Below are 121,896 nucleotides of genomic sequence, written 5' to 3' on the forward strand. Positions count from 1 at the left end.
GTATATTCCATTCAAAATTTGGGACCTGATATATACCAAAACATTATTTGATGTACAGCTGAAATTCCAATTTAACTGGGCATCTTGTATTTTATCTGGCAATCCTAATACATATAAACATACATACTACATGTACATAAATGGACACATACACATGCAGAGATATATATGCACATGTGTTTTGGAAATCATGAGTTCATACAGATACTTGACCCGAGCCTAAATGGAAAAAGAAAGAAGTTATTTGATGTACAGGGATGGGAAAGGGATTCTAGACAGGACAAATGGCATATTTGGGACTTAAGGGAAATTCAAGGAGATCAAACTTAACTGAGTGTGGTAGTAGCAAGACACCACATTTTTAAACAGGTCAGTGATATAGTCAGATCTTTTAGATAATCATTCTATTGGCACTAAAGAGGCCAGACTACAAGAGGCAAAGAGATGCATGAATCTGAGGGAGAGATGACATGTACCAGAAATAGGCAATGGAGGATGGAGAGAAATTCAGGGGCTACTGCAGAGTTAAAAATGGTAAGACTTGTATATGTATATGTATAAAGGATTAATGTATAAATACATTTATACAGGGTTGAGGGAGAGAAAGGAATGAAGGATAATGTCTATTTTTCTGGCTGGGGCAACTAAGTGGCCAGGGATGCCATTTATTGGGATAGGAAACACTGGAAGAGCAGATCTGGGACTACAAATGAGGGGTCCAGTTTGGGACATGCTGACTCTGAGGTGCTGTAGGACATCCAAACTGCGATGTCCACAAGGTAGCTGCCTCCATGGGTCTGGAGCTCAGGAGAAAGTTCAGGATGGAAAAATATGGACAAGGGAGTCATCTGTACTTTGATAAATGAAGTTATAGGAATAGACAAGATTGTCCAGGAAGAGGCAATAGAAAGAGAGAGAAGAGGAAAAGAGCATTAAGGATCAGCAACATTCATGGGGCAGGCAGGAGGCATATTCAGCAAAGCAGACTGTGGGGTGGTCAGAAAGACTGAATGAATGCCAGGAAAGTTGGGATCATGAAAGCCAAGGAAGTAGAGATTTAACAAGGAGGCAAGGGACAAAGGTCAACATAGTGAAAGCTATGGTTTTTCCAGTAGTCATGTATGGATGTGAGAGTTGGACCATAAAGAAGGCTGAGTGCCAAAGAATTGATGCTTTTGAATTGTGGTGCTGGAGAAGACTCTCGAAAGTCCCTTGGACTGCAAGGAGATCCAACCAGTCCATCCTAAAGGAAATCAACCCTGCATATTCATTGGAAGGACTAATGCTGAAGCTGAAGCTCCAATACTTTGGCCACCTGATGTGAAGGGCTGACTCACTGGAAAAGACTCTAATGCTGGGAAAGATTGAAGGCAGGAGGAGAAGGGGATGACAGAGGATGAGATGGTTAGACAGCATCACTGACTCAATGGACATGAGTGTGAGCACACTCCAGGAGATAATGAAGGATAGGGAAGCCTGGCATGCTGCAGTTCACAGGATCACAAAGAGCTGAGATGATTTAGCAACTGAATAACAAAAGGTCACATACTGAAGAGAGGTCAGGATGGATATTGAAAAGTGCTCCCTACATTTGTCAATAGGAGCTCATTAGTGACTTCAGGAGAGTAGATGGCCAAGGTAGAAGCCAACCAGGCAAGTGTCATGTGTAGAAGAGGCAATGCGGTAGAAAAAACACGGATCCAAGAGGCAGACAGACCAGGGTTTCAAGTCCCTGCTCCACACACAGTAGCATATTGTTCAATCACTGTACCTTTCTTCACTTGTAAGAAAGTTAAAGTTGAAAGTTAAGTCACTCAGTCGTGTCCGACTCTTTGCGACCCCATGGACTGTAGCCCACCAGGCTCCTCCATCCGTGGGATTCTCCAGGCAAGAATACTGGAGTGGGTTGCCATTTCCTTCTCCAGGGGATCTTCCTGACCCAGGGATCGAACCCAGGTCTCCCGCATTAGAGGCAGACACTTTAACCTCTGAGCCACCAGGGAAGCCCACTTGTAAGATGGGGATATTCATAGTGAATACCTAATGGGGTTGTTTGGAGGGTTACAGGAGTTTAACCATGTAAAACAGTGCTGAGCCTCGCACGCAGGAGGTACGGTGTTATAGCTATTGCTTCAGTGTAGGAAACATAAACCACTGAAGCGATCTCAAGCAGAAAAGTAGTATCAGGTGCCTACAAAATTGATGACTACAGAAGTGGAAGTCAGGGGGCTTTCATTAGCCTAATGGCTATCAAGGTCATAGCACAGTGGTCGTGATCCAAATCTAGCTTCAGGGGATACGGCTGCTGCTAGAGTCTGTCACCCACAAAGCTGTGAGTACAGAATGTAGTACAGAAGCCACAAACATCTCCTTGGATCTCCCTGCCAGCCACCAAGCCCCGGGGAAGAGAGCCTCTGCCTAACTGAAGCCTTTCAACCTTGTGCCAAGGCATCTCATTGGCAGAACTGAAAATGTATCAGAACCCATGTTGTATCCAGAATCCTAGCTGCAAGAGAGTCTGAGATATTTATTTTTTAGCCTTGGGGTAAGGTAGGGGGAGGACTGGATGCTGAGTAGTGTTCTTGCCTGGAGAATCCCAGGGACGGGGGAGCCTGGTGGGCTGCCGTCTATGGGGTTGCACAGAGTCAGACACGACTGAAGTGACTTAGCAGCAGCAGCAGCAACCAATAATACCCAGTGCAGCTCTCTTGTTTGGGAGTAAATATTTTCACCCTGACTGCTGAAACTGGCATTCCAACTGTGGTCAAAATGGAGCAAAATTGGCAAAATCCTGCTAAATATACAGAGAGATGGAAACAAGACTGAAGATCAAGGGATAAGTTTGAAGAGGAAAGTGAATATCTCTATCTCTAATATTGAAGAAAAACGGCAAGAAGAGGTACAGACAGTTTATAGTTTGGGGCCAGGAGGAGAGGGGTGGTGAAGTTAAGGGAGGTTCTCCCTCAAGAGACATATTATCTCTGTAAAGTGGGGAACAAATATCATCTGCCCTGAGTGAAAAAGATAGAAGCTAGTTCAGGGGCCTGATGAGCATGGATAACTGATGAGGGAAACAGGAAAGGAAGCTGACACAGCATGAGAATTCTTTCCACACACCAGCTAGCAAAAAAAAAAAAAAGAAAGAAAGAAAAGAAAAAGAAGAAGAAACACAGGACTTATTTTATAAAGCATTGTTATTCTTATTTATTGAAAATGTCCATTTTAAAAGTCTTCAAAATAAAAACAAGTTAGAAAATTTGAGCTTGTGTAAGAAGGGACACGACAGAAGAGGAACTAAAAGGCCTCGAAGGGTAGCCGTTTTAACTACAGGGTTACAGGGACCCATTTATAGAGTATTGTAAACAACACAACTATGGAGACACTGCTGTTAGGTTAACATGGCTTCATTTCCTGTATAGGATTGTTGAGTGTGAGTGTGGACACCACTCTGCAAAAACTACATTACCCAGAGTACCTAGGGCCTCTCATCAGAAGGGCCACACCCCCAAAACATGCATATGGACACGTCACTTTAAAATAAAGACCTGTCAATATTTTAAGCAATCCTATATACCTTATCAACTAAAGTATTTGTAATCACAAGAAATGTTTCCTACAGATATAGTTTGCATATTTATTGCAAGCCATTGACTAACCACAGACAGGGCATATGCTATGATCTGTGTTCTTGTTATTGTTGTTTTTCATCTGGAAGTGAAGGATGGCATCTCTAAATCATTGGGCTAAAAACAGAACACAGCCATTCCAAGAAGTCTTCTTCAGTCTTCAGCTTCCAAAGACGGCTGTGTGTGGTTGGCTGAGATTGGTCTGCAGGAAAAGTCCATTTCCTGTGGAGGATGTAATTTCTGCCATGTAGCAAGCAGTCAACAGCCCCTTAACAGGTAGCTATGGGAGTTGAGACCCCCTCTGCTGTACTAAAAAGGAAAATGGCTTAGCAAGCTCGGGAGTTCAAGTTTGGTTTCTAAACATTTGCAAAACCCACATTTATAGGTACCTACTGAATGTATCTGGGAGACAACTTTGATCTGTCCATTGGTCCTTGACCTCTCTTTCCAGCGATCTCCCCCATCTGGCCAAATTGCCTCTCTTTGGGAGAGACAGGGGCAGGTTGCAACTTTCAACTGTGCTGGATTTGGATGTGTGCTGCCCTGCCATGACCATCTTCTACACCTGGTTTATCACAGTTCTAATTTCTCAGATATTAGAAACCCTCAGCAAGGGTTTGATTCGATGGACAACTTGAGTAAACCAGTTCCAAATAATCAGCTTTGCTAGGAACCAGCACACAGCTACTAGAGGGGCCCTTTCCTTCCAGCTGTACAAACTGGCCCAACAGCACATATCTGCAAATCATGCTTAGAGTCCTACTCAAAGAGGCTGATGACTATTACAGCATCTCACAGCATATATGGGAGGACAATCAAGGGAATTAAAGCTGTCTGCCAGGGCGCCACATCACCTCAGTGTAGACTGAAGGATGAGAAGATGCAACTTGAATATGTGACGTAGATAAAAGGAACTGCTCACAGTATATATTTTTAAAAAGCAAAAGCACACACAAACCAATTTACACACTGATTGGGATGGTTGGCTTAAAGCACTGGGGAAATAGAAAACTTCTACACAAAGCAGAAGGCCAGGGACAAAACCTAGCATGCACTGGCAAGAGATGGGCAAGTCGGCTACTGAGGGGAAGATGCTCCAGTGCAGGTTGCTAATGGATTTGGTGTTGGCGTGGGTGACCAGAGCTTCTGCCCCACAGAATGGAAAAATAAACCAACACGAAAGGAGAAAGGGTGCTACAGTTTTCTTGGTCTTATAGACAAGACAGGGTAGTCATTTTAAAAAGCGGGTATTGAGGGTGGCACAAGCTGTGTCTGGGAAGGGCAGCTGGATCACTGGGCAAACATATTTGCCTTTCACCTTCCCCAGTCAGAGTTCCAGAAATGTTGCCTTCAGTAAATTAGGTACTGAGGGGCTGCCAGGTAGAGGAAAGCATTAGGGGGAAAGTCAAGTTCACATTTTAATAAGCCATGGCCAGCCACTTGGGGAGAGCAGCCAGCCCAACAAGAGTGACCCAAGGATAATGGCTGGTAAAGAGGCACTACGAGTTGAAGGCCATCTGAAGACCCTGTGAGTCATCTGCCTACAATAGCTTCCCTTTGCTTACTGATGGAAAAGACTCTGGGGAGACTTCTCCCACTCCCTCTTGCTTTTTTACTCCTGTCAAAAAAATCAACAACCAATCAATAACCAAACAATCACAAACACTCATCCAAACACACACACACATACACACACAGAGAGACTAAGATATGAAATAAAAACCAGAGAAGTGAGCAAACTGAGTCAGATCACTCAGCTGGACATTTCCCGACACCCTACAGGCACCCTCTGCCAGCCGCACAGTGATGGTTATGGGAGAACGGAGGTCTTGCTACTGGACTCGGCCCGAATACACTCATCAGTTTGCTTCAACAGCCTCCGGACCAGCTTCTCTAGGTCCCTTCTTGATTTCAACTCTTCCTCCAGGCATTGCTTCATTCTTTTATTCTCCTATGATGGGAAAAGGCTGATTGGTTACCAAACAAACAGTCCCTGCCACAGGGCTCCTCATGCTCAACCTCTTGGCAGCCTTCACCACTGAAGACACTCTCCCTCCTCAAACTCCTCTCCCTCAGCAGCTTCTGGATTATTCTACTTCTCGCTGACCAACCCCTGAAATATCAAGACAAGCATTCTCTAGGGCTCTGGCCTGGGCCCTCTTCTCACTCACTCTTTTCACTTACTGTTTTTTTTTCTTTCAACTCAAGTATCTGTGAAGAGGCCACCCCAATTCTCTCTGGCACTGACCTCGTCTCAGCTCAGGAGCACCAGGTCCATAGCCCCCAGGGCCAACTTGATATTTCCGCCTATACTTGTTATAAGGCCCTCAAGTTCATTATGTTCTAAAGTGAACCCAGTATCTCCCCCATCACCCAAACATCTCTTCCTTCTGTAGTTTCTGATTTTCATGAAGGGCACCACCATATCAAAGTACATACCCAGATGAAAAAGTTTCATCTTCCATCTCTGGCTCTTTTTCTTTTCTTTTCTTTTTAATAATTTTATTTATTAACTTTATTTTTGGCTGTGCTGAGTCTTCGTTGCTGCACGGCTTTACTCTAGTTTTGGAGAGCGGGGGCCACGCTCCAGTGGTGGTGCACAGGTTTCTCATTGCAGTGGCTTCTTTTGTTGCAGAGCATGGGTTCTAGGCATGTGGGCTTCAGTAGCTGCAGCACATGGGCTCTACAGCACCAGCTCAATAGCTGTGGTGCACAGGCCTCGCTATGCTGGGGCATGTGGGATCTTCCTGGGTCAGGGATCAAACCCGTGTCTCCTGCATTGGCAGGTGGACTCTTTACCACTAAGCCACCAGGGAAGCCCTCTGGGTCTTTCTCAATTCCCACATCATAGCACCATTTTCCACAGGCTCTAACTCAGTGATATACCTCCTTTACTTCCATGTCCCTCCTCTGCAGCCTCAGTGGCTCTCTCTCCTCAGCTCAGGACCTCATCATGTCTCACCCTGAGTTCTGTAATAGCCTCCTAAGTGATCTTCCAGCTTCTGGTCTCTCTCCCTACAATCCAGGCTTTACCCCATCACAAAGTACAGGCAGTCCTCAAACTCTAGGAAGAATGCCAGAGGAGCCCACAATTCATGACTTATGGTTCTATTTACATGAAGTCACTCAGTCATGCCTGACTCTTTGCGACCCCATGGACAGCAGTCTGCACCAAGCTCCTCCATCCATGGGATTTTCCAGGCAAGAGTACTGGAGTAGGTTGCCATTTCCTTCTCCAGGGAATCTTCCCTACCCAGGGATTGAACCCAGGTCTCTCACATTGTAGACAGATGTTTTACCATCTGAGCCACCAGCGAAGTCCCATGAATGACTTATCTTTTCTTAAATTCTGTTTGCAAATGTCAGGGAACATGAAAGTTGTAACTAAGTTTGGGACCCTATTTTAAATGCTAAACAGGTATATAATCAAGCCTCAGAAATTGAAATCCAAGGCCACATGGTAAAATCTACAAAACCCACCTGGATGACACACGGGAAATAAGAATGCCCACCTCACCACCTTGTTCCCGGCTTTCTCCTGAGGGTGTTTACCCATGTGTGGCAGGGAAGAAGGAGGCTGTTAGGATCTGAGAAATTTCATTACCTGTTTCAGCTCTTTGACCTCATCCTTCAAGGCATAAACAGTATCGACAAGGCTCCTAGAACAACACAAAGTTCAGAGATTAATAGTTGGCATCGAAGTATTAAGTGATACTTAAGAAGAAAAGCAGCTTTATAGAAATAGTTTCTGAAAACCAGTGACCTTTCTGGCGGATGGGGAGAGATACTGCTATGAATGGCCCTTGTGTCCCTCATTTTTATGGGCTAACAACCACCATCACACCAGCTCATTCCAATGCCGAGTCACCACGCTTTTCCTATTACTTCTCTCCTCCACTGCTCGCTTCCCGGCTCGGGTGAGTACGGAAAAAGCGACTAGTGTATTATACACCTGTAACTTATATATTATTGTATACCAACTCTACTTCAATTTTTAAAAAGAAAAATTCAGAAAAAGAGAGACTAGGGCTACTCATAAGGTTTTGATTTCTCTCCTGGGGGAAGCAGGGGGCATCACCTGACATACTGTAATGAGAGGTGGCACCAGGCCCTGCCTGCTTATAGTGTCTGCATGAGCACATTGCCCTTCTCACCAGCATACGTGACACAAAGTCAGGGCATTATTTCTGGAAGATTCCACGTATTCCAAAAGGGATAAAGCACCTTGGCTGAGTTGTAGAAGAGTCATTTCCTCTCTCACTCTCTCCCTGGACAAGGACTTTGGAGATCAGAGTTCCACTTACTGGACATCTTACCAGTCCTCTAACCTTGGGTAACCAGTTTTCTTCTCACCCTCTCTTGGTCTCATTTTCTTCACATACAAAATGGGGATAGTAACCCATTCCCCGAAAGCCTCATAAAGTCATTGGGAGGGTGAATGTAGCCATAATGATAGTAATTAAACTATTACTATTATTGAGTTAATAACTATTACTATTGAGTAAATAACTATTACTATATGATCATCACTTATTGAGTGATTATCATGTGCTGGCCTTTGTACTTCTTATTCCATTTAACCTCACAACAACCCTGAAAGTATCATTATCACATCCAGTTTATAGATGAGGAAACTGAGGCAGAGAGAAGGGAAAGAACTTGTCCCAGGTCACACAGCTAACAAGTACCAGAATCGGCTTGAACCAGGGCTGTTCTTCTCTTGAGCCCGAGTGCTTCATCATTTGGCCGTATCACTTCATGCACCAGATGGAAAAATATATTGACGGTGCCAAGCGCTATGAAACAAGCTGTCCTATGCAAATTTAGGCCTGACTTCAGAAATGACTCAAGTTTAAACAAGTATTTAACCTGATTTTCCCCTGGTAGGTCACCCTCATTACTGTGCAAAGGTAGGTCAAGGACATAACTTTCTTGAATCACAATTTCCTCATCTGTAATGGTGGTAAATCTCAATGGTGGTGTATCTCACTGGATTGCTGTGGGAGTTTAAATGAGGTCAAATATTGAAAGTCCAGTGCCTGAGTCCATAAATGTGAGGGGCATCACCATGGGCAGGGGAATTGGTGCTGTAGCCTTCCCAATGCCTCCCAAACCCATCTGGAGCAGTATTCGTTTGTACCCTGAAGTTCCTTCCTGTCCGGGGAGCTGGCTGCCCCCTCTGCCTTTCCTTTCTCCTTCCCTTTGTTGTGGGAGAAGCACCCCCTGTGCTCCCAACTGTACGATCAACCAAGAGGGCCCCATGCTCTGATGAGGAGGGTCTGCCCTTCAGTGCAGGCTTGGTCTGCTGGAACCTTCTTTCCAGCCCCTGGAAATATCAGAAAAGGTTTAGCCAGCTCTACTCACTTTTCTTCAATGATGGTCTGGCCATTGCTTCTGGTTTCTTCAACGATGAGTTTCTCCTCCTCGGGGAGTAAGACTTGGGGAACGGAATCTTTGCGAGCACCTACAGACAAGGGTAGCCAGAGGCAGAGGAGAGGGATTACTAGAGGAGATTATTTATTGGGGGTTTGTTCCTTTCTACGATTGTTTTTGAGGGGTCTTTGTTGATAGCATCTGGCTGACTGGCACCCCAAGAGCAGTCACATTTTCTGATGAAATCTTTCTGACATGAGAAATTCCAAATGGCCGAATACATTGTTTCAACCCTGGGGGCGGGGGCACATTTTGTATCCAGAAACAATGTGAAAAGGCTGCTGTGAGATTATCCTCAACCAAGGTCCCCTCCTTTCCTGTTCTGGCTCCTCCAAAGCAAAGAGCTGGCCAGCAACCATTCCTCCCTGCCCATCTCTGGGGAATGGCACACCACATTCTGTGTGTTTTGTATTTTAGTAAAAATCATGCAGAACATAGCACTACATGGGGATGCAACATGCTTAAAAAGTCTTCAGAAGCATCATTCACCCCCATTGGTTCTCCATCTTACAGGATGAGGCAGAGTCAGTGGAGACCATTTTGATCAAGGGTAGAGTGAGGGTGGGGAGATGATCACGACAGCTGCAAAGATGCAGGCGTCCTGACCACTGTCTGCTCACCATCTACCGGCTCTGGGATGGAGAAGGTGACAGAGCAGCCATGGGACCTGACCAGACAGCTCTCCTGCACCTCCAACCTCCGCCTCCCTTCTGGATCCTTCCTCTGAGAGCTAGATCCCTTAATCTCTGTCTCCTTGAGCCACTGGCTTCCTCTCTTCTAAGCCAATTCCCTTCAATTTCTGAACACTCACTGCCTTCACTCAATCTCCATGCTTTTCTCAAAGGGGATGTGTCTCTGTCTTCTGCAGGCCCCAGGACTTCGTAGATGCTTAATAAGTGGGTAGCAGGCTGGCTGACTGACCAACCAACTGGATGCAGCAAGAAACAGTAGGGATCAGTTTTAGGGGAGCAGGACTTTTGGCTGGAGAGGGATGTATAGTGTTGGTCGCCATGACACCATGATGCTAAATGGCTTACTGCGTGCGAAGCACTGTGCTAGATACTTTCCACACGTAAAAGGGAGGCCAGGGAGGAGGGGGGACAATATGACTCTTGAGAATGCCTGCCTGCACCTCTGAGCAAATTTCCTGTCTCTATCAGAGTGAAGACAGGAGGAGGCAGGAGGTGAGGTCAGATATCACAGGAGGGCTGCTGCTTCTAGTGTCTCCTTGTGTGCCTCTCTTTCCTGGTTTCTATGATAAAAACTGCTCTCACTTGCCTTTCCTGGCTCCTGGAATCTTGTTATTAGGGCTGCTGCTGCTGCTGCTGCTAAGTCGCTTCAGTCGTGTCCAACTCTGTGCGACCTCACAGATGGCAGCCCACCAGGCTCCCCTGTCCCTGGGATTCTCCAGGCAAGAATACTGGAGTGGGTTGCCATTTCCTTTTCCAATGTATGAAAGTGAAGAGTCAAAGTTAAGTCACTCTGTCGTGTCCGACTCTTAGTGACCTCATGGACTGCAGCCTACCAGGCTCCTCTGTCCATGGGATTTTCCAGGCAAGAGTACTGGCTAGGCGTGCCCAAAGCTGCAGCCAGGTTGGGTCTGAGAAGCACAAGGTGTGACAGTCTACCCTTCAAAGTCAAATGTATCAAAGTCCACATAGAATGCTTTTCCCATGATGCCTTTAGAGACATGTCACTTTGACAGCACCCCTCAGGGTGGTTCACCGAGGAAGCCCTGCCCACGCTCAAGCATGGGCTCAGTGGCTGTCCCAGTGGAGCCTTAGGGAGAGCTCATGTCTTCCGCAGAGGCAAGACCCTCACACCAGGTATCCTTAATGTCTCTAATAATGAAAGGCCAAGGACATAAGCCATGTGACATGTCTTTTATAAAAGCACAAGGAAGAATCAGAAAACATCATCTCACTTTCAGGCTGGGGGAAATACCCTCAGCTAATAGGTCCCTGATAAATTGTAGACACTCTCAACAGGCCCTGCTAAGCAGCTACATTTCCAGATTTTCAGAGCAACTCTGAAACTTGAGCTTGGTGAAGCTCTGTTTGCTTAAATATGCAGCTGATCAAAGATAATATTTTGACTTCCTTTCCAAATCTGCCTATAAGAAGAGATTAGCATCAGTTCACAGACACAGGAACCCTTTGGGCTCTTTAATTCCTAACTAGTGTTGGTGAAGGTATTTGTGTACTTCAAAGGAAATTGACTTTAAAAAAAATTTTTTTTTTCATTTCTATCACCTCCAACTTTTTTTTATTCTTGCATCTCTCTTTCTCTCTGGGTGAAAAGAAACAGTGGGTAAACAAACCACTTGGTAGCTAAAACCAGCTTATCTGAAAGATGCAGCCTTGTACCCACTCCTCTGCTGCAAGTCACCTGCTTTCCACACCCTGCAGCCCATCTGGGTTGCTTTGCTCTTTTTCCAAGAGGCAGTGAGCAGTAGCGAAGAAACATCACTCATTAGAGAAAGTGGCTGGGGGAACCTACTTGAGCCATGGCCTTGTGGAAAGCTTGCACTGGTACAGTAGGCTTCAATCACCTTCAGAATCTGAGCATCTTCTTCCAGAGCAGCCGTACCTGTCAAATGTAATGAATCGTGACTTTTCACAGAGATACACGCCTCTGGACCCTCGAAATGATGCACGCGGGTTCTGGGCACTGGCTTCTCTGACCAGTGGTGTTCATGCAAGGCAGGAGAGAAAAGCTGACCAGCTGTCATGGTGGAGCGAGAGAGACAGTAGCCCCGAGGAGCTCTGCGGTCAGCACCAGTGAGTTCAGCACCGAGAGTGGTCTGCTCTGGAAGCCACTCGAAACACTAAATTAGAGGGTCTCCCATGTGCCTCAGAGGCTTCAGGGCCAGCACTGGGCTTGGCGCTGGCCTCAGTTCTCAGCCAATACACCACACCCTTCCTCTCCATCAAATTTCAAGGCTCACCTTCTCTAAGGAAGCTTTCCACCACTAACATAACACATTTTTTTCCCAACCAGCCAGGCTAGTCATTGAGTCTCCCTCTCCTCCCCAAGCCCCTCCAACTCATCCTAGACGTGACTGTTAACACGCTCATGTGCAGACCTAGGAGTCGGGTGGGCAATGGGGGATACAGAAGCTAAAGTCTAGCAAAGGTTTATCCAGACTATTTCTGACTGATAGGCACAGCTCTGTCACCCATTTAGGAAGTGGCACTTACTCCTTCATGTGTGTCCCAGAGTGCCTTGTTCCCAGCCGCAGAGGCAAATGTGTATGTATCCACTGGCTGACCGACTTTGCAGTCTGTCTCTAAATCCAGCCCTGTTTCAGTATGTCAGCAGGCAGATTCCTTGACTAACTGAGAACATCACTGAACATTAAACTCCCTTCAGGTCTACTGAGTCAGTCTCAGTAAAGGCAAATATCTCAGGCATTCAGAAACTAAGAACGGAAAAATGTATCCATGGCAAATAGGTCCCTTTAGTATTTCTAAACCAGGTATGGTCAAATAGTCAACACAAAAATCATACAGGTGAAAAGCAGCAGGAGACAGCTTATTCCAAAGTCTGAGAGGAGGCTAAGCCTTTTTTTTTTTTTTTTAATGCATTTTTCCCTATGGGAAAGATGATGCTGAGAACATACTGCTCGAATTTTCTGCTTTCAAAAAATTCCTCATCTATAATCAACTTTCTAAAAATAAAAAACACATACATACTTTTCCGGATGACATATTCCTCCTCTGATGGTTTTCTTTCAGTCTTTCTTTTATGAAGAAACTTCTTCATCGTTTTGGGGCTTTTACTAGACTCCTATAAGGGTAGAGGTTTCTTCATGAATTAAGGTTCTCCCCACTCCCACCCCCCGCAAAAAAAAAAAAATTAAAAAGAGCAAATGAAATTAAGTAGAATGGCTCTCTGATTTTTACAGTTGCACTTAGGAGGGTATCAAAATTTAATACTATACACAATAAAAATGGCTCCAAGAATGGCATGGGCAAGCTGCAAATACAGGAGGCCAAGTGCCTTTAGGGTACCATCTGGAGAGATGGTAATGGGCGTCACTCCTAGAGAAATAACACTACTCCTAACTGGGTTTATCCTCCCCACTGATACAATTTTAAGGGAATGAAATAACAATTATAACTATTAGTGGGGTATAGACCACTTTTCAAAGAGCTTCAAAACTAAGAAATTCTCCTTAGCAACAGTCCCACAAAGAAGAATATCAAATTCCATTTGCCAGACAGGAAAATTAAGGCAGAGAGACTAAATACAGTCCCTGTATTCAGAGAGAATAGCCAAATGAAAGATTTCCTGATAAATAATTCGGGGTTACACGTAATGTACTTACAGCCAAGCAAGGCATATTTTTAATTAGCAGATTTATCTGCTAATTATATATAATCATATATATATAATTATATATGAATTGTTGGATTTGCCATATGAATAACCAGAGAGTCTAAAAAGTGCTCATTAAATATCCGAGTAAATAGCGATCATCTTATTCCAACCTCCCATGCAATATATATACAGGATGAATGGATAACAATTGCTACCTTACAAATAAATGTGACAAAGAATTTAATTTCTTCCTGTTAGCCTCAGTGATCTCCTTAGAAAGCAGACAGACATGAAAAACTCACATGTGACAAAAATAACAGGAAAAATAGAAATAGCAAAAAAAAAGCCCATGGAAAACAGACATTTTACATGCTATTTCTATTTTTCCTGTTATTTTTGTCACACGTGAGTTTTTCATTTTTGTACATATTTCCTAAGAGCCTGCTTTTTTGAAGAAAGTACTTACATGTCAGAAATGTATCTTCATATTTTAGCTACCAATTGTAAAAAGGGACAAAACAAGCATAAAGGAAAGCTTCATTCATCAAAGATTACAGCACAGCATTAAATGATGTCACTGTACACCAAAGATATTGTTCTACCCTTACCTTTAAGATATAAGACATCCTCTAAAGTGAATATGTAAAGAAAGAGAAGATGAGCGTGAGAGGTCGATGGTTATAGTGACCAAATCCATTTATCAATAATTCTAAAACAACATTTGAAATGTTAGTGTTATCATAAATTACACAGAGAGAATATCATCATGTTTCCCACATTAGTTTCAGATGCAATATCGTCATGCAAAAGCCCAAGGAATACAGTTCTGTGAAGAATTACAAATGCTGAAAATTACTGAAATACACACTATATAGTAAGAACATATTAATAACTCACTTCTCCCAGCAGAAACAAAGTGATCATGCCTTAGTTTTAATGGATTAGTTCTGTGAAGGATTAAGTCAACTTTACCCTTCAAAGCTCACCTTAATTTGAATTTAGTAACTGACAATTACAAAATATCCATCATTAAAAAGGGGACTTAGGTAACTATGAAGTGGCACTCCTGGTTAAGGTAATCAGAGGAGAAAATTGGATGATTGCAGGAATCACCGATCAATTTCCAAAGCCAATCTCTGGGGCTGTTTTCTGGCCAAATTCTGAATAGAGGTACATAATAAAGATTCAGCTCAAGGATTATTTTCCTGTCATGTCAGGTTGAAAAGATCAAAAAATCCTCTCGTATCCAAACATTGTTCTACTTTTACTGCACTAAGCATTGGAGGCAACAAGTGAAACAATGGCACGGTGTTTTAAATCAAAACAAACTCAAAACTGAGCTAAGTCTGCATCACGCATCAAAAACACACGTTTGGTACAAAAGTATATGCTGCCTTGGCACCGTAATTCTAAGACACATCTCATAACTGTCACAAACTTAAATCTTCATGCAGTAAGACCTATTTAAAGAACGGTTACTAATAAATGAGGATCTTTTCTGAAAGCTGAAATGATGAGAACCATGCTAGGGAAAAAAAAAAAAGTTTGGATGGAAAAGGTAACACTCCACACAGTTTCAGAAGACAGTGACTGGCATTTCCTGACTGCAACTTCGAGACAAGAAAAAAAAAAAACAAAAAAAACCTTGAAATCCCCATTCTACCCAAATATCAAATGTCCTCTAGGGTTGTTGCTTAGAAGCCTCTTTTTTCAAGACACTCCTTTCATTAAATTCTTTCTTTCCAACTGCAGCAAATAATTCAGGCTTTCATAGTTCAGACCCAGGGCTTGGTCCCATAAAACTTTTACTGATTTGGTTTCATAGATCAAAATGATTCAAAATGCAGAACTGGGTCTGCTTGGTTAGCAATTTCACGCTAATAAAGTGACTTTTGTCTGAGATGTGTGTACATCATGACCAATTTATAGAATTATCATATCATCACAAAGGCAAACCAGAGGCCCTTCAGGAGGAGACCGGAGAAACTCAGGCAGTGCACAGAAAGCCTGGGGGTATTTAAGACATATGTGTAGATGGACAATGGGGAAATGAAAAATTCAGAAATTAAAAAAAAAATCACTGAGTCTGGCAACTCAAGACTGACTGACTGTATCGCCTACCATCAATTCTAGCACATCCCCACAGAACTATCTCTAATAAGCTACAAAATCAGCTTGTCAGAAGCATTTTATACCATATGTAGCAAAATTACCTCTTTATAACCTAGTGCTGCTGATGGTCTAAGTGGAGGTGCAGGTCGTAGACAACTTAAGCTCCACGGTTTTATAATTTGAGGAGGCTCCAAGGGTCCTCGGGGCTGTCCAGTAGAGCTAAAAGACTGGGAAAATGTCTGATGAGATGGTAGCAATTGGCCATATGAACCCAACCCTGGGCCACACAGTGAGAGAACAACAATAGCTTGGTTGGATCTGAAAAGCCAGGCCCAGAAAGGAAAGGATGGGAAAACAAGTCTCCAGTTGGAAAACTGGCATTCTCCAGTCAAGACTTGGGGCCTCAAAAGAACAGCACAACACTGATTCCACATCCCATGAGCCTGCCCTCCCTCTGTCCTGCAATTTCATTCAAGTCAGATGTTTTTTTATCCCCTGAAAGGGAGGAAAGTGGAATAACAGCCAACATTTAATGAGTTCAGTCATGTGTTTGGCACTCAATTAGGTGCTTACATAGGTTATTTTCAGAAAAACTTAAGGCAAACTTTAGCAAAGCGAAGTAACCAGTCAGCAATCGGCAAAGTCAAGATTTGAACCCAGATCTGATGCCAAAAGCCCCTTTTCTTCTCACAACACACGATGCTCAAAACTGGAATTTGAGCATCACAGGTTTGAATGTTAACAGACAACACAACACATCTTCAGTCTCACTCAGCAAGTACAGTAAAATCTCATCAATTCAAATTCCGTGAACTCTGTGATACAGCAGAAGGAGGCAGCTCTCAAAGTTTACCCTTAAAGGTTAATGAAGAAATGTGATAGCATAAATGTGATTGCATGGAGACGTTTCAGTACTTAAGAAGGTAAACTATCCCTTTTGCCTTAGCACATTATTAATATGAGCACGCTGTTGTTGTTCAGTCGCTAAGTCGTGTCTGACTCTTTGCGACCCCATGGATTGAAGCACCCCAGGCTTCTCTGTCCTCCACTATCTCCCGGAATTTGTGCAGATTCATGTCCATTGAGTCAGTGATGTTATCTAACCATCTCATCTTCTGTCACCCCCTTCTCCCTTTGCCTTCAATCTTTCTCAGCATCAGGGTCTTTCCCAATGAGTCAGCTCGGCACATCAGGTGGCCAAAGGATTGGAGCCAAAGCGTTGATGAGCATAACGGTTGCTAAGTAAAATAAATCCTGTTTATCACTAAAACATCTTAGCAGGACTTCTGGTTAGAAAAACTTTGCTAGCTGTTCAGTTGGAGTACCTTAATAACTGTCAAACAAAGCTGCATATCTCAAACTCTGTGTTAATTGGGATGGGCCTCCCCCATAACAAGAAAGCAGAATTAATGAGGTTTGACTGTACTTCTAATCCTACAAATCCAAACTATCCAAAGGCTAAGGGCATGCTCACCACTCTTGTAAGTCCTCAGTAGGCAGGATTTGACAAGAGACTCAATAATCCCTGGACAGGACAGACACGCTACTTACGGAGTGAGCACTACAAGATGACGATGATGTTTTGGATAATGAACTGCAAGAGGCAGGTCCTCTGATCAGCCTGTACAGATGCTCCAGCCAATCCTGGAAGTCCTGGTTGTTGCCACAGTGGACCACAATTCTCTCTACTATGTTACCTGGATCACCCGATTAGGAGCATTTGGAAACAAAAGACAAGGAAGACCTTGAGCTTGCCTCATTCATAAACACACTGTGTGCAGCTAGGACTTGGGTGTCTATCTTGAGAAGTTTTCATAGCTATGAGTTAACCCTGTTGAAACTCTTCTATCAGGAACAGATAAGCCATGATAATAAAGATATAAATACTTGTATTTGATTTATAAAAACCATCCTTGATTTCTACTGCCTATAGAATCTTGGAAGTAATATAAAACTTCACTCTAAACAAGCTCACAGTTCCCAAATTTAAGCACAGGGCCCATCTAGTTCATAGTCTAAAAGGAGAATAGCATACTGCTTTACCCAATATCAAAGGTGAAGCCAGATCCAACTAAGACTGGTCTTTAGGCCAACACCAAATCTCGGACTCCCTATTGGGAAAGAAGGGGTTATGGTCTGGGGCCAGCATCCTAGTGTTAGCCATTGAGTTGTATCAGTGAAAAACGTGCAACCATTACATCAAACAGGTTTGGCAAAAGGGACAACAGGCCAGTTGGGGGGCATGACCAAGGTGTGGCAGATTGCTCAAACCGTGAGGAAAGTTTCATGGTTTTTCGGCACTTTTTAGAAACACAAATCTTGCTAATTCATAGGCTGATGATAAAATTGTTGATAAAAGTTCACATCTTTGGCTCCTCTGCCACCAGGGAATAGATGACAGAAGGGAGATAAAACTGTATTTACATCAGTCCATCTTGTTATTTCTTAGCTCTCATGCAAGAGAAGATTGAAACTAATGGCCAAGCTGAGGCTCATGAATGACCACAAGTCTTCCCTCCTCTTGCTGTAACCTAATTATCCAAGGAAATGGAATACACTTTACCATGTCCATGGAAAACTTGCTCATGGACTATATAACAGAAAATAATAGTGTTTATTTATTTAAACCCCACTTCATTTCGAAAAGGATTTGAAGAAGAGAAAATTACCTACCTGTGATTTCAAATGTGGAGTCATTCCCTTCAATTTCATCTAATCTAGTCACCACCATTCCTGCTACTGGTATTTTTCCCTACCAGAAAAAGAACATCCCCATTAATTCTGTGGTTATACATGTCTCTGTTTTTGTTAGATTTTCTGACCCTCTTAGGAACCACTGCTGAATTATGGTGAGACATATTTCTCCAGTCTGTCAATAGATAATGTGTTTCTCTGCTTTAAATTTTAATCAGACAAGAAAGCAACGGGAAAATGTGGGTTATGTTTTGCTAACACACCATAAATCATGAGGTCAGGATTAAATCATAGTTTACCCTTCTAACAGATTTTCAGGAGAGTCCGTCAACAAAGCAAAAACTCAAATTTCATGAAAATTAGTCATTGCTAGGCCAAGATAGGATAGGCAACAATAACTTATAACACTCAGTGTCTTGGGAGTCAACTGAAAGGAGTTGAATTTCCTAAGGAGTTGAATGACTTCCATCTCAGAAACTTGGGTCATATAATGTGACTGTAATAAGACAATCATAGAGGCAACTGTCAGCTTTATATCTTCTCAGCAATAATCATATGATCTAGGCCTGGAAAATGCTGCTGTTAATTTACTTAGTTGCAGACTTTGATTTCTGTTTACACATTCATGACCTATCTCATAACCAGAGCAGTGGAGGTTCAGGATAAACTCATTATGCTAACACAAAGGTCTATGTTCAAAGGAATATCTGCTCTCATAAATTGTTTAATTATAAAAAGGGTCAGAACATTCTGCCTTTTCTGGCTGGAGCTCTTAATACAGAGTGGAAACAGTGCATCTAGAGGAAAATTTATTTTCATTATCTGTCTTGTTGCTTTATATGAAATCTACTAACCTGATAGATAAAGCCACTCATCCGAGGACTTGCAGATAACATTATCAAAACACTTGAAAATAACATGAGGTACCGCTCCTCTTTTTCCTGAAGTGGAGGGAAAAAGACTACATGTAAACAGAAATTGCACGTTTTGTTTATTAAGAATTTCTGGAATTTTTGTAAGATAGATCTTATATAAGGCAATGAAACACAAATAGTGATTTTTTTTAAAAAAAGATACCCAACTTAAAAGTAGAAAACTCGTTTAATTGTACTTTGAAATGTATATAAATCCAGTTTATCTGTCTCTTTCCTATACACAACGTGTGTGCTCAGTCGCTCAGTTGTGTCCGACTCTTTGTGACCCTGTGGACTGTAGCCCACCAGGCTCTTCTGTCCATGGAATTTTCCAGACAAGAATACCAGAATGGGTTGCCATTTCCTTTTCCAGGGGACTTTTCTGACCCAGGGATTGAACCCCCATCTCCTGCACTGGCAGGTGGGTCCTTTACCACTAGCGCCACCTGGGAAGTCCTATACACAACAGTTAAGTACAAATGACCACGCTTGTTTCCCAAGCTGAAGCCTGAAAAGTCACACTGTTAATGCCTTCTTGCCCGTGATGCAACCACAGCACAATATAAGTCTTGAGGTTCTCAAAGTGAAAATGATTTTACTTTGAAAAGTGGCCAAATAAAGGGGTTCAAGTGATAAGAAATTTATTATGCTCTAACACAAGGGTCCCCAACCTCTGCAATCTAATGCCTGATGATCTGAGGTGGAGCTGATGTAATAATAATAAAGTACACGATACATGTAATGTGCTTGAATCATCCCCAGATCATCCTGCCACCCCTCTCCCATTCGTAGAAAAATTGTCATCCCCAAAACCCATGTCTGGTGCCTAAAAGGTTGGGGACCGCTGCTCTTAACCCATGTGTTAAACTCTTCCTAAAATTACTGTTAATCAGTAACTACACAGTAATTATCATACCCACATAAAACAAAGAAGGAAATAGTGGTCATGTATGGATGTGAGAGTTGGACTGCGAAGGAAGCTGAGCGCCGAAGAATTGATGCTTTTGAACTGTGGTGTTGGAGAAGACTCTTGAGAGTCCCTTGGACTTCAAGGAGATCCAATCAGTCCATTCTGAAGGAGATCAGCCCTGGGATTTCTTTGGAAGGAATGATGCTAAAGCTGAAACTCCAGTACTTTGGCCACCTCATGCGAAGAGTTGACTCACTGGAAAAGACTCTGATGGTGGGAGGGATTGGGGGCAGGAGGAGAAGGGGACGACAGAGGATGAGATGGCTGGATGGCATCACCAACTCGATGGACATGAGTTTGAGTGAACTCTGGGAGTTGGTGATGGACAGGGAGGCCTGGCGTGCTGCAATTCATGGGGTCGCAAAGAGTCAGACATGACTGAGCAACTGAACTGAACTGAACTGAAAGGAAATGTTGGACACAAATGCTTCTCTGAACTACTTGAGCAGATATGCAGTGAGTAAATGCCAAAGATGTCGCTGGGCTTGCACGTCCAGCCATTTTACCTACAATTATCCTCAAGCCCAGTTCCATCTCCTTCCTCCTGCTTGAGAAGAGCAACCTTTCAAGGCTGATTTTTCTAACAAGTGTTCTGCGTTCTCTCCCATCTTTCTCTTGGTTGGCTTCCTTCTACAGACATCTTATCTCCTGCTCCTGCTTCCAGCCACTTCTCCTGTCTAACTCGCTTTTTCTGCTGCCTTTAGCATAGGCACATCTCCTGTCCATTTCATAGGCTGTCATCTGCCCCTGTGGCTTTATTTCTTGACGTTTTATTGCCAAATTACTGGCTGCTTTCTTTTTCTCCCCATTGATCCCTCCATAACTGCACCCTTATCGCTCTCTCAAAGTCATCAATCACTGCCTTTTTGTGACATCCCATGGCTTCTCGGTCTCCATACTCTGAACCTTCTGCAGCCCTCAGCAGTCTGACCGCTTTCAAATGTTCTTTCTGGAATTTCCATGACAACACACTCCCCTAATTTCCCTCTATTTTCCACTTTCTTTTTCTGGCACTATTTCCTTCTTGCTTTACCCAAGAGGTTTATCCCAAAGGTATGAAAGACTGTTAGAGTCGCTACAGTAACTTTCCCAAGGGTATCTGCATTTTACCTGAGATTGCTTATTTTTCTTCTAGTGTTTTTTTATTGAAGCCTAGTTGAGTTACAATGTTTCAAGTGTATGGTAAAGTGATTCAGATATACATTTTTTCAGATTCTTTTCCATTATAAGTTACTACAAGATATTGAGTATAGTTTCCTGTGCTAGAAGGGAGAAGGCAATGGCACCCCACTCCAGTACTCTTGCCTGGAAAACCCCATGGATGGAGGAGCCTGGTAGGCTGCAGTCCATGGGGTCGCTAAGAGTTGGACACAAATGAGCGACTTCACTTTCACTTTTCACTTTCCAGCACTGGAGGAGGAAATGGCAACCCACTCCAGTGTTCTTGCCTGGAGAATCCCAGGGACGGCCGGGACTGGTGGGCTGCCATCTATGGGGTCGCACAGAGTCGGACACGACTGAAGCGACTTAGCAGCAGCAGCAGCATACAGTAGAATCTTGTTGTTTATCTGCTTTATGTATAGTAGTTGGTATGTGTTAATCCCAAACTCCTAATTTATTCCTCCCCACTTTCCTCTTTGGTAACCACATTAGCCCAAAGTAATGAATCTCTGACACAGACCTGTCAGGGAGTAGAAGAAGATATTTAAGGAAGGAGAAGATGATTGTAATACCCAATAAATCATGCCAGGTGATGTAATCAACCTTCTTCCCCTACCCTGCCCCCTTCCTAAAAGATATAATCCATCTTCAGGCCTTTGTGCTTCTTTCTGGACTTTTATTTCCCAAGAAAGCACATCTGTCAGCGACATGGAAGCCTCTGCCTCTAATTCTGACCTCCTACCCACATTTCTATACTTTTTCAACACCTGCCTACAAGTCACCTCCATCTGTATACCAACCATCACATTTCAGTCAGGTCTGAAATGACATCTGTCATCTCTTTTAGCCCATGGCCCACCACTTCCTATAGGCTTTCCCTTCCAAACAGGTCTCAGACTTGCCCCTTAAGTTTCATTCTCTCCACCATCACCTTCCTGGGAAGGGGAGGTACTTACTTACCACTTTCCAACCCAGCTGGCCTGTCTCCAGCCCCATCCCCTCCCATTTAGTGGACATGTACGGCTGCCAGATGGTGTCGTAAACAGCCCTTTCACTGTGTTTCTCTACCCTCAGGTCTGGCATGGTTCCATCTGAACTACCCTTGCCTGACATCCGACATTCTTCACAACCTGCCTCTCAATCAGCTCGCTCTTGCACTCTGCCTGGGAGGTTTCCTCTGCTCCCAATCAAGTGCCCTGAAGAACAAAGGCCGCCAAGTTCGTGCTCTCTCCTGAGACAATAAGGACCTCTCCCCTACGAAATTTTCCCCTCTTCTCTTCATGGCCCCCTCCTCGGGTCCTGTCTCCATAGAGTCTTTCCTTCCTCTCTCCCTTCTCTGAACTTCTATGGAATCTACTGCTGGGATGTCACAATCTGTCATGGACTATTTTGATTTGTTTTCCAGTTGCAGTTTGGGTTTTCATCTGTCTCTAATGAGTACTTTGAAGGCAGAGATCAAGATCATGGCTGTTCTTTCCTCCTAACTCCCTCCCACAGCACCAAGCAGAGGGCTGGGCAAAGAAGAGGTCCTCAGTTTCTGATGCGAAAGTTCGAGTGTTTGACCTTGATGGGAGAAGACATAAAGGAAGAAACATATGGAAGAAGAGATGAAAGAGGTGGTGTTGAGCTGTGAAACCTCTTACCTCACTTGTTCCACACTGCACCATGACTTGTGACATAAAGATCACATTCCCCAAGGTTTTAATATCCTCCCCTTCCCATGCCTGAATAGGTTCCGAAAGGATCTGCAGCTCCAGCTGTTTTCTCTTTCTGAGATCTTGGCACTGCCCCTACGGAACCAAAGCAGAACATAATGGAATAGGAATTCTTCCGAAACAGACCTAAAACAAGACGAAAATAAGATGTGGTTCTCGACTCTCAGATTTCCACTGAGTCCCTGTTCTTCATCGCAAATCCCATCACCAGCTCCATTCTGGACAGACAGAAAGATCTACTACTTTAAATTGCTGGCCTTGAGCCCCCAGACATTTTGTAAGGAAGAGCTACTTCTCATTTTGTCAAAACATCAAGATAAACTGGTAGAAGGGGATTGCTTCTCCCTCCCTGCAAGGAGTATGGGAAAATAAGCAGAATGACATCAAACGGGGACAGTACATTCAGATCTGCTGCTTGGCATCCCTGTTGGCTCCACCTCCCCTCCATCTTGTCTATCTTTGCATAAATAGAGCTTTGAGTTACAAAGCAATCTTATTTTTCTAACTCAGTTTCCAACCAAATAACATCTTAATTTATAAAATAACTCCAAGAGTTATTGAAAAAGAGAAAGTTAAACTCCTTATGCCACAGTGACTCAAACTGATCTTATAATGAAACATGTACACTGTGCTACACTTTGTTTTGGGACCAGTAGTAGGTTGCTATAAAAAGTACTAAGTTCATTTTTATCCTTAAAAGGATTCGAAAAAGAGATACAACTGAATTGCACAAATACAAATTGAAAATACAAGCCAAGAAACAATATGTAGGCTATAATTACTATATATATATATATATGATTGTTTCAGAAAATGCGGTTATCTTAAAATAATTTAACAGCATTCAATCCAAATTGAATATGAAAATAAGCATATGATTAGTTATATTCCTGTTTCCAAATGACTGTCATAGCATTTGGGGATGTGTTTTCTATAAAATCTCTGCTGTCCCTTTCAGGTAAATGAAAGCTTAAAGAAATAAACTGATACATTTTTGAAGCACCTGGAATGGGAATAATATGTATACTATAACCATCAAAGCAACTTGTACAACATGTAAAATGATTAGAACTAATTTGTTTTCAAAAGAGACATGTTATATTCAATCTTTTCAGGAAAAAAGAAAGGGGACACAAATAACAATAACAAATGCCACAGGTTTCAGTGGCCCTGCTCTATTAGGTTGAACCATGTCAAACTGCCAATAATTGACCATTTTTTGTCTCCCACAGCAAATTGAACCTGATACCTTACTCTCTGGTCTTCAACTTGCTGTTTAACTGCGGACACGTCAGGTACAGATCTTTTAACAGCAACCAAAATGAGGTGATGGTGAAAGGTGCATCATAATCTTACAGCAAGAATCAATAACTGAACCTCAATCCCCATCACTTGGAATACTACGGAAATGTCTAAAATGAAGCTCAACTTAATCAATCACCCCAAATAACATTTACTTTCCTCCTAAAATGCCACCAAGCGGTTTTACATTAGTGGTTTCAAGAGGACATTAAGCCATCATGCTCAAGATTTAAGATAAAGGTATCTTTGATAGCAATCTGTATACGGCAATTGCATTTTAGCTGTTTTTTTTTTTTTTCCTTTTAGATTTGATGAAGGATTTCTTTTTCCTAGGCAAAGAATAGACTCACACCTTTTGGCATAAGTAGATGAATCCAGTATTGATGCCAATCAGTGAAGGACGAGTTGCACAGACGTAAGGTGAGCAACACAGGGGTAAAGACAAAGAGACAAAAGAAACCCCCCACCCACACAGCCATGCTTAATGTGGCAGAGACTTCAAATGTGAGTACTTTACACCCTCAGCCTGGCAACCTTTCACAGGTGAGCATGATGTTTGGAAGACAACATTAAATGAAACAATCACTGCAATACGGTCACTAGAGCTTACTGTTTCCACTCCAAAGACCTTTGCAAAAGGAAAGAAACATTACACACAAGTCACTGTTTTAGAACAAAGACTACGAAATAGAGAATAATAATTTTAGAGCAGCACCTACCATGAGAGTTTTGAATGCTACGATTGCTTTCAGAATATCCTGGTGATCTGGATGCGTATCCTATCAAAGAAATACATTTTAAAACAGTATTAAAGGAGAACAGATCAGTGGTTGCCAGAGGGTGGGGTGGGAGGAAGGTGTGGCTGCAAAGAGATCAAAAGAGGACATTTTTGAGGGATGATGGAACTGTTGTGTATTGCATCAGTGATGGTGGTAACTCAAATCTGTACATGGGTTAAAAGTCATAGAACTGTACCTCAAAGGAAAAAAATCAGTTTTGCTATATGTTAACTTCAAGATTAAAAAATAAGACAGCACTTGAGCATTTGGAATCTCAGCACCTTTAATGATTAGGTGATGAAGAAATTAAGACAGTTCGGAAGACATTATATATTTGGTAACATATATTTGGTTATCGAGGCAAGGGTTTCCATTTCCCCTTTTGCTATTATACTGTGGATAATAAATAATAATTATTTGGGGTCATCATTAGGTCATGTTGTTAGTAAATGATAAGAAGTAAGGAAATGTAGAAACTGAGTGATACTCAGAAAAATCAATCCAATCTCACATGCTAAACCTCCTCCATTTTCTTTCAGCAGGCTAAACCTGGTGGACGGGAAAAAATTCCAAGTTTATACCATGTGCTCCTTCTTCAGCAAGCTTATTTGGTCTGCAATTTCATGGGACTTACAATCCCCAAAAGTGAACAGGTTCAAAAATGGTTCTGAGGGGCTTCCCTGGCGGTCCAGTGGTTAAGACTCTGCTTCCAAGGCAGGCAGCAACAGTTCAATCCCTGGTTGGGGAACTAAGATCCCACAAGCTGGGCAGTACAGTCAAAAAATGAATTAGCTTCAGAACGAATAAACAGCCATTTTTTAAAAAAATGGCTTTGAGGAGTCCACACCTGCATAACTCTTTATGAAAGGAAAGTGGAGCTCCTTGGGGAGAGATCCAGCTAAGCTTTGAATTTCAGCTGGAGTAATGGGAAGATATCTGCTGTGCAACCAGCCTCCAGTGATAAAATACAGAGCTGAGCAGACTAAGGGTCTAACCCAAGCCAAGAACAGCACTGCTTATGAAAAGAAAGGTTGTATTCCTTTATAAACTCATCCTTCCCCAAATCAGCTGACCCCTGCGAAGTTCAAATGTTACTCTATCATGAGCCCGCAGCCATGCTCAATGATCAGAAAGCTGGATAAAGTGTTTTATCAGATGGTGAATTCATACTTGGGGTATGTATAATCTCATAGTGGGAAATGAAAGGCAGCCAAAGGCAGGGGACCACCAGCACATGGAGAAGGAGTGGAAACAGGCTCCAGGACAGAGGATCCAGGCAGGAGGAGCACCTGGGATTTTATCTCCTCCAGTGAAGCGTGTATTAATATTTGCACTTCAGCACTGAGCAGTCACGGAACCTGAGGCCGCTCATTTCTGAATTTTTGTGAGAAACCAGGAGGGGCCAACCTCAAACGATTCAGCAAATTGGTTTAGCTTTTGGAAAGCCATCCAAGGGCTCAACACCTTGCCGGGCTCTAACTGAAATTTCATTCTGGCTGGCATTACTCACTGGCTCCCCACTGCCTGCAGATTTCTGGCAGGTCAAAGAACCTGAGAATGTGGTTTCGCTCAGAGTACACACTTTCAATCCTTACAAATGCTGACATGACCGGCAGTGTGCAACCTTTTTCTTTAAAGATATTCAAACCCTTTCAAACCTCAAAACCTTTCCCCAGACACAGGAAGAACAAGTAGGGTAAATGCAGCCTCCAGGCCCCCCTCACCCACCCACAACACCATCCCCCAGGCTCCAGCACACAAGAACCACTCAAGAAGCCACCCCTGCTGACTGGCTTTTAATAAGAGGATTTGGGCTCTTGAGACAAAAAATGCAAGGGGACTTTGATGGAGATGTCTGGATGCGTAAAGAAAGAAACTAAGAGTGGACCCATTTATTCTTCTTTCAAGAAATACCAGAATCTTCCACTGTAACCTAGCCTCAGAAAGCTGAATGACTGCAGTGACCTAGGGATAAATGCTTCTGTCTATAATAATAAAAAAAATTTTCTGCACATTTTCTGATGCTGTTTTGCTTTGTTTATCTCCCTCAAGAAAGTTGGTTCATATATCAGAGCAACAGAAGATTTCTTGGTGAAAGATCTCTCTGTAGAACCACCATCTGAATCAACCAATGAGCAAGACCGAGGCTGGGAGAAGGGAGGGGAGGGAGAATGACCATGAATATTTAATAATAAAGAAAGAGTATCTTTCAGTTATTAGATGAGTAAATCTGAGGGATCTAATGTACAGCATGGTGACTACAGTTAATAACACTGAATTGTATACTTGAAAGTTGCTAAAAAAAAAAAGACATTAAAAGTTCTCACACAAAAAAAGTGGTGGATGTGCTAATTAACTTGATTGTATGGTCATCATTTCACAAAGTACGTGTATAATGAATAATCACATTATACACCTTTTAAAACTCACGTTATACAATCTAAATGCATACAGTTTTTATTGGTCAGTCATACCTCAAAAATAAAGCTAGAAAAAATTAATAAAAATAAGTCCAAAAATTTAAAAATCTTCAGAGGAAAAAAACAGTCCCCTTCTTATCTTGCTGCATAAAGAGGAAAACTAAAAGCCCAGGAAGAGGGAAGACTGGATCAAGTAAATTTTGAAACCAAGATTTTTCCTGAACTCCTCACCAAGGCTAGTTTGGAGGCAGACCGGCTGCTGCCTCCATAGCAGAGGTCCATACTTTGTATGCGAGCTTAAAACAGTTCACCTTCCCTTACCTCCATATGCCGTTCCAACTCTTGCAAGAGTGTAACATACTTTTCCAGTCGCATGAAAGGTTTGCTGAGGCTTGTTGTTAAAATGAGGATACCTGGACTGGATGCACCTTGATTTTCCATAAATCGTTCCAGCTCATCACTGGCAAAAGGATGAATATAGTTTTGTTATTGCTTAATATTCCATATAAACAGCTATTGACTGAACATGATTTTCCTGTATTTCACAGCATATAAAACCAGATAAAATTTGTGTCACCAGCCCAAATGCTGTCCAACGCATTTCAACTCAATTCCATCAGCATGGCATGCAGCACTGGGTACAGTGGTGAGCCAGGCACTCGTAGCCCCTGGCTTCGTTTCCTCATCCAACACTTATTTATTGAGCATCTACTAAGTGACAGGCTCTGTTCTCTGTTGGGAATACAGCTGTGAAGAAAACAAAAATCTCTGCCCTTAAGGAAGCCTATACCCAGAGTCATGGGGTAAACAATCTATCAGATGATCTCAGTGTCAGGTTCGGAAAGTCTTTTCTGAGTCACTGCAAACATTTAGTTACTGGCTGGTGAGATGTCAAAGAGAATAACTCACCAAGTGCTTTCTATCACCAGAACATCACTTGCAATGTTCCAGAATCAAGTCCTAAATTCAGACAGCAGCATGTCTCCATGACTAATCACAAAGTCACTTAGCCTAGGATCTGAAAACATACAGCAGGTTACCCAAATAACTCGGCCAAAAATAACAAAAGGACTGTAGGGAATTCCCTGGCAGTCCAGTGGTTAAGACTCTGAGCTTCCCCAGCAGGGGGTATAGGTTCCATCCATGGTTGGGGAACTAAGATCCCACATGCCAAGTGGTGGAGCCAAAAAGAAAAACTTCTTAGGAACCATGTCCTGCCAACGTGTAACCTGGGGTTTTCCCTGCCCTTCAGCACATTCTGGATTTTCTCCTTTCCTCCATCACGATTCTGAGTCCTTGGGCTGCAAGATCATTATAGTTTACATTTCTGAAAAATATAAAGAAGGAAATCTGCTTTATCACTTGACCCCTCTCCTTCCTTGCTCGCCCATGCATATCCAATCCATCACAAGCCTTCTTGTATCTGTTCATTCCTTTCCATTCGCACTGCCACTGAGTTGGTTCAGGCCTTCATCTCATTCAGTCTAGTTCACTTCAATAGTTCAGTGGATCCCCTGGCTTCCAGGCTTTCTGGCTTCTGAAACCCCTTGCAAACCACCATTTTACCCCTGCTGCTTTCCTACTTAAAAACCTCCACTTACCTGTGAGATCAATTCTCCACTTTTTAGACTCCCACTGACCCCACCAATCTTCTCATCACTCTCCAACAGGAACCCTGTACTACCAAATGACCTATTTATTCTCCTAGAATACATCTTACGCAGCACTTTCTGACTATGGCATGTTGGAATACGTTGTATTGTGTTCAAAGAAACTCACTATCAGTGATAACATGCTAGGGGGTGGGGATGGGGTAGGTTGCCCGTTAACCCTACTATAAACACTCTCCCTATCTCTGGGCTTTTGTGAGCAGGAGAGAAAAGAATGGAGTTTCAGTTGTTAAACAGAAACTGTGAATCACACAGAATTAAAGGAATGTCAGAGGAAAAAGAACTGGGAATTGCCACCTTCACGGCAGCTAGAGCTCATCTGAGTGGTCACACCTAACCATCAGTGCTTCCTGTTTCATCAGTTTCTGCAGTTTTGGCCCAGAAGCAGCCAAGGGGATTGAAGTGCCCTGGACTTGAAATCATAAAACAAATTTGGTGACCCTGGATCAGTTACCAACCTCAGCTGACTCATCTGTAAAACAGAGATAAAAACTACTTCCTACTAAAATCGTGAAGCCTAAATATTGAGGTTTATAAGGCTACTGCTTCACGCTAAGTCTTTGCATGCATTTGTTCTTGTTTAATATTCACTACAACATTTTCACACGGGTGTTATCTTCATTTTACAGACGAGAAACATAAGACTCAGGAAGGATGAGTGAAAGCAAGTAAATAGCTAAGTTGGGGTTCATACGCAAGTCTGTTGGAAATCAGTACCACCTGATGCTTGATGTGGAACACAGACATGGCACGGGCCATCTCTGAGGTCTAAATCATGAATAAAAGGAGGGTGGGGGCTGAGTTGACTTGAATAACACAGGGAGAACTTCTATGAGAAATAGTCCTTTGGACCTAGAAATTCTAATACTAAGTGAAGTAAATCGGATAGAGAAAGACAAATACCATATGATATCATATATATGTGGAATCTAAAATATGATACAAATGACCTTGTTTACAAAACAGACTCACATAGAAAATAAATAAACTTATGGTTACTAAAGGGGTTACAGGATGGGGGAAGGATAAATGAGGAGTTTGGATTAGCAGATACAAACTACTATTATATAAAGCAGATGAACAGCAAGGTCCTACTATACGGCACTATATTCAATATCCTGTGATAAACCTCAGTGGGAAAGAATATGAAAAAGAATATGTGTCTATATGTATAACTGAATCACTTTGCTATACATTTGAAACTAACACAACATTGTAAATCAACTATATTTCAATAAAAATTTTTAAAAAATAGTGCTTAATGCAAGTCACTAGGGAAACACTTGGTTAGCCTGCCTCTGGGTCAGATTGGCTTAAACTTAGTAAAAAATCATCACATATAAAATATAATTAGGAAAATAACTTGAAGTGGGAGAGTGCATTTGAGTAGAAGTGTACTTTTGAGAAAATCGCGTTCCTAACTTCTTTTCAATTTGGTAAACAAGTCTTATTTTTCCTTTCCATGACTAAATAACTACCGCATCCTCAATGTTCTACTCAAATTGATACAAGGGTTACAACAATTAAAAGCAAATGTCAATGTGTATTTTACTACTTTCCATGCAACATTCTAACTTCTAGGCTTGTCAAATATTACAAAAGAATTTCTTTAATTTTTCCAATATAACATGAGATCGCTATCTCAGAATAAAACACTGGTTATTGGGGGAAAAAATAACATTTGACTATTGCAACAAAAGAACAAAATTATCTTAAAGCCACTGCCCAGTATGATAAATAGATCCTGAAAGACACATTTTACTTAGCCAAATAAATTTAATGCACAAATTAATATCATTATATACAAATATAATATGCAAATGTATATCACTATACCAAAACACAATCTGTCTTTCAAATACAGCTTTTAACTTTTATACAGCCTATTTGAAATGTCTTTTGAGTTTAACATGTTCTGTATGTGTGATGTGATACAACAGAAGCAGTTTTCAACGTGTGAATGTTGTCTGCAATTCAATATAACCTTATCTCACAGAATGCACATGGTGGATGGGGCTTTGGCACATTCTGGGTTGGGCTGGAAAACTCAAGAAAATTATTGTACATTATAATGACAGTACAGGGCTTAACTATCTCATCTAACAGTGTTTCTGTAGAATCTCTGCATAGATTTCTACTTCGAATGATGATAACTCCATCTAAAGCAGCTAGAAAAGGGTCAGACTTTTCCCCCCTTTGCCTCACTCTCTCGCACCAGCCTTTCTTGGGAATCGCTGTAGTCGGGAAAGTGATGATGAGACATGAGGAGCTGGGAGGCTGGGTCTGGCCAGTGGAAAGTCCCAGGGATGCCACTCCCACTGGGTTGGGTGGATCTCACTTAGCCCTTTTTTCTCTGATCCGGTCCCAGAACCTAGGCTGCCTGCTTCTTTTCTGTCCCCACCACTTTTTGTTTGTGATTAGTCTCACTTGCTCCCTTCCCTGGTTCCTCAAAGACAGAACAGAATCGAGTCTCAGAATTTTCCTTAGGTTTTACATAAGCAAGTACACAGCTCTGGGTTTTTCTCAAAGTCTTCACTGCTGACAACAATGGTAAACAAGAGAGTGAATAAAACTAACAAGAGGAAAAGGACATGTGGTGTTTGTGGTAGCTGCCACAGTAGAGCCGGAAGTGAGGTCCAGATCTGCCTCCATGCTCTCTCTTCCTCTCCCTACTCTGTCGTTTCACACCGGGTCGCTCTCCCTCGTGAAAAAGAATGGATGCCACAATGAAGCATGGGAAAGAAGCGGGTATTTTTGTAAGGGTGAAGTTACTCCCAGAAAGAAACAAAAGCTACAATAGGAAGCCAGAAGGGGAGAGAGAGGGGAAATCCCAAAAGACCTTACCCAGGGCAGAGCAAAAGACCGGGGCAGTCATTCAAAAATATGTAAATATGGGGAACATATCAAGGTTGGGGTCTGCTTTATATCTCGAAATCCAGAAAATGGCTTACTGTTCTTTTCACAAGGTTCCAACACACGATCATAGCATTTTAAAGCTGTGTGTGTGGTCTCGGTGCCAATCGTCATAAACATTTCTAGTATGCTACTGCCACCTGCCGGCGGAAAGAAAGATGTGCACCTGACTGGCTGGCTCTGACTCGGTGATTAGTGAGTGAAAGTGAAAGTCGTGTCCGACTCTTTGCGACCCAATGGACTACATAGTCCATGGAATTCTCCAGGCCAGAATACTGGAGTGGGTAGCCTTTTCCTTTTCCAGGGGATCTTCTCAACCCAGGGATGGAACTCAGGTCTCTTTACTAGCTAAGCCACAAGGGAAGCCCTTGTGATTATCCAGCTGCTAAATACCTACAGCTTTAGCAGAAATCCAACAATGTCCCTATTTCAGCTGAAACCTTCATGTAAAACAGGATTTTAATCTGAATTTTCATTCAACTATGCTTTGCCTCTAATATGTCAGCATAAATTACCACAGGATGCCTAAAAAATAGCTGAGATTATACTAGAAACACCATTGAGGATAACGCCAAATATTTTAATTTTCACTCCTTACATGTAAATAAGTTATTAAGATAAAAATTCAGTTCTATGGGACTCCAGTAAGTCTTCCATCAATTCAAGGGATATTATAAAATTCTCAAAAAAATCACTAACCATATGTAGAATAAACAAGAAGCTATGATATAGCACAGGGAACTATATTCAATATCTTGTAATAACCTATCATGAAAAAGAATTAAAAACTATATATATATAAAAGGCTTCCCAGGTGCCCCAAGTGGTAAAGAACCTGTTTCCCAATACAGGAGACATAAGAGACCGCGGGTTCCATCACTTGGTCAGGAAGATCCCCTGGAGGAGGGCATGGCAACCCACTTCAGTATTGTTGCGTGGAGTATCCCATGGACAGAAGAGCCTGGCAGGCTACAGTCCATAAGGTTGCACAGAGTTGGACACGACTAAGGCGACTTAGCACACACGCACACGCACGCACACACACACACACATACGCTGAATCACTTTGTTGTAAACATGGAACATTGTAAATAACTATACTTCAATGAAAAAAATCATTAACCAAAATCAAGCCAATAGGATACAGTAGTTTTCCCCCCAAAGTAGAGAATCTTTATATTAACTGTGGAACAAATTTTAAATCATAATGTTTGAAGGAATCTCTACTGTTATTTATATTTTAAACTCCTAACATGGATAAATACAGACTCAGAAGCATTTTAGCACACAGAATTACAACAGAAAATTCTTCAGTTGCGAACTTTCAAAGATGTGAACGTGGAGCTTACTAATGAAGACCTGTTGGAAATGGAGGCCCAGAGAAAGGATGGAGGGAGACAAGAGGAAGAAGAAGTAACTGCAGAACTGAATAATTTCACGACGCAGGAAAAGGCAAGGGGATTTTCTTTATTTGAGGAGGCTCTGTTAGTCACAGGACCCAAACGTAGAACAGTACACAAAGGTTGCAGCAGCCATTCAGACTGCAATCCGGTGCTACCATGGCATCTCTGACGAAAAGAAAAAAGAGCTGCTAGCCAGACATTACTGGATTGTTTTTTCAAGAGGGTGGATAGAACTGAATCCATCAAGGAACCAGAACCTGTGCCATCAACATCAGGCATGAGTGAAATTGCAGCTTGCCCTCCGTCTCCTGTTGCTCTACCATCTCCCACCTCCTCTTCGTCCTCCAGTCAGTAACTCATCTTGCCTGTTCACTCGATGCCAGCTCCTGTATGCCAGCTGTTGTACTGTGCTATTGTGCTTTTCAGGGTATTGTACTGTAAGATTGAAAATGTTTTAAAATATAAATTTATTAATTTTAATTGGAGGCTAATTACTTTACAATATTGTATTGGTTTTGCCATACATTGACATGAATCCGCCACAAGTGTAATTCAAAAAAAATAAAAAATAAATAAAATGTTTTTATTTTTTGCGTTTGTATTTTATGTATTATTTGTGTGAAATGTATTATAAACCTACTACAGTACAGTACTATATAGCTGATTGTGTTAGTTGGGTACCTAGGCTAACTTTGTTGGATTTATGAACAAATTGGACTTACAAATGTATTCTCAGAATGGAACTTGTTTGTATGTAGGGGACTTGCTGTTTCATATAATATTGCTTATATGTGGAATCTAGAAAAATGATACAGATGAACTTATTTGTAAAGCAGAAACAGAGACAGATAAAGAGAACAAACAATGGACACCAACACGGGAGGGATGGGTGGGATGAACTGGGAGGCTGGCATTGACATATACACACTTCTGATACTATGTATAAAATAGGTAACTAGTGAGAACCTACTGTATAGCACAGGGAACTCTATTCAGTACTCCGTAATGGCCTCTGTGGGAAGGGAATCCAAAAAATAGGGGATATATATTTACATGTACGTGATTCACTTTGCTGTACAGCAGAAACTAACACAACATTGTAAAGCAACTATACTCCAATAAAAACAATAATAAATAAAAATAAATAATTTTTTAAGACAGAAAATTCTCTAAACACTACAAAATCCGTCATCTGAGGTACACCATTTCTTTCTGGTATTTATTCAGAATTGCTATTCTTGGATCAGAAAAAAAAGAATATGTACTCATATAAATGGTAAGCTAACATGATGGTGATATCTTTTTATAGGCATTAAGAAATTTACCCTTATCCACACAGGATGTTTAAGTATCCATCACAGGAAAAAATGCCTCTGAACCATTTTGTCTTTACTGAAGATAAATAGTAAAGTATGAAAACATTCCTGGAAATAATAAAAACAAATTCAAGACTGGCGTTCCCTTGCGGGAGGGAGCAAAGGAGGAGCAGGAAATATTGGAAAGTGTGCACAGGGCTCCAGTTGCAGCTATAATTTGTTTCTTAAGCTGAATGGTGGGAATGTGGGTGTACTTTATTTTCTCTCTGCTCTTTGTGTGCTTGAAATGTTGCATGATTTTTTTCTAAAACACAACAAGTAGCTGGAAGATGAATAAAGTACAAATGAGGAGTGACAGCAACTACCTTGCCGGGTACTTTACGCACACTGTTGCATTGACTTCTCGCACCAACCTGGCAAGGTAGGTGGTTTAATTTTCACTTTACAAGTGAGAAAACTAAGGTTTAAAAGTGAAGTGAATCCTGTTTACAATAGCTAGAACATGGAAGCAACCTAGATGTCCATTGGCAGACAAATGGATAAGAAAGCTGTGGTACATATACACAATGGAGTATTACTCAGCCATTAAAAAGAATACATTTGAATCAGTTCTAATGAGGTGGATGAAACTGGAGCCTCTTATACAGAGTGAAGTAAGCCAGAAAGAAAAACACCAATAGAGTATACTAACGCATATATATGGAATTTAGAAAGATGATAACGACCCTATATGCGAGACAGCAAAAGAGACACAGATAAAAAGAACAGACTTTTCGACTCTGTGGGAAAAGGCAAGGGTGAGATGATTTGAGAGAATAGCATTGAAACTTGTATGTGAAACATATGTGAAATAATGAAGAGTCCAAGTTCGATGCATGAAACAGGGCACTCAAAGCCAGTGCGCTGGGACAACCCAGAGGGATGGGATGGGGAGGGAGGTGGGAGCGGGGGTTCAGGATGGGGGACACATGTACACCCATGGCTGATTCATGTCAATGTATGGCAAAAATCACAACAATACTGTAAAGCAATTAGCCTCCAATTAAAATTAATTTTTTAAAAAGTGAAGTGGATCACCCTGGTGATTACAGTTTACAGTTCTGCTTCTAAGTGGCAGAACTGTAAACTGAGACAATATAAAAGTGGTAAAAAGTTTAGGATCTAACAGCAAGGACCCAACAGAAGCAGAAGAGAATAAGAAGAGGTAGCAGGAATATACAGAAGAACTATACCACAAAGGTATTCACGACCCAGATAACCATGATGGTGTGGTCACTCACCTAGAGCCAGACATTCTGGAGTGTGGAGTCAAGTGGGCTTTAGGAAGCACCACTACGAACAAAGCTACTGGAGGTGATGGGATTCCAGTTGAGCCATTTAAAATCCTACAAGATGATGCTGTTAAAGTGCTGCACTCAATATGTCAGCAAATTTGGAAAACTCAGTGGTGGCTACAGGACTGGAAAAGGTCAGTTTTCATTCCAATGCCAAAGAAAGGCAATGCCAAAGAATGCTCAAACTACCATACAGTTGAGTTCATTTCACATGCTAGCAAGGTTATGCTCAAAATCCTTCAAGCTAGGCTTCAGGAGCATGTGAACCAAGAACTCCCAGAGGTACAAGCTGGGTTTTGAAGAGGCAGAGGAACCAGAGAGCAAATTGCCAACATTCGTTGGAACATGGAGAAAGCAAGGGAATTCCAGAAAAACGTCTACTTCTGCTTCACTGAGTATGCTAAAGCCTTTGACTCTGTGGATCACAACAAACTGTGCAAAATTCTTAAAGAGATGGGAGTACTAGACCACCTTACCTGTCTCCTCAGAAGCTTGTATGCAGTACGAGAAGCAACAGTTAGAAACGGACATGGAACAACTGACTGGTTCAAAACTGCAAAAGGAGTACAAGCCTGTATATTGTCATCCTGCTTATTTAACTTACATGCAGAATACATCATGTGAAATGTTAGGCTGAATGAATCAGAAGCTGGAATCAAGATTGCTGGGAGAAATATCAGCAACCTCAGATATGCAGATGATACCACTCTAATGGCAGAAAGTGAAGAAGAACTAAAGAACTTGATGACGGTGAAAGAAGAGAGTGAAAAAGTTGACTTGAAACTCAACATTAAAAAACTAAGATCATGGCATCCAGTCCCATAACCTCATGGCAAATAAATGGGGAAAAAATGTAAACTGGCAGATTTTATTTTCTTGGACTTCAAAATCACTGTGGACGGTAACTGCAGTCATGGAATTAAGACACTTGGTCCTTGGAAGAAAAGCTATGACAAACCTAAACAGTATATTAAAAAGCAGAGATATCACTTTGCCTACAAATATATATATATATAGTCAAAGCTATAGTTTTTCCAGCAGTCATGTATGGATGTGAGAGTTGGACCATAAAGAAAGCTGAGCGCTGAATAATTGATGCTTTTGAACTGTGGTGCTGGAGAAGACTTGAGAGTCCCTTGGACTGCAAGGAGATCCAACCAGTCCATTCTAAAGGAAATCAATTCTGAATATTCATTGGAAGGACTGATGCTGAAGCTGAAGCTCCAATACTTTGGCCACCTGATGAACTGACTCATTGGAAAAGACCTGGATGCTGGGAAAGATTGAAGGCAGGAGGAGAAGGGGGCGAGAGAGGATGAAGTGCTTAGGTAGCATCACCAACTCAATGGACATGAATTTGAGAAAACTCTGAGAGACAGTGGAGGACAAAGGAGCCTGGAGTGCTGCAGTCCATGGGGTTACAAAGAGTTGGACATGACTCAGTGAATGAACAATAACAACAAAAACTGAGAGGAGGCTGGTCCTCTGAATTAAGAGCAACAAGCTACACAAGAGGCCAGCTAGGTTGCTAGAGAGAACCAGGGAAAGAGACAACTAAGGAGGGCCAGAAGAAACTTCAAACACTGGTCTCAAAAAACTATCCCTAGAATGAGATCCCAGAAATAAACCCAGATACCTATGGTCAATTAATCTTCGACAAAGGAGGCAAGAGTATAAAATGGAGAAAAGTCAGTCTCTTCAGCAAATGGTATGGGAAAGCTGGATAGCCACAGGGAAATCAATGAAGTTAGAACACTCCCTTACACTATACACAAAGATAAGTCAATATGGCTTATAGACTTAAAAATAATACAGGACACCATAAAACTCCTAGAAGAGAACATAGGCAAAACATTCTCTGACATAAATTGTACCAATGTTTTCTTAGGTCAATCTCCCAAGGCAATAGAAATAAAAGCAAAAATAAACAAATGGGACCTAACCAAACTTTTAAGCTTTGAACAGCAGAGGAAACCATTAACAAACGAAAAGACAACCCACAGAATGGGAGAAAATGTTTGCAAACCATGTGACTGACAAGGGGTTAAATTCTAAAATATACAAACAGCTCACACAACTCTGTATCAAAAAATCTATCCAATCCAAAAACAGATTTGACATTTTTGTCAAATAAGTAGACATTTCTAAGTAGACGTTTCTCTGAAAAAGACATACAGATGGCCAATAAGCACATGAAAAGATGCTCAACATCACTAATTATTAGAGGGATTGCAAAACAGAACTGAAATGAGGTATCACCTCACACAAATGGAAAATAACAAATACTATACATATATCCTTACTCCTCTTTCTTCTCTTAGTTTAATTAATAGACAGAAAATTATTATACTACTAATAATTATGGGAATGTATTATTGGGTTTATAACATATAGACATGATATGTATAACAACAATAGCACAAAAAGGAAGTAGAGAAAAAGAAAAGGAAGTAGAAATAGAGCTATACTAGGAGCAACGTTTTTCTATCTCCCCAGAATTAAGTAACTGTTAATATGAAGCAGCTTCAGGCAAGATGTATATGCAAAGCCTCAAAGCAAACACCAAAAAAAATAATTTCTGGGGTAGGAGAAGAGATTGACTCAGGTGGGCATGAGGGATCTGCTGTGACAGAAATGATTTTGAATTGTGGTGATGTTTGTATAACTCTATACATTTACTAAATATAAGTTAAGCAAACTGGTTAAAAAACAAAATAATTCAAAAAATCATGAAAGGAAATTGGGTTTCAGCTCTGACATCCAAAGAGCTTAGAAGTTATCATTACCATTCTCACAACAAGAAAAACACTGAACAAACTGAAAATCAATTACTTTCTTTAGATCCACTGAGAATTGAGATCACAGGGAAAGCCACCAGCCCAAAATCTAGAAAGACAGTCAAACACAAAGAATTAAAACCAAGATCAATTTCCCTGAGGAGAAGCCACTGGTACTTTTGATACACTGCAAGAGTCTGAGCATGGACTAGCTTGACAATTAAAAATTCCCAAGGATCCAGTCAGGGAGCCCAAAACTTTGTGTGTTTTGTATCCATTAACCCAAGCAGGCTGTCATAGAGACAATCAGAGAAAAATCCCTTTGTGTTCAGAGAAGGGGAGAGAAAGTGACCATAGTGAAATGCTCCCAGAACATTCTCTGTAACAAAGGCTTGCTCTCCAAAGGAAACTATGTTGTCAGAGACTTATCTGACCCTCTCTCATCTTCTTCTCATAAAGTAAGAGGAGGAAAAAAGTCTAAGAAACTCTCTACAGATCAGAGGTCAGGGACACTGGTCCATTAAATAAGTAAAATTTATCCATAATATTATGAATGCATCCCTTCCATTACACCTTATACCAACCACATGAACATGGCTCCAATATAACAATGGTGGTTACAGCTGAGAGAGCTGCAGGATGTGGACTCTGTGAGGAAATTCTTAAGACACACAAAGATACAGAGAGGGAGGGGAAACAAACAAAGAAACTAGGAAAAACTAAAGCCACTAGTACTCACAGAAAGCACAAGCAAAAGAAGAAAAAATAAGTAAGTGGGACTATATCAAACTCCAAAACTTCTGCACAAGTAAAGGAAACTATCAATAAAAAGAAAGGCGACCTATGGAATAGGAGAAAATATTTGCAAGTCATAATCCTATAAGGGGCAATATTCATAATATATAAAGAACTAAACTCAATAGCCAAAAAAAAAAAAGAGCCAAACAATCTGATTTAAAAATGGGTTGAAGAACTGAAAAGACATTTTTCCAAAGAAACATACAATGACCAACAGGTACATAAAAAGGTGCTCAGTATCACAAATCATCAGAGAAATACAAATCAAAGCAATAATCAATCCTACTCATGCTGCTAGGATGGCTATTATCAAAAGACAAGAGATGCCAAGTGTTGGAAAGGATGTGGAAGAAGGGAACCCTTGTTCACTATTGCTGGGAATGTAATTGGTGCAGCTACTATGTAAAACAGTACAGGGGTTCCTCAAAAAATTAAAAATACATCTACCATATGACCCAGCAATTTCACTTCTGGGTATATATCCAAAAACAAAACAAAGCAAAAAAACCTCAATTTAGAAAAGATACATTCACCCCAGTATAGCAGCACTATTTACAATGGCCAAAATATGAAAACAACCTAAGTTTTCATGGGTAGATGAATGGATAAAGAAGCTGTTTTATATAAAACATTTCAGCCCATTTTTAAATCAGATTGTTTGGCTCTTTTTTTTACTATTGAGTTGTGTATACATATATACACACTAATCAGCCATGAGAAAAAGAAATCCTGCCATATCCAACAACATGGATGGACATTAAGGGCATAATGCTAAAGTGAAATAAACCAGACAGAGAAAAGTACTGTATGCTATCACTTACATGTGGAATCTAAGTAAAACGTCAAGCTCAAAAAGAGAGAGACAGAGAGAGAGAAACTTGTCATATATAATAGAATTCCCATAAGACTATTGGTGGTTCTCTCAGCAGAATCTTTGCAGGTCAGAAGGGAGAGGGATGATATATCGAAAGTTGTTTTTAATTTTTTTAATTGAAGGATAATTGCTTTACAGAATTTAGTCACTAAGTTATGTCTGACTCTTGTGACCTCATGGACTGCAGCTTGCCACGCTCCTCTGTCCATGAGATTTCCTAGGCAAGAATACTGGAGTGGGTTGCCATTTCCTTCTTCAGGGGAGCTTTCCAACCCAGGGACTGAACCTACATCTCCTGCGTTGCAGATCGATTTTTTACTGCTGAGCCACCAGTGAAGCCCTATATTGAAAGTACTGAAAGAAAAATACTGCCAACCAATAATATAATATCTGGCATTATTATCCTTTATAAACAAAGGAGAAATAAAGACTTTCCCACATAAACAAAAGCTGGAGACTGTATCACCATTAGATTTGCCTTTACAAGAAATTCTAAAGAGAGTCCTTTAAGTTGAAATTAAGACACTAAACAGCAACACAATAGCGTTTTTATTTTATAAAGTCACTGGTAAAGTTAAATATATAAACAAATACAGAATACTATAATACTGTTAGCTATAGTACATAACTTGCTTTAATTCTGGCATAGAAATTAAGAGATAAAAGTATAAAAATAACTATAAAAGATGCTAATGTATTGACTCATTGGAAAAGACTCTGATGCTGGGAGGATTGGGGGCAGGAGGAGAAGGGGACGACAGAGGATGAGATGGCTGGATGGCATCACTGACTTGATGGACATGAGTTTGAGTGAACTCCGGGAGTTGGTGATGGACAGGGAGGCCTGGCGTGCTGTGATTCATGGGGTCACAAAGAGTTGGACAGGACTGAGCGACTGAACTGAACTGAATGGATATACAATGTAAAAAGATGTATCTTGTGACATCAATAACATAAAGTGGAGGGGAAGTAAAGTGTAGAGTTGTGTGTGTAACTGAAGTCAAATTTTATCAACTTAAAGGAGATTGTTACGTTTTATGTAAGCCCTGTAGTGATCATAAAGAAAAATGCCTATAGATGATACACAAATGAAAATAAGAAAGGAATCAAAACATGTCACTACACAAAATCAATAAAACATGAAGGAAGACAGCAAGAGACAAAAAAAGGCTGCAAGATAAACAGAAAACAATGAACAAAATGGCAATGGTAAGTTCTTCCTTTTCAATAATTAAATTTAAATGGATTAAAGTCCTCAAAAGATATAAAATAGCTGAATGGATTTTTTTTTAAAGACCCAAATACATGCTGTCTAAAAAAACTCACTTTATTTTTAAAACAAACTCAGGCTGAAAGCGAAGAGATGGAAAAAGACATTTATGCAAATAGTAACCAAAAGAGCACAAGGGTGGCCACATTTATATCAGACAAAATAGACCTGATATCAAAAACTGTCAAAAGAGACAAAGAAGGACAAAAAAGTATCACAGTAAACGATTAACTAACCAAGAAGATATAACAATTAAAATATGTATATATGCAAACAACACCAGAGCACACAAAATATATAAAGCAAATATGAACAGACTAAAAGGAGATATAGATAGCAACACAATGATACCAGAGAAATTTAATATTGCGCTATCAATAATGGATATAACATCCAGATAAAAAATGACTTGAAAAATGCTTATAGATCATATAGACCTAGCAAACATACATATCAACCTGCCCAACAGAGCAGCATATGCATTCTTTTAGTGCACAGAGACCATTTTCCAGGTTAGGTTATGTGTTATGTTACAAAACAAAACTTAACTTTAAAAATACTGAAATCATACCAAGTATCCTTTCTGATTCCAACAGAATGAAACTAGAAATTAACAGAAAATTGGAAAATCCCCAAATATGTGGAAATTAAACAACACACTCTTGAACAACCAAGGGCCAAAGAAGAAATCAAAAGGGAAATTAGAAAATATCTTCAGACAAATTATAATGAAAAATACAACATATCAAAACTTACTGAATGCAACAAAACAATTCTAAAAAGGAAGTTTATAGTGATTAATGCCTATATTAAAAAGAAGAAAGAGCTCAAACAATCTGACTTACACCTTAAGGAACTAGAAAAAAGAACAACAAACTAGGTCCAAAGTTAGCAGAAGGAAAGAAATAAGAAAAATTAGAGCTGAAAAAATAAACAAAATTGACCTTTAGTAGACTAAGGAAAAAGACTCAAATAAATAAAGAAAATTAAATAAGAGACATTACAACTGATGCCATGAAAGTAAAAAGGATCATAAGCAACTACAGGCATACCTCTTTTTATTGCACTTCACTTTATTGTGCTTCACATATATCATATTTTTTACAAATTGAAAGTGTGTGGCAACCCTGCATCAAGCAAATCTATCAGCACCACTTTTCCAACAGCATCATTTTAAAATTACGATATGCACATTTTAAAAACATGTTAATGCATGCTTTAATAGCCTATAGTATAGTGTAAACATAACTTTATATGCGTTAGGAAACAAAAAATTTCAGGTGAGTTGCTTTATTGCAGTGGCCTGGACCAAACCTGCAATATCTCCAAGATATGTCTATTCTATGAACAATTATAAACTAACATACTGAATAACATAGAAGAAATAGACAAATTCCTGGAAACATACAGCCTACCAAGACTGAATCATGAAAAAAAGAAATTAACACACCACTAATGAGTAAGAAGACTGAATTTGTAATCAAAAGCCTCCCAACAAAGGAAAGCCCTGAACCCAATGGCTACACTGCTGAATTCTATCAAACATTTAAAACTGAATTAACACCAATCCTCCTCAAATTTTTTTCAAAAAATTAAAGAGAAAGGAACACTTTCAAACTCATTTTATGAGACCAGCATTACCTTGATACCGGAGCCAGAGAAAGATACCACAAGAAAAGAAAACTACAGACCATTATCCTGATGAATATAGATACAAAAATCCTCGACAAAATATGAGCAAACCAAATTTAATAGCACTTTTTAAAAGCATCATACATCATGAACAAGTGGGAAATATCCCTAGGACACAAAAATGATTTGACATAGAAAAATCAATCAGTGTGATACATCACACTCAAAGGACAAAAGATAAAAATCACATGATAATCTCAAGAGATGCAGAAAAAGCTTGACAAAAATCCAGCATCCTTTCATGATTAAAAAAAAAAATAAACCACTCGACTAATCACAAACAGAAGGAAATTGCCTCAACATAAGAAGGCAATAGATGAAAAGCACACAGCTAACATACTCAATGGTGAAAAACAGAGCTTTTTCTCTAAGATCAGGAACAAGATGCCTACTTTGGTTACTTCTATTCACATAGTACTGGCTGTCCTAGCCAGACGGGCAAGAAAGAATAACAGAAGGTATCCAAATGGGAAAGGAAGAAGTAAAATGATTTCTGTTCACAGATGACATGATTTTATACACAGAAAACCCTAAAGACGCCACCAAAAAAACTGGTAAAATTGATAAATGAATTCAGTAAAGTTGCAGTATTCAAAATTAACATACATGAATCAGTTGCATTTCTAAACATTAACAATGAATTATCCAAGAAAAAAAAGAAACAGAAGTAAAGAAAGAAGGAAGGAAAAAAGAAAGTAAATAAGTCTCATTCACAATAGCATCAAAAGAAATATAATACTTAGGACTAAACATAACCAAAGAGACCAAAGACTTGTACACTGAAAATTACAAAACATTGATGAAAAAATTAAAGAGGGAACAAACAAATGGTACAGACATCCCATGTTCACAAATCAGAAGAAATCATTTTGTTAAAATGTCTAGACATCTAAAAGTGATCTACTGATTCAAAGTTATCCCTATAAATTCTTAAGGACATTTTTTTTGAAGAAAAAGAAAAAATCTCCAAATTCATGTGGAACCAAAATGGACCCCAAATAACCCAAAAGAATCTTGAGAAAGAACAAAGCTGGGGGCTTCACACTTGGTTCCAAACATATTACAAATCTACAGTACTTAAAACAGTATGGTATTGGCACAAAAACAGACAATAGATCAATGGAACAAATAGGAAAGCCAGAAATAATCTACGTATATGTATTTGATTGATCTTTGTCCAGGATGCCAAGAATATATGAGAAAAAACTGTTTTAAAACAAATGTTACTAGAAAAAACTGAACATGCACATCAAAAAAGAAAGAAAGAAACTGGACCCATTACCTCACACCACACACAAAATCAACTCAAAGTGGATTCAAGACTTAAACCTAAAACCTGAAACCGTAAAATTCCTAGAAGAAACAGGAGAAATTCTTTACGGATAGTGGTCTTAGCAATGATCTCCAAGAGCACAGTTAACAAAAGGAAAAATAGGCAAGTGGAACTACATCAAACTAAAGCCTTCTTCACAGTAAAGGAACAATCAAGAAAATGAGAAGGCAATCCATAAAATAGGAAAAAAATATTTGTAATTCAATATTTGATAAAGGGCTAACCTCCAAAACAAATAAGGAACTCCTACAGATCAGATCAGATCAGATCAGTCGCTCAGTCATGTCTGACTCTTTGCGGACCCGCATGAATCGTAGCACGCCAGGCCTCCCTGTCCATCACCAACTCCCGGAGTTCACTGAGACTCACGTCCATCGAGTGACTATAGCCAAAGCCTTTGACTGTGTGGAACTCCTACAACTCAATAGTAAAAATACTAATAACCCAAATTTAAGAAGTGGGCAAAGGACTTGAATAGACATTTTCCTAAGAAGACATACCAAATGGTACATGAAAGATGTTCAATATCACTAATCCTTAGGGAAGTGCAATCAGACTATGATGATATTTTATAATAACTATAGATGGAGTATAACCTTTAAAAACTTTGAATCACTATATTGTACACCTGTAACTTATATTAACATTGTACAACTATGCTTTCAATTAAAAATTTACTTGAGTATTTGAGGAAAACAGATACATGACCCCTTACTACATAAGATTGTATACATTTAGGTAAAGAACTGGAGAAGGAAATGGCAACCCACTCCAGTACTCTTCCCTAGAGATCCTGTGGACAGAGGAGCCTGGTGGGCTGCTGTCTATGGGTCGCACAGAGTCAGACACGACTAAAGTGACTTAGCATGCATGCATGCATTGGAGGAGGAAATGGCAACCCACTCCAGTATTCTTGCCTGGAGAATCCCAGGGACAGAGGAGCCTGGTGGGCTGCTGTCTATGGGGTCGCACAGAGTCAGACAAGACTGAAGCGACTTAGCAGCAGCAGGCAGGTAAAGAACTGTAGAAACACACACAGAGTACACACACAAACAATGAGACATTCCTTCACATGCTGATTAGGATGGTTCATTACCAAAAAATAAAGGAAAGAGAACTCTGGTGGTGCAGTGGATAGAGTTCACCTGCCAGAGTGGGGGACACGGGTTTGATCCCTGGTCCAGGAGGATTCCACGTGCCACAAAGCAACTGGGCACCACAAGCACCACAACTACTGAGTCCACGCTCCAGAGCCTGTGCGCTGCAAACTACTGAAGGCCACGTGCCTAGACCTGTGCTCGCAACAAGAGAAGCCAGCCCTAGGAGAACCCCGTGCACCACAACTGGAGAGTGCCCCTGCTGCCGCAACTAGAGAAGGCCCCACGCAAAGCAATGAAGACCCAGTGCAGCAAAGACAAAGAAATAATTAAAAGTAAGAAAGAAAGACAAATGCTGGCAAAGATGTGAACACTGGAATCTTTGTGCACTGTTGGTAGGAAATCAAATTGGTGCACCACAGTGGAAACAGTATGGAAATTCCTCAAAACACTGAAATAGAACTACTATTTAATCAGCAATCCAACTTTTGGGTATTTATCCAAATACATGAAATGAGAATCTCAAAAGAGACATTTGCATTCCAGTTGCTGAGGCATTATTTACAATAGCCAAGTTGTGAAAACAATCTAAGTGTCCATGATGATGAATGGATAAAGAAATGTACTATGTACATGCCTATCTCTTTAAACAGAAGGAATACTGTCATATGTGAAAATATAAATGAACTTGAGGACATTATGCTAAGTGAAATGTCCGTCACAGAAACACATTACATGATTCCATTTATATAGGTATCTACGTTAGTCAAATTCATAAAAGCAGGAAGTAAAATGGTGATTTCCAGGAGCTGAGGTAAGGAAAATGGGAGTTACTCTTCATGGATATAGTTTCAGGTACAAAAGAATTTAAAGTTCTAGAGATCTGCTGTACAAATTGTGCTAATGATTAACAGTGCTGTTCTGTACACTTAAAATTTGTTAGGGGATAGATGTTCATGTTATACAGTTGTTTGTTGTTTGTTTTACACAATAAAATAGAAGGAAAAAAGTGGAAGCAAAATTAAACTTCCTCAGGCAAACCAAAACTGAGGGAAATTGTCACCAGTAGATTTTTCTATCAAATATTTGTAAGAGAAGTATTTCAGAGAGAGGAAACTTGGATCTACATAGAAAAGGAAGAGTGTCAGAGAATAAATGCAGGTAAATAGAATCTTTTTTTCATATTTTTAATAGAACTAGTCAAAGTAATAATAGCAACAATATATTGAGTGATTTTACATTATGAATAATGAAATGAATGAGGATAATAAGAGATGAGGGGGAAGAACTGATAATACTCCAAGTTCTGCTAAGTCAACTTCAGTAGTGTCTGACTCTGTGCGACCCACACGACAGCAGCCCACCAGGCTCCCCCGTCCCTGGGATTCTCCAGGCAAGATACTGGAATGGGTTGCCTATTCCTTCTCAATGCATGAAGCGAAAGTGAAGGGAAGTTGCTCAGTCGTGTCTGACTCCTAGCGACCCCATGGACTGCAGCCTACCAGGGCTCCTCCCATCCAGGGATTTCCAGGCAAGAGTACTGGAGTGGGGGTGCCATTGCCTTCTCTGAGTTACTACTTGTGAAATGGTAAGTGTTATGTGAGTAGTTGTTGTAAGTCTGTCAGAGTAGTTGTAAATGGATATTCAAGCTCTAGGGAATCACTAAAATTCTTCCTAAAAGAGAAGAAGAAATGAAATCATAGCAAAAATATTTAACTAAAACCAGAGAGGTAGTACAAGGGGGATAGCAAAGGAAGAACAAGTGCAATGAATACGAAACAGTACAACATTTTAAGATATTAACCCAACTATAATAATAATCATCACTTTAATATGAATGGTCTAAATATGCCATTTAAAAGATAGAGACTTTCAGGATGGATTAAAAAGCAGACTCCATTATATATTGTCACAAGACACAAGATTACAAAGCAAAGGAATGGAAAAGACATTAGAGTAATCAAAAGATAGCTGGACTAGCTATGTTTAATTCAGAAAAAGCTGATTATCAGAACATGGAAAATTATCAGGGATAAAGAGAGAGAATTACATGAAGATAAAAAGGCCATCTCTCCAACAAGATAAAGCAATCCTTAACACAAATGCCCCTAACAAAAGAACATCAAAACACTTGAGGGAAAAGAAAGTGATAGAACTGGAAGGAGAAATAGATGGCTCCACTATTATACTCCATCCCTGTATCAGTATCAGTAAATTCAGGTCAAAAATGGATAAGGATGTAATTGAAAAGAATAGTATCATTAATCTAGTTGATCTAATCAACATTTATTGAAAAATTGATTCAACAACAGGAAATACAAATTCTTAAGTTCACATGAACATTCACAAAGATAGATCCAATTCTGGGACATAAAATACAGTGCAACAGATTTATAAGAATAGAAATCAACAAATGGTGCTGGGACAATTGGATCAGTTCAGTTCAGTCGCTCAGTCATGTCTGACTCTTTGCAACCCCATGGACTGCAGCACACCAGGCTTCCCTGTCCAGCACCAACTCCCGGAGTTTACTCAAACTCATGTCCATTGAGTCGGTGATGCCATCCAACCATCTCATCCTCTGTTGTCACCTTTTCCTCCCACCTTCAATCTTTCCCAGCACTAGGATCTTTTCCAATGAGTCAGTTCTTTGCATCAGGTGGCCAAAGTATAGGAGTTTCAGCTTCAGCATCAGTCCTTCCAATGAATATTCAGGACTTATTTCCTTTAGGATGGACTGGTTGGATCTCCTTGCAGTCCAAGGGACTCTCAAGAGTCTTCTCCAACACCACAGTTCAAAAGCATCAATTCTTTACCACTTAGCTTTCTTTATAGTCCAACTCTCACATCCATACATGACTACTGGAAAAACCATAGCTCTGACTAGACGGACCTTTGTTGGCAAAGTAATGTCTCTGCTTTTTAATATGCTGTCTAGGCTGGTCATAATTTTTCTTCCAAGGAGCAAGTGTCTTTTAATTTCATGGCTGCAGTCACCATCTGCAGTGATTTTGGAGCCCCCAAAAAAGTCTGTCACTGTTTCCATCGTTTCCCCATCTATTTGCCATGAAATGATGGGACCGGATGCCATGATCTTAGTTTTCTGAATGTTGAGTTTTAAGCCACCTTTTTCACTTTCCTCTTTCACTTCATCAAGAGGCTCTTTAGCTCTTTGCTTTCTGCCATAAGGGTGGTATCATCTGCATATCTAAGGTTACTGATATTTCCTCTCAGCAATCTTCATTCCAACTGTGCTTCATCCGTCCAACATTTTCATGATGCACTATATAAGCGGGGTGACAATATACAGACTTGATGTACCTTTCCGATTTGGAACCAGGTCTGTTGTTCCATGTCCTAACAGGACAGTTCTAACTGTTGCTTCTTGATTTGCATACAGATTTCTTAGGAGCAGGTCAGTTGGTCTGGTCTTTCTGTCCTTTAAGAATTTTGCACAGTTTGTTGAGATCCACACAGTCAAAGGCTTTGCATAGACAATAAAGCAGAAGTAAGATGTTTTTCTGGAACTCTCTTGCTTTTTTGATGATCCAGCAGATGTTGGCAATTTGATCTCTGGTTCCTCTGCCTTTTCTAAATCCAGCTTGAACATCTGGAAGTTCACAGTTCACATACTGTTGAAGTCTGGCTTGGAGAATTTTGAGCATTACTTGCAGCATGTGAAGATGAATGCAATTGTGCAATAGTTTGAGCATTCTTTGGCACTGCCTTTATTTGGGATTGGAATGAAAACTGACCTTTTCCAGTCTGTGGCCACTGCTGAGTTTTCCAAATTTGCTGGCATATTGAGTGCAGCACTTTCACAGCATCATCTTTTAGGATTTGAAATAGCTCAACTGGAATTTGATCACTTCCACTAGCTTTTTTCATAGTGATGCTTCCTAGGCCCACTTGACTTTGCATTCCAGGATGTCTGCTCTAGTAGTGATGACACCATTGTGATTATCTGGGTCATGAAGATTTTTTGTATAGTTCTTCTGTGTTATTCTTGCCACCCTTCTTAATTATCTTCTGCTTCTGTTAGGTCCATACCCATTTCTGTCCTTTATTGTGCCTATCTTTGCATGAAAAGTTCCCTTGGGATCTCTAATTTTCTTTGAAAGAGATCTCTTAGTCTGTCCCATTTCTATTGTTTTTCCTCTATTTCTTTGCATTGATCGCTGAGGAAGGCTTTCTTATCTCTCCTTGCCTATTCTTTGGAACTCTGCATTCAGATGGGTATATCTTTCCTCTTCTCCTTTGCCTTTTGCTTCTCTTCTTTTCACAGCTATTTGTAAGGCCTCCTCAGACAAACATTTTGCCTTTTTGCATTTTCTTTTTCTTAAGGGATGGTCTTGATCACTGCCTCTGTACAATGAACGACCTCCATCCATAGTCTTCAGGCACTCTGTCTATCTAATTCTAATCTAAGATCTCATCCCTTGAATCTATTGTCACTTCCACTGTATAATCATAAGGGATTTGATTTAGGTCATACCTGAATGGTCTAGTGGTTTCTCTGCTTTCTTATCCACATACAAAAATGAAACTGGACTCCTACCTCACATCATATGTAAAATTAGCTCAAAAAGGATTAAAGAGCTAAATTAAAGAGCTGCTACTGCTGCTGCTAAGTTGCTTTAGTCGTGTCCGACTCTGTGCGACCCCATAGACGGCAGCCCACCAGGCCCCTCGTCCCTGGGATTCTTCCAAGCAAGAATACTGAGTAGGTTGCCATTTCCTTCTCCAATGCATGAAAGTGAAAAGTGAAAGTGATGTCGCTCAGTGTGTCTGACTCTTAGCGACCCCATGGACTGCAGCCTACCAGGCTCCTCCGTCCATGGGATTTTCCCAGGCAAGAGTACGGAGTGGGGAATTAAAGAGCTAATACTATAAAATTCTTAGAAAGGCATATCTTCATAGCCTAGGCAATATATTTAGGCAATAGATTATGATTAGGCCAATCTATTAGGCAATAGATTAGGCAACAGTTTTTTAGATATAACACCCAAAATATAAGCAAAGTAGATAAAATATGATATATCGGACATCATCAAAATTAAACAAATAAAGATTTTGTGCTTCAAAAGATAGCATCAAGTGAGTAAAAAGAAAACCCACAAAATGGGAGAATTTTTTTGCAAATCACACATTGGATAAGAGTATATAAAGAAGAATGTACAAAGAAATATTGCCACTCAAAAATGAAAAGATGAATTAACTCACATAAAAAATGGACAAATGATTTGAGTAGATGTATTTCCACAGAAGATATTAAAATAGCCAAGAAGCACAGGAAATATCATTAGCCCTTAGAGAAATGGAAGGTGACTGCTACTAGTAAGGGGTTTCTTTTGAGGGTGATGGAAATATTCTGGACCTAAACAGAGATGATGGTTGCACAACATTATATATACACAACCACTGAGTTATACATTTTTAAATGGTGAATTTATGGTATGTTAGTCATATCTCAATAACGAGACAAGTAACCCAATTTAACAACAGGTGAAGGATCCGAATAGACATTTCCCCAAATGAAGGTACACCAACTGCCAATAAGCACATGAAAGATGCTCAGCATCATGAGTCATTAGGGAAATGCAAATCAATGTCACAATAAGGTATCATTTCATACCCTTTAGGAAGGCTATAATCTATAATCAAAAAGACTAATGATAACAAATGTTGGTGAGGATGTGGAGAAAGTATTAGTAGGAATATAAATTGGTGCAGCCACTTGGAAAAGTCTCACAGTTCCTCTAAAAGTAAAACAGAGTTCCTGTATGACCCACCAATTTTACTCCTAGGTATCTACTACCCAAAAGAAATGAAAACATGTCCACACAAAGACTTGTACATGAACCTTCATAATAACACCATTCACAATCCATATGTCCACAAGCTGGTGAATGGAAGACCAATATGTGGTATTCATACAATGGAATGTTTTTCATTATATGACAATTTAAAAAGCAGTGTACTGATAAGTGCAACAGCACTGATGAATCTTGAAAACATTATGCTGAGTGAAAGAAGCCAGACACAAAAGGCCATACGTTGTGTGATTTCACTTAAATGAAATGTTCAGAATAAGCAAATCCATAGCGACCTAACGTATTTCAGTGGTTGCCCTTGGTCTGGCAATGAGAGTCACTGCTAATGAGTAGGGTTGTTTTGGAGAAATGAATGAAATCTTCTAATATTGATCATGGGATTGGTTGCACAATTCTGAATTTACTTAACACTGTTAATGGGTGATTGTATAGTATGTGGAATTATATCTCAATAAAGCTGTTATATTAAAAGGAAATGGAACATTTTATTTCTATAGTACATAAGTGTTCATTTTATGATAATCCTTTAAATTTGCATTTAGAGTATTCTCTTTGTAGGTGAAACACATGCCTCCATAAAAACATTTTTTTAGAAGTCTGACAGACCTGGATTCTAATTCGGGCTCAACCACTTAACAATTATGAGTACTTGGGCAATTACTTAACCTTCCAATGTCTTATCTGTAAAGAAGAGATGGTAATATAGTAACTCTATCATAGGCATTTACATCATGTGCTTGGCACATTGTCAGTGTTATTATTAGCTCTAAGCAGTTGAGCCACTTGCCTAAATAATCCAGAGTCACGGCTTCTTTCTTTAAACTCCAACGACCATATTTGCTATTTCATAAAAATTCACAACTTTCATCAGGGAAGTAAAACTGACCTCCAAGGAGAACCTACTGAATTCTACCTTCAAAATGCCCTTACATAACCGCTCTATAAAGCCAATCAAGCCCTTCACAAAACAGAACAAAACCGAAGTTTCCATCACTTTCTGAGGGTTGGTGTCAACTAGCGTTCCAGGTTGGCTCTGGGAGTTCAAGTCAAATTAAGAGAAAAGTCTTTTCTGTCTTGAGCAGCCTCCAGAATCATGTTGGTCTGAATCTAGACTCTGAGTTCACTCATAAGAGCCTCTGCATGTTGTTCTTCCTATTGTCTCACCTGGATTTCTAGCACACAGTTTCAAAGTCAAAACTGTCTTCAAGCCTATCCTACAGAATCCTGGTCCCGAGGACTGTATCAGTGAATGTGTCAAGGATGAGTTGTCAGAGGGTAAGGAAGGGCAGGAGAGACGTGAGCTCAGCTGGATCCCTTGTAAGGACTCTTAAAGGAGACAGTGTTCTGCTGTTCTCCATGCATCCGAAAGCTTATATTCGTGTATAATTATAATCCGAGATCTTTGCTTAAAGTACGTGACACATAATTTCATGTCTAAGAATCTACGCTCCATGAGGGAAGGGACCTTCTCTTCCCTGTTCACAGCTGGATCCCCATCAGCTACTATAGGACTTTGCACATAGTAGGTGCTCAATAAATTATCTGTTACATGAATGGGCAATAAAACCATATAACAATGAATCGATTTCTGGTATGACGTAAAGGGATAATCAAGAGTTCGGAGGGAGACTCTAGATTTCCAAATAGGTAGTCCGAGGAAAAGGTATCATTGCAAAACAGCTTTTGGAGGGAAATGTTAATAATTTACCTGTGCTGGGTGAGCACATTTACAGCTGAAGGATGATTTGCACAGTAAGCCAGATACATAGATTTAAAATGAGGCATGAGGCTCAGAAGACAACCACCTACTTTGTGTTGGTTTTCTGGAAACCTGTAAGTAAAACAAGTGGAACACACAATGTAATAGAGAAAACAAGATAAAGGAAGGTGATTTATACTAAACCTGGCAACATGCAAACCTTTTGAATTCTTTTGCCAAAGTTAAAAAGAAACTTCTATATTATAACCATTTTATCTATGAAATGCAAGTTCTTGGCCACTGCTTTAAACCCCAGCCACCAAACATAGCTCCAATACATAGAGTCAGATACTTATTTTGCATTAATAGGGGTTTTAAGATGCTTATTCAAATTACAATATTCAAATTTAGCCAGACACACTAAAAATACTCTTGATTAATTTACATGAAGTTCAAGTACAGATAGTTTAGTTGGTAAAAAATCTGCCTGCAATGCAAGAGACCCTGGTTCGATTTCTGGGTTGGGAAGATCCACTGGAGAAGGGATAGGCTACCCCCTCCAGTATTCTTGGGCTTCCCTGGTGGCTCAGCTGGTAAAGAATCCACCTGCAATGTGGGAGACCTGGGTTCGATCCCTGGGTTGGGAAGATCCCCTGGAAAAAGGAACGGCTACTCACTCCAGTCTTCTGGCCTGGAGAATTCCATGGACTGTATAGTCCATTAGGTCACAAAGAGTCGGATATGATGGAGCAACTTTCACTTCACTTCACTTTAAGTACAGACAAAACTAACTGAATCCAGAAATGACACATCAAAAAGAAGTGTTATGTAGTCTTGGTGGCAGTTGCTAGGCAAGGTGACATCCAGATGTTTAAAATTACAAGTCACCTATCTTAGTTTGCAAAAAACTCAGAAAAACACAAGAAAAAAGTTACTTGGAATTCCACCATTCAGAGATATCGATTATAATAATTTTGGCTTATTCTTTGGACTCTTCTATGTATTTCTCTATAAAATGGAAAACAAAGATGACAAATCTAGATGGCAATCTGCTCTTAGTCACCACCTTTCCATACCAATCTTCTGGATCCCTACAGCATTTGGAGTGGCTCTTGAGGTCTCCTTGTGAGGGCTCTCACCAGCTTCCTCCGTGGACAACCACTTGTGCTTCACTAAGTTCAAGAAACAGGCAATTGCCCCCAAGTTCCCTATAGACAACAAAAGTCACCAATGTCTGAGATCCACCACTTGGACAACTAATCTTGCTCCAGAAGTAAATTGCTTGATGATCATCACAGTTCACTCTGCAGTATGAAGTTGAACACCTCAATGATCTAGCTAGCCTTCAATGATGTATTGTGCTTCACATAAAGGTATTACTTGGAAAAGTAATCGCTATGTATGAACTATCATCTAATAGATGATAAAGGCATCATCTATAGTCAGTTTAGACCTTATTTGTCAACATAATTCTTAAATAAAGCCAGAAGTAATTGACTAGATGTAGAACACTGAATAAGCAACTAGTGGTCTGACACTGTGAATACACCACCTAGTGAATTTCTCTGTTGTTGTTATTGTAGAGTTGCTCAGTCATGTCCAACTGTTTTGCGACCCCATGGACTGTATGTAGCCTGCCAGGCTCCTCTGTCCATGGGATTTCCCAAGCAAGAATACTGGAGTGGGGCTGCCATTTCCTTTCCAGGGGGCTCTTCCTGACCCAGGGATTGTACCCCAATCTCCCACTGTGCAGGCAAATTCTTTATCACTGAGCCACCAGGGAAGTCCAGATTTTCTCTGTACTGGGGCAATTTACTAAAGTTGTAATAAATGTATAAATGCATAAATACAAAGTGCCCATATCTAAGACAACAGTCAAAAGAAAACAAAACACACATTTAAAAAACCCAATGTTGCTAGCTATCTTAATGGCTATGTGAGACACTTACTTTGAACATTCTTCCAAGGCTTGGCAGAGCGTCTGTTGAAATGTACATACTTCCTCGAAGTTTCCCAATAAAGATGTAAACTCCACAGTACTCAGACTGAAAAATAGATATATGCAGCTTCAGTGAAGAGAACTTGGGGATGACTTGAGCTATCTCTCTCTAGTCTGGTTAGGTGACAGTTTGCTAGTAACTGGCAAATGGGACAAAGGAAGCAATTCTTATATTTTAACTTTTGCTTCTGAATTGACACCAACTCTGTGGTCTTAAGCAACTTTCTAAAACTTCTTTCCTTGGTTTCCTTTTCTACGACAAGAATAATGATCCTAAAGAAATGAGTGTTTACAAGGGACATTAGGTATTTTACAAAGCGAGGAGTAAATGAGTAACAAGTGCTTAACATCTGAGCATTGACAGAGAACAGATTGGTGGTTGCCAAAGGTGGGGAGAAGGGGTGGGTGGAATGGATTACGGTGGTCAAAAGGTTCAAGCTTCTAGTTTATAAAATAAGGAGGGCATAGGGATGGGAATGTATGGCATGGTGACACAGTCAATAATACTGTACTGCATATTGGAAAGTTTCTGAGAGAGGTAGGTCTTAAAAAGTCCTCATCACAAGAAAAAAATTTGTAACTATGTGTGATGATAAATATTAACTAGATTTACTGTAGTGATTATTTCAACAATATATACACATACTGAATCATTACAGCTGTACATCTGAACTAATATAATGTTTACATGTCAACTCTATCTCAATAAAAAATAAATAAGAATCTAAAGTAGGTAGAATACATCACAGTTGGGAATAAGTGTAAAAACTTTTTGAAATCTCTCCCTGAGAGGAGCTGGGACAGTAATTGAAGATATTATATATGCCATATAAGGCACAAGGAAAAAGAGCAAAATCCGGCTTCTCTTAAATTAAAATCAACTCCAAGGAAATCTGGAGAGGAAGTAGGAGGGAAGAAATAGTAATGATGTGTGTGTTTGTTTTTGGAATGGAGTAGAATCAAACAAAAGACAAACTGAACAATTTTATCCACCACCTCTGTACTAAGAAATTTTCTCATCTTTTTCTTCTCATATCGAAAAAAAAAAAAAAAAAGGAGCCAACATTAGTATAGCGCTTAACACTGAGGTAAGCATTTTACAAATAACAAACTTGTCTTAACCTTACAACAACTTATGAGATAGATACTATCGCTGTCTCCATTTTACACATAAGGAAACCCACACACAGAGAGGTTAGGCAAATCAGGCAAAGTCACAAAGCCAGCGAATGGTGAAGCCAAAAAGTTGAACTCAAACATTCTAGCTCCAGAGTAAATGCTCTACTTTTTGGAGAGAAAACTTTTCTGAAGATTGACTTAAAAGGCCAACGTCTGCCACACCGTTATTTCTCCTTAATATAATAATACTAGGGGAGGGTTTCCAGGAGAGTAACTTTTGCTGACAAAGAAAAGGAAGACCCAAACAGACGTTACCAGTAACCCCCAGAGTATAAAAAGCACCCAGTTCCTACCCTCTGATGCCCTCTTGAACCACAAGCTGAAAACCCCTCTCATGGGTGTCAAAAGTGAAACCGTTTAGGCAGCTTTCTGGCTGTTGCTCCCCTAGAGCAGCAGGAACTTGACTGAGCACTTAGCTGGGCCCTTCAGGATTAAACAGTAAACAGTCTGCTTTGCTCAAATCACTTCGGGGTCGACCAGGCAGAACCAATGGAAAGTGACTGTAAGTGCATTTCGAATTTCCGTGGAACAGTGAGGTTCTGGCTCGGTTCTCTCACCTCCTCTGCCCTGGCTCTTTCCTTTCTTTTGTCTAGTTCTTGATTTGCTCATCAATCACTCCTTTATTTGAAGTCTTAACATCTCTGCTGTCAGCTTTAACACATCAGTTTCCCTCTCCTCCTCTGCCTGTCACCTCTAGAACACAGACCCACATTTCACTCAGTGGCAGGAGATACAGCAGGTTGAATCCGGCCACTGACTGACCATGTGATGGGCAGGGCAGTGAGCCTCTTTGGGATTTGGTTTTCTTATTTATTCAATGAGGAAAGTCATTTCTTCCAGGGCACTAGACCCAATGATTCACTGAAGTTCCATTCAGCTCTAAGAACTATGATTCACAGAGCACTTCATATTTTACAAAATATTAACAAAAGCTACTTTGTTGTTGATCATTTAAACTCTGACAAAACACAGGAATACAAAATCCTTTCATACTGAAGTAGGATTCCCACAGTGTCATGAAAATAACCAAGTGGGAAATTTAATAGGACATTATGTCTAAGCAAGAATGGTTTAGAAAAAGGGAGAAAATAGTGAAATACATCATTAAACTTATTTAAGCTAGAAGCCAACAATTTAGGTAATTGTTTGGCAAAAAATATACTCAAACTGAAGTAAAAGAAGAGGCTTCTGTCCTCCACTCTATGTATCAACTGCTAATTTTCTATTTGACTTAAATCATAATCTCTAGGAAAGTTTAATCCATTAAAAACACACAAATGCAGTTGGACATTATTTGTTACAAGCACCAAAAAATGAGTGGTCAACAGTTTTATTTTGTGAAAAGTAAGTTTGCAATTCAGGCCTTCGGATTCCATGATCAGAATAAGGTTTGAATGTTGGATTGTGAAAAACATTCTAACAACTCTTTCTCATTCACTTTGGCCTGGGTGAAATACTGGCTTGAATGGCTCTTAGGAACACTCACAAAATGCCACACTTTTTCCACTCTCAGAGCATGGGAAAGAGTTTCTGCTCTGGCAAGCAAAGGTCACAGCAAGCAGAAGAATTTCCAGTATCTGTGCTTTTTGCATAAAAACATCAGCAAGTCCTTTTTCTGGAAAGTAAAACCAAATATATCCCTTTAAAAAATGGACAAGACAAAAATGGTGACAGACAGAAAAGCAGATCGACTCATTCCCGCCACAGCCAGAAGAGAGAGAAAGTCGAGCTCTCCAAAAGCAACATCTTGCATAATTTCTGTTGCCTTGACCATGTTCTTGGCAACCTGTGATCTGTGGAAATTCTTCTAAAGGGCAAAATCAATTATTCAGTGACATAAGAGTAATGACTCCATATGCTGACATTATCTTGCTTTGCTTAGTGAGGGGTTTAAAATATAAAACTTACTTGTTATTGGACTGCAGGGGTCTTAAGTAAGTAACAAGAAGAGACTGAAGTTCTTTAGCATAATCTTTTTCAGTGTCCAAGATATTCTGTAACACCTATGGAGAAACAAAGATCAAGGTATTGTAATTGTCAGAAAAGTCCAAAATAAAATACAGTTTTAGATCTTTTTATCAAATTATAAGAAAGAAAAGTCCTATTTACTCAGGTTAGCAGTGTGAGTAAGGAACACAAAATCTGAATGCATTCTAGCAAACTAATAATTGCATGGCAATTGGTTATATTGCATAACTCATACATGTTTTTTCAAGAATTACCTTTACTTGGAGGGGCCCTACCATTTACACAGTATGGCTCAGAATGCTTTTGTGTGCTTTAAATTATTTTATCCTCAGTAAAAGTCTCAGCTAACAAAGGATCATCATTTCCATTTTATGGCTGAGAAGACTGAGACCAACTACCCCAAGACATAGAGATTCAACGTCAGGATAATTTCACGATAACTGATATCAAACACCAAAACAGATTTTTTTAAATGATGTTTTGAGAAGATCTTTAGGTGACAAAATCTGAGGACACTGAATTTTTAAGCAGGGTTAAAACTGGTTTTTTAATTAAAAGTAAAAAGTGCCAGTATAAACATTTCAAAGAGAAAAAGAAGCTGAAATGTGAGGAATTAAATGAGGGAAATGATGCTTACCAGTATTATTAATGATAGCCCAAAGAAAATCCTCTAGGCAAATAATCAATAAATAGGTCCACAGTTTCTCTTCCACCACCAGCCCTGGAGTCATGCCCCATTTCCCAGCCTTTTCTGGAGGCAGCTACAACCTTCATTCCAAGTTCTTAGAGATCCACCAAGCTAACATTTTGGTGTACTTTCTCATATCTCCTAATCCATTCAACACAAATTTACTGTCTATGTGGTGACAGGGCTTCCCTTGTGCTCAGCTGGTAAAGAATCCGCCTGCAATGCGGGAGAACTGGGTTCGATCACTGGGTTGGGAAGATCCCCTGGAGAAGGGAAAGGATACCCACTCCAGTATTCTGGCCTGGAGAATTCCATGGACAGTCCATGGGGTCGCAAAGAGTCGGACATGACTGAGCAACTTTCACTATGTGGTGACAAAGGCCATACCTGCCCTCAGGGAGTTTCTACTCTATCTGCAGGGGGAGACATTAAACAGGGGGCTCACAAGACCATGTGAAGCATTCTTAGCCAGGAGAAGCCCTTTACCTACCAACATGCCAGACATGTACTCACAAGACAGGGCATGATGATCTGCTTTTAAAAGGTGGAATGGAAAAACCACCTGGAGGTCCAGGCAGCTGTGGTTTGTTTTGAAACAACTGAACTGAAGGGTGGTCGTCCAGCTCTGCTACCAATGAGCAGGTTGCTTCAGTTTTAAGGTTTCACTTGCCTCATCTCAGATTGTGACATTTCACCTACCTCAGGGACCATTGTGAAGAGGTAAGGGAGACACTGTACGTGTAGGTGCTGGGTGAGTTGGGAAACAGTCCCTTCCAATTTAAATGGTTAAAAAAAGGTTCCTCAATGGCAGTTATTGACATTTCAGAGCAGATCACTCTTTGTTGTGAGGGGATGCCCTGTGCACTGCAGGATGTTTAGCAACATCACTGGAATCTACCCGTCAGATGTCAGCTGCACGCCACCCCCTGCCCAAGTATGACAATCAAAAATGTGCCCAGACAATGCCAAATGTCACCTGAAGGGCAATATCACCCCTGGCCGGACAAGGACATGGGCTATAGGGGTGGCCCCAATGAGTTGTAGCCCCTCCTCCCAGCCACTCACGTCTACTTTCAGTTTCTCTGTTCCTTAAAGAGGAATGCCTACTCTAGAAATAAGCGTGCATCTAGGGGCCTGGAGGTACCAGTGTGCTGTGAAATTAACCCACTAATGAAATAGAAATGTTACCCCCTACAGGAAGTCAACGCACAACAAAGGAAATTAGAAACTATCTTGAGATGAATTAAAAAAAAAAACACAACATAAAACACTTGTACGATGCAGTTAAAACAGTGCTTGGAGACGGTAAATAGCTATACATGCCTATATCAAAAAAGAAGAAACAGGACTTCTGGTTTCCACTCCAGCATTTAAGGCATTTGCTAGTCCATCCTAAAAATTACTCCATCCTAAAAACAAGCAAATAGCTTTTAAAAAAATGGGAAAAAGAACTTTACTTACATTTGTCAGGGAATTGAGGTCACAAGGGAAAAATGATACACTCAAAATTAGAGAAACAGACAAGCAGATAGAGATCATATCTTGCTGGAGCAGAAAACCATGAGAAGCCTCCACAGGAATGGGAAGCAAGGTAGGAAAACGTGAACTATAATTGATGAGTTGCTGGAGGCTCACTTTGCTGTACACCTTAAACTAACAACACGAACATTGTTAATCAACTATACCCCAATATAAAATAGAGTTTTTAAAGAGATATTTTTTAAAAAGTGGTGCTGGGACCACTGGATAAGTACATGCAAAGAAAGAACTTGCACTCCTACTTCACATCATATTAAAAAACTAACTCAAAATGGATGCTGGAGTTAAAATTACAAAACCCTGAGAAGAAAACAGAAGAGGAAATCTTCCTGACCTTGGATTTGGCAATGGATTCTTGGATGACACCAAAAGCACAAGCAACAAGAGACTAAAGATGGATAAATTTAAATTCATGAAAATTAAAAACTTTTATGTATCAAAGGACATTGTTTAGTTGCTAAGTCATGTCCAACTCTTTTGCAACCCCATGGTCTATAGCCCGCCGGCTCCTCTGTCCATGGGATTCCTCAGACAAGAATACTGGAGTGGATTCATGGCAATGTATGGCAAAACCACTACAATATTGTAAAGTAGTTAGCCTCCAATTAAAATGAATAAGATTATTTTAAAAATTAAAAAAAAAGAATACTGGAGTGGGTTGCCATTTTCTTCTCCAGGGGGTCTTCCCAACCCAGGGATCAAACCCATGTCTCCTGTGTCTCCTTTGGATTCTTTACCACTGAGCCACCAGAGAAGCTCACCAAAGGACATTGTCAAGAAAAAGACAACCCACAAAATGGGGAAATATTTACAAATAATGTATTTGAAAAGGGTCTACTATTCAGAATTTATAACTCAACAATAAAAGTAATCAATTAAAGTTGGCAAAGGATTTAAATAGACATCTCGCCAAAGAAGATATACAAATGGCCAACATGCACATAAAGAGATAGTCAACATAGTTAACCACTGCTGCTGCTGCTGCTAAGTCGCTTCAGTCGTGTCCGACTCTGTGCGACCCCATAGACAGCAGCCCACCAGGCTCCGCCGACCCTGGGATTCTCCAGGCAAGAACACTGGAGTGGGTTGCCATTTCCTTCTCCAATGCATGAAAGTGAAAGTGAAGTCGCTCAGTCGTGCCCGACTCTGTGCGACCCCATAGACAGCAGCCCACCAGGCTTCGCCGACCCTGGGATTCTCCAGGCAAGAACACTGGAGTGGGTTGCCATTTCCTTCTCCAGTGCATGAAAGTGAAAAGTGAAAGTGAAAGTGAAGTCGTGTCTGACTCTTAGCGGACCCCATGGACTGCAGCCTACCAGGCTCCTCCATCCATGGGATTTCTAGGCAAGAGTTCTGGAGTGGGGTGCCATTGCCTTCTCCGAGTTAACCCACTAGGGAAATGCTAATCAAAACCACAATACTACTTCACACTTAGTAGAGTGGCTATAATAAAAAGAAAAAGTAGAAAATAAAAAGGGTTGGTGAAGATATGGAGAAACTGGAACCTTCATACATTGCTGGTGGGAAAGTCAAAAACTTTCTATGGAAAGTAGCTACTGTGGAAAACAGTTCGGCAGTTCCTCAAAAAGTCAGACATAGATTATCATATGACCCAGTAATCCATTACTAGAAAGAATGAAAAAATATCTCTATGTAAATATTTGCACATCAATTTTCACAACAGCATTATAAATAATAACCCAAAGGTCCATCGGGTGATGGTTGGATACACAAAACCTATTATATCCATACAATGGAAGATTAATCAGTCAAAAAAAGCAATGAGTTACTAAGACACAACGTGGATGAACCTTGAAAATGTTATGCTAAGGAAGAAGCCAGACACAAAAGAACAAAGATTGTATGATTCAATTTATATGAAACATCCAGAATAAGGAAAACTCTACAGAGAGACAGAAAGTAGATTAGTGGTTGTTAAGGGCTGGAGGGAGTGAGTACTAATGGGTACAGGGTTTCTTATTGAGGTGATGAAAATGTTATAAAATAAGATGGTGGTGATCATCACATAATTTACTAAAAATCAGTGAATTGTACACTTTAAAGTGGTGACTTTGTGGTATGTGAATTATATATCATTATAGCTGTTATCTTAAATTCGAAGGACAAATTTCTCATCTGTTCATGGAAATTTTTCTGTTTTTTCTCTGAGTTCAAGTCCTTATCCAGTAGAATACCCTTCCAAACTCAATTTGTCCATCCTTACACCTCTCTGCCCAGCTGAGCTGTTGTTCACTGCAGTGTATTAAATAATCACTTTTACTCACATTCAGCACTAGGATTCATTTTTTATTCTTACAAATAGAAAGAGGTGCACTAGAATTCAACAGGACCACAGTTATTAAGAGGTAAAACTCTTATACAGATTTCCTTTTTAGCAATATTTATTTGTCTACAGTATTCATATTGAAAGAAAAAGAGGCTGGTGGCCTGGCTTCCCACTTATATCCAGGAGAGAATGAAGTCAGTTTATCACTTCCTTTGTTCACATTTTTCTGAAGAGACCATGTCTAGTAATGTACCGTCTCAAATCCTCAACCTTGCATTCAAGAACCGTTGTCTGAAACTGTCATACTATCCAGATTATAATGTTCGTTTAAAAAAAAGAAAAACAAAGCGAAAAGAAAAAAAAACACAATCATTGCCTGAGGGAATTTTAAATTAGAAATTTCGAAGACATTATTTACATCATAAAGTGTAATTTTTTAAGACAATTAAACATCACTACTTTAACTCCAAGGTTGCTATCTCCCTGTTGAAACAGTTTATTATTTCAACTTCCTTTTAAAATGCAATCATCTCAAGTTCCCTTTGCAGAAAGGACTAAGATTTTGCAAGAAAGGTGCCAACTGCCCTGGTCCAAGGGGTTATTGGAGTGTGTAAGCGAAGCAGTATTCCAAGGCTTCTATCTGCGCTGCAATCACTCGTACGGACAAACAGAAGCAGGAAGGCAGACCACTCCTCACTGCCCTTGACTGAGTTCTGGAGATCTGAACAGAAACATATACTAAACTCATAATGTTGCAAGTTTTGAGGGTGGCTGAATGCTGATTTTCATGGCTTCAATCACCACCTTTAGTGATTTTGGAGCCCCCCCAAAATAAAGTCTGACACCGTTTCCCCTGTTTCCCCATCTATTTCCCATGAAGTGATGGGGACCAGATGCCATGATCTTCATTTTCTGAATGTTGAGCTTTTAAGCCAACTTTTTCACTCTCCTCTTTTCACTTTCATCAAGAGGCTTTTTAGTTTCTCTTCACTTTCTGCCATAAGGGTGGTGTCATCTGCATATCTGTGGTTATTGAGATTTCTCCCAGCAATCTTGATTTCCAGCTTGTGTTTCTTCCAGTCCCAGCGTTTCTCATGATGTACTCTGCATATAAGTTAAATAAACAGAGGTGACAACATATCAGCCTTGGACGTACTCCTTTTCCTATTTGGAACCAGTCTGTTGCTCCATGTCCATGTTCTAAACTGTTTGCTTTCTGACAGCATATAGGTTTCTCAAGAGGCAGGTCAGGTGGTCTGGTATTCCATCTCTTTCAGAATTTTTCCAGTTTATGTGATCCACACAGTCAAAGGCTTTGGCATAGTCAGTAAAGCAGAAATAGATGTTTTTCTGCAACTATCTTGCTTTTTCCATGATCCAGCGGATGTTGCAATTTGATCTCTGGTTCTCTCTGCCTTTTCTAAAAACCAGCTTGAACATCTGGAAGTTCACGCGTTCACATATCGCTGAAGCCTGGCTTGGAGAATTTTGAGAATTTTGAGAATTTTACTTTACCAGCGTGTGAGATGAGTGCAATTGTGTGGTAGTTTGAGCATTCTTTGGCATTGCCTTTTTTTGGGATTGGAATGAAAACTGACCTTTTCCAGTCCAAAATCACTGCAGGTGGTGATTGCAGCTATGAAGTTAAAAGACGTTTACTCCTTGGAAGGAAAGTTATGACCAACCTAGACAGCGTATTCAAAAGCAGAGACATTACTTTGCCAACAAAGGTCCGTCTAGTCAAGGCTATGGTTTTTCCAGTGGTCATGTATGGATGTGAGAGTTGGACTGTGAAGAAGGCTGAGCACCAAAGAATTGATGCTTTTGAACTGTGGTGTTGGAGAAGACTCTTGAGAGTCCCTTGGACTGCAAGGAGATCCAACCAGTCCATTCTAAAGGAGATCAGTCCTGGGTGTTCTTTGGAAGGACTGATGCTAAAGCTGAAACTCCAGTACTTTGGCCAACTCATGGGAAGAGTTGACTCACTGGAAAAGACTCTGGTGCTGGGAGGGATTGGGGGCAGGAGGAGAAGGGGATGACAGAGGATGAGATGGCTGGATGGCATCACCGACTAGATGGACGTGAGTTTGGATGAACTCCGGGAGTTGGTGATAGACAGGGAGGCCTGGCATGCTGCGATTCATGGGGTCACAGAGTAGGACACGACTGAGCAACTGAACTGAACTGAATGCTGATTTTACAAGCTAGATTGACAAAGGTGATTAATGAGTCCTTCGTTAAATAATGCAAAATGTGTTTGAATGATGATGTACTGAACAGTATTGCCCTTGCTGTGGTGTGATTAGTAGAAATGCTCATCATGGTGGATGCCTAAGATTCTTTCCCAAATTCACTTGGATTTTTATTGCTTTCCTCAATCTCAATAGACCAACTGATGAACTTTGGAGACTGGTTCTTTATTTTTCAGGCCACAGGGCATCTACTGTAAAAGGATTAAAAAGGGAAGCAGACAGAGAAGGCTATGTGTTCCCAAACAGAAGGCCTCAGTGGTGAGTCAGAAGGCAGGGAGTTTGGCAGGCCAACTAACTTCAGAGCAGTACAATCTGATTGAGATGAAATCCACTCAATACTAAAATACACTGTCCAGACATTGCCTTTGCTTCCCTGATTCCTTCTTCACAAGGACAACGGAGTATCCTTTTGCTCAATTAACCTTTGACTAAATTCAGAATAAAACAGATGGTTAGAAGCCATAGAAAAAGAGGTAGAGGCCTTTTGAACCTCCATCCTAGGCTACTGATTTTCCAGTAAAATATATTTCCTCCATTTCCTGGAAATGCTTTAGAGTGAATTCATTTTTATAACTCTGTTTTCCAAAGGGAACGAATCATATAGGTCTGAGGAAATTATTTTAAGGGGCTAAAATGCAGAAACAAAGGCTGACTATAGAGATACGTCCCATGATAAAGGAAAACTATAACGGCCTTAAGAAAACTTAAATCTAAGCCAAATCACTGTTATAGGAATTCTGAGATAATTATGATGCCTACAAAAAATGAGTTTGTGTTGGTAAACTACTATGAAACAGGAAAGGGCAATACATTATTGTATTTATACAATATTTGGCTTATATGACAGAAGAGCCACCTGCTTACATTCAAGTGCAGTGGTCAATTTCACTTCTCCAAGTCCTTGGTTTTCACAAAACAAGCAGCACCATGCCCTGTAATTGACAGACCCAGCAAAACAGAATTGGACTCTGAAAACTCTCATCATCTCCCCAACTTCAGGTGGAAGACATGGATGGATGAGTCAAACAGGAAATAAGAAGGCAAAAAAGAATATGGCATATGGAGAAGGAATAAATGGATAGATGGGTAAGGTAGTTTAGATTAGTGGTTTAAAAAAGAGAGAATGCACAGAAGTTTTTTAGGGCAGTGAAATTACCCTGAACAACACTCTAAAGGTAGAAGATGTCATTATACATTTGTCCAAACCCCTAGAATGCTCCCAACATCAAGGGTAATGCAATGTTCAACTCTGGACTTTGGTGCTAATGATGTGTCAATGTAGTGTTCACTCAATTGTCACAAAACATTACCACTTTGATGGGACATGCTGATAGTGGGCGAGGGCTATCTATGCATTTAGGGGCAGGCGGTATACAAGACATCTCTCCATTTTGATCAGTTTCACCATGAAGCTAGAACTGCGCCGAAAATATAAAGTTTTCTTTTTCTAAGAAGGGCCACGCACTAAGCATACGAAAGGTAGAGAAAAACAATTTTTCCACGCTTTCCCTTACCCGAATGGAGCGCACTGAAAACAGACTGGTGAGCATTCTGCCATACCATTACTAAGAAAGTAGGAAGAACAGGTTAGAAAAATTAAAGCAATTACTGGCCCCTTACTTATTAATATTTGCCTATTTGGCTGCTAGGGAAATATCTCTACAGATATACAGTTGTCCGCAGACAGAGGGCAACTCTCCAGAGTTTAGTACAGGCAAACCTCGTGTTATCGCACTTTGTTTCATTTCACTTTGTGGACATCGTGTATTTTCACAAACGGAAGGTGTATGGCAGCCCTGAATCAAGCAAGTCTACCGGCGCCATTTTTCCAACAGCATTTGCTCACTTCAGGTCTCTGTGTCACTTTTGGTAATTCTCCCAAGAGTCTACACTTTATCGTTATTATTATATTCATTGTGTGATGGGTGATCTTTGATATGACTACTGCAGAAAGATTACAACTCGCTGAAGGCTTAGATCATAGCATTTTTAACAATAAAATATTTGTTAATTAAGGCGTGTACATTGTTTTTTAAGACATAATGCCATTGCACACTTAATAGATGACAGTAAAGCATAAACAGGGACTTCCCTGGAGGTCCAGTGGTTAAGACTTCATGCTTCCACTGCAGGGGACACGGGTTTGATCCCTGGTTGGGGAACTAAAATCCTACATGCTGTGCAGCATGGTCAAAATTTTTTTAATTAAAATTTTAAAATTGGATAGGACTTAAAAGAAAAATAAAATGGAAACATAACTCTTATATGCACTGGGAAACCAAACAACTCATGTAACTCAGTTTCTTGCGATGCTCTGGAATCAAATGGGCCTTCCCAGATGGCTCTAGTGGTAAAGAATCTGCCTGCCAAAGCAAGAGACTCAAGAGACATGGGTTCAATCCCTGGGTTGGGAAGATCTCCTGGAGAAGGGAATGGCGACCCACTCCAGTATTCTTGCCTGGGAAATCCCATGGACAGAGGAGCCTGGCGGGCTACAGTCCATGGGGTCACAAAGAATCAGACATGACTGAGTGACTGAGCACTCATGGAATCATATCTGCAATATCTTTGAGGGGTGCTTGTATCAGTGAGCCTGGCCTATTTGTGGCAGCACAAAGGACCATATTCTTACAGTGGGCTGCACTTGTTGCAATAAATAAGGAATTTCACCCTCTGAGAGGCATTTTGATGGGAATGGAAGAGAACGCAGTCCCCTTCTGCAGGGACAGGTTGCAGGCATGCCACTTTGGCCAGGAATGAATGTGTCACATGGTCTCCCTGCCTGACTCCCCTTCCAGCTCTTCTCTGCTTATCTAAGCCCTAACATGCCCTCAATCCTCTCTGCCATTCAACTTTTTCCTGTTGCTGTTGTTGTTTAGTTGCTAATTCATGTCTGCCTCGCTGTGACCCCATGGACTATAACCCCGCAGGCTCCTCTGTCCATGGAATTGTCCAGGCCAGAATATGGGAGTGGGTTGTCATTCCCTTCTCCAGGGGAGTTTCCCGACCCACAGATCAAACTCGCGTCTCCTGTACCTCCTGCATTGGCAGGCAGATTCTTTACCACTGATACACCTAGGAAATCCAATATTTTCCTTTATTGATTTTTGAATTTTAGTTTAGTGAGTATCAGAATCGCCTGTGAGGAATGGAGAGAAAGCAGCTGAGGGAACTGTTTAAAAATGCTGTTTACTAGGACCTATGGCCAAAGATTCTAATGTAACAAGCCAGATGTGGATCCCAAATATCTACAGTTTTAATGGTCTCCCTGGGGGCTTTCAAATGCAAAAGGTTTCCCAGCCACATCTGGAGCAACTCATCTTAGGACAGTTTGTCACTTGACATCATTGCCTGCCATGTGGCTTACACCACGTCGGTCCTGTCTTCCCGGTGAGACCATGGATGCCAAGACCTAAGTGCTGCATGCAAATGAACCCACAACTAAGCTACATAGTTTCCTCTTTCTTTTCTTTTTTTTCAGTTTTATTGCAATCTAATTGACAAATAAAAATTATATATATTCAAGATATCTTACTTCACATTTTGATGTATGCACACATTGTGAAATGAGCACCACGATCAAGCTAATTAACACATCCATCACCTCACATAGTCACCATTTTCTTTTGTTGCTATTGTTCTTCTTTATTTTTAATCCCTCCTGGCACATAACATCAACTTACAATAGGCAAAGAGAGCCACTGAGCAGATTATTAGAAAAATAACTCATACAAACGATATGCTTTTGTTCAATGGGTAAGAGACGTTTAACAAATATGACAGTGAATTTTTAGGGGACAATGAAGGAACCAAAGTCAGGAGCAGCAAAGCCTCCTTAGGTGTCATGTCCCTAAAGGATGCTAAACTCCCTTTCAAAACAACTGGCTAGAGAGGCCAAGCCTCAGTTAGATACCATTAAACATGCTTCCATGGCAGATGTAGGTTGGGAGTGGGCTCCCTACGTTCACTTGATCATACTGGAGAACTTCTAAACATTTCGGAACTTATGTGCCACAGAAGCAAACTGAGGCTTAAATGGGTCCAAGATCAGCTGATATCCCTCAGAAACTTGAAAAAGGGGGAGAGAATGTGTGCAGACCTGCAAATTCAAGAGGTCTCTATCCTGCCAAGCTTATAGGATGTTGAGAATTAATTTTATGTATTCAACTTGGTTGGGTCATGAGATGCCCAGATTAAATTACTATTTCTGGGCAGGTCTGTGAGAGTGTTCCAGATAAGGGTGAACTTTGAACAGTAGCCGAGTAAAGCAGATTGCCCTCCGCAATGTGCCATCATCCAATCCTGTTGCGGCCTGAATAGAACAAAAAGGTGAAGGAAGGAGAATTGGGCTCCTCTTGTACCTCACGCTTGAGCTGTAACATCTGCTGGCCTGAGGACTGGATTTATACCCTTAGCTCTCCTAGTTCTCAGGCCTTTAGACTCAGACGAACTACACCCACACTGTCCTGGTTTCAGCTTACACATGGAGATCATGGGACTTCTCAGGCCTCCATAATCATACAAGCCAATCCTTGTATGTTCATCATTTTTCTGTCTCTCTGGAGAACCCGACTAATACACAAGACCAAAATAAAGAAAGCATTTAGACTAGCGAGACTCACTGAATGGAGAGCATAAGAACATGGTCTGATCACAGTATCTCATCAGGGGTCCGGTGAGAACAAAAATCTCCATGAAGGAGAAATAATGAAGAAGACATAGTTCCCTGTTTTATTATAGCTATATTATATTTAAACAGGCTATGTATATGTATATATGTATACACACACCCACCACATCAAAGAAAGTTGGCATCAGATTCAGCAGATGTTAATGATGATCATCTCTGAGTGGTGGAATTACAGGTGATATTTATTTTCTTCTTTATACTTTCTGCAGTCTGATTTTTTAATCATTATTTATATAATAAAAAAATTCTTCTGTTTTAAAAAAATGAAGTAAAAATCAGACACTAGTGCTCTTACAGAACTAGCAACGGAAACATCTACAATTAATGGACTCTTAGGAATACGAGCTAATTGAGATGAGAGGGGACACCTTACTATGGTGGAACTTGATTTTTCAGATCTCCAATACTGTGGGTGAGTCTCAGGAATTCAACACAGCATTGGGAGGGTGATGCTAAACTCGGAACATATTTTGAATTTGTTGCTGCTAAAAATTTGCCTAAATACTCAAAAATGTAGATTTTTAAAAAACACCAACTAAGCCCAAATCCCTTCACATGCATATCTAATTACAATAGTAAGTCCAACTGGTCTCAATAATCCAGCAATTCTCATACTACAGCTCTACAGTTCCTTCTCAGACCATCATGGGCTCCCCAAGACCTTTTGGGTTTTTTTAAATTAAGTTTGGTTTGAGAAAAAATTTAAATATATATATTTTTTTGGCTCAACAATTAACTTCTAGGACTCCACCTTACAGATCTTTATACGCTTTGCCAAAGTTACACACAGGATGTTCACTGCAGAATTGTTTGTAACAGCGAGATGTGGAAATAAGGTACATGGACTCCAACAGGAGATGGGTGATAGAAACTGGCAGTACATCTTGAGTTGGTATTTAGTATAGATAGGATTTGTATAATGCCCATAAGAATCACAGAGGTTAGTCTGCCTTGGATAATCCCCAGTGAAGTTGCTCAGTCGTGTCCGGACTCTTTGCGACCCGTGGACTGTAGCCCGCCAAGCTCCTCTGTTCATGGCTTCTCCAGGCAAGAATACTGGAGTGGGTTGATAGACTCAGCAGAGGCAGAGAGAGAGTCAAAGCAGAGTGATTGTATGCTCCAGACCGGCAGGGAGAAGCAGCTATTGTAACACTTTCAATTCACCATTTGACTGCACCCTTCCATTAAAAATTTAATCATTGGGGTTCACCTGGAAGCTAAAAGAAATGGTCAGGACCAGAGGTTGGGGGGGATTGTGTGAAGGCGGTAAAAAGGTACAAACTCACAGTTATAAGTACTAGGGATATAAAGTACAACATGATAAATATAATTGACACTGCTGTATGCTCTTTATGATTATTGTTAAGATAGTATATCCTAAGAGTTCTCATCACGAGGAAAAACACATTTTTTTCCATTTCTTTGATTTTGTAACTCTATGAGATCATGGATGTTCAATGACTTACTGGGGTCATCATTTCATGATGTATGTAAGTCAAATCATTATGCTGTACACCTTAAATTTACAGTGTTGCATGTCAATTTTTTCTCAATAAAACTAGAATAAAAAAGAAAATACAAGGCAAATAAATAATTGAAAATATGATAACCTTAAGTGACAACTCAGAACACAAATTGTGTAGATAGCATGATTACAACTACACTGGGGGTTCCCTGGTGGCTCAGAGGTTAAAGCGTCTGCCTGCAATGCGGGAGACCTGGGTTCGATCCCTGGATCGGGAAGATCCCCTGGAGAAGGGAATGGCAAACCCACTCCAGTATTCTTGCCTGGAGAATCCCATGGACGGAGGAGCCTGGTGGGCTACAGTCCACGGGGTTGCAAAGAGTCGGACACGACTGAGCGATTACACTTCACTTCACTTCAATGATATATAGCTATATATGTGTAGGAAATGCATCAAAATATTACCAGTTTTTTAAAAAAGTGATCAGGGATGAAGAGAGAAGGGAGCCTAGCTCTGTTGAGTGATGTATTTTAACCTCAGAAATGTAAAAAGGAAAATAGTGACAAAATTATCCCCTGTGATTATTGTCCATGCTACCTATGAAGTTCCTACCTGATTTTTCACACCAACTACTGTTCATGTTATCATTATGAAGCAAACTCACTGAAGAATGATATTTCATTTTTTGAAACCAAATGTATAGAAAGATTTTAAAAACTCTTGAGGGACTCCCCTGCCGGCCCAGTGGTTAGGACTCTGCATTTCCACCTCAGGGGGCACGGGTTCCATCCCTGGTCTGGGAACTAAGCTCCCGCAAGCCACACAGTATGGCCAAAAAATAAAATAAAAACTGTTTATCCATGCACACAATGAAAGAAATCGGCAGCAAAAACACACATAGAACATTAGGTGAAGGGTGAAACTATATTTCAGCTGTGATGAGGAAGATGACCAAGGCTACCAAACAGGGAGACTTCGGGGTTATGAGGACTTGACCTTTTCATTAGTGACTGGGCCAAGTCTGGAAAGAAGACATGGAGGAAAACAGAGTAGATTAAGGGAAATTATACAATTTCTTTTTCAAACAGGAACTTATTTTGAGTATTGCACATGCCCTATTTATAGCTTATATATTTTGTCATATCTGTGTTCAAGCCAGAGCCATTTTATTCCTCCCCTCTGTGCCAAAGGACAGTCTTCCCTTTGGGCTGTCCTCAAGAACAAGGTTGATAATATTTCCAAGGATATCATAGCAAATTGATTGATTCTAAAATAAAATCACACTATGCAATCATGTAAACTTTATTCCATTAAAAGAACTTGGGGATTCACCTCCTATATGTAAGGCGAGCTCTAACTGCTGAATTTCCCCATAATGTCGACATATCAGCCAATTTCTCCTTTGTTGCGGTTTAAAAGGTCTTGCTCTGAATCTTTGTGCTACCCTTGAATTACTCAGTACAGGGGATGTAAAACTTCTAGACATCTGTAAGAAACCTACAAGTAGAAGAGTTCCATTATAATTAAGCTGACATTAGACCCTTGCAATGCAACTTTCTCCAGTCTTCCATTGGTGCCTCCTCGACACTTCAGTGGTTCTCCATATAGAGAGTCAAGAAAATTTTTGTTCATCATCTGAACACTCACCACAGTATAATAATTCTTGGTAAGTGGAGTCGCTTCAAATCCTTTGACAGCCTTGGGGGAGAGAGGTCTCTCTGTGAAAAAGACATTTAAATTATGTTAATATCACACAAGTCTAAGATGAACATTTTATAACATAGGTCAACTAACATATAAATATTGTCAAGTGGAAGGCTCAAAGGAAATGTACGTTTCTAAACAAGTGAAGCTATAATCTTACTAAACTACAGATGGTCAAGTCACAGCTTCTTAATGACAGGGTCAAGGCAAGAACTTCAGATCCAGTTTGGGCTGTTTCTTCACTCATCTGCCTTTCCATTCGACTTATTATAAAACAGATAAGCAAAGGAATGCTAACCAAATACGTTATGTTTGTAACTTGCAACTAACCATACAAGAATAACATAATACAGATAATAGCAGCCATTCTTTCTTGGGGCTGGCTGTTTATTGTGCCCAGAATAAAATAATCGGAATCTTGAATACACTGAAAACTAGCAGGAAATTCTTCTATGTATCAGTTTAATATCATTACATTGTGCTATAAACTGTTGTCTTTCTTTTACAAAGTTTGTCTTATCTATTAAACTCATGACGAAGAGATATCCCAGGATGCTTTTTTTAAAAACAAAGAAACCACTTAATAAAAATACAGACAGGGGACTTCTTTGGTGGTCCAATGGCTAAGGCTCCTCACTTGCACTGCAAGGGGATCAGGTTCAAACCCTGGTCAGGGAACTAAGATCTCACAAGCCACCTTGTGCAGCCAAAAGAAATATAAAAAATAAAAAATACAAGACAACAATCATAAATGTTTAACAGTGTCACTACAGACTATCTTCCTTACTCTCATTTTGTCCTGTATATCATTGCTGTATATTCCATTTTACCTCGCTATATTATATTGTATGCTGCTTTAAATTCCTTCTGAAGTATGGTAGAGTATACATAACCAAGTATTATCATCAGGCCTTGATCTTTCCTTTTCTAAAAGTAATATTTTCTAGTTTTATATCTATGACATTCCACTCCTAAAAAATACAATATATATAAAAGAAAAACCAACAATTAACCCGTCACCAAGAGCTAACCATCACCCACAGTAACGTTTTGGAGTATGTCTTCCTATTCCTTTTATCATGTGTTTGTGAACACACACACACACACACACAGTGATCTTCCTTAATTCACCTACAGCTTAACTCTCCTATTACAACACTATTTCATGAACATTTTTCCATTTAACCTTGATTTCTAATGATTTTTACATTTAAAATATCCCTTATGTTTACTTGGCACTTACCAGCTTTTAGGACATTTTATTTGATCTTTACAACGACCCTGTGAGGCAGAGATAATCTTCTCATTTTGCAGAGGTCACTAAAGTACAGAAAGGTGAGGTCAGCTGCCTAAGGGCATGAATTTGGGAAATGGCAGAGCCAGGACTGAAGCCCGGGTGTGTCTTGACAAGAGCCTGTGCTCCCAAGCAGCAGGACGTCCTGAGATGAAGCTACTGAAGGGCCTGGTCGATGGCATGAGCAGTGAGTGGTTCCCCATCTACCTCAGAGCTCAGAGGGGCCATCAGTTCGATCTGGGATGGTCAGAGAAGATCTTGCTGGGCAGGGGGGTATTTGATCTGTCCCTGGATGGGGGCTAGAATTCAAACAGGCTGAGAAGACAGTAGAGCGTTTTCTCAGCAGGGAAGATTCCAGGAGCACAGCTGTAGAAATGGCAACACTCAAACAGGGCTGTTCCTGTGACAGTGAACTGTCCAGCTGGACCAGGCTGTGTAAAGTGGAAATACAGCAGAAACGCAGGTATGAGGGCCAATTCTCCCACTCCTCAGCAACAAAAAATGGGGCATATCTAGTTTAAGATCTGCCTGGATCCACATGGTGGCTTCACGAGGCTTTACTGGATAAATCTGAGCAATTCAAAGCCACCCAGACTATTACTTGAGATTATAAGTGGCAGAGTCAAGACATGAACCCAAGTACTGTATTGCCAAGCTTGGTGCTCGCCGCCCCCCACCGCCCCCCACCAACACACACACACTATGGTTTTGGACTCTTCAGCATACTTGAAATCAACAGTCACCAAATTCTTTTAGTTTTTATTAAACAAGTTTTCTACAGTATAGCCCTGATGCTACTTAAAACTCAGTTGTTTTGTGTAATTATGACATAAACCAGTCCGATAAAAATAGAACGTTCCAGAGAAATCAGCAAGATGTGGTCGCCTTTTGAAAGCAAGGCCAAAAGGAAGGGTAAACAGTAATGGAAAGTCTGCTAAGATGCAGAAGAGGAAAGGAAAGCCCAAAGGAATTGGTCACTGTAATTGAAAAAAAAAATGGTAACTATGTAAAGTAGAACAGGGAAACACGAAAGAAAACAGTGACTGCCATGGAGATTCCTGGGTGGCTGAACATAATGCTAAAAGAGCTGGTGCTTTGATAAGATCAATAAAATTGTTAACAAGGATTTACTGAATAGCCCAGGGGACTATATTCAGTATATTGTAATGACCTATAATGGAAAAGAAATTTTCAAAATATAGAGATATATACATATATATGTATAACCAAATCACTTTGTTGTACACCTGAAATTAATACAATATTGCAAATTAATCACACTTTAATAAAAAAATTCTAGTGAAAAAAATTTTAAAATAGTCAAACTCTAGCAAGACTGACGGAGGAAAAAAGAGAGAAGACACATATTGCCTATATGAGAAGTGAAATATGGGATATCTTTACAGACTCTAGAGATACCAAAAAGATAATAAATAGTATGAACAACTCAAAACACATAAATTTGATAATCAGGTGTGAAATGGAGCAATTTCTCAGAAAACCAAAACTGCCACAGTTCACCCACTATTAAATATACCATTTGAAGAACCTTATAACTAGTATGGAAATTGAATTTATAAATTTAAAACTATGGAAAAAAGGAAATCTCCAGGCGCATATGGTTCTAATGGAGAGTTCTACCAAATGTTTAAGGAAGAAGTCATAGCAATTCTTCTCAATGTCTTCCAGAAAATAAAAGAATTCATTTTATAAAGTCACTATTACACTGACACCAAAACCAGACAAAGACAGTACAAAAAATAAAACTGCAGACCCATATCCCTCATGAATTTCGATGAAAAAACCTTAACAAAGTATCAGTAAATAGAATTCAGCAATATTTTATAAGAACTTTATACCATGGAATTCATCCCATGGATACAAGTTGGTTAAATATTCAAAAATCAATAGATGAAACCCATGTTAGTAATAGCCTAAAAAGAAAAATCACATGATAATATCAACGGATGCAGAAAAAGCACAGGACAAAATTAAATACCCATTCAACAAAAACTTCCAAAAAGAAATAGGAATAAAGAACTTCTCCAACTCTATAAAGACATCTACAAAAACCTTATAGCTAGCATCTTACCTAGTGGAGAAAAACCTACAGCTGAATGCATTCCGAACCCCAAGATTAGGAATAAGGCAAGGATGCCTGCTCTCACTCAGCGTCGTGCTGGAAGGTCTGGATGTCCCTGCAGTCTTGGTGCAGAATGGGGAATCAACCCCGAGAGAAGGAAAACAGATTTGGAAGGACAACCTTGGAAAATCTTTAGATACGTAGCCTTTGCAAACAACCGGCCCCATGAAAAAATTCAAGGGGTGGATGCAAAGAGAAAAACACCAGTACCAGGTTTCAGTGACAGTTCTTGCCTCTTGTTCCTCCTTTGCCCTCTACCCCCCAGCCCACCACTGCCTACTCTTAACACATGTGGTCTTAGCTGAAACCCACTCTCAGTGAGACACGCAGAGAAGGAATGAATACGTGGAGGTGCAGAAGAAACAAGTTCAGTCCCTGGGGGTGGTTCCAAGTGACAGAAGGGGGGTCAATTTTCCCTCCCCAAAGTGTCTCTTTGGCACATGGATTATATTGAGCTGAAAACAATCAAGGCTCTAAAGACTCAGGAAGTCTTTCTTTTTACCTCCCTCTTAGATGCCTAGAGAATTTAGGTAGAAGGCCTGTTCCCAGAACAGAGCTATCAGCAGAGACATCTGCAAAGAACATGGGCTGGGGGTGGTGGGGACAGCTCTTGGAGATCAGAGTCCACTCTGTGTTCCATGGTCTCTGCAAGGCCCAGCAAACATTTATTTGCCAAACATTTGCTTTTCCATCTCTCTGTCAATTGCCTTCTTCCCCTTTGAAGTCACAAACCACTACCCCCAACACCCTCTTTTATCTTTAGCTGAAGATGGTATTTAATGTGAACGTTTCACCATTTTGGCAACTTACTCAGTTCCCCTGGGTCTCTCCCATGTAGACATATTATTAAAAATTTTTTTGTGATTTTCACCTGTTGATCTGTCTCTTACCAATTTCAAAAGAACCTAGAAGGGTAGAGGAAAACTTTTTCCTCCGCAATATAACCTAACTAGAACTAATATGAAAACATAAACCTTTTAGGTGGTGTTTCTAAGGCCATTAAAAAACTGGTCAATTCAATTCAATCAACAAAAAAGAAATCAATCAATGTAGTGAAGAATTCAAATGGGTTATTTAGCATAACTCAAACAACAACGGTGTCACACAGTGTAGACATAAGTAACCTTCCTAGGGCATTCTGCTAAGTGAAATAAGTCAGAGAAAGACAAATACTATACTGTACAATAGGATGTATTCATGGAATCTAAAAAATAAAACCAACTAGTGAATATAACAAGAAAGAAGCAAACTCACTGATACAGAAAACAAAGTATTGGTGACCAGTGGGGAGAGGGAAGGGGGAGGGGCAATATAGGGATAGGAGAGTAACAGGTACTATTAGGTATAAACTATTAGGTATAAAATAAGCTACAAGGATATACTGTACAACATGAGGAATACAGCAAATATTTTATGATAACTATAAATGGAGTATAACCCTTAAATATTGTGATCACTATATTATATAATTTATATAATACTATACAACTGGGGCTTCCCTTGTAGCTCAGTTGGTAAAGAGTCTGCCTGCAATGCAGGAGACCCGGGTTCAATCCCTGGGTCAGGAAGATCCCCTGGAGAAGGAAATGGCAACCCACTCCAGTATTCTTGCTTGGGAAATCCCATAGACAGGGGAGCCTGGCGGGCTACAGTCCATGGGGTCACAAAGGGTTGGACACGACTTAGCGACTAAACAACAATAACAAATATTTCAATTAAAAAATGTTACAAATGTTGGGAAAAAAGAGAAATCGTCCTTATTCCTATGTAACGACCCCTTTCCCATTAACTCTCCATTCATTCCTCTCCCTCGCTAAGGTATAGATTCCTATGCCTGTTGGTGGTGACAAGTCAAAAAGAAATCTAGTGATAACTGGTTTTCTCTGGATGTGAAGGATCTGTGTGATACACCCTGGGGATTAAAACAGGAAGTCTAAATATAAAGCCTCATCATGGTTTTGGATTAGAATAAGTAGGAAGAGTCATTTCTTAATCTGCCTTAATACAATTTAATTAGCCATCTACCTAATCCCCTCATTTGACATCTACATTTACCTGCAAAGAAGAAGTTTTAGAAGGATTTATTGACCCTTTAACTGAATCAGCTGAAGAAAACAGAACTTGTTTAAAATATCTGCTCCAATCATATTTGCCTCAATAGCCAGGAAAATTTTAATGCAAAGTCCTGATAAAACCTTCACCCTTTCTTGGTAACAAAGACAAAAATTTTAAGGAGAGATATAACCTACTGTGTTACTGAGATATAACTTACTATGATGTAGTGGCAAACATGATTTTGGTGTGTAAACAACAAGGTCATTTACAAGTTACCACTAATTTTGAAGAAAAAGACTGAAAACAGGATAAATGGCTAATTTTCTTATTTATAATGTATCTGAGTCAAATGAAATGATGGATAAAAAAGACCTTCTGTAGTTTATATAATGACTAAGTTATTCATACATGTACTTTTCAAGAAGTAAGATCCTTGGAAAAAATATTTTTTCCTCAAAATGGGGTGTATTTTTCTCATGTGACAGGAAATTGAAAGGTGGCCAGCAGGACTGGTAACAAGAGCTTCCTAATGTCACCTGTGTCTGAGTTCTCTCATTCTTGCGGAGAGGCTTTTGTCATCATGGTCACAAAAAACTATTCTATCTTCAGCCTTAAACTCATGTTGAAAGATGTGTGTGTGTGTGTGTGTGTATAAAACACTATACTCAAATATTCTATTTATCAACTTTCTACAGTATTAGAGTGGTGGTGTTCTGTAAGTCCTCAGAAATCAACCTCCTGAAGAGAGGAAGAAACTGTCTCCAGGGCTTTGGCCATAATTATCTCTAGACAAAAGTTACAGAGGATTTCTCAAACTTAAAAATCCATTCCCCAAGGGCAAACTTACCAGAGCATGAAGTGTTCTTGTCAATGGAACAAAACTCTGCACAGCTTTCCATCGCAGAGGCAGCAGAGCCATCTGCGGGCTGAGGGTTGCCTGGGACTGGAGTTCCCTTGTTTGATTTCTAAGACAAAAGAACCTGTAGCATCAGCCTGAATTGTACCCAGGCTACCGTGAATGAGTATTCCAGAATTCCTGACTCTTCCAGTGATCTCCGTGTTACACATCTGGCCCAACAGTAAGCAGATAGAGATCACAGAATTCCATGCCTGATTCAACTTTATAAAGGACCCAGAAGTTGTATAGCAGAGGGGTTGAAAACTTCAAATTGAAGGTTTCGTTTCTTTGAGCTACACATTTAATCTAGAAATCATTTTTAAAGACTCTTTAAAGATAAATGTCCTTTCCTAAGTGGACACATCACTATGGATTTTATGGAAAGACATTCCAAAGTTGACAAGTATCTTCTAAGTGTTAGTCGCTCAGTCGTGTCTGACTCTTTGCGACCCCATGGACTATAGCCCACCAGGCTCCTCTGTCCATGGAATTCTCCAGGCAAGAATACTGGAGTGGGTAGCCATTCCCTTCTCCAGGGGATAAAACAGCGTAACACTGAGTTTATATTGTCCCTCAGCAGCATTCTAAGTAGGTTGTGGCCTTCTTACTGTTTTGTGCAGCAAGATATCGGTGGGAAAGGATTCAAGTCGGCAAAGAGCTGATACCTACTTTGCCAACAAGATGTTTGCATCACACCAAGTTAATCTCCTCCACAGTCCCTTAAACACGCTCCACTTGAACTACCACCGATCTTTCATGGTTTTCATTCTCCCCAAACAATCACTACAACTTATATTGTCCTCCTCTCTCTTTTGGACCTGTCCACACAGCCTCCGTGTCTTTGAGGGTTCAGCTCAAGTCCTATCTCTTCCAGGAAGCCTCTCCCAACCTCTCCAGTCACTGCATACTCTCTGTCCACTGATGATCTGCTATCTATTTGACACTTCATCATCCACCACTTTGTAGTGTCCATTGGCAGTTTAATCTCCAGCTCTTACCTCTCTCCCATGCTCTAAATTCATCCTGCCAACCTGCTAGAAATCTTCAGAATGATAACCTGCTGGCACCTCCACTCAACATGTCCAAAACAACTCATCATCTTCCAGTACCAATCACCCACCCCCAACACACACACACACACACACACACACACACACACACAAAAACCTCCTATCTTCTCTATTAAGGGAGTTCAGCATCTACCAAACATTTCCTATGTCTAAAGCACTACATTAGGCACTATGGACACAGAAAGATATACAAAGATGAATAATTTCCGTTTGACCTCCTTGTCAGGATGAGCTGGGTACCTCTCTTCTGCTCACCATTCTCCAGACTACCTTGTATTTAGAACTGAGCATTTGATATGCTAGTAAGACCATCTCCTCACAAGACTATGAACACCACGAGGGCAAGAGGCATGCCTCAGGCTTCTGTGCCTCACTGGTTCCCTCATCATAGAACTGATATCCTACTCCTGACAAATAAACCTTTGCTGCCCAGCTAGGTGGATGACACTGCATGCCCTTAAGGAGCTCACCATCAACCTGGACCCCTAGGCTTGGCATTATGTTCACCTCTTCCCTTTCCTCACAGCTAATCATCAGCAAGTTTTCTTGATTCTGTTTTGACAGTATCTACTGCATCCATCCACTTTCTCTTCTTCTCCACAGTCATCAAAGTCGATTGCTGGGACCTCAGCAGTAGTCTTTACTGCTTTGCCCACATCCTCCTTGATTATCCCCACCACTTCCCTGCCATCCAGCCCCAACATCATCACTAGAAAGATTTCTCTAAACCACATGCAATCCCCTGCTTACAACTTGTCATTGACAGCCTTCTTAAAGTAGCTCCAGCCACACCCCTTCTCTTCACTCACCTGACCCTCAACCCAAATCCTCCTATCACTCACTCCATGCTTCCCTGCTTCCCAGCTTTAACTTAGTAACTGCTTCTATCCTCTGCCCATCAGAAGCCTCTTTTCATCATTCAAGACCCAAGTCAAGTGCTTCTTTCCTCTTGCTGCTGCTGCTGCTGCTAAGTCACTTCAGTCGTGTCCGACTCTGTGCGACCCCACAGACGGCAGCCCACCAGGCTCCCCTGTCCCTGGGATTCTCCAGGCAAGAACACTGGAGTGGGTTGCCATTTCCTTCTCCAGTGCATGAAAGTGAAAAGTGAAAGTGAAGTCGCTCAGTCGTGTCCGACTCCTAGCGACCCCATGGACTGCAGCCCACCAGGCTCCTCCATCCATGGGATTTTCCAGGCAAGAGTACTGGAGTGGGGTGTCATTGCCTTCTTTCCTCTTAGGTTACTGTTAAACAAATAATTTCTTTACTCTTCCAACAGCTTTGTACATATGACTTTGTGTGACTCTGTCCTAACCTGTCATGTACACACCTATCATGACTACTAGACTGCAAAGTCCTTGGGGGCAGAGTCCATGAGGACAGATTATTACAACCCTCTCCCCACCAAGTGGGCTTCCCTGGTAGCTCAGTTGGTGAAAAGAATCCACCTGCAATGCAGGAGACCCCAGTTCAATTCCTGGGTCAGGAAGATCCTCTGGAGAAGGGATAGGCTACCCACTCCAGTATTCTTGGGCTGGTGGTTCAGATGGTAAAGAATCCACCTGCAATGAGGGAGACCAGGGTTCAATCCCTGGGTTGGGAAGATCCCCTGGAGGTGGGCATGGAAACCCACTCCAGTATTCTTGCCCGGAGAATACTCATGGACGGAGGAGCCTGGTGGGCTACAGTCCGGGGTCGCAAAGAGTCAGACACGACTGAGTGGGTAAGTACAGCACAGCCCACCCAGTACCCAGGAAATACTCAACGAACAAGCTGAACAGAATTGAATGACCTGCCCCACAACATTCATTCATTTTACAAATATTTACCGAGCCAAACCAACAGAAAAAACATCTCTGCCCTTGTGGCATTTATACGCTAATGGTAGAATACAGATGGTAAATGAAATAAATAAATAAATAAATATACACTGTTAGAAATAAATGGTTAAAAAAAAAAAAAAAAACCTACAAAAGGGAAAGGGGACAAGAGTAGTGAGAACAGGGTCCAATTTCCCCCTGGGTGACCTGATAAGATGCTACTTCAAAGCCAACAAGGGAGCAAAGACCTGAAGTAGGTAAGGGTGGAGGGACAGCAGGTGAGGCAGGAACCTGTCTGGAACAGGCAACCAGGAGGCCCGCGTGGAAGTGGGAAAAGTGAGGGGGAGAGAGGTCAGAAAGAAGGTCAGAGGGGACACCAGAGGCCAAATCCTGGAGGCCATGTAGACTATTGGGATGACCTTGACCTTCACTGTTTTTGAGCTGGGAGCCATTATAGTACTCAAGTTACATTTTAAAAGGATCATTTTAAAAGTACCCTCTCTAATCATTTTAATAATGCTCAAGGTACATTTTATATTTTTTTAATTTTTTTTTCAAGGTACATTTTAAAAGTACCCTCTGGCTACTGAGTTTAAATTACACTATAGGAGTGACAAGGACAGGAGCAGGGATGCCAGTTAAGAAGCTATTGCAATAAACTAGGTGGGAAGTGGTCCATACTCTTGCAGTCCTAGGCTTTCCCTGATAGGCTGGCCTCCTGACCCCAGTTAGCCAGACCTATTCTTGACAGCTGGAAAAGAGTTTCTAAGGGTTAGGTTCCCCAGGTGCTCAAACAAGAGCCAGAGCTTGCCAAGTGTATCCTTAACTGAGTTGTAAACCAAAGAGAGTTTAGGAAAAACTCAAAGAGAAGGGGTCCAAGACCAGGACAAACTGCTCAGGGTGGTTGGTTCACAAGGGAGGAGCCAGACTATATGCTACAAGGCATCTCAGTAAGGGACACTATATATATAAGGAGTGCGGCGTGCTGTCTGTTCGCTACCTGCATCCCCTCAACAATGCTTGGGATTCCCAGGCCAGGCCAGGAAGCAAGGGCTGTTCCTTTTACTTTTCTGATGAAGGCATTGAATCAGTGAACAAAGTTAGGGTGAATTTGTCAAATTATTTAGAGATTCTAACAATCAGATTATACACATTGAAAGATGTAAAAGGGGTAAAAATCGGCTGTGGAAATCATCAAAACCAAGGAAATTCCAGGCAAAGCCCATGAAAATACTTCAGGGCTCAACAGAAACTCCTCGATTCCCAGTACTAAAAGATACTAAGACATTTACACACACACACATAATTAGAAATCTGTTAGTAAATACTCATTCCATTAAAGGAAATGCTCCACCTTCACCCGATACACAACACAGAAAAGCGTGAAGCTAAATTTTAGCTCAAATACTTTAGGGAAAAGCTCCTAACAGTGGTTATCTGGAGGAGGAGATGAGAGGGGAACTTTTATTATCTCCACTATCTATTTTGGTAAGTTTTAACTTATAGTGAGCCTATAATCTTATTAAATAATAGTATTAATTTTGAGGTATTAAAAAAGCAAAAAAAGACATCAACCAAAGGAAAAAATATACCAAGGAGCTAACTACTCAAAAGGAGCCCCTGGGTAAATAGTTTTGAAGCATGAAGAGCTATAATAATGTGAATAACTGAACCTTATTTTATCTGTATTATGACATATTTTTATAATGCCAGAGATTTTTGTTGGTTTTGTAATATAAGCAAGATTTAGTTTCTTGAAGAATAAAAGGCAAGTAAGTTACCTAAGAAAGTTCTAGAATGATTACTGATGAGTGATTAGATTGCATTTCTCTGGGTATCATCATGAAAAAGGGTAAACGGTTAGCAGTGTACAACGACTTTCAGGGTAATCTTATTTAGAATCAAAGTGGCCAGACAGCTTCCTGCAGCCTTGTGATTATTTCTCCTACATATCTCTGAGACATTTAGACTTAAGTTTGCTCAAAGAGCTTAGGGATAAAAAAGGAAGTGAGCACATGGCCTCTCTTATTATTGTATTCTGCCATCAGTGATTCTTGGAGTAGCAGGAAGGACTTTGTACATGGGCTACATGAGCTAGAATTAGTAGCAGAAAGGGACATAGTTAGGGTGGAACAGTTGTCTAAGCTTTGAATTCTTTTGCTTTTTTAGTTTTTTGCCGCCTTGATGTAATCTAAATACAACTTGGCTTCAAAATATCTAATCACAGATTTTTTTATCCCAGTTCTGTTCTAGTCTTTTTCACATATACCAGTACAAACAATTCTGTGAACCAATGAAAACTGCAAGATTTTCCGTCCAAAGACCAAGAACATAGAGGAGTCAGAGTCAAAAAAGCTTTGGAAAGATTGACTTACCGCTGGATTTAATTTCTCGGACATAATTACTAGGGAACCAGCCCGTTCTCCCATTTAATGTGCCTTCCCACCAGCCTCCTTCTTCAACTCTAGTGACATAAATGATGTCCCCTTTACAGACAGACAGCTCGTCTTCATTAGTCTGCTTAAAGTTGAATCTTGCCTTTACTATCAACTGGTGACTTCCATTTTCCGTCATCTCCTAGAGAAATAAAAGTCACACCAGATTAGGTACTCATCTCAATGAGGCTGGGGCAGAAATTCTATGAATTTAGGCAAATAAAGTAGGGTGACCAAGGATAAAACCCCAGGTCTATCTCAGTCTTGAATCTTTAACTTAGGAATGGGCCTAACATAGGTAGGCCTTGCCAGGGCGCAAGCGGTGAGAAGAAGGGAATTAATAAAGCCCTCAAAATTGTAGGCAAACTTTTGCATTTGTGAGCATGTGTATTTTGGAGGGGGTCATGCCTTCATCTCCTTGTCCCCCACCAGTTATCTAAAGATACTACTTTTATTTTTTTGGCCACACCACTCAGCTTGTGGGGATCTTAGTTTCCCGACCAAGAATCAAATCCAGGCCCCCCGCAATGGAAGCATGGAGTCCTAATCACTGGATTGCCAGGGAATTCCTGAAAGATACTTATTTAAATGAGCTAGGAAACAAAGTAGATTAATAAACTATCCCACTCTGCCTGTACCCAACACCCAGACAAAGTCTTACATAATTACATGACCAAGATTAGGTACTAACCTCCTCTCATAAAATCTGCCTCCCACCTCCCAATTACTAAGAATATCTTAAATTGGCTAAGGCTTAGTCATATGCAAAGATCAAATATCCCATAGTTACCCAAGTCAGGAGCTCTTAACCTGTCACAGGTCCCTGAGAAGATGATAGCACAATGTGCCTTTACCCAAAACAGAGACTAGTAAATTCAGAGAGAAAGTTTTGCATACAATTTGAGAGGGCCCAAGGGGTATGGAACCTTACAATGTTCATCAGCTTCTGAAAGGGATGTCTGATCTCCAAAGGTTAAGTGCTTTGGAAGTAATTAAAGTACTTTGGAACTAATAGCTCCTGATGGCTTAAAGCAAGTGGGTGGATTTTGACACGGAATAAAGGTCTCAAAAGAGCAGAAGCTAGGGTGCTTCCTTCCAAAAGCTCCCATTAAGACCAAATGCAATGATAACTGAGCCATCCCAATACAGGAGCTCCTCTCGAGCTCAGTAGGAATGCAAAGAGAAAAAGAAAATGGCAGTGATGATGATGAGAGCAAGTAATGTGCATTGATTGCCTGCACTGTGCCAGGAGCTATTTAGTTCTCTAATAAGCTGGGGGCGGGGGGTGGGTGGTGGTGACGGGGAAATAACAGCAAACTTCCCTCAGGAAGTCGGACGAACAACTGACATTTGCATAGGGCTCTCAGTTGCTCAATTCTAGAAAGGGATGGGCTTCCCTGGTGGCTCAGACAGTCAAGAATCTGCCTGCAATGCAGGAGACCTGGGTTTCAATCCCTGGGTCAGGAAGATCCCCTGGAGAAGGGAATGGCTACCCACTCCAGTAGAAAGGGATAGAACTTTGAGGCTTCAACCCTGACTTTCTGACTCTGTGGCCCACATGCCTTTGATGCGTTCCCTTGGGCCAGCCTGAATTGGGGTGAGGTTCCAAATTCATTTTATCACAACACCCCAAACCAACAGGATGGTATCTCACCACCTATGGAGATGTAGCCAAGATAGCCATCGAATTTTACGGATTTAAAAACAGGCCAGGGGAATTGGGGACCATACTTACCACTGGCTTTGACTGCCTTTGCAGTCCTGGAGCTGTGCTAGAAACTGCTCCCTGTGGGTTTGTCTGAGAACTATTAGCAGCGCTAAGAGAAGAGGAACGTCCACATGGCCTTTCTGAGAGCTGATCTGTGAAAAGAGGAAAAGGTACCGTAAAGAGAGCCCCTTGTGTCAGAAAAACGTCTCCAGCAAAATATTTTCTTTCACGGGACATTATCAAAGGCAATCTGACCAGACTTCTAACTGTTCCATGATGAACATGCTGAGCTTATTTCATCCCCCCTCCCCTCCGTTGCAGTGGCCAACTTCTCTTTCTTAACCTTACTGGCCATTGTTCTCCAGTAGAATGAAAAACAGCAACACAACCACATTTTCTCTTAACCCATTTCTCTACAACACTTTGCTCCTGAACCCGTTGGAACAGTATGCCCTGTGATCCCCAGCAGAACTATATTGGGTACCAAACAGCTGTCTGTGGCTCTTATTACTTTGAAATATTTTAAATTTCTCGCTTTGTTTTTTGGCCCGTAACTGAGTGGTTCTTTTCTTCCTCACATGGAGCAGTCTATGTGGCACATATGATGTCAAATCTTCCTTGTGCCTGGGGGATGGGAGAATGAGAATGAGAGAGAATGTGCGTCTGGGAAAGATGCAGTCTTGATACTAGAATCTTTTTTTTTTTTTTAAACTCAAACTCAAGAGTCTTTTCCTTGAAACCATGTGAAATTCGATCAGCCCAGCGCTGAGTTGGGTGTTTTCAGAATGCCCAGAGCATACTAAAGGGAGGAGTTGGCTTCCTGACAAATTCAAATGAGAGTTCTTTTCCTCTCCATTTATTTTTAAAAGATATAAACTGCAAAAGTCTAAAGCCCAAACATTCCCTAGGCGACAAGCTCAGTATCCAAGTAATTTCCTTGATGCTGTGGGTTTTAACTTTCACCTCCTTGTATTTTATAAATATCTGTGGCAAGGGAAGAGACTGTAAAACTTGCTAGGAGAGTTTGGCAAAGGAACATATAATTTGTATGGCATAATGTTAGAATTATACAATCCTCCCTGCCCAGAACTGGATAGTTGTCATGTGTGTTAAATATAGTTACTTGAATTAGCTGTACTTTCTGCTATACGCCTTGCAATAGCGCCAAAGCATTTTCTTCCAGAAAGCAAAAGAACAACTTCAGAGAAGTATTTTTACATTTATTGCTATTATATACAGCTCTTTTGACTAAAACTGTAATTACTTGATAGCTTCCTAGATGCCCCAGCCTCTTTGGCACTTGATTATATTGTCTGTTCTTGTTCTTTAATTGTTTCATGTGGGTAAGTTGAGTCTCCCTAAATAGATGGTAATTTTCTCCAGGGCGGGGACCACGTCTTACACTTCCTTTGTAGCACCTGGCAGTGCTGGGCACACAGCGTGTTGACTTTCCAGTGTTTTGAGCAGCAAGACCCAAGTTGGAGCATCGGGGCTCTAAAGTCAGTGAGCTGTGGGTCTGAATCCCAGGTCTGCTGCTTACTTTCTACTCGAACCACTACAGGCCTGACTTTCCTCTTCTGTAATATGGACCTACTATTGACACCTACTCCACCTACTCCCAGGGTTGTTTCAAAGATTAAATGAGACTACTGATGGCTCTTAGGACGGCCATGACCCATGGTAAGGGCTCAACGCATGTTAACTATGGTTATTACTGCCCTGCTCTCAGTAAGAGACTGCTGTATCACAGAAGGAATGAAGCTATCCTTTAAGGTTATCATCATTTGGTTCACATGTACTAAGATTTATATTTATTTCATTCTGCCAATGTGATGGGTACTAAACATTTAAATAAATGATGTTCTTTTCTCTCACTATGAACCTGAGGTTTCATTTCCAGTGCAAGGTTACTGAAGGGTTCCTTAACATGGACAAAGACATACTGAAAACTATGAGAAAAAAAAAAAATGTCTCTGGCGGGGAAAGGGAAGTAACGGCTGCATTTTGTAAACTTTATGAAAAAAGGAACTGATCTTTTTCCTTTTAATTTTCTGCCTTGTTATACTCAGGGGCCTATTTGATAGCTTTGAATGAAATTGTTTCTTGATTCTTATTATATTAAGGGCATTAGAAAAACATCTGTAATAGTTATGTTGAAATCCTAAAGTATGACGAATTAAAGCATCTGGCACCCATTGGGGTTCTTTTAAGGGGAAGAGAGAAATCTGTCCCAAGGGCACAGTTGTGGCCATAGTCGGATCCTAGAGGAATCAGAGACACGTGAACCCAAACATGTCACCCAGACCCCCTACCCATCTCAAGCCCTACTTACCTTCTGTTGCTTTGTTGACAGCTAAAAGAGTGTTCAGAACCTTGGAGAAATTGACCCCTGCATAAAGGTCATCAGGATCAAATATCTATGAGAAAGGAAATTGAAACTGTTAAGACACTGTAAGTATTCAACTCAACAAACCAAACTATCAGAAGGCTACTTCCTCCAGCTCTCAGGGGAAAATAATGTAAAAGCCAAGACCCAAACCTCTGTATACCTTTGGGAAAAAATGAAAGCGGCAGCAAAGCCGCCTAATGACATGTGGCAGCCATCAGTGAGTCAGAGAGAAGCAGTAATGGGAAATGAGAACTATGCCGAGTGCAGCGCCCACCAGGAAATGCACAGACCTGCTCTTCTGACCTGAACCCATCAATACTCTCGGCCCAGTTACCGGAAACCCTGTGCTGGGTTACAGTCAGCGCCCATCACCTACCGAAGGAGGGGGAGCCCTTGTGACACCCTTTCCTCAGTGCAGTTTATTCACTGTTCTCAGCCGGGCACTGTCAGCACTGCCTTCCTCTCTTCTGTCCATCCTTGCTGTGGCCACCCACTGGGTCCCAACTTCACACTGCCCAAACTTCCTGCCTAGGCCTGCCTCCTGTTCCCAGCCTCAGTGCCCAGTTTCTGCCGCTTGACCTTGCCCCTCTCAGCTCATCTTCATGGATCTGACCCTTGGCCACTCTGAGCCTCTAGGTTCTTCCTGGCCTTAGGTAACTTCTCCGGATATGACCTCTGGCCTTCCTGGTATTGCTCATCTGCTGGCAGCAAAACATTGAAGAAATACAATATTTCACTTGGCCAGTTACAATCATCATTCTGATATCCTCTGTCCCTAGGGAAGATACCAAGCGGTTACTGTTTTAAAGACAATTGTTCATTTAAAAATGTATTCAATATCTTGTAATAAGCTATCATGGAAGTGAATCTGAAAAGGAATAGATCTATAGATGTATAAGTCAATCACTTTGCTGTACACCCAAAACATTGTAGATCAACTATACTTTAGTAAAAAAATAATTTCACAAATTTAAGAATAAAATTTCAAATGCATTCAATGTATTAAAAGTGTATGGAGATGTCTTCTAGTCTCATAAATGTGTATTTGAAACTAGAAGTCTGCTCAAGCACAGGCTCAACCTATTAATCTGCCAGTCAATGATACAGATCTATATATGGTTTAGTGGCTAAGTCTTGTCTGACTCTTGTGACCCCATGGACTGTAGCCTGCCAGGTTCCTCTGTGCATGGGATTTCCCAAGCAAGAATACTGGAGTGGGTTGCCATTTCTTTCTCCAGGGGATCTTCCCAACCCAGGGATTGAACCCACATCTCCTTCATTGGCAGGCAGATTCTTTACCACCGAGCCACCTGGATTCCCAGATCTATATATATTATCTATTGTGCTGTGCCATGCTGTACTCAGTTGTATCTGACTCTTGCTACCCAATGGATTATAGCCCACCACACTCCTCTGTCCACGGGATTTCCCAGGCAAGAATACTGGAGTGGGTTGCCATTTCCTTCTCCAGGGATCTTCTCGACCCAGGGATCGAACCCATATCTCCTGTATTGGCAGGTGGATTCTTTACCACTAGCACCACTCTCCAATGCTTAACCAGATGCCCAGTTTCTGGATGGAAATATACCTTAAAACAGTTTTTTCCAGGATGTCAAGAAGTTTGCATCCTTTTTCCCCCAGTGTGGTGATGGAATAAAATGTACCTTTTCATGTGGGGCATGGTTGGTAATGAGCCTAAGATTCTGAAGGATCTGTCTTCCCTGATGGGAAGGTAGGGACATTTGTTCCATTTCTAATCTGCATGTTTTCTGGGAGCTATGTCAAGATCCAATTTTATCTTCTTTGTGTACATATTCTTTAAGACCTAAAATCTGTCTCTTGAGTGAAAATATATAGTATCCATTTTTTCCCCACATTTGGGAGGGAGGCCATCAGTGTAAACAATATATGCAAATGTGGGCCTCTTCTGAGACCCACAAGTCTTTATTCATTTAATCAATGAATGTTTTGCATTCAAACTTAAAATGACTGACGAGCCCAATCGCATCTAAAAATGAGATTCTAATATACTTCTAGCAAAGGGGAGATGTCAGTATTACTAAAGAGTTAAAGGACACTACAATCCAAATATGTTCCTGAATGCTACAATCTAAAATTCAAAGGTTTCCAGGAATAAATGGATAGGCATTCTGTTCTAGTTTGCCAAGACCTGAGTGAACAAGATGCAACAGACCCTAGAGACACTATCAAGTATCCCATGGGATTCCAGACTTACTGCATCTCCCTTAGAAGTGATATCAATGGGAAAGTGTTAATGACATGTATGCCAAAATGGTAACAAAGCAAAAAACTCCTAGTGGGAGTGTGAGCATGTGTATGCACGTGGATGTGTGTATTGGGCAGATGTGGTGGAGATGAGTAGTGTCTAAAATAATAAATGGATGTAAATATCAGCAGAAAAAGGCCGAGAACTGTGATAAAAAACCTTCACCTTTCTTTTGAGGTTGCTCCTTATCCAGGTTAATTGACCTCCTATAGGCGACCACACTGGCCATATTCACTTGTATTAGTTGTTGTTTAGTCGCTCAGGCGTGTCCAACTCTTTGCAACCCCATGAACTGTAGCCTGCCAGGCTCCTCTGTCCATGGGATTTTCCAGGCAAGAATACTGGAGTGGGGTGCCATTGCCTTCTCCAAGGGATCTTCTCGACCCAGGGATCGAATCCACATTTCCTGCATTGGCAGGCGGAGTCTTTACCACTGAGCCGCTAGGGAAGCCCACTTGTGTTGGTACTTGGCTGAATTTGAGAATAAAGACATTGATCAGAAAATGAAACATGCATCAGCAAGAGGCACTGCATCTGCTTGAGGGAAGTTGCCTGCACTATACACAGTTCCCTTTTTTAGAAAACCTCAATACAGTAGAATTTACCCACAGATGCTGTTCTGAAGCACTCGGAACTACACAGGAAGAAGTTGGAAGGGGCCTCTCAGGACTAGTAGAGAAGGCAAAGCCTGAGGGTTATGATTTCTGAGCCAATGGAAAGTTAGACAGAACCATGTCACCCTCCACTGCACCGCACCCTCACGAGCATCACATGGAATAATACTGCACATTCCATCCCAGACCTTCTTCCTCGCTCTTGAGATTGGTCACCTACTAAAATGGAAATACTGTCTATAGAAAGTGCAATACTTTCAGCTGCTATCAGTCTTTTACACCTTAGTGGAAATGAGAGGTGTGAAACCAAGTTCAGAGACGATGATGTGGAGAAAAACTAAGGGCACTGGCACCCAACTGGGAAAAAGCAAGGGAGACTCCCCCACCATGGGCAGGGTATGAGGTAAGCAGACTCCAATACAAGTCACTTGCCTAGAATTAATCCCAATCATTCACATGTACAAAATGGACAACCAATTCCCCTTTTCTATCTCCAAAGCACTGGGATGGTGAAAAGGTAATGCAAATTTGTGCTCAGATGCTGTATGTGATTTCCCAATACAATGGCCGGATGACACGCATCTCTGGCTTCTCTATGCAAGCTTCATGCACCTGTTTAGTGTCCCTGGTATGAAACTGAGCTTCAGATTAGCTGAACTTTTTTTTCTTTTTTTTTTTTTTTGGTCCACACAATGCAGCATGTGGGATCTTAGTTCCCTGACCAGGGATTGAACCTGTGTCCCCTGCACTGGAAGCATGGAGTCTAACCACTGGACCACCAGGGAAGTCCCTAGCTGAACTTTCTTGATACTTATTTTGGTGCAGAAATTAGCTGCTTAGTTCCAGTTGGATCTGTGAAGGTCGGATGAACAGCAGGATTCCCTGCCTCCATTCACCACTACTGTGAGGCAGGCAGGAAAGAAAAGATTGCTTCTTGGACTACAGCTCAATGGCTTCAAGGTCCCAGGCCTGCCATGGAATGAGGCAAGGTTCAAGAATAACAACAACAGAAAAACATTTACTCTACACTGGGTAAGCAATGGAGAGACAGGGAGTAAAGTTCATTAAAGATTTTAACTATTTACATAGAGCCAGCCTAAGGTCTAGTCCTACATCAGCAGCTGAAATCAGACAAAGCCTTTCATTTTTAAATGTTTCCCCACATTTTTCCATTTTGGATATCCACAATGACAGCAAAACCTATTTTCCATCCACTAAATACCAGGTGTTAATTCTGAACCACTGGGGATCTGCCAATATAAGCTGCACAGAAGTTAATATTTATATGGCTTTACAAATAGATCCTTTTTGGAGGAGTTTTCAGTTTCAACATGTATGCTATTTTATGACATCTTCCCTACACTGACAAAAGTAAGGAAGTGCAGGAGAAGACACTCCCCCAACCATTTGGTAATCTTACTGCTACAATTTCCTGATTTACTGAGCCCTTGCTATGTGCTATGGGCTGACACCATCCATTCATTGCCCTTGATTCTCCCAGCAAGCCTGTATAATCTGGGTACAGTTATTTTCCCCATTTTATAGATAAGTAAATGGTGACTCAAAGTAAGTAGTTAAGTCACAAAGCAAGAATGTGATGGAATCAATAAAAATATACAAGAAAGTGCTCTGAGGAGCATTTTAGCCCTGTATGCATACCCGAAGTTTTATGTGTGTGTGTTAGTTGCTCAGTCACGCCCCGACTCTTTGTGACCCCACGGACTGTAGCCCACCAGGCTCCTCTGTCCATGGAATTCTCCAGGCAAAAATACTGGAGTGGGTTGCCATTTGCTTTCTCCAGGGGATCTTCCTGACCCAGGGATCGAACCCAGGTTTCCTGCATCGCAGATAGCCCCCTTACCATCTGAGCCACCATGTTTTCCTGACATAAAAAGATGAGAACGAAATCTGTGAGTCTGTACATGAAAAGAAATCCCTTGCTGCTGTCAATACAAGGAGTACCTTTACCACCTGCAGCAAGCTGGTTACAACCTCTAAGACAACTTAGTTCAACTAATTGTGACAAAGAGAAACTCACCTATATGAGAAGACTGTCTTCTGCAGGGGTTTGCCTAACTCCTGTGCTGTCTTTCTCATTTCAGGGGGCAGCCCTGACCCAGCAGGCACCTCGTCGTATTTGCCAGAAGGGGTTCAGGGCTGCACTAACTTACTCCCGTTTGTTGGTCTGGTTCCATCGTCCATATACGTTAAGTGTTGGCTGATGGGGTGTGGGTTGGGGATCTGGCCCATGGTTACAGGACCAAGTGAAACCATTCCTCAGCATCATACTCTAAGCATCTGCGTTAACCAGTCATAGCCCCAGCCACATCCTCGTTAAGACAAGAAGCCATACCACAAACCAGTTCAGAACTAGGTGATGCCTCTAATGCCATGTGGCTTCAGTACCACTCAGTGCATTTCATTTAAAGCTAATTCAGGGTTTGAGAGGATCACAATAGACTCCATCACTCAACTATTAAAGCCTAATCAACTGCAAAGCAAGTGATTCAGTGAGACCACATGGATATAGCTTATGTTTCTGGCCCATTTAAAAAAAAAAAAAAAACTTTTTTCAAATATTTTAGGAACATTCCATCTCTTCCTTGTTCTCCTTGTTCTTATTGAATAAGATCTTAAATTAACTTAGACCATCTTGAATCACATTCTCTAATCCTCACAGCTGAGCACGCTGCCTCTGTTAACCCCTGAACTTTGGAGGAAATGTCATTACATCGTGCGACAGAGCAAGCCAATCTGAGCTGCTTAGTCATATTTCACTGGGTGGCAGTGCTCCTGGCTTTGTAGACATGACCTGGGATGCTTCCACCCAGCTCCTCCTAAAAGCAGTCACCCAGTCCGCAACAAATAATCCTCTCATCTCAGAAACTGGACCCACCTCGACACTGGTATTCCACTTACTAGAATACAGGAGTTAGCATTTATACTCTGCTTGGTTTTAAATGAAAACTCTTCCAATTTGATATGGCGCAAAGCCTGCTCGCTACTTCTCTCCCTTATTTCCTTCCCTTCTCTACACTTCAGCCATTTAGAGAACAAGGTCTGACTTATGCACGTAGCTGCAATAACATCGGTGTACTGAAAAGAGCACCGACGTGAGGGTCAGGAAACCTTGACTCTAATCCAAGATTTGTCACTGCGGGGCAGTTGTGAGGACTCAAGGAAAGCAACACTACTTTCTTTGTGTCTCTGTTTCCCATCTGGATGGTGAGAGATGTCTTTGACCAAAGAAGCGCAGTAAAAGGCCTGCTGATTCATCCTCTGAACAGGGGCTCCCAAAGGCAGCATCTTGGCTGGGTCCCCAAGGTCCAGAATCTGGTCTTCAAATCTCAAGGCTCTTGAAAATAGACTCACATTAACCACGTTCACAAAAGGCTAATACATAAAGCGAAAAGCCATTGTACTAATTTTTCAAAAAAATGAACCATTAAGAGGATTGGATCCTTCCATTTTATGGTCTACATCACTCTCTCCCAACAGAGAAATCTACATGGTAAGCCAAATTACAATCAGAAATTTGTTGGATAATACAGAATCAGAGCAAAGGGAGTCTGGAGTATCGCAGCCTAACATAATTATTACCTGTTTACAGATGATTTTTTTTTTCAAAATGTCATTTTTAAATGGCTTATTTATAAATTCTGGCTCTATCTTCCTGCCAGTGCCTCGTGGGACTCGTGTTGCAATTGGGGATGGCTTTGACCATCTATGTCCTTTTGTTTCTGTGAATTTATACAGAGTTACTTTAGATAACTAATATAGGCTTCTTGATGACTTGGACCTCATGATATCCAGAGCCAGGAAGTCCAGCTTCACAGAGCTCCTGTAAAACGAGCAAAGGTCTGAGCCTAATTGTTACTGCTCATGCCTCATCTTGAAATCCCCAAGTCCACTTCCAGATGGCTTCCTCAGCATCACTGACATCACCACATCCAACTTTATGATCTCCATTCTTCCTTGTGAGCACATGTTTATGGCAAAAACCACTTTCTCCACGACAGAAATTTATCTTCAGTTGAGTAGCAAGTGTTCAGGAAAGAAGCAAAGGAATGAGGAATGATAGGGGCATCCTGGTGGAAACAGTGCCAAGATTAAAAAGAGAAAGAGAGAGGACAATTGGCTTTGGATAATCTCACCAAAAAGACAGTAGATGTGAAGGAAAGGAACAGACGAAATCTCTCTTATAAATAGCACTTGCCAAGCCAAGGAGGGAAGCCGAAGACCTAGAACCAGCTGCCGCCCAGCCAGATGGCCGCTGTGGCCCACCTCCCGCCCACCACCTTCCTCCTGTGCCCCTGTCACTAGAGTCATACAAGCTGCCAGTTTTGAGGGGTGGGGCGGACAGACATGGGATGCCCCAGCTGCTGGAGCATCTGTGCACCAGAGCTGGGGGTGTCCTCCCTGAGCCCCAAGTCCCCACCCCTTCAGAGAAGGCGACTTATTTCTTAGTCTTGCAGATTGGAACAAGGAACATGTTTTCCCAGAGATACAGTGTCATTCCCGCCACTTAGTCACCGTGACATCTGTAATTCAGTCACATTAGTTATTAAACAAGCCGCTGTGGGCCGGCCAGAAAACAGTCACCGTGTAGCGCCATATTTCTATGGGAAAATGTGCTGTGTTCCTTAAAATAACTTAAAAACAAACTTTTGGAAAATCCATTTTTATACTGAAAAATGCCTGAACATGGGGTCCCAAATCAACATCCTCATCCTTTATACTTCTTCCTTGTCCTTTCATGTAAGGATAAATTTAAAAAGATAAAAAACACCCTAGATATTCCAGGTACTATTTCTTTTAGAACTCCCCATGAGGAATCCAGCCATAGGTAAAAAGACCACGAGAAGAGGCTCAGAAAGTCTAAGAGCCGAGAGCTCCTGCTGGTTTAATTGTCCAGGCAGTGAAGGAGGGGACTCTCCTGTGAAGACAGGGTTCCCAAAGCCCCTGCTTTCTATGATTTAGGGTCAGAGCCTGAAAACCTAGTAGAAGCAACTGCTTTGCGACAAATTCCATGCACAGGAGAGACTAGTGTTACATGTTGTTGCTCAGTCGTTCAGTTGCACCCAACTCTTTGCAACCCCATGGACTGCAGCATGCCAAGCTTATATCAATAAATCATCACTCACTGGTGAACTGGTAAGGTGGACTATCAGAGAAACTTAAATAAGTCCCATGAAACCAGTTTTTTAAAACATCTTCATGTCTGGGCATTGGGGAAGGATGGACTGAGAGACTGGGATTAGCAGATGCAAACGATTACTTATAGAATGGATAAACAACCAGGTCCTCTCTCGTCCCCTTCTCCTCCTGCCTTCAATCTTTCCCAGCATCAGGGTCTTTTCAAATAAGTCAGTTCTTCGCATCAGGTGGCCAAAGTATTGGAGCTTCAGCTTCAGCATCAGTACTTCCAATGAATATTCAGGACTGATTTCCTTTAGAATTGACTGGTTGGATCTCCTTGCAGTCCAAGGGATTCTCAGGAGTCTTCTTCAACACCACAGTTTGAAAGTATCAGTTCTTTGGCGCTCAGCCTTCTTTATGGTCCAACTCTCACATCCGTACATGACTACTGGAAAAACCGTAGCTTTGACTAGACAGACATTTGTGGGCAAAGTAATGTCTCTGCTTTTTAATATGCTGTCTAGGTTGGTCATAGCTTTCTTCCAAGGAGCAAGGGTCTTTTAATTTCATGGCTGCAGTTACCACCTGCAGTGATTTTGGAGCCCAAGAAAGCCTGTCACTGTTTCCATTGTTTGCCCATCTATTTGCCATGAAGTGACGGGACCAGATGCCATGATCTTAGTTTTTTGAATATTGAGTTTTAAGCCAGCTTTTTCAATCTCCTCTTTCACCTTCATCAAGAGGCTCTTTATTTCCTCTTCACTTTATGCCACAAGGGTGGTGTCATCTGCATATCTAAGGTTATTGATATTTCTCCCCGCAATCTTGATTCCAGCTTGTGCTTCATCTAGTCAGGCATTTTGCATGATGTACTCTGCATATAAGTTAAATAAGCAGGGTGACAATATACAGCCTTTACGAGTACAAAGCTGAGGGAGGGAGGTGGGCAATGAACACAGTAGTCCCCCCTCCAGCAGTCTCATCCACTGCCTTCCTTAAAGTCCCCCACCCTCATGCTTCTCTTTCTTCCTCCTGTCTGCATAGATGGCACATACATAAGCTCTCAGTCAACTCCAGTGTTATACTCTCTACTTATTCTGCAGGATTTAAGATTAGCCCTGGCTTTCCCATTGGAAAGCCAACTCTTAGCAGCACAGTGTCCCCCAGCCCTGGTCCAGCATTCAATACCTATGAGACACTCAATAAACCACCATTCATTGGTGGATTGGTAGGGTGGACTATCAGAAAAACTGAAATAAGCCCCATAAAGCCAGGTTTTTTAAAACATTTTCATATCTGGGTGTGGAGGAGGGACGGACTGGGAGTTTGGGATTAGCAGATGCAAACTATTACTTATAGAATGGATAAACAACCAGGTCCTACTGTATAGCACAAGAAAGTATATTTGATATCCTGGGACAAACCATAAAGGAAAAGAATATAAAAAATGTATAACTGAATCACTTTGCTGTACAGCAGAAATTAACATAACATTGTAAATCAACTACACTGCAATAGTATTAAAAAATTTTTTCATCTCTGGATCCTCAGTGTCTAGAAAAGTGTCACATAGTAGGTATTCAATAACTGTTTGATGAATTACAGTTTAGAAGCTTTCACCAATTGGTGATTAATTATAATTGAGGAAAAGGCATTGTCAAGATCACAAGTAAAGGCAAAAAGAAATATGATTAGCAAAGAAAAAGAATCCATTTCCATATGACTTTTCAGGAAACATCTGTTATCTAAACTAACACACACCTGTGCTTGTCCCCAAACTGAATCCCAGTGACTGTGAGGTGACTAAAGATGCTTCAAACTCTACGGTGATGGATTTCAGTGACTCATGTGCCCATGCAATTTCTGGCTTGTCTCGGGTGGTACAAATCTCCTCCCAAAGCACCATGATGTGGGCACTATAGAGAAGGGATGCTGGAAAGGACTGTGAGATGTTACTGTTTGGCTGGCTGGGTTATCTTTTTTTTTTTTTTTTTTTTTTTGAGCAGTGTATTGTAAAACAGCTTAAAAGACAGCCACTATGAGCCACATTAACCTGTTTATCCCTTGCCTTAAAACAGAGTCCAAGTCCCAGCAGGGCACAGTGGGACATGACAAAATACAGCAAAGTAACCCAGGAGAAGGAAGAAGCAGTGACAGGCAATTGGCAAGACTACAAATCACACGCCTGAAGTCCCTCTCACACCAGCTAATCTGGGTGGGAAGGATGTTGTGCCAAAGTTTCTCCCACTTTCTTTCTTTCTTTTGAGATCACCTTCAACAATTCATTTGGCAAAGACTTTTGGCATACTGTGCTTACTTCTCTATGTGAGTTACTTTTTCAAAATTATGCCCTTTTCAGAGATGCCCATCGAGGCCTAACAGACATCAATCAGCCAATTAATGAATAAGTTAATTAATTTTCCTCCATCTGACCCCAAACAAGATCTGTGCCTAGGAAACCATCCAAACACAGGAAGGTGGGCATTCAGGAGCTCAGACATCCAAGCCAGCATGAACAGTGCTTTCTGTTAAAAGTCACATCTCTCAGCCTAAGCTAACCTTGCCTATGACTGCCTACTAGATCAAGTCTGCACTCTTCAAACCAGCATTCAAAGTGCTTCTCAAGCTGGTCTCACCACTAGCAAGTGCGTCATTTCTTACCGTCACCTCTATGTATGCCCCAGAATCCTTTGCTTCCTTCACTGTGCCGCTCTCTGCTAGGCACCCTTCTCTTTATGAACAAGCTCCCTCAATCATCTGAATTGTAGCAGATCTTCGGGGCCCATCCTCCATCAGTCTCCTCCATAGGGTCTTCCTCCAACACTCTACCTTAGTACACAATGCACTTCTCTTTCCACTCTGTATTATGCTCTAGACTCTGGCAGCATGGCTACCTAGCCAGACATCCACTGCGAAACTCCATGACTATTTCCCGTACACATGCTGCCCTTTTCCACAATGCTCAGCACTTGCCACACAGACGATCCACAAACATTTGCTGACTATTCCTCTTTTCTTTCAACCTAAAATTTAAGTGGCTATTTCTTCCACCAGAAACACCTGTCCTTTGGGCCTACCTTCTCCAGAAGGAAAGACAGGGGGGGGTCATTTTTTTTCCTCATAGAACTTGTTAAATCAGGGCTCATATATTTTCCATCACATGGGAAGACAGATGTTTGTTTTTGAAGAATATGATTGAGAGAAGAAAAGAATGCTGATAAAGCATTTACCTCACCCAAAGGAAGTGCAGTTACTGCCTGGGACCACTTTGGAGAATCAAAGTTAGAGTCCTGGATATGCAAATCTCACACTTGAAATTGTAGTGAAATTGACAGAGTTTCGGTAACACAAGGAATAAGAAGTGACCTGAGGACAGGAAAGGCAGAGAAAGTCTTCCATATGACACTGTGTGACCTAATCTCTCATGTTTTTCTTTTTCTTTTTTTTTAACTTTTAAAAACATGAAACAGGTGCTCCAGCTTGGTATAAAGAAACTGAGTAATACTGACTAGGAGAGACCCAGTTTTCCTGTTAGCCTTATTTTCATCCACTAAAGAGTCACTTCAATAAATAAAGTCAGCTCTTGATAATCTACATATAGGCTGTTAGATATTCAAGCTATCTAAAATTAATTCTTAACAATTTATCCACTCATTACCCATTCAACAAATATTTACTGAACACCTGGTATATGCCAAGCACTAATGCATAAATTTGTTTTAAGATAAGAAATAAAACGGATGCTATATGAAGTCTATCAAAAAAAAAAAGTCCCTACAAGTATATACCAACTGTCAAACATTATTTTTCATTCTGTTCTCTTTCCTTGAAGGTGATTTTTTAATCCCCAATCAAGATTTCCCCCAATTCATTCCCAAATACCAGCATATCTTCAAAGAATGCAAGCGGGTTATTTCACAGTAAAAATGCTGATTTACACTATCACAACACACATTTCTCCAAAGAAGTGGTTAAATTTCTTTGGTTAGTAAAATACTGAATTCTCTTGGTTTGCATACATTTCTCAGAAATCATTGGTAAGTAGCCCCAGTTTGCTGGAAACCTAGCCATGAAGAACAGACAAGTTATTAATACAAGACAGAATGTTCCTCAGTGTTGAGGGACTGCTTCACAGGGCCAGCTCTTCATAAAAGCTGTTCACAGCTTGACCCCTTAAAGATGCCTCTTAAAGTAATGCCTGTGCTGCCAAAGGGAGGGAAACCTGCATGTTTTGTCTAGGGTGAGACAAGCAAGTCCTTGTCACACTTTCACTCTCTGCTTTGCAAACTGCTGCACTTCATCTCACCTTAATTTAATTCTTTCTCTTCCCCATTGCCCTATTCAATCCCTCAGTTGACATGTCTGATCTCTGTAATAATATTCAAGTCCCTAAGAAAGTATAAAGCTGGGATTTTACTCTATTTCTCTAAGCAGAACTTAATTAGGAAGGTAAATCTTCTGCCAAGAAGTCAAATACAAATGACATGTGACTAGATGTCATCTGAAGCCACACAACCCTCTGTGTGGTAGGGTCCAGTTTGCCAGGGTCTGACAAAGCCAGGAGCTAATTAGACAGATGTCTGGTGTTGTAAGTCTTTCTTCCAGATAACAATAGAGGAAGTGGCAAGGTCACTGTTGAAATGTAGATAAGGAGCAGCCTTCTGGGCTGAGTGGACATACACCTCCTCTAAAAACGGAGGTAAGCAAAGGCCCTAAGCAATCAGCCAGACCTTGTACTTCCCTTTGGTGCTAACCCCAGTGTCATCACCAATGGCTCTGCCTACCTTATGCTGTGTTGGCAATGTCCTCACCTCTCAGACCGATCCTTGGGGGGTCGCCTCAGTGATAGCATACAAACAAATTAGAGTGGGGCTGGAGCAGGGGAGAACTGGCCAAGATTGTGTGGTCTTAATAAAGGCCTGTATTGTGCTCTGTTGCCCCCAGAAACAGCCTGGATTCAAATCAACATTAAAACCAAATTACAGTTGAGTTAGATTTAATTCCAACAAAATGCCTTCCTTTTGGTATTATCAGCACACATTCAATTCAATTCAGAAACTATATGTTTCCTTTTTAAGTATTATATACCATGGGGGGTTTTGTTTGTTTTTGTTTTTTGTATAGAGGCAACTGATTATTTTTCCCCCTCAACTGTGCCCAATTCAACAGGTTTATTACTTATTTCCTGGGAGGAAGGGGGAAAGCTTTTGTCAGTCATCACCAAAAACAAAAAAACATTTGTTGAATTGTTTAATTCAACTAAAACAAGAAGCAAACTGCTCTGGAGTGGATTTTTAAATTTCAAGCTATAGTAATTATAAAATGAATATCAATACCTTTGTTTTAAAAGACACACCTACTATTTTATCCAGGTAAACATGAGAAACTGAAAATATCCTTTTAAACATTCTCCTAGTTTATGCATAGACTAGAAAAGAGTGAAAAGCTTTCCTGATTTTTCAATTCCAAGAGGAATCCGTCCAAACCGTTTCTATTATTAGCACACAAAATGGTAGCTAAAGAAGTTACTGTGGTTAACAACTGAATAATTCATAGTCTCAGAAGAATTCAGTCGCTTTGTCTTCTCCAGTTCCTCTTTAGAACTGGATCCCCAAACACATTTCGCGCCCTGAGTTGTTATAAAGAAAACCATATACAAATTTCTTCTCAGAACTTAAAAATCAGCCACGCAAAGCACTAAAAACAACAGCGAGACATTAGGCTGGAGACTTAACAGGAACTTTTATAACCAGTTCATGAAACTCTTAAGATTCAGTCAGTTCAGTTCAGTTCAGTCACTCAGTCGTGTCCGACTCTTTGCGACCCCATGAATCGCAGCACGCCAGGCCTCCCTGTCCATCACCAACTCCCGGAGTTCACTCAGACTCACGTCCATCGAGTCTTAAGATTACACATACATTATCAGAAATTAGAGTTACAGCTTCCAGTTTCTGTCCCATGGCTATCACTGGGCTATAATATCACCAAAATTTAAACTGTCTTTATGCAATCTTCCAAATAAAATATGTAAACACAGTAAATATGACCTACAAATAGTTTTCAACACATTTCAACACCCTCTAATCTAAAGTCGTTATTTTCTATGATGCGAGACACTAAGAATTTCAAGTTCAGAAAAAGAAAAAAAAAAACCAAAACACTTCAATTAGTGAGTGAAAGAGGTTAATAATGTTGGCAGGATAGAGTTCTGCTGTTCACCAGGAGAACAGAGGTCAAGCCCACCACCACTCTTCACCGAAAATTCCCAGAAACGTTCAACTTTGTTTTGTCTTTGGAAGAAAGATGTTAAGTATTAAAAAATATGTGGGGATTTTAACCTTCAACTTTATTTTCTAACAACTTTTTCCCAAAAACAAGCGATCTCTGCCAAATAAAGCCTAGAACTGTGAAAGAAGATGGCTGGATTTTCTCTTTCCTGGTTTACATTTCATCCTCGTCTAAATTCTCAATGGAACAAGTGTAAAACCTCAGAACCCCAGGTGACGCCATCATTCCCCAGAGGCCACAGTTTACCCTTTCCTGTCTCCAAGGGCTTTTCCATTATTTTATTATTTGTTTCTCTGCACTGGGTCTTCATTGCTGCGCAGGCTTTCTCTACTTGTGGCAATTGGGGGCGACTCTCTAGTTGCAGTGACTGGGGGCCTCTCATTGCGGTGGCTACTCTTGTGGAGCACAGGCTCTAGTTGTTGAGGCCTGCGGACTTAGTTGCTCTGCAGTATATGGGATCTTCCTGCACCAGGGATTAAACCCATGTCCCCTGCATTGCAAGGTGGATTCTTAACCTCTGGACCACCAGGGAAGTCCCAAGGTTTTTTTAATGTTACAATTTCTAAAGCAAATCTTTCCATTAAGCACGATTCCCTTCTTAAATAGAGTTTGCCTAACCTGTCAACAAGAAAAAAAGTGAACCTTTTTTGGATACTGCAATGTGATCATTTGTGAACACTAGTCTACTAGGATATATTAAAATTCCAGGGACTTCTTTGATGCTTCAGTGGTTAAGAATCCACCTTCCAATGCAGGGGATGTGGATTCAATCCCTAGTCAGGGAACGAAGATCCCACATGGCCCATGCTGCAACGAAGACCCAGTGCAGCGAAAAAACTAAAATACAGCTAAATTAGGAACTAATTAGATGTTAGTGAGCGTTTACTCAGTGCCAGGCACTAGTGTGAAGTGCTTTACTTCTCTCATTTAATGCTAAGAGGTAGCTTATATCTAATAATAAGAAAGTAATATATATACCTAATATTACCTAACACTACCATGAAGAAAGGGCTTCCCTGGTGACTCAGTTGGTAAAGAATCTGCCTGTATGCAGGAGACCTGGGTTCAATCCCTGGGTTGGGAAGATCCCCTGGAGAAGGGCATATCAACCCACTCCAGTATTCTTGCCTGGAGAATCCCATGGACAGAGGAACCTGGCGGGTTACAGTCCGTAGGGTCACAATTGAGTCAGACACAATTGAGCGACTAACACTTTTCACCATGAAGGAAATTATCATATACCTCACAAGTGGCTACCTCAGGTCAGTTCAAGTCCAAAACTCAAGCTCTTAGCCTTTGCACTACTACACGACTTCTCAAGAACAAAGGTTCCCTGAGCAGGAATTAGACCTAGACCAAGGCCGAGAAAGTTAGAAATTCTGGCCACTAGACCACACAGCATGTGCTGGGTTACCTGACCCCATGCCAAAAATGCCCGGATGGTTATGTTTGGCAGTCTGCTTTTTTATAGTTTTTGTCTCCTGCTGATTTCATTGCTTCCATGTTTCACATAGATATAGACTTTCTACCATCACCAGCAAGTCTAATCTGGAGCAACCTCTCTTCTCCCTTTATCACAACTTGCCATTTAGATGCTGTTTTCCAGTTTACAAAGTGCTTCCACATACCTTATCTCATCTAATCTAATTTGCTATTTCTAATCAGTTTGGGGATGAGCAACCAGATTACCCATAATTCCAACAGGCTTCGATAAATAAAAGCAATTAGGTTCTGAGTGAGGGCTTAAGGCAGACTCCTAGGAATGAAGTGCACATGTCCAAGGACAAAGAGCGGGCATCTCTTTTGCAGCCCAGACCTTGCCTGACCACTCAGTCATTCTAGCAATCATTCATTTAATAAACATTTACTGAGCACCAGCTATGTGCCACATTCTGTCATGACTGCTGGCATTACAAGGATGATCAACCTCTAGTTCCTGCCTTTGAGAAGCCCCAAGACTAGTAGAGAGAGAAATGTGACCACAGATTACCATGCTGAGAATGGGCAGGCAGCAAAAAGGTAGCTGTGCACAAAGGATTATGGGAAAATGGATGCTAGCTGCCCAGTTCAGCAGAGATTTTCTAGACGATCCAAGGCTGATGAGGTTCTCAGCTTGGTGGCAGACTCTAGGGGTTGCTGGACGACTGAACTCTAAATAAACCAGGGAAAAAGTTCTCGACTCTAGCTACACATTAGAATCACTTGGGGAGCTTTCAAAATCAAATAATAACAAGACCACTTCGGAAAATTTGGGGGCAGCACTTACTCAGGCCAAACATACACATACCCTATGACCCAGCAGTTCCATTCCTATGTATAAACCCAGCAGAAATGTGTACCAGAAGACACACACAGGGATATTCATAGTAGCATTGTTCATAGCAACCCCAAACTGGAAACAACCCAGATGTCCATCAACAGGTGAATGGATAAAGAAAATAGGGGTCATCTACACAATGGAATACCACTAGGAATAAAAAATAGAGAACAACGAAGCACAGACTCTAGGGCGCCTGGGCTCAGTAGCTGTGGCACATGGGCTTAGTTGCCCTGCGGCATGCGGAATTTTCTCGGACCAGGGATCGAACCTGTGTCCTCTGCACTTGGCAGGCAGATTTTTAACCACTGAACCACCAGTTCCAGATGTGTTCAGTTTGTAAGGATCCAATGAACTTTTTACTCAGGACTTGTGCAGTTTCCTGAATTCATGCTGTACGTCAATATAAAGTTTACTTAAACATTAAAAAGAAGAAGAAACAGTGAGGAAGGCCTAGATCTCACTGCAGACCAATTAACCCAAAAGCCCAGTGTGGGTAGACCCCAATATTTGTATTTTTTAAAAAACACCCCTAGTGGCTCTGATGTACAGCTATGTGTGAAAACCAAGGCTAGATGTTCCCATATTCTCAATAGCTCCTTTGGGTTAACAGCCTGGCACGTGGCAAAGGGAACAAGTTCTGAAGTAAGGAACATCAGTGATTACATTCTGGCTCTGTTTTGCACTGGCAGTGTGTGGCATTTGTCTGGATCATCCCCAAACCTCAGTTTCCACCAGTGTATAATGGGCACAATATCCTCTCCCCACCTAGGACTGTTGTGAGGATGAAATGAAATAATATATTTAGAGCACCTAGCATGCAACCTAGAACACAGTATGTGCTTGAAAAATGGTAGGTACCCACCTCCTCTCCCTCCTTCATGTCTAAGTTCCTAAGTCTCAGCCCAGTGATGAGCAGATCGCTGTAGACAAACAAAACTCACACTCTCCGGTTTCTCCTCCTGAATGAGTTTCTTTGTAGACTGAAGTAATATTATACTTGGGCTAGTGACGTCAAATGAATGTCAGACATTTCTGGGCCCTGGGGGCTCACTCTGTTCAACACTGCCACCCCCAAAGATGATTGGAGAGGAAGCAGACCACAGATCAATACCAACCACAGACCCTCCTGTGGAAAGCTTTGTCCCTGACCTTACCCCTAGTAACAGCAACAGTCCTGTGAGGTGGCAAGAAAGAACAGAAAGAAACAGTAGCTTGGGAGACATACCAGCCACGATATGTACCAAATGAGACACTTTTGTATCAAATGTCATGTTGGCATAAAAACAAAGCAGAATCATGGGCTGAGAAGCAGAAGATTCGGGTGAGAGTTTTGATGACACCACCCATCAGCTGTGTGACTTTGGTTCACTAAACTTTTCTGTTTCTCTGGCCAATGAAAACAATGCCATCTCTCCTACATCCTTTACAAGGGCACAGTGAGTTTTAGATAAGATAAATAGAATGCTTTCCAAAACCTGAAGCAGCAAAGGAAGGCAAGATGAGATTTCTAGGCTGGAAATTTACTTTGTTCCAAACTCCAGTCACCAACCACCACCCTCCCTCCCCAAGACTGAGAACTCTCTGATATTAACTGCTTCAAGCACACCCAGAGACTCCACCAGCCTGAAGCTCGCTTATGTAAGAAGAGACTGCAGCACTGCCTGGCATGTAGCATAATACTTTGCTTAAGAGAAATCCTTGGAAATGCCTCAGCTGAACTACAAGGGCAGGCCCAGGCTTTACATTTTGGAGACAGGCGCTCTCAGTCACGGAACACCAGAACTGTGGCTGGACCAAATGATGTCATCGGAGCTCTTCTTACCATGGTCAATGTCAAAATTAAGATAGGAAGTTCAAGGACAAATCGTGGGGTTCCCAGGCAAATACAAGTTAGAAAAACAGTCTGGACCTCAGAATCTTGCTTTTAAAATTGTCTCCTCTCCTATAATGGTTTCTGGTTTATGTGAAGCTTTTCTTGACAAAAGGTACATAGTTGCATACAAAAATATATTCCCTTAGGACTCTATTTTTTCTCCCACTACACATTAAGGAGAGACAAAAAAAAAAAAAAAATCATGTGAGTCACCCCTGTATCCAAAAACAATAACAAACCAAAAATAAAACTATAAGATTTTCGAAGAGACAGATAAACTTAAAGGCTCTCCACTCTAGAGCTGAGAAACGAAATCGCTCAAATACCTGTTGGGTTCCTAAATGACTGGAAAATGAAAACTCGAAATTAACCACAGGTACGTTGGAACATCTTGTAGATACAGGACTTTCCCCATCCACAAACCATTTCTGCGACAGACCTGTGTACTCAATGCCTAAAATATCCCCAAATGTACGGATGCCGGGAATTGGGGGGGGACGGGGGGTATGTCAATTAGTATAAAAGAAAAATAGTACTGTTGACTCCTGCCCTGGTTTCAGGGAAAAGAAGGAATTGGGTCTGATGCAAACCTCGCGGCCAGAGCCGGACAACTCGCCCCTAAGTTTGGCGCGTCCCCGCTCTGCGCCCTCGGCCCCCGCCCCCGCTCCCGGCACCCAGGAGCTCAGAGCCCCGCGAGGCCCTGGCGGAGGACGGACCCCGCGGCCACGGCCCGGGGAGGAAGGGCGTCTCCTCGCCAACGAGGGTCCTTCGGCCCCACCCCAGGCCCTCGCGCGCTCCCCTTCCCCTGACCCTTCGCCCGGGCAGGTCACCTGGCTTGACGGCTGCCCGCTGGTCCTCCAGATTTTCGCTCGCTCTATCCGCGCTGCCGCCGCCTCCGGGAAGCCGCTCGCCCTCCCGAGTCACCGGGCCGGCGAGCGGGCGGCCGAGCCGGTGCCAAGGCTGCGGGAACGGTTCCACTCGGCCGGAGCTGGTACTCTGCCCTGAGCGCGGCCGCCACCAGGGCGAAACTGGAGAGCTGGGCTCGGCTCGCCGGGGCGGGGAGGGGCGACTGCAACTTTGCTCCTGGACGCGGACGAGGAGGGGGCGCCCGTCTCCAAACTCTGAGCAGCGCCCGCAACCTCTCCAGACCAGGGTTTTTTTGTTTTTTGTTTTTAATGCTCCCCCCCCCTCCTTTTTTAGCCTAAAGGGAAGCTAGATGCTGGCCCTCAAGTTCTTGTTTCCAAAGAGGCGGGGAGCGCGGGGCCGAAAGCGGGGTGCGAGAGACGCGCCCTGCTGGGTGCGCGGGCGGCGAGCCGGCCGAGGGCGCGCGGGGCGGCAACGGGCGGGCAGCGGCTGCCCTGGGAACCCGCCTTTGCGGCCGCTCCGCACCCGGCTCTCAGTACCTCGCCGGCCCCCTCCAGCCGGGAGCCAGAGCCCGGGAGGGAGAGCGGCCTGGAGGGACCGGGCCAGCGGCGGGGAAGCAGTGACCCGGACCTGGATCGCCGAAGTAGGAACTGGAAGTGACAGCGGCGCAGGGCAGAGCAGCCGCCGCCGCCGCCGCCGCCGCCCGGTAGCCGTGGCGGCAGCAGAAGCCACGGAGCAGCGGCGGCGGCGGCCACACTGCGCATGCTGCTGCCGCCGGGTTCAACCCCGAGCCCGGGGCTGCCGCCGCCTGGCCTGCCGCGGGCCTCTGCTAGAGCCTCGGGCGGGAATCCCGGCCTCACTGAGCAGCCCTGCCAGGTGGCCCGCTTCCTCCTCCAGCCCCGGACACGGCTTGGAGCCCCCAAACCCTGTGGTGAGCCGCTGAGCTACCCCAGAAGAGGAAGCACTCTCCAGCGGCCCTCCGCACCCCTCCCTTCCCCGAACTGTCCTGGATGCCCTTCCCGGACTTCTCGAATAACAGGCCCCACACCAAACAGTCTCTTCGAGGGAGAATGGAAAGGTTCGTGAGAGAAGGCAAATATTTCCGACCTTACTTGAAGTCCAGTTTTTACCGAAAAGCAATGGAATCGGTAGATTAGGATGGCCAGAGTCATGGGTGTCATTTGATGTAACTCACGGAAATTCCAGTAGGAGTGTCAGACTGGCTCGACAGAAAGAGGAAAAAAAAAAAAAAAAGACCAAAAACTTACCAAAATCCTCTTTAGTCTTCTCACTAGCTCAAATTGAGCGGCTAAATATACAAAGCTTTCCCCAGCGGAAACTGATGGAAATGGGCCAGTTAAAAACAGTGTCCAACAGTGAGACATTACCAATCCTTACTCCAGCCTCTTCATGTTTACAGATGAGTCAACCGAGGCTGAGAGAAGGGGACTCTGAGTTCTCAGAGAGAACGTCGCCGTTTCAGGGCCTGATACCCACTGCAGCTACTGCTTAGCTGCCTGGTCTCTGCCTCACTGCTCCAGGGAGGCTTTGCTCTCCTAGAGCCCAGATCGATTATGGGAGATTTAGCCCTTGACTCATGATCATTAGTAGAGCTGCCTTCCTTCCAGAACTGCTTCCCTGTCGAGCAGCCCCTGGGAAATGGCAAATCGTCCATCCCACAGGCCCCACTTTGGGGAGGGCACCCATGCTGTTCCAGTGACAAGGCAGATGGAGTGACTCAGGGAGACAGGAGGCAGTTACGGGTGGGGGCAAAGAAAAAGCCATACTGATACCAGCTGGTGAGAGAGAGAGAGGAGGGAGAAAGAGAGTGAAAGAAACCCTAACTGAGCTTCATATACGTTCAATGAAATCCTTCATAAACAAAACAGCTTTCTACAAAGTAGGGTTGGCCCAGGAGCAGAATAGGAGATTGTAGAGTATCCCTGGCAAAGGGTTGTTCATAAAAGCGGCAGGTAAAAAAGAAGTGCCTACTGGGGATGAGGCTGGGGGAAGCCTGGCTGAAAGAAAAACCAGAGGACTAGAGCTGGGACAAACCAGTCCTTCCTGGGGCTTAGCCAGGACCGCGTAGTCAGAGAGGTACCACCCAGGCAAGTCGCAAATGATCACAAGAACTATATCTGTCCCTGACTCCCAGCAAGTTCAAAGGCAGAACAAAGACCATTGCTAGGATAGTCCTGTCGAGGGACTTATTGGTCACATTAGTGACACTCTACCTAGACATGAGGATTTTTCCATATGTTCTAGAAGATTTTCTCTTGAAGCCTGAGTGTCCTCCCTGCCTTCTCCATTCTGTAAATAAATAAGAAAGATACATTTGGTTCACAGAAATGGAAATACAAATAAACAATAAAGGCATGAGAGATGTCCAAACGCACATGGAATCATGAAATTCATATTACAGCAATAAATCAGATACCATTTGCACCCAACATTTTAGCCAACATTAATGATAAATAATATCCAGGGCCACCAGAGACATGAGGAAGAAGGCACTTTCTACACTGTTGGTAGGATTAGAACTGCATACAGCATGTTTGTAGGGGAATTTGAGAGTATCAAATTTTAACACAGTTATTCCATTTCTATTAAGAAAGATGCTTCAAGAACAATCACAGATGTACACAAATCTCTATGTGCATATACAACATGACCCTCTGGCATTTATCCCAAGAATACAAGATTGATTTAACATATGAAAATTAATAATGTAATAAACATTGCAGTATAATAGAAGAGAAAATCAATGGTCATCTTAACAGATGCAAAAAAAAAAAAGCATTTGAAAAAATCTGGCACCCTTTCATGATAAAAAATACTCAAAAAACTAGGAATGGAATGGAACTCCTTTAATCTGATAAAGAGCATCTATGAAAACCCACAACTACCATTATGCTTAATGGTGAAAGATCAATTGTATTTCTATGCAATGAACAACCCAAATGTGAAATTAAGGAAACAACTATTCCATTTGCAATAGTATCAAAAGAAATAAAATACTTTGGAATAAATTGAATCAAGGAGGTACAAGGCATGTACACTGAAAATTACAAAACATTGTTGAATGAAATTTTAAAGACCTAAATCAATGGAAAGACATCCTGTGTTTATGGATCAGAAGACTTAATGTTGTTCAGATGGCAGTATTCCCCAAAGCAATATACAGACTGAATACAATCCTTATTAAAAATTCCAGTTTGCCTTTTTGCAGAAATGCACAGGCTGATCCTGATCCATATGCACACACAAGAGATCCAGAATAGCCAAAATTATTTTGAAAATGAAGAACAAAGTTGGAGGACTCATGCTTTCTGATTTGAAAACTTACCACTCAGCTACATTAATCAATTCAGTGGGGGAAAGAATCATCTACAGAAAGCAAGGGAATTCCAGGAAAACATGTACTTCTGTTTCATTGACAACACTAAAGTCTTTGACTGTGTGGATCACAACAAACTGTGGAAAATTCTTTAAGAGAGGGAATACCAGACCACCTTACCTGCCTCCTCAGAAATCTGTATGTAGGTCAAGAAGCAACAGTTAGAACATTACATGGAATAATGGACTGGTTCCAAATTGGGAAAGGGGTGTGACAATGCTGTATTTGTCACTCCGTTTTTTTAACTTATATGCAGACTATATTATGTGAAATGCCAGGCTAGATGAAGCACAAGCTGGAATCAAGATTGCCGGGAGAAATATGAACAACCTCAGATATGTAGATGATACCACTCTAATAGCAGAAAGTGAAGAGAAACTAAAGAGCTTCTTGATGATAGTGAAAGAAGAGAGTGAAAAAGCTGGCTTAAAGCTCAACATTCAAAAAACCAAGATCATGGCATCTGGCCCCCTCACTTCATGGCAAATAGATGGGAAAAAAGTGAAAACAATGACAGATTTTATCTTCTTGGACTCCAGAATCACTGTGGACGGTGACTGCAGCCATGAAATTAGAAGATGCTCCTTGCAAGGAAAGCTATGACAAATCTAGACAGCATATTAAAAAGCAAAAGCATCACTTTGCCAACAACGGTCTGTCTAGTCAAAGCTATGGTTTTTTCAGTATTCATGTGAGAGTTGGACCATAAAGAAAGCTGAGCACTGAAAAATTGATGCCTTTGAATTGCGGTGCTGGAGAAGACTCTTGAGAGTTCCTTGGAGTGCAAGATCAAACCAGTCAATCCTAAAGAAAATCAACCCTGAATATTCATTGGAAGGACTGATGCTGAAGCTCCAATACTTTAGCCACCTGATGCAAAGAGCCAACTCATTGGAAAATACCCTGATGCTGGGAAAGGTTGAAGGCAAAAGGACAAGAGGGCAGCAGAGGATGAGATGGTTGGTTATATACCATCACTGATCAATGGACAGTAATCTGAGCAAATTCTGGGAGATAGTGAAGGACAGGGAAGCCTGGCATGCTGCAGTCCATGGGGTCACAAAGAGTCAGACATGACTGAACAACAACAACAAACCATCAAAAATACCAACGTGACATTTTTCACAGAACTAGAACAAATAATTCAAAACTTTGTATGGAAACACAAAAGACCCCAGATAGCCAAAACAATCTTGAGACAGAAGAACAGAGCTGGAGGAATCACACTCTGTGACTCCAGGCTATGCTACAAAGCTACAGCAATCAAAACAGTATGGTACTAGCACAAAAGCAGATACATTGATCAGTAGAACAGAATAGAGAGCCCAGAAATAAACCCACTCACTTACAGTCAATTAATCTATGACAAAGGAAGCAAGAACATACAATGGAGAAAAGATAGTCTCTTTAATAAGTGGTGCTGGGAAAAGTGGAGAAGGCAATGGCACCCCACTCCAGTACTCTTGCCTGGAAAAATGCCATGGACGGAGGAGCCTGGTGGGCTGCAGTCCATGGGGTCGCTAGGAGTCGGACATGACTGAGCGACTTCACTTTCCCTTTTCACTTTCATGCATTGGAGAAGGAAATGGCAACCCACTCCAGTGTTCTTGCCTGGAGAATCCCAGGGACAGGGGAGCCTGGTGGGCTGCCGTCTATGGGGTCGCACAGAGTCGGACACGACTGAAGTGACTTAGCAGCAGCAGCTGGGAAAAGTGGACAGCACATGTGAAAGAATGAAATTAGAACATTCTCTAACACTATACACAAAACTAAACTCAAATGGATTAAAGACCAGATACTATAAAACTCCTAGAGGAAAACATAGACAGATTATTCTTGGACATAAATCACAGCAATATTTTTTGATCCATCTCCTAAAGCAAAGGAAATTTAAAAAATAAACAAATGGCACCTACAACTTAAAGTTTTTGTACAGCAAAGGAAACCATTGACAAAATGAAAAGACAATCTACTAAATGGGAGAAAATATTTGCAAATGCTGACTAATAAGAGGTTAATATCCAACATATATAAACAGCTCATGCAACTCAACATCAAAAAAACAACCCAATTTTTAAAATGGGCAGAAGACCTGAATAGATATTTTTCCAAAGAGGTAAAGCAGATGGCCAACAGGCACATGAAAAGATGCTCAGCATTGCTAATCATCAAGGAAGTGCAAATCAAAACCACAATGAGGTATCACCTCACACCTGTCAGAATGCCTATCATGAAAAAGAACACAAATAACAAATTTGGGAGGGTATTGAGAAAAAGGAACCCTCCTACACTGTCGATGGGAATGTAAATTGGTGCAACCACTGTGGAAAACAGTATGGAGGTTTCTCAAAAAACTAAGAATAGAACTACCATATGCCCCAGCAATTTCACTCCTGGGTGTAACACCAATTCAAAAGATACATGCACCTCAATGTTCATAGCAGCATTATCTACAATTTCCAAGGTATAAAAGCAATCTAAGTGTCTATCGGCAGGTGAATGGATAAAGACAATGTGGTGTGTGTGTGTGTGTGTGTGTGTGTGTGTGTTATGGCTGGAATACTACTCAGCCATAAAAAAGAACTAAATAATGCCAATTTATCCCAACATGGATGGACACTTGGATGGCATTATGCTAAGTGAAACAAGTCAGAGAAAGACAAGTACTGTATGATATCATTTATATGTGGAATCTAAAAAATACAACAAGTTAGTGACTAAAACAAACAAAAAAGGCAGACTCACAGATATGGAAAACAAACTGCCTGAGGGGAGAGGGAAGGAGGAAGAAGGCAACATAGGGATAAGGGAATAAAAGGGGTTATTATGGGACTATATGAAATCATATGTGTGAAACTTTTGAAAATTAGAAAGCACTATAGAATTTTAAGAATTTTTCGTGTAATAAAAAATAATTTTTAGGGACTTCCCTGGTGGTCCAGTGGTTAGGATTCCTCACTTCCACTGGTGGGGGCCCAGGTTTGATCCCTGATTGGGGACCTAACATCCCACAAGCCACACAACACAGCCAATAATAATAACAATTTTAATTAAATTAAAAAGAAAGAAAATGGGGAAATATTTTTAAGAAGATACTATCAAAGTCTGGGAGGCACTTCAGAAGCATCCTTGTCTCCCAGGTGTCTCAGCGTACTTCCCTGGTGAGTTGCTAGTGGCGTGAGCCTCTAGCGACCCTAGGATACCAGAGCCACATGAGAACACAAAGATGGAGGTCACTTGCAGAGACCAGCTGGCCACTTAGAGGGTCAGAAGGCAGCAGCTCTTTTATGTGGTCACCGTGCCCCACAGTCAACACTCAAATTGTCAATGTACTGCTGCATCTCTGCTTTCATTTTTCTAGATTTCCAAACTGACCGTTCCCAGCTGGCACTCTTTCTGTATATAAATAATAGTGTGTCCTTGGCAACAATCAAGCCCTGCTCTTTTTGCTTTTTAAACATTAACAGTTTCATAGTGTCAACAAAAAAAAGTATTAAGTATGCCCTAAGGGGAAGGCTACCCACTCCAGTATTCTGGCCTGGAGAATTCCATGGACTGTATGGGAACGCAGAGTAGGACACAACTGAGCAACTTTCACTTCACTTCGCTTCAGACTAGGCACTATGCTAGGTACTTTAGATCTGAGAGATACTCTATCTAAAGTGACAAGATACAGAAACAATTTAAATGTTCATCAATGGATGAATGGATTTCAAGAAAAGATGTGGTATATACACACAATGGACTGTTTTTCAGCCATGCAAAAGGAGGATATTCTGGCATTTGCAAAAACAGGGATGGACTTCTGAGCACATTATGCTAAATGAGATAAGTCAAACAAAAATACTGTATGGTCTCACTTATACATGGAATCTTAAAAAATCAAACATAAAAAAAGAGCCGTTACCAGGGGGTGGGGGCTGAGGGATGAAAACTGACATTGTTTAAGCTTACCAACCTACAATGAGTAGTAAATACACCATAGTGGTCTAATGTCCACTATAGGGAACACAGACAACAATATTGTACTTAGGTGATGTGATAAATATAGCTACAATGGCAATGATATTACAAAATATAAATGCATCAAGGTAACACATCGTATGCCTTAAATTTACACCATATTGTACGTCAAATACTTTCAATTTTTAAAATAATGTTTTTAAATTTGCAAATATTTGTGTTTAAGTCTATCTCCTAGCTACCTTGGGAACTTGAGACTGAATGGTCAGTATTTTTGGCTGCTGGGTGCACCCTCGCTCAGCTTTCAATCTCATTCCTCATGTATTGATTTTATTAATCTTCCCTCAGGGTTCTAGGAGTGCCTCAGTATGACTGCTGTGCACCCCTTTCAGGCATAATTTTGTGTGCAACACTACCTGTAATAATGGTATGAGTGAACAGCTATTATGCATGCTTTATGTGCAATGACATATGAAGTGCTTTAGATGCATTATTTCATTTGATCTTTAAAAGAATCCAATGCAGGGACTTCCCTGGCCGTCCAGTGATTAAGACTCCCTGCTTCCACTGCAGGGGGCAAGGGTTTGATCCCTGGTCAGAGAACTAAGATCCCACATGCTGCAAGCTATGGTCAAAATATTAAAAATAAATAAACAAATCCAATGCAGTACCTATTACTCATGTCTCCATTATACAGATGAGGAACCTGGAGCAGAGAGAGGCCAAGTAACTTCTCAGAATCACACAGAGCCAAAATTCTGACCCATGTCTGTCTGTCAAACTGGAGAAGGGATGTGGTTAACCATCCTGCCAGATATTGCCTCCTCACAATATTCATCTGATGCTCAGGCCAGCCTGAATTATCCAAAAGAGATCAAAATATGTTTGGTGACCTTCATGTAAGAAACGAAAATTATGTTATACTTTTAAAGAAATGTTTGTGTCCAAAGTGGCCAAAAATATTTTAAGTATGGGTGCTTAACGGAGTAAGCATTAATTATCAGAAAAATCCACTTATGTGAAACGACTCATTCTTCAACAATGCCAGACCCAGGAGGTGTTTCTGTATCACCTAGTATTCTTAGAACCACAAAGAAGCTCAATATACCTTCTGACAGCTTCAGAGTGCATGAATCATTGGCAACCTCACCATGTTTTTATTTAACAAATGAAAAGAAAATGCCATGATCTGTTCAGAGCAGACATCATTCCATAAGGGATATAGAGTAGGTTGCACCTGCCTTAAAAGCCATACACACCGTGTGCCCAGGCACACACACAGAAAGATAAAGAGAGAGAGAGAGGGAAGGAGCTAAAATTTGGCAATAAGGAAATCTGGAATAAAATATTCTGAAACAAGCATAACTTGATGCTATGGCTAACTTTCAGAAAAATTCTGAAGGAAGCAAAGTTTATCTGGGGAAAAGGTACTTGTACTAGTACTACTAGTAGTTAACTAACACTAGGAGAAAACTTTCTGTGTGCCATGCACTCTTCCAAGGATGCGAATTCTTTGAAACCTTATACCAATCCCATGAGACAGGTGCTGCTATTCTTCCCATTTTGCAGATATGGAGACTGAGGCATAGAGCCATAGTTAAGTAACATGCCCAAGGTCACAAAGCTACTAGCAAGAGATAACTGAGATTTGAACCCAAGTAGTCTAATACCAGAAGGTGTGTAAAAGTGTTAGTCGCTCAGTTGTATCCAGTTCTTTGCAAGCCCACAGGCTGTAGCCCACCAGGCTCCTCTGTCCATGGGATTCTCCAGGCAAGAATACTGGAATGGGTTGCTGCCCCCTTCTCCAGGGAATCTTCCCAACCCAGGGATTGAACTCGAGTCTCCTGCATTACAGGCAGATTCTTTACTGTCTGAGCCAGTAGGGAAGATTCCAGGCTCAAACCAGTACTAATACTTCTTACACCCCAGGTCCTGTGCTGAGTACTCTACCTACGTTATTTCATAGATCTTTGGAATTTGGAGCTCTTAGCTCTAAATTATTATGCAGTATCTCATTTGATCCTTAAAACAGCCCCATAAGGTAGTTATTATTGTGTCCATTTTACAGATTAAAGCACTAAAGCACAGAGACATGAAATAATGTAACATACAAGCAGAAGTGTCACCTCCTTTTCAGCAACACCCCCTATACTTACTGCAAGGATCCACATAACATAAAAGAATACAATGTAACTTAATATACAGTTTCTACCTCAGGCCCAAATTCTTTCATGGCCTCTATTCTAAATTGTTAGTGGGGAAAAGTGGTTATAATTTTTCCACCCTTCCCAACTCAAAAGGATTACAGTAACCCTCTGCAGCATCCAGTGGCCCACTTTGGCCTCCACTTAGTAGGGATGCATACCATACAACCTCTGGCACCAAAAGCCTGCTTTCAGAGCTTGGGAGCTGTTTTTTTTTTTTTAATTTATTTTTAATTGGAGGATAATTGCTTTAGAATACTGTGTTGGTTTCTGCCATACATCAACATGAATCAGCCATAGGTATACATATGTCCCCACCCTCTCAAATCTCCCTTCGACCTACCACCCCATCCCACCCCTCTAAGTTGTCACAGAGCCCTGGTTTGAGTTCCCTGAGTTATGCAACAAATTTGGAGAGCTGTTTTTAAGTGGTACTATATTTTGGTTCTTTAAAATTGAATTATAGTTGATTTACATTGCTGTGTTAATTTCTGCTGTACAGCCAAATGATTCAGTTACACATATACAGACATTCTTTTTCTTAATGTTCTTTTCCGTTATGGTTTATCATAGGATATTGAATATGGTTCTCTGTGCTATACAGTAAGATAAAAGTTACCATATTTTGAATTTTGATTTTGTTTTGCTTTGGAATTGGTTTCTGGAAAAAAAATAAACAAACAAACAAACAATGACTGAGGACCATCGATCTTAACCATGGTTTCCATAAAAATGCTTCCTCTGTTTAACAGTGAAAATAAGCCTTTTACCACAACACCATGTTCATTAGCAGAGTGAAAAATGACCACAAGGAAGGCAACCTGGGTGGGCTTACCTCCACTTGAAGGGCCGCACATCCTTTCAGGAAGTCATTGATGTTGTTGGTGCAGTCAGCTTCAGTTTGGGGCTCCAGACAGTACTAGAGAAACACAGTCAAATATCACTTGGAGACTGTCATCCCAAGTGGGACACATCATTGCATCATTCGCTGATAACTAGATAAAGTAGGCTTTTTAAGGTGGGGCCAACATTACTGTCAATCCAGGAAGAGAAATTAGCCACTGAAGGAAGTGATGCAAAAATCTAAACGGTTGGTCTTGTTCCAAATGTCACCAAGTCCTTAGCCCCAAGCCATCTGCACTTATAAACTTTCTCATGCTTTCTACCAAAGTGTGGTGATAGCAAATTAGAGAGACCCTGCAAGTTTTTTTCATCCTGACTGCTTTCAACCTATCATTTCCCTCCATCCTCCTCATGATAATGTATTAAAATTGTATTTTCCTCTTCGCTGCTCTTTACATTTGATCACATTTCTCGACATTTTTCATTTTATCACTGTTTTCCAAGTTTGAGAAATTATAAGTAAATCGGTATGTTCAATAAAAACACCAACTGCCTCAAGGAAGGAAATGAACTGTACTCAGTGTCTCATTCCCTGCTGACCTTAAAAAAATAATTTATGGCTCCACTTTTAAACTTAGTCAAGGTGCCCATTTTTAAAATTATTCATACTGGTGATCATGGGTTTCCAACATTCACAATTTTGGATTTTTAAAAATGAGTAAGGTTAGTTTCACTTTGAACACGTGTTGCATTCAAAACATATATTTGGTTTCTATTGTTTTAACAAACCCGTTGTGACATTTTGGATTATTTCTCCTGATTGCTAAATAGCCTCTCTTTCAATGGATACTTTATTTCTTTGAGAAGTAAATCCACACTAAATTTAGTCATACCATCAATAAGCACCCTGAATATCTGTTACAAATCATCCCTTTACTCCACGGACTCACATGAACCTCAGGTTCAAAACATGTCCTCAGTACACAGGGAGGTACAACACGCGTCTCTATGACAGAGCCAGCTCGTGACGGGGTGTTCTCCTTGTCCCCTGGCACCAGTGGTGTCACAGGTTTTTACTGTACTAACCTCCAGTGGCCAATCACTAAAGGATAACCTTTCATTCTCTGACTTTTTCCAACTACGAAAACAGTAAGAAAGAACGGTTAAGTCTCAGAAAGAGATGAAAGCAGGAGTGTCCCATGACCCAAGCAATCGAAATCTCCAGAGTGACATTACCGCTGCTCTCTGGTGGTGAGCAACCCTAAAGATACTGCAAATTTCCCTTACCTTTTCTACAGAGCCAGGCCTTAGTCTGTTGATCAGTTTGCACAGCACTACCCCATTTTTCAACGAGGACTTCAAGAACTCCTCAGGATCACAGATGGTCTTTTTGGGGGAATCTAATACTCCCAAGGATATGAGCCAGGTCACGACACGCTCTTCTGGATTCATTACTGCAGACTGAATGCTCCCAAGCACCTCTCTGGGGCAGCTGCAAGGACTAAGCCACATCCGCGATTGCATCTGCTGTTGTCTTCCTTTTTGTGAGTTCTCTTCTCGTGCTTGCAGAGCAAAGCTCTAAAACAACGTTCCTTAGACAACGGTGGAAGCCACACCAATTCTGGGATTTGAAAACCACAGAGCTCACACTCAAAGATGTAGAAATAGAATGAATGGGGGAAAAATCCTGGATAACACTGCGTTTCTTTTTCAAAAGCTGCAAAACAAATTCATTAGGATTTTTTTTTTTTAAAAAAAAAAGAAGAAATACATACACACACTCACACCCCTCCCCCTCCCCCCAAAAAAAACCAACAGTGCAAGAAGCTGTAAGGGAAGGAAGTGAGCAGGATGCTGGGGAGGGAAGAAAGAGAAGGCAGCGAGCGCTCTGGGAAAACAGAGGCGAGCCAGCACTTCAGGGGACCTTGGAAATGAGATACTCATGGGCCAGTCTGAGAAAACGCTGTCAATAAATAGTCTAGCCCCAGTGAAAATCTGGCTTCTGTCAAGAGGAAGATGCCAACTGGCTCTTAGGTCAGACAGATCTGAGCCTCGTGGGGAGCTGTGCTGGCACAACAGGGCTCAGAGAAGGTAAGCTGGGAAAATTCTTCCAAGAAATGGCCGGATGTCCTCTTACTGTCTCACCGAGATAATGTGTCATGATCATTCCTTTGCAAAACACGTTGAATTGCACGGTGACAACGTGCCAAGCAGATGAAGACTGTGCCTGCTGTCAGCCATCACTCTGTGTAAGCACAAACTAGAAGAATGGCATTTTACTTTGCAGCCAAAAAGCTATGTTTAGGGAAATAGACTAAGGATAACATCTGACATCCTGTTTACTTGCATTCTTGAGCGATTCTTTTTCTGGACCTGGTTCCACTACACAATCCAGCTGCAGTGCCCTTAGCAAAGGCTCAGACACAGTCATATCGGCTAGTGAAAAGCACTTGGAAACAGAATTTTCGAGAACAAAAGAACACTTGTCCTCTGTCTTTACTACAGTCTGAAGGTTGATGTTTCCCCAACAAGAAACATTTTGCCTTCAAAATATTGCTCTGGAAAAAAAAAATGGTCTATAACAAGAGATCGACACTATTCTTAAAACAGCTTCATAACCAGTTATAATAGCCACATGATTAGGAAATTTATGATAAGGCCAACAGTATAGCCTAATCTGGGCAAATGCATGGTACTCACCATCACTACCCTCTCCTGATGCTTGGGATCCTGCTAACTTTAAGAATCTTTTCAACAGAGTGACAGGCATCTACTACCAAATAATCAGCTTAGATAATCCTGCTACATGTTTGGGGAACTTTCCTGGTAGTCCAGGGGCTAAGACTCCACTCTCCCTATGCAGGGGGCCCAGGTTCCATCCCTGGTCAGGGAGCTAGATCCCATATGCCACAGTGAAGATCCCACGTACCACAACTAATACCAGGTGCAGCCAAATAAAAATTGTTTTTTAATCTGGCTACATTCTTTCAAAGCTTCCCCTTTCTACCTTGTCGTAACAGTTATCCAGACTTGACCACTGTCATTTGTTGATCTGTCTCCTCCA

General features: G+C 41.2%; 1 protein-coding gene across 12 annotated transcripts; it reads right to left on the minus strand.

The window, feature by feature from the left end:
- Positions 1 to 3,620: 3,620 nt before the first annotated feature.
- On the minus strand, positions 3,621 to 120,418 carry ARHGEF6 (Rac/Cdc42 guanine nucleotide exchange factor 6). 12 transcript variants are annotated; one of them, XM_024988102.2, is made up of 22 exons: positions 120,120 to 120,410; positions 118,825 to 118,908; positions 88,984 to 89,068; positions 86,679 to 86,803; positions 84,884 to 85,085; positions 73,175 to 73,245; positions 58,546 to 58,640; positions 55,409 to 55,504; positions 53,469 to 53,591; positions 27,771 to 27,909; positions 24,970 to 25,029; positions 22,877 to 23,023; positions 19,043 to 19,129; positions 18,168 to 18,246; positions 17,046 to 17,191; positions 15,596 to 15,733; positions 13,991 to 14,011; positions 12,755 to 12,848; positions 11,559 to 11,648; positions 8,991 to 9,090; positions 7,231 to 7,285; positions 3,621 to 5,577 (listed from the first exon to the last, which is right to left on the minus strand). In XM_024988102.2, the coding sequence occupies exons 1-22, from the start codon at positions 120,354 to 120,356 to the stop codon at positions 5,437 to 5,439; spliced, it is 2,415 nt and encodes an 804-aa protein (XP_024843870.1). In that variant the 5' UTR covers positions 120,357 to 120,410; the 3' UTR covers positions 3,621 to 5,436. The 12 variants fall into 12 exon arrangements, with proteins under 12 accessions (XP_024843870.1, XP_024843871.1, XP_005227608.1 ...); NM_001193000.1 differs by having other exon boundaries at positions 4,856 to 5,577; positions 15,596 to 15,721; positions 120,120 to 120,303; XM_024988103.2 differs by lacking the exon at positions 13,991 to 14,011 and having other exon boundaries at positions 120,120 to 120,418.
- Between the last annotated feature and the right edge of the window lie 1,478 nt (positions 120,419 to 121,896).

This window comes from Bos taurus, chromosome X (genome assembly GCF_002263795.3).
Source record: "Bos taurus isolate L1 Dominette 01449 registration number 42190680 breed Hereford chromosome X, ARS-UCD2.0, whole genome shotgun sequence".
Taxonomy (NCBI): domain Eukaryota; kingdom Metazoa; phylum Chordata; class Mammalia; order Artiodactyla; family Bovidae; genus Bos; species Bos taurus.

Excerpts from the sequence above, each read along its gene's own strand:
- ARHGEF6 (XM_024988102.2), bottom strand. The coding sequence starts at position 120,356 with ATGCAATCGCGGATGTGGCTTAGTCCTTGCAGCTGCCCCAGAGAGGTG. Across the intron at positions 85,086-86,678 it reads AAAGGCAGTCAAAGCCAGTG|GAGATGACGGAAAATGGAAG; the intron begins GTAAGTATGGTC and ends TTATTTCTCTAG. Across the intron at positions 23,024-24,969 it reads TAGCATTCAAAACTCTCATG|GGGCAGTGCCAAGATCTCAG; the intron begins GTAGGTGCTGCT and ends TTGGTTCCGTAG.